The 121,896-nt window shown below is 38.1% G+C and overlaps 2 protein-coding genes across 11 annotated transcripts; both read left to right on the forward strand.

The window, feature by feature from the left end:
• Nucleotides 1–13,625: 13,625 nt before the first annotated feature.
• LOC131432918 (dehydrogenase/reductase SDR family protein 7-like) lies at nucleotides 13,626–15,308 on the forward strand. The gene is made up of 4 exons (XM_058599512.1): nucleotides 13,626–13,934; nucleotides 13,991–14,134; nucleotides 14,304–14,769; nucleotides 14,823–15,308. The coding sequence occupies exons 1-4, from the start codon at nucleotides 13,770–13,772 to the stop codon at nucleotides 15,041–15,043; spliced, it is 996 nt and encodes a 331-aa protein (XP_058455495.1). The 5' UTR covers nucleotides 13,626–13,769; the 3' UTR covers nucleotides 15,044–15,308.
• A 30,804-nt stretch (nucleotides 15,309–46,112) lies between these two features.
• On the forward strand, nucleotides 46,113–113,170 carry LOC131432914 (E3 ubiquitin-protein ligase TRIM37-like). 10 transcript variants are annotated; one of them, XR_009229992.1, is made up of 13 exons: nucleotides 46,114–46,442; nucleotides 46,493–46,714; nucleotides 46,769–46,934; nucleotides 47,001–47,304; nucleotides 47,361–47,468; nucleotides 47,526–47,735; nucleotides 68,842–69,640; nucleotides 69,719–70,121; nucleotides 70,187–70,312; nucleotides 84,111–84,172; nucleotides 84,304–85,011; nucleotides 112,462–112,690; nucleotides 112,942–113,170. XR_009229992.1 is itself a non-coding variant. In XM_058599498.1 (13 exons), exons 1-13 carry the CDS (start codon nucleotides 46,371–46,373, stop codon nucleotides 112,955–112,957), a joined length of 3,267 nt encoding a protein of 1,088 aa, XP_058455481.1. In that variant the 5' UTR covers nucleotides 46,114–46,370; the 3' UTR covers nucleotides 112,958–113,170. The 10 variants fall into 10 exon arrangements, 9 of the variants coding, with proteins under 9 accessions (XP_058455477.1, XP_058455481.1, XP_058455479.1 ...); XM_058599498.1 differs by lacking the exon at nucleotides 112,462–112,690 and adding an exon at nucleotides 98,521–98,591; XM_058599496.1 differs by lacking the exon at nucleotides 112,942–113,170 and adding an exon at nucleotides 98,521–98,591 and having other exon boundaries at nucleotides 112,462–112,638.
• Nucleotides 113,171–121,896: the final 8,726 nt, after the last annotated feature.

The following is a 121,896-nucleotide window of genomic DNA, read 5'->3' on the forward strand; positions in this document are numbered from 1 at the left end:
AATTCTAATTTTGGGATGTTAAAACCTTCAATTACTAATATATAATCGTCAAGTGATGTCAAGAAGTATTTATAATAATATTAATTTCACAAAGTTATTTTGCAAGCCTCTGCTTCAGTTCGTAAATAGAGATTTCTGTTCACGCAAGCGCCAATGCTGATGTTGACTGTTACGTTTATTACAAGCAATAAACCGAGCTGCTGCCGTAAACGACCAACAAAATCAGATCGTTGATAAAGGTATTGCTAATGACGTGAATTTTTAGACGCTAAATATTTTGACAGATCGCTCACTAATACTATTGCAAATTTTGACATCTTACGTCTGTAATGTCAACATCAAGACCGACTTATTTCTAATACTTGGATGTGTTGAATATTTATATTCGAATATTCATATATTCCAGATGGCGGATTTTCTTAAAGAAATATCTAAGCGACGCGCATCGGTAAACACTATTTATCATGTGTTATACGGTTATTATTTTTTGGATTAACAAAAGTTAAGTTGGCCGTCATATTCAGGAAGCACAAATCAGCAATTGCCAACTGGATTAATAATTTTCAACGGAATGGATCATTTTCAAGAAAAGATTATAATCATGATTTACAAAAGTTTGGATGTGATAAAAGAGAATGGTTGGTGAATTTATACCTTACTAATACGACGTTGTTTCTTGAAGAATCAAAACAGATATTCACTCGAAAGTTCAACATAGCAATTTCGACCTCTTCAATCTGTCGCATACTTCACCACGAAGGATTGACTTGGAAAACGCTACAGCATAGAGCCATACAAGTTCGAACAGAAGATATTGTTAGATTCCAGCATAAATGGGATTACCACAATTTGGTGTTCTTGGATGAGTTCAGCTTTGATTCAAAATCTATGTTACGAAAAAGGGGTTATGCAGTACAAGGGTAGAGGCTTATTTGTAGAGGTGAGTTTGTGGGACGCCCCAGAATTTCGTTGTTGTGCTTTATGAATCAGGAAGGCATTCGTGAAGTACCGAAGGCCCTTTTAACAGAGTAAAATTTTTTAATTATTGCAAAAAAATCGCTCTTGACTCTAGTGAAGTCCAGTGTTATCCAGAATATTGTTCCATATGAATTCTCGATGGAGCTCGTATTCATTGTGATTCGGCGATAATCTCATATTTGCGGTCTTTAGAAGCGTATGTTATTTTTCTTCCTGCATATTGCCCTTTCATCAATCCGATAGAGATAGTCTTTGAATTGGTCAACAATTTTATGAAGAAAAATTACCACGAAAACCATCAGAATGACAGATCATTAACAGTTGCTCAAGCGATGGTTAGATTTTCTAAGTATTCAATGATTAACCTTTTACGTAAATGTGGGTATATAAGAGGAGGAAGATTCGATCCAACAATTTCCCTTGAAGATAATTTAGTTACTTTGGGTTTTGAATACAACAAACAGAAGAGAAAGAAGTAATTGGAATTTGTCAAATTCAATAAAACTCCATATCAAAGCGCTCAATACATTTTGTTTTTTTCTGCAATAACATTCTACTTTAGTTATCAATATCATCCATGTCTCTCACACGACAGTTTCCCTTCTGGAGCAGACGGTGAGTTCTGCCAACTGGGAACTGAAGACCAGCACAGATCGAGCGGAACTTTGCCTTTCCCCTAACTTTTCCTCCTTTGCCCCGGCCAGACATTTTATTTTGTGTGTTTCTTCGTAAAAATTCCATGAAACGATGCTAACAGCTAGGATACTAACTCGGTAATAGTGGCTGCCGCCATTTTTTTACATTAAATATTTTATTTATTATCCATTTTTTGTCACACACTTAAAAGAATCCCTGTGATTTTACATCTTATTAGATTCACATAAATGGAGCGTCGCAGTTCACGCAAATTCACGTGGAAGAACATTTAATATTGTGTCTAAAACTCCATGACATGAAATTCGTCGAAATAAAAAAAGAATACTGATAGCAACCGGCGCGACTTGAACCGAGATTCATTGGATCGCATGTACGTCTGTCAATCGACTGAGCCACAGAAGCATACATCTGCTTGGTTGGTAAAAGGCGCATTTAAATTCATACAGTCGCACCTGCTAGCATAATGCAAGTTACAGTCGAAATCAGTAAAACTCAAGCTATTCTAACATTAAGTTAATACAAGTGAAATTTTCCGTCATTTGACGAATTAGGTCTATATGAATTACATCGTATGAGGAATTAAGTCAACTGTATTATTCAGATTTTTTTGGTGTGCAACATTTATAAACAGTGGCTACAATATTTTAGTGATACAGTTTATAACTTTACATGTATGCTATTATCTGCTTAGTCTATTATTATTTTATTTCTTAATACTTCAGTCCTACATTATTAATGACTTTTATTGCCTTTCTCATATAGAAAGGTTATGCAATCACTTGAAAAACCGACTAGTGAAGTGTCATATACCACTCGACTCAGTTCATCGAACTGAGCAATGTCTCTGTGAGTGTATGTGTCTAATAATCTAACTAGGTTTTCTCGGAGATGGCTGAACCGATTTTGACAAACTTAGATTCAAATGATTCGTGGTCCCATACGGAATTCCTCAATTTCATCCGGATCCGACTTCCGGTTCCGGAATTATAGGGTAAAGTGTGTTCAATATTGTACACCGTCACTTAAACAGGCGAAACAAAACACGTTAAAAAAAATTCTAAACTGGTCTCAAAACTACACAAATCGATAGTCATTATCAGTAGGCAACTAAACAAACCGATTTGGCTATCCTAGTTCCCGGTATCTGGTTCCGGAAGTACCGGAAATAGTGGTCATATATACCAAAATGGATCTCACTCACTTTTCGAGAAGAGTTTGTGTGTCATGTTAGTTTGTGGCCATACGAACCGACTTTGATTATACCGTTTACCAGTTTAGAATTTTTTTTACGTTTTGTGTTTCGCCGATTTAAGTGACGGTTTACAATATTAAACACACTTTACCCTATAATTCCGGAACCGGAAGTCGGATCCGGATGAAATTCAGGAATTCCGTATAGAACCGTGAGACCTTTAATTTGAATCTAAGTTTGTGGAAATCGGTCAAACCATCGCTGAGAAAAGTGAGTGAGATCTATTTTGGTATATATGACCACTGTTTCCGGTACTTCCGGAACCAGATACCGGGAACCAGGATAGCCGAAATCGGTTTGTTTAGTTGCCTACTGATAATGAATATCGATTTGTGTTGTTTTGAGACCAGTTTAGAATTTTTTTACGTTTTTGCCTTTCTCATATAGAAAGGTTATGCAATCACTTGAAAAACCGACTAGTAAAAATTGGCCCGGAAGGCCAAGTATCATCTATCATTAGACTCAGTTCATCGAGCTGAGCAATGTCTCTGTGTGTGTATGTATGTGTGTGTATGTGTCAAATAATCTCACTCACTTTTCTCAGCGATGGTTTGACCGATTTCCACAAACTTAGATTCAAATGAAAGGTCGTCCGGTCCCATACGGAATTCCTGAATTTCATCCGGATCCGACTTCCGGTTCCGAAATTATAGGGTAAAGTGTGTTCAATATCGTACACCGTCACTTAAACCGGCGAAACAAAAGACATAAAAAAAATTTAAACTGGTCTCAAAACTACACAAATCCATAGTCATAATCAGTAGGCAACTAAACAAACCAATTCCGGTTATCCTGGTTCCCGGTATCCGGTTCCGGAAGTACCGGAAATAGTGGTCATATATACCAAAATGGATCTCACTCACTTTTCTCAGCGATGGTTTAACCGATTTCCACAAACTTAGATTTAAATGAATGGTCTTCCGGTCCCATACGGAATTCCTGAATTTCACCCGGATCCGACTTCCGGTTCCGGAGTTATAAGGTAAAGTGTGTTCAATATTGTACTTTTAAGCGAACTTTTTTCACTTATCTGAAGATTTAGATACAATTTAGACATTTCTGATGGAAACGATTCCCATTGTGCCCTTCTTAATCGTTGCCTTGTTGCCTTTGCTGCAAGCAGGCATACATCTATGAAATCCTCACCCGTAGTTCTTAAATAAACCACAGATGCATATGCATCCTTGAATACATGTATCTCACGAGCCTTGACGTATTTTGCCTTGGAATAGCATCTAGGAAACTTAACATCCTTTAGTGCTTCTAGGCGTGCTTTCCAGTCAAGCCAGTTGTTACATAATTGTTCGGGAATTTTTTCATCCCAATCAATTTCTTGTTTCCATAATTCCTGCATCAATATTCTTCCTTCTATAGTAACATTTGATATCAGACTCAATGGATCGTACACGCTTCAACCATAGAAGAAAAACTGTCTAAGTAATCATCTACGTAATGATTTTCGATGATAGCCTTAACGGCAAATGGGTGCTGTTGCTCAAATTTTACAGCATTTTTATTTTTTACAAATTGAGCACATGCAGGAGAACATGTTGCCCCAAAAGTCATAACCTTCATTTCATATATATCAATATCCTGATTCTCGGATTCCCGGAAAACAAGTCTTTGTGACCTTTGGTCTTCTTTTCTTATTTTTACCTAGTGAAACATTTCTTGAATGTCACCCGATATCGCGAATTCGTTTTCTCTAAACCGAATCAAAACTCCGATTAGACTCGCATTCATGTCAGGACCTGAAAGGAGTTTTGAATTAAGAGAGATGCCATTTACCTGGGCCGCAGCATCAAACACCAACCTTAGTTTAGGAGGTTGTTTATTTGCATTTATTACAGAAAAGTGAGGTATGTAATTTATCCTCTTAGAATCATTTCTTATTTCTGCCGGAGTTAACTTTTGAATATAACCATTTGATTCATATTCCCTAAACTTGTTTGTGTACCAAACTCGCATTGAAGGATTATTTTTCATTTTTCTTTCTTGTATTTTTAGTCTGCTTACTGCAGCGTTATAATTTTCTGGAAATTCTACTTCATCTTCCTTCCATAAAAGCCCAATCTCATACTGGCCATTTTCATAACTTAAAGTATTTTCCATAATACTTAGTGCTCTTTCTTCATGTTTCGATACAAGCGGTTTATTTGTAAATTTGACCCCCATATCTTCAATAAAAAAAATAATTATGCATTATTTTTGCTATAGAGGTTTCCTCTTTATTCAATTCTTGATGCACGGCTACGGTATGGGTATTACTTGTCTTGTTTTATTGGCAATAGGTTCGTTGAATCTGCCAGATTTAGATTCAAAACTCTGAATCATGTAAGCATGAGGTGAACCAAGTAGTAATTTTGGTTTGCCATCTTTATATCCTTTCAACTCCAAGTCGGATAAATAAGGATACCGTTTCTTTAAGTCTGCAATATTAATCGATTGAGACGGTAAACACATCTTCTTTATTGTCCGTACATTTCTTAACATGTAGGATCGATTGCTAGATCCGGTTATACGCACCGAGACCTCTTCACTTTCTTCATCCTCTTGTATTTCACCATTTGTCCAAGTGAGGGACAATGGCCTTTTTTTACCCGCCAAATTAATATCGTTTTTGACTTCATTCAATAGTAAACTTATATATGATCCCAAATAAAAAATGCAAGAATTTTAGTTCTTGATTTTCCGTTACTTAACGTAACTGGAATTATTTGATAATGAACTCCATTATCAATTCTATTATGATTATTGATATTTGGAGCATTATTATCCTTGTTCGAAATTTGTTTAAAGTTTTCATGCAATGCGGGGTGATGATTCTGTTTACAATTTCCGATATTGCATTGCCGAGAAAATTTACAATCTTTCTTAAAGTGATTGGAAAAATTGTAGCAAACGAAACAAATTTTATTTTTTGATAAAATTTCCTTTCAATCTTTAACGCGCATCTTCTTAAAGACCGAACATTCCGTAGTTTTGTAATTTAGATCACAAGTAAAACATTTATATCTTTTTCGTTTGTTGTTAAATTTTCCATCTAATTGAGCGAATACACGTTCTTTAGTTTTGGGGTTTATTGTTTTTTTTCTTTTTGCCTTTCTCATATAGAAAGGTTATGCAATCACTGTGAAAACCAACTTTTGAACCGAGGCCCGGAGGGCCGAGTGTCATATACCATTCTACTCAGTTCGTCGAGTACGCAAAATGTATGTGTGTGTGTGTGTATGTGCGTATGTGTGTATGTATCGTTTTTTGCACTAACTTTTCTCGGAGATGGCTGAACCGATTTTCACAAACTTAGATTCAAATGAAAGGACTTGTGGTTCCATACAAATTTCCTGATTATTTTTTGGATCCGACTTCCGGTTCGGGTTATGGGGTAAAATGTGCAAAAAAAGAAAATATGTGTTCTAACATTTCTCATAGATGGCGCGACCGATTTTCACAAATGAAAAGTTCTGTGGTCCCATACGTAATTCCTGAATTTCATGCGGATCCGACATCCGGATCCGGAAATATAGGGTAAAGTGGGTTAAAAATTGTATACCATCACTGAAAATTGGGAAAAACCTTACAAAAATTTCTAAATCGACCTCAAATCTTTTTCAGTTGATAGTTTTTTTTAGTAGACGGTCAAACAAACCGATTTCGGTTATTCTTTCAAGAATCGTAGAGAATTTTTTTAAGAATACCACAGTATTATATATGATAGTATGATTGATATGAGAAAGGGATCATTACACCACTAGGTGGATTAAAACAGGTTTTTCAAATTTCAACATCGTCGCAAGCCTTTTATGTGGAATCAGTCAACTACAGAATATTTCTAAGGTGGGTGGAGTATAGACAGAATCATCTTCCTCCCTATCAATTTCATGCTTCAACCATTGTTGATGAAAATTGGTAGGAAGTTTGGCTGATAAATCTTTGATCAATCTTTGATCCTTAAGATAATCAATTTGATCTAAAGCTTTAATATTTATTACTAGGTTTTCGACTGCTGTAATAAAGTTGATCATTATTTTGGGGATGTCGAAAGTCGGACTTTTAATTGTAAGCAAAACCCTTCATAAATTTGGCGAACACAACCAAATTGTTGTTTTAAAACTTCCATTATTTTTGGAACGTTTCGTTAATCTAACAACAAAGGATCAACTAATTTTTGGGCATCCCCTCTTAAATATTTTTGGAGTCTAGAAAGATTTTCTACATCCGAAAACTCATCTTCCTTTGTTGTTTCTTCGAAGGTGGTTTTAAATTTAGGCCATACTTTATGTGGGGGCTACCACGTTTGGCATAAAGTCGTTTGGCATAATACCGTTTGGCATAACGCCGTTTGGCATAATGGTCATTTGGCATAATGGTCATTTGGCATAACAGTCATTTGGCATAACAGATGAACATGCTGCTTAATAGGAATTGTTCTAATTTAGTGCAATTTTGAAAGGTCTAATGCGGCTACGCCGCATCGTTTTTAATGACCTGGTGTCCGACCTCGCTGCCGCTCGTTCGGACTTAACTGAGGGATAGCTCCTAGCTTTGGGTAATCCGGGCAAACGCCCGCAACTAGACAGAGGTGATTTCTGCGGGAGCGCTGCCCCCCCGCAGTGGCCGGCGCTTCCGACGGCGTGTCGCCGGCGCACTCGCGGCCTTCGGCCGTCTCGACCTGAATCATCTATGACGAACAGATTATTGGCTGGCACTAAGTGAGTTGCTTATATAAAAAGGTTTCACATATTTCGTTCGAGTTTTCCTTGCAGAACATCAATCGATCGAAACACATACGAAAATTTTCATTAGATTAAAATATTGCAAATCCAATTATTATTGTGCCAAATGGCATTATGCCAAATGACCATTATGCCAAAAGACCATTATGACAAACAGCGTTATGCCAAACGGTATTATGCCAAATGACCTTATGCTAAACGGGCCGCCCCCCTTTATGTGACCCATCAAAGTATGGCAGTTCCATCATAGATTGTCTCGCTATGATTTTTATTAATTTTTCAGAAGAATCCACTCCTCTGTTTGAATCACTCACACCAGATGGTAAAATGAATTCATTTTTAAATGGACTGAGCATTTCAGAAATTGCATGTCGTTGTGCTTTAAACATTTCATTTGTTTAATGACCTCTTTCTGGGCCGTTATCATCTCATTGGTAGAAATGCAAATTGCTTCTCTTTGCGCTTCCACCATTCCCTTGGAGCCTCCCAACTCTAGAGCTTTCAATTTATTATGCAAATGAGAACATTTTGGACAACTCCAATAGTCTCGTTTTTTTGGTAAATTTTCGAGTTTTACGCATCGTTGGTGTAACCAACGATCGCACTCATCGCAACACACCATTGCATCTTCATTATCTGGTTTGTCGCAAAGTGGACAGTGACCATTTTCGTTTTTCTTAAATAAAAAAGTATCCCTTTACTTGCCTTATTGCCAGAGATGTGACTTTGATCCAACCGTCCGTCGAATAAAATTTCTGCTCCGCTGCCGGTTTGGTTTGCACCAGCCTTGTTGAGCCGGTAATTTTCCAACTGTCCGTTGGAGAGTTTAGGTTGCCGACAGTCCGTCGGATTCGATCACCAGCGTCTGCGCCGGTTGTTCACCAGCCTTGTTGAGCCGGTAATTTTCCAACTGTCCGTTGGAGAGTTTAGATTGCCGACCGTCCGTCGGTTTAAAAGTGCTGACAGTCCGTCGGTTCACCAGCTCCATTGCCGGTTTAGTTTGCACCAGCCTTGTTTAACCGGTAATTTTCCAACTATTCGTTGGGAACTTAGTTTGCCGACCGTCCGTCGGATTCTACTTGATAGCTTGGAAACAGCTATTCTGTTAAGATTCTCATCAATTTTGTGAGAATCTGTTACTGTTGAGTTGTTCCTCTCTGAAGGACACCATGAAAAACTTATTTCTTTCAAGAAATAAAACTGATGGACTAACCGTGCAATTTGGTGTTTAAAATACTACTGATTTATTTACAAATTTTTAAGGTTAGTTTACACTTTTCTTACATCTATGTTAGTTCCACTACATTTTATGTATACATTTTCCCCTTATTGGAGATCTTCAGATTGGAAAGAATATCAAGAATTTACCAAGGCGGATCAAGAGAGATGGAGATGAAGCGAGAGTAAAGAAGCAAGAAAACGAGGAGTGATGTGCAATTCTCTTCTCACCACTCGATTGAGAACCTAGGCTGGTTAATATAATTCGGCTTAGATCCTTTATTGCACCAAAGCGGACAGACATAAACAAGCCTGCGCGATAAAGAGGATAAATACTGAAACATATACATCCTACATGAAGACAAAGCTGGCCTTTTTTATGACTCCAATTTCGACATAAAGGCGATCTAGCTAACAGACATTATCTAGTTCTTGTAAACAAACTATCAAATTTAATCTCGTAATCTACAAACTCCTCATGTTAAAAATGGCTCAACAATGGACCTCTGTCTGCCGGGTTTGTTGAACGAAAAAAATGACATTCGGTTCAACGGTCTGTTTCAAAATCGGCAAACGAAGGTCCCGTGTTGGCCTCCCGTTGAACGATTGATTGGACTTTCATAGGACCAATGACCCAACGTATTGGACCAATGAAGGACCACCGTTGAACGTTTTTTTTTTTCTAAGTGGATCAATTCCAAATGATTTCCGAATCAACCAGTTGTAGGCGAAATTCATTCGGAATCGTTTGTTGCACTGGAGTTGGAATTGATTTGGAATTCCACATGGAATTCGAATGAAACTTTCTCGCCAATTCGGAATCCATTCGAATCTGATAATGTGGGTGTGTTAGTATAAAAGTTAGGTGACTTACGCCATTTTATTACACTCCAGCTAGAGAAATGGATGATGCTGACTAAGGTAGGACTTTTCCAGCGAATTTCAACAATTTATGCTGGAATTCTAAAAGAACTGATTGTATACTAGTTTTGTATATCCAAAACACTTGAAGATTGAAATATATCAGTTATAAAATTTTTTTTATTTAGAAATAAACTGAAAATCAGCGCGAAAAGAAAAAAAGGGAAAAGAATAAGAAGAAAACGAATTGACAATTCAGTCCGCATCTTCTCACGCTTCTCACTCAATACCGACAGGTTTCCGAATCAACCGGTTTTAGGCGAATTTCATTCGGAATCGGTTGTTGCACTGGAGGTGGAATTTTTTCGAAATTCCACATGATTTCCATATGGAATTCCGAATGAAAATTTTTCGTCGATTCGGAATTCATTCGGATCTGATAATGTGGTTTGGTTTATAAGGCTTAATCTTAAACGGCCCTTACACGAGAATTATAAATGTCGTTTTTAATTATTACTAACGTAATAACAATTCAATCTACAGCTAAAGGCATACGTGTGCGAGGATGATGATTGCAAGTTTATCTGTTATACGAGGGAAATCCAATTTCTACTTGTAAAATCATTTATAACTTATTTACATCGTCATTTGTTCAAGCGAAAGCGTTTTAGTGTGAGAAAAATCATTTTCCACCTCCGCTTTTTTTTTTTTTGCTGCACCCTAGTAGTATTTCTGCTAGTAGATTCTGCTTTAAACGATGAAAATTTTCAGCTTCAGATCATTTTCAAATGATTTTATTTGTCATACACCATGAAATGTTATCTGAATGAGCGTACAGATGCGCAAACCGTACAAAATTTGCGATATTCTGATGAGAAATAGTGTTTTACCGTCTTTTGATTTATTTCCCTAATGTTCAAAATAACCTCAACGGAACCGAAACATCAAATTTAATCTCGTAATCTACAAACTCCTCATGTTAAAAATGGCTCAACAATGGACCTCTGTCTGCCGGATTTGTTGAACGAAAAAAATGACATTCGGTTCAACGGTCTGTTTTAAAATCGGCAAACGAAGGTCCCGTGTTGGCCTCCCGTTGAACGATTGATTGGACTTTCATTGGACCAATGATCCAACGTATTGGACCAATGAAGGACTACCGTTGAACGTTTTTTTCTAAGTGGATCAATTCCAAATGATTTCCGAATCAACCGGTTGTAGGCGAAATTCATTCGGAATCGTTTGTTGCACTGGAGTTGGAATTGATTTGGAATTCCACATGGAATTCGAATGAAAATTTCTCGCCAATTCGGAATCCATTCGAATCTGATAATGTGGGTGTGTTAGTATAAAAGTTAGGTGACTTACGCCATTTCATTACACTCCAGCTAGAGAAATGGATGATGCTGACTAAGGTAGGACTTTTCCAGCGAATTTCAACAATTTATGCTGGAATTCTAGAAGAACTGGTTGTATACTAGTTCTGTATATCCAAAAAAACTTGAAGATTGAAATATATATGTTATATAATTTTTTTATTTAGAAATAAACTGAAAATCAGCGCGAAAAGAAAAAAAAGGGAAAAGAATAAGAAGAAAACGAATTGACAATTCAGTCCGCATCTTCTCACGCTTCTCACTCAATACCGACAGATTTCCAATCAACCGGTTTTAGGCGAAATTCATTCGGAATCGGTTGTTGCACTGGAGGTGGAATTTATTCGAAATTCCACATGATTTCCATATGGAATTCCGAATGAAAATTTTTCGTCGATTCGGAATTCATTCGGATCTGATAATGTGGTTTGGTTCATAAGGCTTAATCTTAAACGGTCCTTACACGAGAATTATAAATGTCGTTCTTAATTATTACTAACGTAATAACAATTCAATCCACAGCTAAAGGCATACGTGTGCGAGGATGATGATTGCAAGTTTATCTGTTATACGAGGGAAATCCCATTTCTACTTGTAAAATTATTTATAACTTATTTACTTCGTCATTTGTTCAAGCGAAAGCGTTTTAGTGTGAGAAAAATCATTTTCCACCTCCGCTTTTTTTTTTTTTTTGCTGCACCCTAGTAGTATTTCTGCTAGTAGATTCTGCTTTAAACGATGAAAATTTTCAGCTTCAGATCATTTTCAAATGATTTTATTTGTCATACACCATGAAATGTTATCTGAATGAGCGTACAGATGCGCAAACCGTACAAAATTTGCGATATTCTGATGAGAAATAGTGTTTTACCGTCTTTTGATTTATTTCCCTAATGTTCAAAATAACCTCAACGGAACCGAAACAAATTCCGGATCTCGATATTTGACTACATATCATCTTAAAAAATCAAAAAATATTACGCGAACTAAAAGAAAATTAATTTTTTAACATTTTCAAATAAACAGTTCTTGTAACAGATCCTAAAATTCTACCACAGACTAACAGACATGACAGTATGAGTAAATTCTAATAAAAATTATTTTTCGTGATACACTAGTTCCACCTATATTGTACTGCGCGAACTATTTACTATCTGTACACCCCTTGTGTTATGTAAAAGTTTTTTTACTAGTTGGTTTCCCCTCGTTTGTCAACACCGATCAGCTGCTTGCAGGGATGCCTGATTTCATCAATATATTTGAAAATGAATCGTCACAATGATTTATTGGATTACGTTGATAATATATTTAACTTTTTCTTGATGTTGGAGGGTAACCATTTATTCGACTCAAATTTGTTCATCTAGACTATTTTTTATTGTGTTGGTAGTTTTCACCCGAAATTAAGTGGCGGCAGACCAGAAGCAAGTAAATATTGTAACAAAACGGGTTCGATTTTTTATTGAGTTGGAGGATGAGAAGTAGGCGCAATTATGTATATAGTTTAGGCAATATCAAAGATAAACTCAAGATAGAGTAGTCTGCGATTTCTTAGGTATCATTTGAATAGGACCCCTCGATGAGCTCGGTTCACTGTCAATTTGAGTATTTTGAAGCAAAACAACAAGTGTCTGATCACTAGATGCGTCTTAAGTATGACAATGATTGTTTATGTTTGGAAAAATATCAAGTTACAGTATGAACGATATTGAGAAATTTCGCTTTATATCAGTGATTCTTAGAATAAGAAAGTGAAAACTACTTAGAACCATTGTCTAGAATTTATTTAGTTTGTTATAGCCTCATCCCATGAAGCATCAGTTGTGGCAAGAAATCATTATATGCTGAATGTAAACATATGTGTGCTTCCTTTCTAACTTGTATTGTTTCCATGGCATTTTGTCGGAACTAGTCGACGCTTGTTAACGGAGGGTCAATAAAATTATATTATTACTGAACCAACTGGTTCACGATTACTGACCCAACATTTTTCAATGAAACGTATGGAACATTGTAATCTTCAGTTTATCTTTGGCAATATGTATTAAATCTGTATCCTGCATGAAATTCGCATGGACGTATACAAATCAATACATTACAGGTAATTCTGTATGAATGGCAACTCTGTTGGTAAATGAAAAAAATAAAGACAGTCTAGATGACAGACATGATGTTTTTGATAGGGTAACGTGGCGCCATCATGACACATGTGAGTACTGTCCCAAATAATGGAATATTCGAAATGACCGTTAAAATGATTGAAGAATCAAATTTGAGTGTCCTGTCTGTTAGTCTGTGATTCTACAGCATAATTGAAATTATATGAGTTCCCCATAAGAGCTTGTGTAAAATTCATTCGTCATCCTAAGAAAGGTTCAAATAATGAAACTTAGATGGCGCGTCATGCGGTAGATTTCCAATTAAAAACGACATTACTTTTAGTAATGACACTTTTAATGGTCGTGTAAGGGCCGCTTTATGAAACTCTTACTTGCTTTTTCCTCAGTGTGTCCAATTAGAACAGAGAAGAAAAGAAAAAGGAATGGTGATTGATATACAAATATTGTGAAGTAGGTAGCGGTTTTGCGCATGAACGCATTTGTGCTAGTTTTCGAATTACTTGGCATCGATGGAGTTTAAACGATCTATGTATTGCATAAATGTGTTCAGAAGGCATACCAACTACTCGTAATGGACGCTAAAAAACAAATTGACTCGACTGGTTGTCGTGTGGATAGCAATATTATCTGGTGGATATGTTCGACCATTTGTTTGCCATTTACATTGCCTCATGTGATTTTAAAAATCATTGAGATTATCAAGGAATGGCGTTTTCGAGAATGTCTACCAGGAAAGGTTTGGAATTTGTCTTATTACAGGAAGTCTACGATTATGTTTTTATTTATTTATAGGTAGTTGTTATCACCGGTGCAAGCTCTGGTTTGGGAGAGGCCCTTGCTCATGTTTTTTTCTTAGCTGGGTGTAAAGTTGTATTATGTGCCAGACGTAAGGATGAATTAGATCGTGTGCGTAGGGATTTACTGGAACTTTACACGGTAAGTTTTGTTGTCTCATTCATTACAAGAGTCTTATTAATGACGTACGCAAACATATGTAAGACACATGATACCTCGAAATGTTTCGAAATTGTGTTGTACAGATTAACCAGTAAAGTTGTCAGGGTTAATGTTAACACGTTATAAGTATTTTGTTTCAATTTTGCAGACAGTTGTAACACATTCGCCAGTAGTCATTCCATTGGATCTCTCGGATATCCAATCTCTCCCGAGAAAGGTGAAAGAAATATTAGGAATCCACGGTCATATTGATATAATGATCAACAATGGTGGTATTAGCGTTCGGTCAGATTGTCTTACTACAGCTTTGGATGTTGACATCAAGGTGATGCTGGTCAACTATTTTGGCACGGTAGCATTAACAAAGGCCTGTCTACCTTCAATGATTCAGCGTAAAGAAGGAAGAATTGTGTGCATTTCTAGTGTTCAGGGAAAATTTAGCATCCCGCATAGGTCGGCGTATGGCGCTTCTAAGCACGCTTTGCAAGCATTTTGTGACAGTTTACGCGCTGAGATGACTGAGCACAACGTCAAAGTGACTTTGATTTCCCCTAGCTACATAAGAACTGATCTGTCTGTTAATGCTCTCACTGGCTCGGGAGATCAATATGGAAGTAAGTTTATGAAAAAATTATTAGAAACAAAGTTTAATTTGCACTACTTTTAGAAATGGACTTAACTACCGCTTCTGGTGCGGAACCTGAAAAAGTGGCTATGCGTATTCTGAAAGCGGTTATGCGCGATGAGAAAGATGTAACTATTTCTCAAATTGCACCAAAAATAGCTTATTGGATTCGTCATTTATGTCCAGCATTATATTTTTGGATAATGGCTAGACGCGCTAAAAAAATGAGTTCTTGTATCAATACTAAGGTGAATAAACCTTAAAAAATACTGTGCCAAAGATATTTTGTGATGAATAAATTAAACTAGAAAATTTATTTCGGCGAATAAATTATGTAGCAAAGAATAGTGATGTAATATTTATACATCGATTACACAATAATAGATTGTATGTTATTCATTTTTTGTATACATATTCATAAGCACATACATTTGGTATACATACACACATTTTTCTATTGATGATTACTCTATTGTATATCGTATCACATATTTCTAAATAAATAAATCATTCACTGTCCTGAAAGAGTATCATGTATCAAGTTATCATTCAATACGTAACATTACCGATGACGCAGTTTTAGCGCATTTCAAGCTACGATTAGAATAGCCAGTTTTTCTGCATAAACTTGTGCAGTATGACAGTAACAATAATGTAATTGGTTTGCAGTTGACTGCAAACAGTTAAAATATGCGTGACTGTCGGTCTGTGTACAAATTATTTGCGACAATGTATACACAGCGTGATCATAATCGACAAACATACAATCAACGAGTGCACCAAAATTGCCAATATTTTCAGACAGGATTGTAAGTCAGTAAATCTGAAAAAATGTCTGCAGGTTTCAATTTCTCTAAAAAGTATGATACGCTAAACTGACATGGCGAGCAAAAAAACGTCGCGGCAGTTTCAAAAGTCTGTAAATTTGGACGATAGTCCTCTGCAGAAATGGCATCTGTAATCATTTAATTACCAATGTAATATACCGAACTGAATCAACTCTGACTCAAAAATTTATCTGGATTTGTCTGGGTCTACTATCTACAAGTAATTTTTGACCGGACTTCATTTTCAGTGAGCAAAAAAAAGGGCTCACCACCAGAGATGCCAGATATTTTCAAAGAAAATCTTTATCTCATATTAAAAATCTGTTTTTTTTTTATTTATTTTTTTATTTTTTTTTTTAAATAACTATTTATTGGAATATGAGTTAAAATTAAATTATTAAGATTTAAATTGAGTGTTCAGCCACAAGTGGTGACTTTTCAGCCCTGTTATATATATATATATATATATATATATATATATATATATATATATATATATATATATATATATATATATATATATATATATATATATATATATATATATATATATATATATATATATATATGATTTGGTTATTACCATGAAGACATCATTTGCTTCCGCAATTCTGAGATTTTTGTGTAGGGAAAATTCTAAACCTACTTGTATTGTGTAATGGGGAAAAGGAACTTATATACTAACTTACTAACTAATACAGAGAGCGAATCGATTCAATTAAAGATTGCATCGATTTTTGTCGGAATTTGCTTACAATATTATGTGACATTACATCTAATGGTTCTATATTTGTGAGTCTGTGTAACTCATTTGTACTAAACGAGGGAGGACGCTTCAAAATCATTTTCAGAATTTTATTCTGAATCCTTTGAAGCGTTTTCTTACTGGTGGAACAACAGTTTGACCAAATTGGTACCGCATAAAGCATGGCTGGTCTGAAAATTTGTTTATAAATTAACAATTTGTTTTTTAGACAGAGCTTAGAATTTCTGTTTATAAGAGGATATAAACATTTAATATATTTATTACACTTTGCCTGGATTCCTTCAATGTGATCCTTGAAAGGGAGTTTTTTGTCATACGTTAAACCTAAGTATTTAGCTTGATCAGACCATGTTAATTCCAAGCCATTCAATTTGAGAATGTGATTATTGTTTGGTCTAAGAAAAGAAGCTCTTGGCTTGTGAGGAAAGATAATTGCGTTTTTGCTGCATTTGGTTTAATTTTCCATTTTGACAGATAATTACTGAAAATATTTAAACTTCTTTGTAGGCGACTGCAGATCACTCTTAGATTTCTACCTGTGGCTAACAGACTTGTGTCGTCACAGAATAGCGATTTCTGACAACCAACGGGTAGATTTGGAAGATCAGAAGTGAAAATATTATACAAGATTGGAGCTACACTCGAACCCTGCGGAACACCGGCTCGTACGGGTAGCAATTCAGGTTTACAATTCTGATAGCTAACCTGAAGAGTACGATCAGTTAAATAATTTTGAATCATTTTGATCAAATAAATAGGAAACTGGAAATCAGACATTTTTGCTATTAAATCTTTGTGCCAAACACTGTCGAATGCTTTTTCTATGTCTAGAAGAGCAACTCCAGTGGATAACCCAGAAGATTTATTTGATTTTATCATGTTCGTTACTCTGACAAGTTGATGAGTAGTTGAATGTTCATGACGAAATCCAAACTGCTCTGGTAAAAAAATTGAATTCTCATTTATATGAGTCATCATTCTCAACAAAATAATTTTTTCAAAAAGTTTACTGATAGAAGAAAGTAAGCTAATTGGGCGATAACTTGATGTTTCTGCTAGGTTTTTATCAGGTTTTAGGATAGGAATTACTTTAGCGTTTTTCCATCTTTTTGGGAAGTAAGCTAATGAAAAACACTTGTTATCAATTGCTGTGTCGATGTCCGCAGAATTTTCTAAAATAGTTTCATGATCCACATGATTTTCAATGTGAGATCTGTAATCCAACCAATTAGCTCTATGATAGTTGAAAATAGAACTAATTGGATTAATTATAGCTTCGTTGGAAAGTCTGAATGTTACAGGAAGATGATCTGAGTCATGATGATCTGAGTAATCGATTCACTACAAATGTGACTTTGATCTGTTAGAACCAGATCAATTGTAGACGGGTTTTTCACGGAAGAGAAACAAGTAGGATTACTGGGATGAAGAACTGTAAAGTAACCAGCTGAGAGTTGATTATGAAGTATTTTACCATTACTGTTATTTTGCCTACAATTCCACTGGACATGCTTAGCATTTAAGTCTCCTATTACGAAAAATTTCGGTCGATATCTTGTAAGTTTTTGCAAATCGCCTTTAAAGAAATTTAATTGTTCGCCGGTGCATTGGAATGGCAAATATGCTCCAGCGATGAAATAAATTCCATTAATGGTTTCAACTTCGATTCCCAAGCTTTCAATAACTTTAGTATTGAAAGAAGGTAAAATTCGATGTTTAATTTGCCGTTGGACAAAAATGGCAACTCCACCACCCATTCCAGTAAACCTGTCAAATCGATTAACCACATAGTGTGGATTACTTTTCAATTTTACATTTGGTTTAAGAAAAGTTTCTGTCACAATGGCAATATGAATTTTGTGAACTTTGAGAAAATTATAAAATTCATCTTCACTCGATTTCAAAGATCGAGCATTCCAATTTAAAATATTCAAATTTATTTATTTATTTATTTATTTTTATTGTTTGATTCCATCTGACTGAAGTCTACATGAAATATTACCTAATATTATATCGATGAACTATTTTTAATCCGAGTTATGAATCGGCAAGATGGTTCTCCGAATTCGAAAAACTCTTCGACAGATGTAAAAGTGCGGATCATTGATGTAAACGGTTCGTAAAGTCCAAAGCTAGTACGATGGAAGCGAGGTACAAGTAAGGATCCATGACGCAGAGATCTGGATGGCACTCGGATGCATAACGATGACAATAGATTAGGGCAGTCGACTTCTCCATTCAAAAGCTTTGCAACAAATCCAGCCTGTTGGATACAACGACGTCGTTGAAGAGTTTCCATATTTAGCAGCTTGCAGCGAGAATCATACGGTGGAAGATTTATCGGGTCACGCCAAGGAAGGTATCGCAATGCATATCTGATGAACTTTCGTTGCACGTTTTCGATCCTTAGGCTCCAGGTCAATTGATAAGGATGCCAAACAATTGAAGCATTCTCCAGTATTGGCCGAACGAGAGAGCAGTAGAGAGCTTTTAAACAGTACGGATCAGAAAAATGTTTTGATATCTTCGTGATAAACCCTAATTGTCGATTAGCTTTTGCAATTACTGCCGATCGATGCAAATTGAACGTAAGCTTTTGATCAAGTAGCACACCTAAATCGCTAAATTGGTGAGTTCTTTGCAGAATAACACTATCAATGACATAGTCGAATCTTATTGGCTGTTTGGAACGATGGTAGGACATAACCATACATTTTGAAATGCTCACGGTCAGCTTGTTTCGATGACACCAGTCGACGAATTGATCTAATATTGTTTGAAGGCAAACGCAGTCCTCAATAGATCGAACGATGAAATAAATCTTTAAATCATCGGCATACGCTAATTTACATCCAGGCCTCAAAATTCGTAATATGTCGTTGAAATACAGAATGAATAGCAACGGACCTAGGTTGCTTCCTTGGGGTACACCGGACGAGTTAGAGAAACTGGAGGATTTAGTTGAGCCAAGCTTAACACGTAGAGTTCTGCAAGTCAAGTATGATCTCAGCCAATTAGTTATACGCTCTGAAATCCCTAGTTTAGATAACTTTGCAAGCAGAATATCATGGTCAATTGTATCGAAAGCCGCTTTAAGATCCGTATAAATTACGTCCACTTGCGCTCCGTGTTCTAAGTGTTCTAAAAAAGTTGTTGTGAATTGGAGAAGATTTGTGGTAACTGATCGTCCGGGCATAAATCCATGTTGATCGTTCGAAATATAGCATTTAGCTTTAGCAAGGAGAGCATTGCTAACAATAATTTCAAAAATTTTGGATGCAGCTGAGAGACTTGTAATGCCACGATAATTTGCCACATTCCGTTTATCTCCTCTCTTGAAAACAGGAACTATAAACGATTGTTTCCAAATCGACGGGAATCGAGATTCAACAAGTGACTGGTTGTAAATTCTACACAATGGCTCGGCAAGAGCTTCGATATTACGGCGAAACACGACGGAAGGTATACCATCCGGACCGGGTGAGAACGTACTCCTAAGTTTCCGAGTAGCTTTCCTAACCATATCAAGTGTAACATAGGATACATCAAAATCAACCAGGTTATCAGGAACATCCAATACAGCCAAGTCAATTTCACGCTTGGTAACGTAATGCGCGGCGAATATTGATGAGAAATGATTGGCAAACAATTCGCATTTCTCCGTACTTTTTGATGATTCAGTATCGTGTAAAAATATACTTGTAGGGACCGAAGAGCACTTTCTCGTTGAATTAACGTAGCTCCAGAACTTTTTGGGGTGTCGTCTCAAATTAGTTTGCACACGTAAAACGTAGGATTTGTAGAGCGACGAATTCAAATTGCGATACTCATTGGATGATAAATGAAAGCTACGTTTATTCTCAGCAGAACGATGTCTACGTAACCGTCGCTGTGAGGCATTACGTTTTCGTTTCAATGATCGCAATAGTGATGTACTCCAAGCAGGAGAAATACATGGCCGGCGAATCGGTACATGATTGTTCATCCAGTTATTTAGCACAGCACAAAAAGTTTCAGCCATTTCGTCAGTGTTCTTCCCATTAAATAAATTCACCCAATCAATTGCGGTTAGTGCAGTAAAAAGCATATCAAAATCGATTTTATTGTAATCCAACGGCATCTCGTCATCAACAGTGTCGTAATTCAAAAGCACTTCAGAAGCTGCAAGCGGAGTGCTTATCACCAACGGCGGATGATGACGATCTATTGATAGGAGCGGAGAGACGGAACACGTAATATCAACTGTCATATCCAGGGAACAAAAGATCAGGTCGAGTGTGCGATCTAAATGGTTGCGAATAGGATTCATCTGTCGTAGATTGAAAAAATCCATACTATCAACTAGTAACGAGGAAGCTGTTGGCAAGGAGGTAGAACTATTAGGTCGAAGTCCTTCGTCATCCAACCCCCAAGATAATCTGGGCTGGTTATAGTCACCACATATCAGGACGTTCTCAGAACCAATTTTGATTAGCTCGTTGACTGAATGAATGTGTGCACTCATCACATTGACATCATTACTAATATCGGGGGGAATATAAATAGCACACAGCAGCAGTCGCTTACGTCCCATTGACATCGACACGCACACTTGCTCAATGGTTTCTCCCATAGTAACGTTGACAATTGAGCTGATAAAACGATTGTGTACAGCAATCAATACACCACCAAACCGTGTTTTTTTGCTGTTCCGATTGTTACGATCACAACGATGCACATTGTACGTCCCACCAAATAGTTGCGATGAGTTTATTGCTGCATCGAGGCCAGTCTCGATCAAAATAATCACATCGAAATTGCTTTCAAGTGCGTTGCAATAAAATTCGTCAATTTTACTCCGTAGTCCACGAACATTCTGGTAGTATATCCAAAGACGGCAATCATCACCAGCAGGAAACTGCGACGAAGAAGCATCAAATCCGGAAATATTAGGAATAGTATAATACTCGCCTTTGGTGGAAACCCTAGGGTTTCCACCGTCAACAGAAAGCCGCCGAGAATAGTTATCATGGTTGGAGCAAACCCTAGAGTCTCCACCGTTCACAGAAAGATGACCAATAGTGTTGTTAAATCGATTTAAATTAGTTACAGCTGATTTATATGGCTCGGTGTCCTTTGGTTTTTTGATAACTCGACAAATTCACGGAACAGTATTCCATCCGGCCAAACGGAAGCATCAAGAGCGAGTTCTCTCAACGATGGATCAAGTCCAACTTTGAACGATACAAACGTCAGATTGGTCACATCTATATCCTTCGGCACTAAACGAATGATGTCGACCGGCACCGTTATCTTCAAGCAGCGAGAAACTATTTTTTGCATATCCTCCGTAGTCACAAGAGGGTGAAAACCTGATAAATAGAGCCAAAATTTTGGTTGGCTTGTCATGGGTGTCAAGGATGGTGCGGATAAATCAGTTATATCAATGGTACTGGTGCCGCGATCAGATGGAACACCAATAGGTTGACCTTCATTACCACGGCGACGTTTAACACCAAGCCTCGGCCAGTCATTCTTGGTGCGAATCGAAGGTTTGTCCAAGAGAGAGTCAGATGATATGCAACGATCGACTTTGTCGTTCAGTTTTTCGACTAACTTGAACAATTGATGCACTTGTGCTGGTAAGCCATCTTCAGATAATTCAGCAACGGATGATGAGGTAGCTCCGGATGAAACCATGTCGCAGATATACTGTTTAATACTCTTGCCGTTTAGTTCTTTTCTACAGTTTAGACATACAAATAATGCCTTTCCTTGGGTAAAGAGTTCACGGTTGGCACGACTAAAACTAAATCCACAGCACTGCTGGCTGATATGAAAATAACATTCACAGAAACCACAGCACAACGGCTCAATTTCGTTTATTTCCAACTGACATTCACTGCATTGTTTTTTCATCTCCATGATAGAACAAAGGAAGGAATAGCACCAAACAGTAACTGAGGCAAATCAAGATCAATTTTGCACTAAAACCGAACAATTATAAAATGAATTCACAGATCAGCGACGACGGGTAATACGTAAACTACGGTAATGATAACAAGTGATAAAAAGCGATAAATATGTCAGAAATTAAAACGGTTTTTAGTAGGAACAAAATAAGCGTTGTCCATACACCTATACGATACGAATACGAATTATTTAACATCATTGTTAAATTTTAAATTCGTTATAATATTATTTGCAAATTTCCATCCGATTTGAAATGCTTCAAAAAGTGATGAAGTCGAATTCATTTGGATGATCATTTGAAAAAGTTGATCTTGTAGGTAGATCATTTTATTTTCAGTTATATCGCCTAAATCGACTTCATTTAAAGAAGCGAATGGCATTGAAGGAATATTTGTAGGTAGACTGCCATTAGAAGAAGATGATTTGGCCGGTCTACCTATTAATAAATTGTTTTCGTTAGAAGAAGAACTGCAAGGCGGTCCTGTGTTTTGATTATTTACATTAGAAGAAATAGGTGATAGATTTCTACCTAATATACCAGCATAACTGACATTAGAAGAAGATGATGACGAGGTCGATCTACCTGTCAATAAATTGTTTTCGTTAGAAGACGAATTGGCAGGCGTACCTGTTTTTTTTTTTCGAAGAAATCAGTGCCTTAGAAGAATTAGGCGTGGTATTTGTAACGGTTTTTTGATTTTCAGGTATGTTCTGTAAATTTAAGGTCGTTGATTTGACTTGTTGTCGAAGCGAACGAGCGTTTAAAATTTTTTTCCTGACAGGACATTTCAAATAATTGGATTTATGATTTCCATTGCAATTTGAACATGAAAATTTATCAGTGGTTTCATTCATTGGACAAACGTCTTTCGAATGCGATTTACCACAATTCAAACACCGTATATCCATATGACAATTTTTGGTTCCATGACCGAAGCCTTGGCAACGACGACATTGCGTTAAGTTTGCAATACGATTATGCCGTTTATAATGTTCCCAATGAATTTTAATGTGGGAAATGAAACGTACTTTTTCTAAAGTTTTCAAATTGTTTACATCACTTCGATTGAAGTGTATTAAGTAAAGTTCATGGGAAATTTCAGAGCGTGGTTTAGAAGTACCATTCGCTCTTTTTTTCATAAGTATTACTTGGGAAGGGGCAAAACCAAGCAATTCTTTTAGTTCATTTTTAATTTCATCAATACTTTGATCATTTGATAATCCTTTCAAGACAGCCTTGAAGGGTCTGTCTGATTTTATATCATATGAATAAAATTTATGAAGTTTCTCGGACAAATATCGAATAAGACGTTCGTAATCTTCCAATTCATCCACCAAGACTCGACATTCTCCTCTTCGTCCGATTTGAAATGAGACTTTTACTTCCGGGAGAAAAGTAGAAAGCTCAGTACGGAATGCTTTGAAGTCGGAAATCATCACCGTCACTGGTGGCATAGATTGATGTTTCTTCCCAGAACGACAAGCGTCCATTTTGGGAATTTTTGAAGAATTTTCTTCTATGTCGCTACAATCGGATTCAGGAAGAATCTCGTAAATATTGTTAGACGGCATAGGATCAACGGAAGGGAAATCCGTCCGTTGTCTTTTATTTTTACATTCAGATTCTATAAGATCGTGAATGTTATTAGAAAAATGTTGAATAACGGATTGTGATTTATTCCGTATTGAATTATTTTTAGCCTTAGGCTTGTTGCCTTTCCGGTTGGACGCAGGTATTTTTGAAATTAATGAAATTTTAAATTAAATTAACTAGGCTAAATTAGTCTTCGATTAGACTCCTAGCTAGCCTTTAAAAAGGCTGATTAATTTCTTAGTCACTCTAATATCACTTAGTCACTCTAATATCACTCTTTGTATCACTTAGTTAGTGATTCAGCCTTGAAAAAGACTGATGCCTTGAATCAATGAAACTCTAGGTAGCCAGAAAAAAATTCCAGAAGCCAAGAGCTATACGCGTGCGGTGCGAACGACTGTTCAACACCGACTGATGATATTAAAAATCTGTATTTATCTGTATTCACAACTAAAACGAAATTTTCGCAATAATAACACCATTTCACGATTGAAGATGAATATTAGTAGATATCTGCAATCTTTTTGAATATTTTCTCCTTCAATTCTTACTATCAGAAATCCCTCCCTCCAAGTCTTTGAACAGTAATAAGCTTTGCTAAACTTTTTGAATATGCGCAAAGCTCTTTGAGTTATTGAGTCGACATGGCATTTTAGTGCCTAATCTGCAAAATCAAGTCAGATAATAGTTTCTCAGTTTGATAATTACATCGATTTGGAGTTCAAATCAAAGTTCCATATTTCCATATACCAGATGTGTAAGAGTCGTTTTGTTGTCAACATATAGTTATAAAATCTATTCGTTTTGTTTGGAGCCCACTCTTCAATGCGGATATTTTTGTTTATGTGGTTTCGAGAAAAAACTTGCTATTATTTTGTATTAACCATTGCGAATTGCGAGCCAAATAAAAGCATTTGTGTGGCAAGATATGATTTTGTTGTTCAAGTGAAAAGTGAAAAAGGTACCGAGTTCTTGTTGAGACTTCTGGGGATCTTGTTGTAACTGTCAAAGCTTGTGAGCTTTAGTTTCAACGTCTCAAAACAGGTTATTTTTATGTTATTGACCAAGAACTTTAAAATCGACCACAAATGTATGTAGATGACGAACTACAATTATCATTGGACTAAAATGATACAAAAATAAAATAAATTATGGCCTAGCATTTCAATTTCATCCTCTAGCTATTTCTGATAGTCTGAGAGCCTAGGAAAAAATTTAAAATGATTTGTAAATGGGTTCCACACAAACAGAATGAACATGCAAAAACCCAGTGCAAAATGCTCCTTTCACGCTTCTAAAGAAAACTGCCTTGGATTGTAACTGTTCGGAAATGAACCAATTTTTTGTAGCAACCGATTAGTTTTACGGTAACGCTCAAAACTGTGAAATATATTTTGAACTCAGTAAACATTTCATCTTACGGACTAATTAAACTTACAAGAAGTGGTTTCTCCCTCTATCTTTCCTGCACTTCCGATTTTTAGTATTTGTCGCTATAACTAGTGATTAACAAATCCTTATATATTTTAAACAATTTGTGGTAATCAAATTAAACAATACTCGCGTGGTTCTTAGTTCAGGGAAATCTATATTTCTATATGCGTTCATGGTACATTGTACATTGTCAGTTGTCCTGCATCGGATGGCACAGATAATAGAATCAGATACATCTCCACATCTCCCTTTCCATATAAAATCAAAACTTTCAATGATCAAGAATAAAATCAGCGAATCGGTTCGGGGTTTTGGCTTTACGAGGTACCCTGCGTTGTTCCAAAGGAGATTCAGTCTGTTCCATCGTCGGTTGACTGACCGGATCGTTTACATCTGAATGGCACTCTGGAGGCTTATCCGAGGAGTCTTCATTTTCCCCAGCTTCCTTATCTGTATCACCAAGATTGTTTTGGCTGTCGTTCTCGTTCCTTATCTTCTTCAGGTGACAAGAGTTTCTGTCATACACTTTACCAGTTCCTTCATTTTGCACCGTAATTCTTGAACCCCGCTTAGCTGTAACCGTTAATACATCACTGTTAAAGGTAGAGCTTAACTTGTTTCCCGGTACAGCTCGTTTCATATGTACTTTATCACCAATGTCCAGGTCCGAAGTCTTGGCACCACGTCGATAATCCTCCGCTATCTTCCCCTTTTCTTTAGCTTGGTGATCACGATCTCTGTAATCGGTATTTGGGACAGCTGTGCTCAGATCTGCTAAGGAAGGTAGTTTGGTTCGAACGTTTCTTCCGTACATCAACTCACTTGGTGTTTTACCAGTCGTACTATGCGGTGTCGAATAGTACATAGATAAATAGGTAAGTAAATCGCGTTTCCAGTCTTGTTTAAGAGCTTGACTGATTTTGAGCCGTTTGACTAGAGAACGATTTTGACGCTCTACTAAGCCATTCTCTTGTGGCCAGTAAGGAGTGGTTCTATTCAGTATTATGCCACGCCGCTTACAATAATGCTCAAATTCAGTGCTCACGAACTGTCGACCGTTATCGAGCGTGATTGTCCTTGGATAACCAAGACGGGTGAATATTTTTTCCAGTCGATCAATTGTTTCGGTCGCCGTTATTTTCCTCAAAATTTTCACCTCCTTGTATCGACTAAAGTAGTCAATCACAACTAAGAGATGATCTCCAGAAGGCAGAGGTCCGAGGAAATCCATTGCTAAATCGATCCACGGAGCTTCCGGTAACTTACGACGTTGCATTGGTACTGGTCGATCTGCTTGGCTCACAATTCGACAACCCGCACAGGCATCTACTGTTTTAGCTATGGATTCGTCCATACCCGGCCACCAACAAGTGCTCCTTAATCGCTGCTGCATTTTCGTCCGTCCAGGGTGTCCCTCATGTCCTAATTGCAACATCCTTTGGCGTAAAAGGGTTGGCACAATTAGTCTTGAGCCTCTGACAATGAGGTTGCCAACGGTACCCAATTCGTTCCGGAAAGCATGAAATGGCTTTATCAAATCGGACGTGTAATTCCAAATTCCGCCATTCAAACACCCTCGAAGTTCACACAATACCGGGTCTGTAGCTGAAAAATTTTCAAATTCATCGATATCGATAGCTGCAACCTCCATAACACTTCGAATATACATGTCTGAATCGGGGTCGAATTCAACACATTCGGATGTTTGCGATAGTCTTGACAATGGATCAGCGATGTTGGATTTACCGCTCCGGTAGATTACATCATAAGTAAAAGCTTGCATCCGTAAAACCCAACGCTCGATCCTAATGCATGGTGATGAATTCGGAGAGAAGATAGCTTCGAGGGGCTTATGATCTGTCTCTATTTCGAAACGGATCCCTAAAAGATAGATACGGAAACGTTCGACTGCCCAAACTAAGGCTAAAGCCTCTCTTTCTGTTTGCGCGTAGCGTCGTTCGGTTTCGGTCAAACTTTTGCTTGCGTACGCTACTACTTTTGGCAATCCTTCTTGATACTGCAAAAGTACGGCGCCCAATCCCACCGGCGAAGCATCTGCTACAAGCCGAGTTTTGAGTGTTGAGTCGAAATGAGATAATGTACTAACATTTCCAATTTGCTTAATAATTTGTTCAAATGCGTTTTGTTCGATCTCTTCCCATTTAAACTCTGACTTGTTTTTAGTAAGTTCTCTAAGGGGGAAGGAAATGGTTGCTAAATCAGGAATGAATGAACCTACATAGTTAACAAGTCCTAAAAAGCTGCGTACTTCTTCTTTTGTAATCGGCGGACGAAAGGTACGGATTGCTATGATTTTATCTCGAGCCGGGGACATGCCATTAGCATCGAAGTGATGACCAAGGAAGTCAATTTCTTTTAGTTTGAACACGCACTTTGCCTGATTCAGAAGGATATCATATTCATTGAGAATATGAAGAACACCTTTGAGGGCTTCATCGTGTTCCTGTTCTGTCTTTCCGAATATGATGATGTCATCAATGAAATTGATACAAAATCCGCATTTCGAAAGGATCTGTTCTAAAATTTTTTGGAAAATTTCTGGCGCACAAGAAATTCCAAAAACTAGGCGTTTATACCTAAACAAGCCTTTATGCGTAATGAATGTCGTTAGCGGTTTGCTCTCATCATCCAGCACTAGCTGATGAAAGGCGTCTTTGATATCTAGCCGTGAAAAATAAACAGCCCCATTTAACCTCCAACGGACATCTTCTATTGTGGGTAATGGATGGGTCTCGCGTATTACAGCCTTGTTCAGTTGTCGCAAATCCACACAGAGGCGGATATCACCACTGTCCTTCAGAACCACAACCAGAGGAGATACCCAATGACTTGGTTCTTCCACCCTTTCAATGATATCCTTGCTTAGCAGCTCGGCTAACTTATCTTCAACGCATGTTAGAGAGGAAAAAGGCAGGCGCCGCAAACGCTGAGCTACTGGTTGTATAGTCTTGTCTATCGGTATATGGATCGTTACACCACGAATACTTGGAAACCGTTGTACATTTGGATGTACCATACCAACTTGCCAGAGATCTTCGTGCCGACTTGGAAGACCAATTCTAAGAACTCCTAGTTGCCTCGCTGTAGTTTTTCCAAGTAGCGGTTGTCGGCCTCTCTTCACTACATAAAAACGAGCAATCGTTTTTAGTTGACGGTTTCTATCACTGATAATAATCTCTGCATCAAACATCAAATCCACTTCGAGACAATCTTGCTGAGCATATGCTTTGAACTTTTTATCCGTTTTTTTTCGGTGGCCAACAACTACTACTCCATTTTGTTTCATATAATGCCATGTTGCGTCGTCGATAATGTTTGACTGCACACCGGAGTCGATCTGCATTTCGATCATTACATTTCCAACCTTGGCCCAAATCAACTCCTCGGAGTCACTTGTCGACGATACCATTTCGACCAATTCAACCTCGTTCTCGAAATTTTCTGTCTCGCCTATTCCATGTAGTCGATGCGAAGGATGCACTGTATTACGTTGAACGTTTTTACGACCGGTAGATGATCCAGCAAAAGCTTGAGCATGTGTGCGCTTTTGAAAACGTTGGGCTCGTGGTACAAAGTTATAGTTCGAATTGGAACCACTCGGAACCGCTACACGAGTGAAACAGGCTCGTCGAAAATGCCCTTTTTTACCGCAGTTTGAGCATGTTCGGTTCCATGCTGGGCACTGTTGGTCTTGTTTATGAGGACCTCCGCAGTACTTGCAAATTGCAGTGACCTGCTGTAGGTTTTCCGAGGCACCCAAACCCGGTGATGTATTTTGACCGCTCATTTGTTGACTTGCTGATTTGGTCGTTTCGTATATATTAACTTGTCGAATTACTTCTTCAACGGTTAGATCCTTATCTTGAAGAAGTTTTTCTCTAAGATGCCCCGGTACAAATTGTAAAATTTTGTCGATGACGGCTATATCCGAACTTTGCGTTGCTGACTTGCCAAAATCACACTTTTTAGCATGCATTTGGGTTCTCATGAGGAACTTTCCCAAAGATTCATCTGGCTCCGGCTTCATTTTCCAAAATAAGAATCGCTCATGAGCTTCGTGTCGTTGAGGAGCAAAGAAATCATCTAGTTTTCCAATTGCGATGTCATATGGGTTGATTGTATCACTTTCCGCTACGTCAGCGTCTGGAATACCGAAAAATACCTCTTGTAACTCAAACCCTCCATACGCTAGCAATAAATCCTTCTTCTCAGATGTCTTGTTTATCTTTCCAGCTCTGAGGCAAATTTCGAAACCTCGTTTCCATGTTTGCCACTTGCTGCGCCGTTCTGACATAGGTACATCATTGCACACAAAAGGTGGCAATCCAGAAAATGCTTTGCTCGTATCCATTCCTTAAATTGTATTAATGAATATACCTTCGAAATCTCTTTTGTTTCTAATTTTACATACCAGAATTCTTTGTAAAATGTCCAGCTACATGTCGATCTCCGGCAACGAGGGCCAATCTCCGGCAACGAGGGCCAATCTCCGGCAACAAGGGCCAATCTCCGGCAACAAGGGCCAATCTCCGGCAACAAGGGCCAATCTCCGGCAACAAGGGCCAATCTCCGGCAACAAGGGCCAATCTGTGCAGTATCAGTCGCTTCTTATTAGTATTGGTGAAATGCTAACCTCACTTCACAATCGAGTAAATAGCCGCCACTATCGAACAGCTTATTACAGTTATTCAGTAGTTTCCTATTAGTTAATCCACTTACCTCAATCAAAATCTAAAAGAACAGCAATTTTGTAAGCCCTGGAATCAATTTCCGCCCAAAATAATCCCAGACTTGTCGCCAATTTGTGGTAATCAAATTAAACAATACTCGCGTGGTTCTTAGTTCAGGGAAATCTATATTTCTATATGCGTTCATGGTACATTGTACATTGTCAGTTGTCCTGCATCGGATGGCACAGATAATAGAATCAGATACATCTCCACACAATTCAATAATTTCAAAAACAAACTTACGATTTAGTTTATATTTGTTCACGCCAACAAAGGCAGAACTACCTTAGCTCTCACAACTGCGACTTCAGGCGCTATCAAACAAAGTTTCGCGATTAAAACATTAAATATCATTGCTCTTCTTATTTTCAGATACTTACGACAGAGTCACAGGCAGGTAAGTGTATCAGGTTAGTTTTCTAATCCAGGTGGAACCCTAATAACCGCTGTGCTGAAGGTAAGTAAGTGTAAACATTCGTTGTTATTTAAACCTACATTATTCTCGTTTGCTTGCTCTACTTACAATTTCCGATGCTCTTACTGAACTATTTCGTTCCTGGCACAATATCACACAGCGCAACTCAAAGATTCCGATAAACAAACTAAACTTTCCTGTCCTATGGCTAATCACGTCTTCCTTTACCTTTTTCTCTTCATACAATCTTATTCTGTACTTGCTCACCAACTGTCAAACATCGATACATTTATGCTAATTTAGGGCATGCCCAGCGGTGTCTCAACACCCCAGCCCGTAACATCAGGTACTTCCGGATTTACTAAATCTCCAGCACCGCCAGATTAACCACGCCACGCCTTTGAACGCTTCCATCCGCATTTCTCACGTCCACCTGTCGTACTCGTCCATCTACGCCTTGAATTACCGCCTCCACGATTCCCCGTTTCCATCCTTTCCGATTCTTACCATCGACTACAAACACCAGGTCGCCTATTTCCAGCGGTTTCTGCTCGTCGAACCATTTTGAACGTTGGTTTATTGTTGGCAGATATTCTTTGCGCCATCGCTCCCACATTCGTTCAGCGAGGAACTGTGAGCGTTTGTAGAGTTTTCGCAAAGCTTCTGCTAAATTTGACGGCACGTCTTCAAACTGCGTGCCCGCATCAGTCACCGTTCCTCGCAAGAAGTGGTTTGGAGTCAGTGCCTCGGTTTCATCCGAATCTTGCGGTAAGTAAGTTAACGGGCGCGTGTTAATCATGTCCGCTACTTTAGCTAATGTAGTGGTCAAGATTTCGTCTGTCAACTTATATCCATCGTCAAGTGTTCGCATCGCATCCTTTACTGATCGCACCATTCTCTCCCAGATTCCCCCCATGTGGGGTGTACCAGGTGGATTGAAGTGCCAGACTGTTGTAGGGCTGGCCAAACTTTCTGCGCACTCGCCGTTTATTTTTTGCATCTTCACGATCTCATTGTTCGCTCCTCTGAAGCAGGTAGCGTTATCCGAGAAGATTTGATCCGGCTTACCAAATCTGCTGCTGAAACGACTGATGGCCATTCGACAAGATTCGGTGGTTAGACTATGTACCACCTCCAGGTGCACCGCGCGTACTGCCATGCAAGTAAAGAGTGCCACCCAACGTTTTTCTTTCCGTCGACCAATCACCACTTCCAGCGGGCCTAGATAGTCGATTCCAACTGAACTAAATGGTCGCATAGATGAGGTTACTCTCTCTACTGGCAGCGGAGCCATCCTAGGAGATCGCGGACGACATTTGTTCACCCGGCACCAGATACATTTCTTCACCACGTTCTTAATCGTTGATCTTAGCTTTGGAATATGAAACCGCTGTCGCATTTCATTAAACACCGTCTCCGAGTTCGCGTGTCCGAATTCTTCATGATAGTACTGGATCAATTTCTGTGTGATTTGATGAAAACGCGATAGAATTATTGGGTGCTTCTTGTCAAAGGAACCTTCGTTCGCATTTACTGTTCTGCCGTCCATCCTCAGCACACCTTCTTCATCCAGAACCGGCGAGCTTTTGTAAATAGGGCTATCCTTTTTTATAACTGCTAACGGCTCTTCCGATTTCCGTTCCAAGTTTTTAGAGAGTGTACTCATTTCACAAGGAAAACTGTCCCATTGAACCTGTCGCCATAGAACGATTTCAGCTTGCCGTAGTTCTTCTCTGTTGAGTGGTTCTAAGACCGCTGCAGTCTTCGCACCGATCAGTTCCAAACGGGGAATTGACTGGCGTTTCAGTGGCGCTACCTTTGCCCGAGACATTATAAGGGTACACTGCACAACACCTCGTATAACAACGCGCAAATACGCCACACAGCCGTACGCAAGGTCGCTGGCGTCAGTGAATATGTGAACCTCCAAGGTTTCTATTTCATCGGATTTGGCTTCCCCGATATAGCACCGTGGAATCCGTATTGCTTCCACCTCGGGTAAAACACTGGTCCAGCGCTTCCATAGATTCCAGCAATTAGAATCGATCTCTTGATCCCAATCACATTTTGAACGCCACAGATACTGGATGATAATTTTGCCATGAATTGTGAATGGAGACAGTAGTCCGAGTGGGTCAAAAAATCCCATTACACAGCTTGCGACTAGCCGTTTTGTCGGTCGCTTATCTTCGTACAAATAACTCAACAATTCTACACGATGCCGCGTAGAGAAAGAAAACAGATCTGTTTCTGGATCCCATATAACTCCGAGAACCCGCTCCTTGAAGTTTTCTTTATCACGGTTGAAGTATACCGGCGCAACAGGCTTGGCTTCTCCCAAATGTCGAAGAACTTCCGGGGAGTTGGATATCCAGTTCCGGATCTCGAAACCGCCTTTCGAGTGTACTAAACGAACTTCCGCTGCCAACTTCACTGCTGCTTCGATCGTATCGACGCTATCGAAGTAGTCATCTACATAATGTCGATTTATGATGGCCGCAGCTGCTTCTGGATACTGACCAGCAAAATTCTCGGCGTTACGGTTTTTCACAAATTGAGCTGAACACGGAGAGCTAGTCGCACCAAACGTTGCTACGTCCATTACGTAGATGCTTGGAGGGTCTTCTGAAGACATTCTGTGGATGAAACGCTGTGCTTGCTTGTCTTCGGTACGAATTTTCAGCTGGTGGAACATCTCCTTCAAGTCACCACCGAAGGCTATTCGTCGTTCACGGAAACCTATAATAACCTTTACAAGAGGGACAAGCAAATCCGGCCCTTTGAGCAGTTTAGAATTTAGTGATACCCCTTGCACTGTTGCTGCAGCATCCCATACGAGTCGTACCTTATCCGGTTTTTTCGGATTTTGTACGACGTTAAGTGGAAGATACCAGATCTTCTCAGATGTGGTGTTAACCAATTCATCAAAGGAAGCTAAATGTGCGTAGCCTTTCAGTTGGTAGTCGTTGATCTGCATGTTGACGTTTTCGCGTAGCAATGGATTTTTGTCCAAGCGTTTCTCAAGTTGCCTCATTCGTCTCAACGCCATGGGATAACTGTCTGGGAACAAAGGATTATCGGTTTTCCACAGTAATCCGGTTTCGAAACGCTCACCGACTCGTTTTGTAGTTCGCTCGAGTATTTCTCGCGCTCGACGCTCTTCTTTCGTTTCCTGCGGCACAATTACTACTGATTCTTCGAGAGCGTAATGACTCCTAAGCAGTTCGTGTAGATCTTCGTTCGTAATCTCTTTGTGATAACCGAGGTAATTTTCAACTTGAGCTTGCATGGAATGCTTCGGCCCATAGACCGTCCATCCGAGGTTACATTTTACTGCAATCGGGTCTGCCGGAGTACCCATTTTTGCTTCCAATGGGGCAAACGAGTGGATGTTGTTCAATCCAATAAGCAACGCGGGCTGTCCATCATAAGAATCAATTGGCAATCCTTGCATGTATTTGAATTGAGTGATAAGCTTTTGAGAGTCCAATTTCTGATGCGGTAACGACAACTTATTCACCGTGCGGACATTGCGTAATAATAACTTATTACCTGCACTATCACTAACACCTGATGCCCATATATTCATTCGTCTAGACTCTTTCTCTTCTCGTACGACGTTGGCTGTCCATTTTATTGACAGCCGTTCTTTTACACCGACGACACCTAGTCGGTCAGCCAATTTTTTCTCCAGCAACGTAACGGAGGCTCCTTCGTCCAGGAATGCCAGTACCTTTATTGACTGACCACCCCATTGTAATTGAACTGGTACCATGCGAAACAGAATTGTCGAATTTGACTGGATATGCGCGCTCATACCAACAACAGTCCCTGCCGGATGCATCAGCGGATTGTGATGTTCTCTACATTCACCGACGTTACAGCGGATTTTAAATTTGCACTGACCTCCATGTTCGTTCAGACACACGATACAGAGTTTTTCCCTGGTCACTAGTTGTAGTCGATCGGCGTATTCGATGTTTCTGAAATCCTCGCAATATCTTAGACGATGATCCGTTCTTCCACACATTTTACACGGCTTCAGTTTGGCCTGGTTGAATGAGCCTGACACTGAACATCCTGCTTCACTATGGCTGAATAGAGCGCCCTTATCCTTTGACTTTCTATTTGCCGGTTGCACACTGCCTTTACGCTGGAATGCTCTCGGCTCTATGTCGACATCTACATCGCAGGCATCGTCGACGATTTCCATCAAGAAATCTGTTAGTGTTCGAAGGGTAGGCTCGCTTGCAGCATGGATGCGTTGGTAGTGAATCCAATCACGTTTTTCTCGGTCCGGTATCTTTGCAACCAGTGATTTAATCAATAATGGGTTGACGAGGTGCTGACGTAGTCCGGCGGCCTCCAGATGTTCGCAGAGCTGTTCTACCGTGTTTCCAAATGGAATGAAGCTTCGCAGATTGTCTGGTTTTGGTGGTTCTAACTCGTCAACTTGATCCAAGAACTCCTGAAGTAGTTGTTCAGGACGACCATAGTGTCTCCGTAGCTTCTCTATAACTCTCGGGACCGTATCCGGAAGTAATAGCTGGCCAGAGACCAACTCCAAAGCCTTCCCTTCCAGACATTCCTGCAACCGAACCAAGTTTTCATGCTGCATATATCCACAGGCTTCATTAGATGCTTTATACGACGCATAGAACAACGGCCACTGTCTTGGCTTACCGGAGAACTTGGGAAGTTTGGATGTTAGTCCCTTTCTCGCGGCCATCTGGGCTTTCGTGGGCCCGGTTTGTGACGGCACCAGCCCACGTGGACTCGTATCTATGGTCATTCCTGACATCCGACTAGAGCATTGACTCTGATGATCCGAAGAAGCGTCCTCGTTTTTGGAACTTTTGTCGTCTTGAATAGAATCATTTTCTGGTGGAAGATTGCCGTTTCCCTTTGAATTACCTTTTGTGACTAACAAAGCTTTTAGCTGCTCGTCAAGCTCCGCCATCTGCGTTTCGAACGACTGGCGGTTTGTCCTCATTCGCTGAACCTGAGAAGTCTTCCGCTGCAACATCTCCTCCATTAATGCTCTTTCTTCTTCTTCTTCTTCTTCGCGCATTCTCATCTCCATCTCCATTTTTTTCCTTTTCAATGCGCGCTGCATTTTTCTTTCCTTTTGTTGCAGCCATATCTCCGCATCGAGCTCCTCAGTTTGTTGCTTTTGCTTTTCCTCCAGAGCTTTTATTCTGTTTTCCACGCTAGAAGAGCTTTTGATTGAGAAACCAACGGTTTCGTCCAGTTCGTCGACCTTCTGACCGCCAGCCTGCTCTTTGGGATCCTTAACCTTCTGTAGGTACTCCTGGGCCTGTTTCTGGCAGGCTTTACTTTGGCAGTACCATTTATCAGGAATCGAATCCACATTCACCCCTACGCAACGAGAATGGAACCATTTCGAACAGCCGTCACAACCGATCATTTGTTCGTCGCATGTCGACGGACCGCAGATTCCACATGGTGTTGTAGTTAGATCCAAACTTGGAGTGGATTCGGAATCGGAAGGGTTATCGCGAGGCGAGTCCGACATCTCTAGTGAACACTACTTACTCACTTCTTTTTTGAGAATGTTCGGAAATGAACCAATTTTTTGTAGCAACCGATTAGTTTTACGGTAACGCTCAAAACTGTGAAATATATTTTGAATTCAGTAAACATTTCATCTTACGGACTAATTAAACTTACAAGAAGTGGTTTCTCCCTCTATCTTTCCTGCACTTCCGATTTTTAGTATTTGTCGCTATAACTAGTGATTAACAAATCCTTATATATTTTAAACAATTCAATAATTTCAAAAACAAACTTACGATTTAGTTTATATTTGTTCACGCCAACAAAGGCAGAACTACCTTAGCTCTCACAACTGCGACTTCAGGCGCTATCAAACAAAGTTTCGCGATTAAAACATTAAATATCATTGCTCTTCTTATTTTCAGATACTTACGACAGAGTCACAGGCAGGTAAGTGTATCAGGTTAGTTTTCTAATCCAGGTGGAACCCTAATAACCGCTGTGCTGAAGGTAAGTAAGTGTAAACATTCGTTGTTATTTAAACCTACATTATTCTCGTTTGCTTGCTCTACTTACAATTTCCGATGCTCTTACTGAACTATTTCGTTCCTGGCACAATATCACACAGCGCAACTCAAAGATTCCGATAAACAAACTAAACTTTCCTGTCCTATGGCTAATCACGTCTTCCTTTACCTTTTTCTCTTCATACAATCTTATTCTGTACTTGCTCACCAACTGTCAAACATCGATACATTTATGCTAATTTAGGGCATGCCCAGCGGTGTCTCAACAGTAACTGTCGGCGAAAGATAATTATATTTGGGAACCCGAAACGCAGAAATCATGGATAACGTCAGGACAATCATCAACATCGAGTTAAAGATCGTATAGTTTTGGGAAAAAGACAATGTTAAGTGTCTGATGGGTTTATGAATAGTGAATTACGAACTTTTTGAACCTAGAGAAACAATCAATACCGTCCGCTACAGGTAAAATGCTAATACTTCAAATAGAAAACAATTCGCCATCGTTTTTGAAAAACTTGATTTTTTTAATTGAAGAAAAAGACATTTTCAATTTTCGCAACATTGTAATTAAATTTTGTTCTTTGGTTACGAAACTTTTATCTCATCTCTAGTACTAAATCCTAAATTATGGCTTAGGCCAAATAAAGGAAAAAAATCGTAGTTTTTTATAAAATCTGTATGAATCTCTATTAAACATACGAAATCTGTAAAAAATCTGTATGAGCATGTAAAAATCTGTATAATACAGATAAATCTGTATAAATGGCATCTCTGCTCACCACCTATCGTATTAAAAATACATCACTATGGTACACTCAGAAAAATATTACAGTAACCGCAACCTGTTCCTCGTGGTCATTTCAACTATGCACTCAAATAATAGTAACGACCATGGTATCAACTCACCTGCTTTTTTTAGTGTCACATAAAGCTTCATTACAGCGGCAGATTTCATGTTCCAACGACGAAATCGCGATCTCTTATATTAGTGTTTAATTTTGTAATAAGACGCAGTTGTACTTCAGCATTGGTATTGCAGGTGCGTAAATTTCATAAGAAATAATTATAAAGGAAAAAATGTTATAAATTGTTTTAAAACATGGATTCGCTTGATTCAGAGCATCGTAGACACTCGGCACATGAATATCTCTAGCGTATATGGAAGATTTTTTGAAAATAATATCCGAAAAATTTGCTGAGTTTTCCGTTAAGCTTCTGTGTAAATACTTCTATGAGTAATTTTTATATAACGATTTTTCTACACCTTTATAAGAACAGTATTATTTCCCAAGGAATTCGCTGGTAAAAAACCCGAACGATTCCATAACAGAAACATTAAAATGTTAAAGAGAGCAACGAGTTGATGATTTTGAATGCTTACAAGCGTTAAGAAACAGTTCGCTTTCACATCTCATTCAAGTCAGTCGATAACACAAAACCGTCTACATTCGGGACGGAAGAAACCAAGTACAGTATTGTGCAGTGAACAATAGAAATATCTCGAAATGATTGAACCAAACGAACAAAAGCTACTGCCGGTACGAAACAATACAATTATTGTTGACTTTAGGCAGTGCAAAATTCTACCTTCGATTCGAGAACTTGAAGGTTTGCTAAGGAGCAAATGCATCTTGACATTAAACGTGTGAATTTACTTCAATGCAATAAGATCGATCCAATGCAATAATGTTGTTTACATCCAGTTTTATAAAAAGTTGGATGCATTTCAATTCGCAAAAGACAATAACAATGTGCACTATGTGGAACACGAAAACATTAACTACAACATTCCAGTTTATATGGAAGATAGTGCTATAGAAGTGCGTGTGCATGATCTTCCCTCAAGCGTCATCGATCCTTATATTCGCAAAACTATGTCCCAATACGGAGAGATTCTCTCTATCGAAAAAGAAAAGTGGAAAAACTTTTTCCCCGGTATTCTAAATATCGTACGTTTGTTACGCATGCGCTTGAAGTGACCTATACTTTCTTATGTGACTTTCGGTCAGGATACAAGAATCCCGTGCAAATTACTTGTTACCTATGACAATCAGATGGCCACATTTCAATATTGCCAAAAAGCTGTTCACTACGGCAAGCCATGTGATAAAATGGACAAGGAGACAACTACGAGAAAGGACAACGGTGCTTCCTTCACACCAACCCCAAGCAACCCCAGTACACCTGTGACAGCCACCAACAACAATAAAGCATCCCCTTCAACGAAACCATCAGTATCCCCTATAGAACAAAGTACACCAGCTGCAGTTACAACTTATCCTCCAACCAACCAGCAACTGCAACCAATGTACAACAAGGTGCATCTACTGCAACCGACGACACGACCAAGCACTCAGAAGAAAAATCAGCATTAAAACTGTTCGCTAACGATTCACCGCCAGTTACCACAAATCTAGCGACCCCTTGTAAATGAGAAAAATAATCTTCTCGAGCAACACTGTTTAAGTTGCTATGTACTGGTTACCAAGGAACCCCAAAACAAATAAACATGTTTTGAAAGCGGTGGAATATTAGTGTTAAACTTTGTCCAAATTTAGCAGAAATGCATTTTCGGAATTTAATCGAAACTATGGATAAAACCAACGAACGAGGACAATGATCTACTTCCAGCGATTCATCCGTACACTTCCACTGCTAGCTTTTCTGGGCAGTAGGATTCGGTGTAATATGCCGGTGTCAAAATTGTTTTGTGTCGGTTGATTGCGCAGCAATCCTCCTTGTTGGCCACTATTCGAGGATTACTAGTGGAATTCCACAAAGAAATCATTTTACCGTACGTTATGCAGGTACCGCAGAGCACAAGCCTCGCTCAGCTCGTTGTCGGTCATTTCCATGTCTTCTTTCTCACACAACGGTTTCAAGTCAAGACCTGAATTTTGAACTTGGCTTTATAAAAGACATAACTCATACTCCTAAATTTTTACATTCCGCTCGAGTCAGGTAAATCCATTAAAATGTTCCGTAATATAATAACCGATCTGAAATTTGTTTTGTTTACATTCATCTTGCCTTCGATATGCAGTAACCAAGGTTATGGTGACTGTTATTCAAAATCAATAAATAAATCAACTTGTGCTGCCAGTTTGAAAAAATTCACTAACGTTTCCGATTTGACATTTCCAGTTACTGAGCGGTAGTTAAATTTACGATACAGTTTTGATAGACGAGTGGCAGGTCGTGTCGTCGCTGCAACTCTCAACGAGCCCAAGACTACGATCAACAAGGACAACGAAAAGAAAATGGAAATCACACACAACACCGACGATGAAGCAATGGAAGATGAGATAAGCCGCGGACGAAGTGACCCCCGATCCTCGTTGGATGGAAATGGAAACTCATCTCCCCCTAGAAAAAGGGTGACAACGAGATCCAATGGCAAAAAAAATTTTTTTAGTAACAAAAATGTAAGCCAATCGGCCACATAAAGCTTTTACGATAAAAGGGCAGAATAAAAATTTTATTACAAAAAAAAGCATTAAGAAACAACCCAAGTAGCAATCCGCAACTAGTTCTGATGCAACTAAGTCCAAGCCATGTTGACACAAGAGCACGAATATGTTTTTTATGTTATACTGATTGAAACAAGGTGACAGCAATGTTTCTTCATAACATAACTAACTACGAAATAGTTATTTAGGTTTCAAATCACCACATCTTTTTGTCATATTGAATTAATTATAAATTATAAGCTATCGTAACTTAATCCAAACATATCTTTAATAACAACTATGCTTCTTGCTACTAGTTGAAAATAAGTTTATTTGACTCCAATATTAGCAACCCGCAACTAGTCTGATACCACTTAGCCCAACTATGTTGCAACAAGAGCACGAACATGTATTTTATGTTATGCTGGTTAAAACAAGGTGACGACAGTGTTTCTTTATAACATAAACATTGAACTAGCTATCATTGGTAAGTTATCGTTACTTGATTCTAACATATCTTTAATCACAGTTTTGGTTTTAGCTACTAGTTGAAAAAAGGTTGCAAAATCTAAATACGTAAGCGTACATGTAAATCGTAACGGTGAATTGATGTAGCAATAACATTGATATTATAAGATTATAACATACAATTTCTGCATTCAGTCACGTAGCCAGAGGGGGGGAGGGGGCGGAGGGGCTGTGGCCCCTCCCGAAATCAAAAACATATAATTATTTGGGGAGCGGGTCATATCGCCGAAAGCCATTTCGCCGAAAGTCGTTCCGCCGAATGCCATTTCGCCGAAAGTCGTTTCGCCGAATAGGTCATTTCGCCGAAAGTCGTTTCGCCGAAAGTCGTTTCGCCGAATGAGTGATTTCACCGAAATGGTAATTTCGAATACATTACGCTGTGGCGCAGCCACATAACCGAAACCAAGATGGCTCGGCGGCATAAAGCCGCCGAGGCGACGCCGGGTAAGGTGGCCGCCGACCCGCCGTCGGAAGCGGCGGCCTCTTGCATACAAACCTGTAACCGCCTCGTTTGCCCGGTCTACTCAAAGCTAGGTTTCTTTGCTTTAGTTAGGTCCGAACGAGCGGTTGCGAGATCGGACAGCACACGACTCAAATCGATGTGGCGAAGCCGCATTAGATATTTTTTCACTTAGTAAACGGAAAAATACCACATTTGCTTGGTACACCTATGCAATTGCGTTGATGATTAGTGGCTAATAGTCAAAAAGTTTCCTTGGGAACTCTGTTTTTAGGTTCATGAATTAATCTTCTTTCAAGAGTACAAGAATCAATCTTTTTTCATGAAGTACAATTGTAGGTTAACAAAACGGGCGTTAATGTATTATCATTCATTTGTGCTTATTTTAAATCAATTCCAATTCTAATATCAAGTCAATTGCAGGAATCGGCGAAGTGACCCTTTCGGCGAAATGACATTCGGCGAAATGACCCTTTCGGCGAAATGACTTTCGGCGAAACGGCTTTCGGCGAAATGGCTTCCGGCGAAATGACCCTGATCCATTATTTGGAATGTCTCAGACATGTGTTACCGAAATAACAAGACAGTAAACGCAATGAAATGTAATACAATATTAGTTCCAGTTGAAAGGTTTAAAGTGTATGTTAAAAACAGCTGTAAAAGGCACACCGAAAATTAGGTACATAAGCAATCTTCAGTAACATTATTTTTTAATCTTTGGGCCCCTTCCGAAATGAAATTCTGGGTACGGGCCTGTCTGCATTGATTCAGATAGCTATCGGTAGGTTTTCCCAATGTAATGATAACGGAAATGCAACCTAAAAAACTTTTGTTGGCTTGAATATGGCGGTCACACTATGGAGTCGCAAGAAGTAGATTAAACATCGATTGTGATATTACAATTATCATGATGTATGAATTTAAAATAATGAAATATCACTCTACTTGGATTAGTTTTGAGCATTCTGAACATAAGGTTTTTTTTGTTGTTTATTGTTCATATCTTCATGAACAGATGTTGATTGAAGGCGCATGAAAAACAGTGATTTAAAATTTAATTCCGCTCGACAGTTTTAAAATCGTTGTGAAATTTGTACCTTGTATCGAATTTGTAATTTCAAATACTATACTGTCTTTTTATTGTTGATAGAAAAACATTATGGATTCATTCAATGTTTATAATGGCACCAAATTTAAACTAGTTTACTTGAAAATAAGTTATTTTCAAGGTATGAAAATAAGTTATTTCAGTATGGCATTACAACGTAACGACAACTTATTTTTAACCGACATAGAAACTAGTAGAAACTGCGCTTTTTGAGTCACTCAAGTGGTTAGATGTTAGTAACAAAAACTCAAATTTCTGGTCGCAAGCTAGTCACAAATAAGCTAGCATAACAAAATTTGTTACTTGGGGCTCTTGCTATACATTTTTTAATTTTTTTAGATAATGTAAAAACAATAAGTACAATGTAAAAATTAGATGCTTTCACGGTTATGCTAAACCTAAGACAAGACCTGACAACTGGCTTCTTATTCTTCCTTCCGAATCATCCTTCTCGTCATTTTCGCCCTGTGGAATAAATACCAACGTATCGGCCACAGTGTAGCCATATTTACAGATTTTTTTAATAACTATGCTAGGAAAAAAATATTACATTTAAATTTTTAGACTTTAGGTTTTTGATTTGAAATAAACATAAAACATATTTTGGTGAATGCATTTCTTTATTATATATTAATGCTTAAAAACAATTAATTGAGCTTTGATGACAGAGCACGAAACATCTCATGTTGAACGAAAAATCGAATCCATTGTTGACGTATAACCGGATTATTTGGAAAGCGGAAAAAGTCAGGTTTGGATAGAAATGCTTAATGCGACCACAGTGTGGAAAACAACAGTTCATTCTTCTCGTAAAACTAAACACACTTTCGAGTTTACACTAATTTAACAAATCTTTTTTGGTTCCACTTTAATTCACTAAAAAGAAAAACGGCTTGATGCCTATTTTAATTACACAGTCCTGCCACTATAAACATTTATTACCAATGAGATTGAAAAAAAAGTGAAACATTCTCCGAAAATTTTCATTTTCATTGGTGAGCTCAAATTATACATTTTAATAAATTTGTTTTCTGATTTTCTTTATACTTGGCATCATTGCTCGCGTACCCTGCAAAAGTTTTTTCTTTTCACAATGTGCAGGTGGCAACATTAAAATCAGCCAATCAGAAACTGGTCCATTTTGGAACAAAAGCAGCCCCCCCAGATGTCAGGTCTTGTCTTAGTGCTAAACATTCCAATTGTAGTAGTTATTCATGCCATATACAGAAAATTTCAGATATTTGCAGACAGGGTTACGAAAGTCTGTATATCTAAAAAAAATCTGCAGTATGGCAGCAATTACTGACTTGGCGAACAAAACAAAAAAAAGGCCGCGGCAATTTCAAAATGTGTAAATTTGGACGAAACTCTTCGAAAACCTCGATTTTCAAAAGGCTACAACAGTCTGGACAACAAAAAATGTCTGCAGCACTATACACGAAATCTGCAAATTTACAGACAAATCTGCAGATCTGGCATCTCTGGCTGTTACTATCTTATTTTTCTGCGTGTAATTTAATTACACAGTGCAGATGAGGTTGAACAAATGGTGAAACATTCTCTGCATATTTTCACTTTCAATGGTGAGCTAAAATTTTACATTTCATTAAAACTGTTTTTTTTTTATTTTCTCTATATTTGGCATCATTGCTCGAGTACCCTGCAAAAGTTTTTTCTTTTCACAATGTGCGGATAGCAACATCAAAATCACCCAATCAGAAGCCGGTCCATTCTGACCAACCCGTGGACAACTTGGCAGCTCCCATACATAGAGAATATAAGTAAAAGTTCTGGTTCTCTGGTTGCACAATGGCGTCGTAAGTGTAATACCATTTGGAAATAACGAATCTGTTTTCGACAATCTGCGGTTTAAATTTTTTTATTTAAATAAGTAAAATAAATTTTGCTAGTCTTTCTTGACATTTGTAAAATAATTATGATGATTAGTTACTATGGTTTAATATAAGTGTAATTTTTCTCTTTTCATCAATAGAAAATTTAAAGTGGCTCATCATATTTCAATGAACAATGAACGTAAAGTAAGGTATTCTACTGAATCTTGAAGAACAATACTACTAATTTGCAAATCAAGATTAAATCTATGGTTCTCTTATCTTCATCCGAGTCGTTAGAAGATCATCATATGATACCCAATACTCCTACAAATGCTACTAATTCCTTGCGTTTCCATTGATACGACTAAATACGTTAGGTACTCTTTAGTCACACACCACATTTCAAAAAACACTTAATTTCTAACTCTATCAATTACTATCAACAGTTATCTTTTTAGACCAAAGAGAAGACGTTGGGCAGAGTCAATTAAAAGATAGAAAGATTACAAAATACGCATGTTTGGATATTTATGACGTGTGTTATTGATAAGTTGGTTGCTACGCAGCGCTATTAGAAAAATTCGCAATATTTTGATTTCATTCAGGAGTTCTTACGTGAGTCACAATATGAAAATTACGCTCCTTTTAAATATATTGCTGGACGCATACAAAGTAACCGTAAATAACGTAATGAAGTACTGGTTTCTCTTGTAATCTTTTTATTTCGTGATTCATTGCACCCGTATTACTTAGGTACACTAGCGCCGTCCTGAATTCAGTGGAACACATATGAAACAGGCTCATTCCTGTCAGGTTGTGTATAGGTTGATTCGGGTGTACGTTATTTGGCCGAATTTTGCTTGGCATAACTTTGTTTGGCATAAATTTGTTTGGCATAACTTTTGTTTGGCATAAATCTATTTGGCATAATGTCGTTGGGCATAAAATAAAAAATATATTCTGTTTCATTTGGCATAATTGTTGTTTGGCATAATTTTCATTTGGCATGATTTCAATTGTGCATATTTTCTTTTGATTCGTTTTATTCTGGGAGTAATTAAAAAGGTTGTAATACATAACGGCCTGAAACACTTGGATTATAGGTCTTACGATTAGTGATTGGACGACTCGGACTGCGTTACCTCGGCGGCTTGGCGCCGCCGAGGTTGCCTTGTCCTCGTTGTGGTCTAAAACTAGAAAATAAATTCTAAAGGCGGCTTCGCCGCCTTGCGGTTTTTTTAATGCGAGGCCAAGGGATAGCTCCTAGCTTTGAATAGACCGGGCAAACGAGTGGATTACAGGTTTGTGTGCGGTGACCGCCGCTTCGACGGCGGCTCGGCGGCCGACTCAGCCGGCGTCGCCTCGGTGGCTGAGTGCCACCGAGCCTCCTTGGCTTCGTTTATGTGGCTGCGCCACATTGATAGACACATAACAAAGCCATTCACTGAAGAATCGAGCACTAATCGGAAATACTCCCAGAATAAATAGAATATCTAAAGAAAATATGCACAATTGAAATTATGCCAGATGAAAATTATGCCAAACAACAGTTATGCCAAATGAAACAGTATGTCTTTTTGTTTTATGTCAAAAGACATTACGCCAAACAAATTTATGCCAATCAAAAGTTATGCCAGTCAAATTTATGCCAAATAACGTACACCCGGTTGATTCTGACATAAAATTGGAACAAAAGCTGCCCCTTAGTTGTCAGGTCTTGTTTTAGATTGAAATTTATTTATTTATTTACAATCAACAGACACAATTTGGTCCTAATGATAAATCCTAATAATATTCAGAAAATTTGTACGTATTCTGCTTCGTGGCACATTAAAATCATACCCAGATGAAACACGGTTGAACGATCTCTGTAAACCAATAATAGAACCGTTTGCGCCATAGTTGGTACTTGATATAGGAAGTCGAAGAAAAGCACTGGCGGAGAGCTCTGGGTCGCACAATAATATTAATTTCGTTGAGCAAAACGGGACAGTCGATCCTATCTTTGAATATATCTGCTATTATCAAAGCACGTGATAATTCTCGTCGCACTTGTAATGTGTCGAGACCCAATGAAATGAAAAAGCATATTAAATTTATGTGTTATTTACATATGAATCGATCGTACAAATTTTTATCAGTGTAGCGAATAACTTTATAAAAGTTGTCCTCTGGCATCCCTGAAACGAAGTGGACAAAAATATGTCAGATAATTTTCCAAACAAATATTTGGGTTTCTTCAGAAAAAAAATTATCAATCAAGACTAATTCGCAAACTGCAAAAATTTATATTTTGAAATGTTTTTTAGAATAATGATCGTTGTTCTTTGAAGACATTCAAAATGACAGATTTGCAGCAATAGTGAAACGTCTTAGTAGTCGATACTGTGTAATTATACCGTTTTTTGCATCACCTGCAATTCCATGGCAAAGCGCTTTATTCCAGTTCCCGTGAATGTAGTGAATTCGTCAGGCAACAATGAGCAACTTCCAGAGGTAACTATTTTCTCTTAGTCAATACATTTTTATTTTAAAATAATTTTTAGACAATCAATGATGTATTTCGGTGCTTCATATGCATGGAGAAATTGCAAGATGCCCATCTGTGTCCCCATTGCTCTAAGCTTTGTTGCTATATGTGTATTTCTCGTTGGTTAACTGAGCAACGTCGCCAATGTCCCCATTGTCGTGCTACTTTGCATGTTTCAGAATTGGTTAATTGTCGTTGGTTTGAAGAAGTTGCAATTCATATAGAAAATCTGCAACAAGTAAGTAGTTGTTCAATAAGTGTACATTTCAGGAAATAATTTCGTTGCTTTCAGATATGTCAGAACATAAAATCCTCAAATATAAACCACCACGATCAAGATCAATGCCTAACTCACAAAGAAAAGCTAAGTGTGTTCTGTTGGACCTGCATGAAATGCATTTGTCATCAATGTGCACTTTGGGGAGGAACACATTCGGGACACACCTTCAAACAATTAGGTATAACGTGAACATTCAAATGACATTTGAATAGTGAACACATTTCTTTTGTTATCAATATTTTAGAGCTGGTATATGAAACTCATTTGGCTCAGGTAAAGGAGGAACAACAACAGCTGAAAAGCCGACTTCTGGAACTAATTAGTTTAGTGCAAGATGTTGAACAAAATGTGGAAACAGTTCGCAATGCTAAAGACGAACGAGTTAGCGAAATTAGAACCACCGTTAATCTAATGGTCGGAAGGTTGGACTCTCAACTGAAAGGAAAATTACTTACACTCATGCGACAAAAAAATTCTTTAACTCAAGAGACTGAACAGCTAGAACACCTATTACAGGAAATCGAACACCAATTGAATACGTGCTCAAAGTAAATCTTATCGTAACATACATAACAAGTTAATAATAATGTTGCATGCTATACAGATCACGTTTAATCATGAAATCTGCCGATTTACTCAAGATGATCAATCAAGTGCGAACGAAACCTATGGCTAGTTATATAACTGCACCTGTACCTGCCGATTTTTCGAGGTATTGCAGAAACTGTTAATTAATATAGCAATACTATAATAGTAAATGTATTTGTAGCGAAATTGTACCGATGTATGATACAGGGATTTTTGTTATGCAAAACTTCTCCAAACTACAAAAGAAAGCCGACCCAGTTTACTCTAGTCCGCTGTATGTAAATGGTCTGTGCTGGAGATTGAAGGTTTATCCAGGAGGAAACGGTGCCGTGCGCAAAGAATATCTCAGTGTATTTTTGGAACTTACCGTTGGTTATCCGGAAACTAGCAAGTAAGTTTTTCTTGAAACGTTATTATTTAAATTTCCTATTCAGGATAAATGCGTATTTCGTAAAATATTTGATGGCTTCTCCAGTTCTGATGTATTTACAAATATATAAGTGACAGACGATTAACATATGTCCAGAAAACGAACAAGCAAGTAATTGTCCATCAAGATTTTGAATAATTATTCCTGGTTACTACTACGTTACTGTTCGGGATCAGCTGAAATTGTACAAAAAATTTCACAGAAGCAGCTATATTGCTATCTAAATTGTATACAACATTTTTAATCCGGTAGAAGATGCTACAAGAAATCGTGTCTCTCAATCAGGCCTTATGCACGCGCGCTCTTTATTTTGCGCTGAGACAAATTTATTCTCATTCTCATAAGACAACCACGCGCATGCGACGTGCTTATGCCGCTCTCAAGAGAACTCTTTGGCACATTTACGTACCGCATCAGAAACTGATGCACGCTTCGTTGTAAAATCTCATCGCATTCTGCCAAGAACGAGACTCAAGCGCTCTTGTCGCATGAGATAGCGCGGCGCGCTCGTTTCATGCGATCTACGAGCGGTTTGTGCGTCATTTTCATCATGTTGCTTTCTTCCTTAGACTTAGTTGCAAATAAATAAATGCTAGCGAAGAAAGCCGTGCACATTTGGCGCAGTTCGTAGCGAGATATATATTCAAATCGAAGATAAAGTATTCGGTATTCATTAGTGTGATTCTGAAATGCTAAATAATGAATCAACCAATTTTCCAATGAGAAGAGCCACACGTCGTACTTTTTATGCGACTGTATAGTAAATTATGAACATTAGATGATTACAAATTTCAGTATATCTATGTATTCACTTAGTTTGAAAAACCCGATTAAGTATTCTTGAAACAAATAATCTTTCCATGTCAGGACTCAAACATATTATGCCTGCCTTGTTAGACCGGCGTCTTATACTCTAAACCGCAAATCGAATAAAAATATCTAGTGCAAAAGCCGGACACGAGTTTCGCAATGCAAAAAATGTTTTCTGCAAAAACCGAATGAAAACTCAGTCAGCCAAAATAAGTGATTTTATATTGTTCTTGTATTTATAGTTATTTTGTCGACATAATCTGAGCTGATAATCTGGGAATCATTTTCTTCCTGTTTTTGCAAAGAACTAGAAAGTTGTACTGTTATGGGAAAAATCCTTAACTTAATGTCGTCTACAATAAATATTTGGTTTCATCATTCAGTAATAGCCGTTCAACCGAGAAGGTTGTGTATAGAAGCGTACAGTTTAACAACGCTGGTTGGTTTACACGCGTTAAATACGACAACGGTTGAACTACAGGTAGAGACCTGTTGGCAGCAGCCGTTAAAACGTATAGTCGTGCTGCATAAGAGAGCCCTAGTGCTGAGCCAAGCTGGTGAAGGAGATAACAAAGGGCGTTTCCCAAGCTCTACCCAGGCCACAATATACAGCCACAAGTGCTGAGCAGGAGAGTGCAAAGGCACATCGAAGAAGGAGAGTGCAAAGGCACATAGAAGCAGGAGAGTGCAAAGGAACTTCGGTGCAGAAGCATATCGGTGCGGAGCACAAGGAAGAAGGAGACAAGACAACTCGATCTTTTCACTGCCATACAACACGCAGGTATACACCGGTGACCTGCGCTGGTTACAGCATCACATCGTATTCTATCACTACAGTGAGCTTCAGCGTTGTATCAACGTCCAGATAATCCAACTAGAACATCTAGAGCAACGAGGATCAACACGGCAGTGCAACAGAAATAGACAACAATTTCAAGGTAGAAGTTTTTTATTTCTTTTTGATTGAGTACTGTGTAGTGTTGGTTTCATTTTTTATTTTAAAGTTTGATTAAAAATTTTAATGTGATGGATGAATCCATGGACGTAAATCCTAGCATGAATCCTATACCCCCACGAACGAAAAAATATCAGGAGAGCTCTTCTGGGCCTTGGATAGTCTTTTTTAGACGTGAATCAAAGCCTTTAAACATTTTACAAATTTCTATAGGTTTGACATCACGATTCTCCTCAATCAAAGAGATCATAAAAGTAAATAATGATAAAATTCGTGTTGTAGTAAATAATTTGAAACAAGCGAATGATATTGTCTCTTCGGAACATTTCACTAGAGAGTATAAAGTTTACATACCCCCCAAAGATGTCGAAATTGACGGTGTTGTTACCGAAGCGAGTCTTTCGGTAGATGATTTACTCAAGCATGGTGTTGGTCGTTTTAAGAACTCTATGCTTGAGGGTGTGAAAATACTGGAGTGCAAACAACTGTACTCAGTAGTTCATGAAAAGGGAAAAAAAGTTTATCGCCCATCAGACTCGTTTCGAGTGACATTTGCCGGGTCTGTGTTGCCGTCCCATGTCTATGTCGATAAAATTCGCCTCCCTGTTCGGCTTTTTGTTCCAAATGTAATGAATTGTACGAACTGCAAAAAATTCGGCTACCCAACTACTTACTGTAGTAATAAACCAAAATGTATTAAGTGTGAAGGGTCTAATAAACATAATGATTGCAACAAGGAAATTGAAAATGACTGGCAGCTGTGACGTAATCGCTCTTGTCGGAAGCGAAACTAGCTTTGCGAACAGCACAAAATACATCTGCTCACATTGGCGATAGAATCCAAACTGATCCAATTTTTGTCAGGAGCTGTAGCTTTTTCACTAATGGGCGGTCCTAACGGCTATAAAAATAGCCGCATACAGAATTTTAATGTCGATTATTTCATTTCGGATTTGCATTTCATTGAAAGAAACTATCAGGATACTGTACAGGACATTCCTGCCTTTCAGAAGGACCAAATTGTGTAACTCACTACGATATTCAACACATTTCGGAACATTTCTCTCGAACGATTTGTTGTACAGCAGCAGATATTTTGTTCTCTTCCTCAGAACGCGTTCTGATTGGCTGGTGTTGACATGGGTCAATTCAGACAGGTTTTTCAAAAGTGTACTATTGAAATACTTCAATGCTTTTGCTATACACGTTTAAGTTGAGAAATTTCGATTCTATTGGTAGTTAGATTATATAAATCCTTTCACAGATCACTGAGCTATGAGCTTTAAAAATACGAGAAAGGCAAACGCGCCTTATGGATTATCCCCTTTGATACTCGTTTATACAAAACATTTCAGAAAAGTTTAATTTTGAATTATTTGAGATTATGTCACACAACTGATAATTTTATCATAAAATTGTGATCATATTTCCGATGGCGTGTAGCAAAAATTATGTTGATTCGTTAGATACAACAAGAGATATTGACGATCAAAAACTTATCACTCTCTCAGAGGGTAAATTTTGAAAAGGCACCCCACAGTAAAGTAAGTCGTATTCACGACAAAAATGTAGCTATTGGAGACATTTCGTCGAAGGTTTGTCAAGAGAAACCTCAATGAGCACTCTTTGGAACACGGCCAGACGAATGAGGAATCGTAACGTGGGCAATGAGAGTGATGAATACTCGAACCGATGGATATTTGACTTTGCTAGGAAAGGTTGCCCAGATTCTGTTCCTACGCAGAGCATTATACGGGAATCTCCTCCAAATAATGGTTTTATTAATAACCCATTTTCAATGATGGAATTTTCTATAGCACTCTTGTCTTGTAACAATAACGCTCCTGGGTTGGACAGAATTAAATTCAACTTGGTGAAGAATCTGCCCGACCTCGCAAAAAGACGTTTGTTGGAATTGTTCAACAAGTCTCTTGAGCAAAATATTGTTCCACCTGACTGGAGACAAGTGAAAGTTATCGCCATTCAAAAGCCGGGGAAACCAGCTTCCAATCACAACTCATATAGACCCATTGCGATGTTGTCCTGCATCAGAAAATTGTTCGAATAAATTATTCTACGACGTCTCGACACTTGGGTCGAGACGAACGGTTCGTTGTCAGATACTCAGTTTGGCTTCCGTAGAAATAAAGGGACGAATGATTGCCTTGCATTACTTTCGTCTGACATCCAAATTGCCTTCGCTCAAAAGCAACAAATGACTTCTGTATTTTTAGACATTAAAGGAGCATTTGATTCAGTTTCCATTGATGTTCTTTCAGACAAGCTCCACCAACATGGACTTCCAGCGGTTATAAATAATTATTTGCACAACCTTTTGTCAGAGAAACATTTTTCACATGGCGATATGGAAACATTCAGAATTAGTTACATGGGTCTCCCGCAATGCTCATGCCTCAGTCCGCTCCTCTAAAAATTTTACGTGAATGACATTGACAGCTGTCTTGTAACCCCATGTACACTAAGACAATTGGCATATGATGGCGTGGTTTCAGTTACTGGACCCAAAGCTATTGATCTGCATAAACCATTGCAAGATACCTTAGATAACTTGTCCGTTTGGGCTGTTCATCTTGGTATCGAATTCTCTGCGAAGAAAACAGAGTTAGTCGTCTTTTCAAGAAAGCATGATCCCGCGCAGCTTCAGCTCCATATGATGGGAAGAATGATCCAACAGGTTTTAACTTTTAAATACCTCGGGGTGTGGTTCGATTCCAAATGCACGAGGGGAGGACACATTAGGTATATGATAACGAAATGCCAACAAAGAGTAAATTTTCTCCGAACAATAATAGGATCTTGGTGGGATGCTCATCCGCAAGATCTAATAAAATTGTATCAGACTACGATACTTTCAGTGATGGAATATGGATGCGTTTGTTTTCGTTCCGCTGCAAACTCTCATATTATTAAACTTGAGCGAATTCAGTACCGTTGTTTGCGAATTGCCTTAGGCTGCATGCATTCGACACATACAATGAGTCTTGAAGTTCTGGCGGGAGTTCTTCCATCAAAAGATCGATTTTGGGAGCTTTCATCACGCCTGCTAATAAGATGTGAGGTGCTGAATCCCATGGTAATTAATAATTTCGAACGACTAGTCGAGCTTCGATCTCAAACAAATTTCATGACAGTATATTTTAACCATATGTCACAGGAAATCAACCCATCAAGATATATTCCTATCCGTGTCAGTATCCTGAGTGCCCCTGACTCAACTTTATTTTCGATACATCCATGCAGCGCGAAGTGCGTGGAATCCCGGATCATCTACGCTCGACGGAAATCCCAAAAATATTTTCAAGTAAGTTCAGGCATATTGACTCTGAGAAAATGTTTTACACGGACGGATCCCGAATTGAAGAAGCGACAGGGTTTGGTATGTTCAACAATAATGTTTCGGCCTAATTTAGACTTCAAGAACCTGCATCTATTTTTATAGCAGAGCTAGCAGCAGTTCATTATAGTTTGAGTGTAATCGTCACATTATCTCCAAACCATTATTTCCTCTTCACAGATAGTCTGAGTGCAATTGAAGCCATTCGCTCAAACATGACTGGCAAGACTGAACCGTTTTTCCTGGGCAAAATAAAACAGTGTCTGAACGACATATTGAACAATAATTATCTAATCACTATTGTCTGGGTCCCGGCTCATTGCTCCATACCTGGCAATGAAAGAGCCGATATTTTAGCCGAACGTGGTGCTATTGAGGGTGAAATTTATGAGAGACCGATTGCTTTCAACGAATTCTATAGCTCGTCTCGCCAAAAAACACTTGCCAGCTGGAAAGCTTCTTGGGATACAGATGATCTGGGTCGGTGGATGCACTCAATTATTCCGAAAATATCGACAAAGGCATGGTTCAGGGGACTGGATGTGAGTAGGGATTTCATTCGTGTGATGTCCAGACTCATGTCCAATCACTACACGTTAGATGCACATCTCCTTCGAATTGGGCTCTCCGAGACTAATCATTGTGCTTGCGGAGAAGGTTATCGGGATATTGATCATGTCGTTTGGACATGCGTGGAGTATCGTGATGTCAGATCTCAACTAATAAATTCTTTGCGTACCCAAGGTAGACTATCCAATGTCCCAGTTCGAGACATTCTTGCTTGTCGTGACCTTTCATACATGAAACTTATTTATCATTTCATAAAGAAAATTGGAATTTCAATTTAATAAAGGCCCCTTTTAAGACTTAGTTCTGATTACAGCTGCGTCCATGAGTTCAACCAATAGCTAAATTAGAATAAAAATTATGTAATGATACAAACAAACTCGAAACAGTTTATGAAATTATCAACAAAATGTCTGAAAATAACAGCTTATTTTATAATTTATAGAAGTTAATCGTTTGGTTCAAATAATATTTCCGAGTAGATTTCATAATTAATGACGAGTTACCTAAGATAATATTTAAGTAATAAGAGGAATATGTTTTAATAAATTCAAATCGTTGTGACTATGTTAGAATTAAATTAGGATAAGAATTTTATGTAAAAGTGATGCTACGGCGAAGAAAAACTTATGTAAACTGCCTTAAGAAATAAACGTAGGGCAACGGCTCCCTATTTCATCTGAGCTCCTATTTCCATCTCATCCCTTCACCTCATAACTTTGAACATGAATAATATTTTACAACCTACCGGAAGCAAACTGTGAAATGTTTTAAAATGATTTGAAAAGCTATTGTCATACTTTCCTATTAAAAAAATGGTTTTAAATGCTTCGGTGATCGTTTTTTTCATATAAAATAAACTCAATTTTAAATTTAGGACACATTTTCGTCTCAAGATTTACAGTTCGTCATGTTTCTGAATATCTACTAATCGATTCGTCTCAAAACATGATCACTATTTCGCACAATCACACTACCATTGAATTCTGGATGACTTCATAATTAGTTATGTTCACTTGCCATTTGTTTAGTTAACGATTAAAAACTTCAAAAACTAACGCCAACATAACGCTGTGAAGTGTGTGTGTGTGTGTGTTTCATCGGCTGTGCACAGAGATGCCAGATATTTTCATAGAAAATATGTATTACTTTGCATAGAAAGTCTATATCTGTTCTATCTGTTTTCACTAATAAAATGATGTTAAAAGATAGTTCTTTAGATCTCCGTAATCCATTGCCCCATTAATTAGATAATTCAACGAGTAAATTTTTTACCAATAATAATAATGTGGAAAAATCCTGGTGGGTACGGTAGTATCGTTTGAGTTTTATATCTGGCAGCGGTGAGGCAGTCGGTCACCAGAATGTCTGCCCAGTCATATTTTTCCAGCGGTGCCGTAACCAGGATTTCGGAATCAGGAAAGTGCAAGATGAGGGATCGATGAACAATTGGCTTGCTGGTGCTTATGTTTATGCTTGGAGTTATATTTAAGGACTTGCAGAGCCTTGCGCGAAAGTTGAGGTTCGAAGGATTCATTCTTCAACTGGCGTGGGTACGCCATCGCATATTTGCTACTAGTTTCAAGGACTGTTCAAGCAGGAACTCGGGTGAGTACTTGTCCATTAAGCAATACAGCTGTAGTGAGGTGCTCCTGGGTCTTTTATCTCTCTAAGAATCTACTACAATATTTGGATTTCACTGGATTCTGTTAAAACTGCCTACTGGATGAAGCTAGACGACTACAGCCGCGGATATTCAGAGCGATTGTGGAGGTGCGAGAATTCATTCTTGTAATAAATTGCTACAAGGCCTGTCTGTGACAGGTACCAGGTGAGTACCTGTCCAGTAAAATTCAGTTGTCTCGTGGGTGCTTCGCTTGTATTTTAATTCCAGAATCCATTTTATTATCTGTGGAAATTTCTCATCAAAATGGCGGAGAAAAAATTGAAGGAAAAGTTGCGCAAACGAGATCAGTTGTTTGCATCCGTTACCCGTCACGCTAAGTATTTATCGGAGTACAAAGATGGTTCGTTAACTGAGGTCAAGCTTAGATTGAACAAGCTCAACAAAAAATGGGAGGAATATGAGGAGCTACAGGATACCATAGAGTCTCTGGATGAGACGTCTGAAAAGGAGGATGAAAATGACAGTGCTAGGATAGCGTTCGAAAAATTGTTCTTCGAAACAAGTGCTGGGCTACAAGGACTTTTAGAAGCGGCTTCCTCATCCACGAGTGAAACCGACACGTTGATAACGAAAGCAACGTTTGGGCTAAATGCTGGAATTAGACTTCCACAAATTGTTCTTCCGGAGTTCAGTGGCGATTATAATGATTGGTTAACATTTAGAGACACCTTCGTTGCACTGATTCACGAGGCGGAAGGATTGACTGCAATTCAAAAATTTCATTATTTGCGATCAGCTATTAAAGGAGAAGCACTTAAATTGATTGAGACTATAACGTTGACGGCGAACAGTTATGAAATTGCTTGGGAAACAGTGAGGAAACGCTACTCCAATGATTATTTATTAAAAAACAGGCATATGCAGGATCTGTTGGACTTTCCTAAAATAAAAAAAGATTCATCAACAGCCATCTTGAGTATTGTAGATGAATTTGAACAACGAACAAAAATTCTACAGCAATTGGGAGAGGAGACTGATCGTTGGGGAGCACTCCTAGTCCATGTGCTTTGCTCTAAACTTGATGATGCTTCGCTCAAGGCTTGGGAAGATTTCGCAGTTGAATTTCACAACCTCAGTTACGGTCAACTTATTGATTTCTTACAACGACGAGTTCGAGTGCTAGAAGCCATCCTAGTTGACATGAGGCAATCACCTGCTTCAGTCACAGCGGATAAAAGAGCAACAGCGCATAGAACTGCATCGCATTCCGCAACCGAACAGAGTGCAACAAAGTGCCACTGTTGTGGAGAAACACACTTATTGGTCCGCTGTCCGACCTTTCATCAAATGTCCGTTGAGGAGAGGTTGAAAATGGTCAACATAAAGCGCTTATGTAGCAATTGTTTCCGGTCGGATCATTGCACAGTGGTCCGGATCCACAATTTAGGGGGACAAAAACATTTGTGGCTTAGCCTTATACTTTAGAGCTATGATGTCTTCAGAACAAATGATCAGTGAAAGATAAGCCATAATTTGAAGCATATGGTATTAGGGTGGTTCTAATTATTAGGGTGATCCAAAAATTATTTTCCGTATGTGTTGTGATAGAGGACTGCATCCTTCGGCAAAATTGTAGGAAAACCTATATCAAGCAACTTTACCGAAAACACTATTGTAGTATCTCTAACGGTTTTAGTGTTACAGCTATTTTAATAGATCAACTTAGGGTGTTCCTAAAAAAAATCAGATTTTTTGCTCTAGCGTTCTTAATATTCACTTCTCGATTTTGGTGTCTTTGAATATCTTTTAGAGTTTGTTGAAACCAATTCTTTCATGACTAGCGCATTCAGGTAGCGTTTTCTGAACCGAAGTTATGAGCAAAACTAGTTCAAAAACAGATCATTTTTAAACTGCTATATCTAACATTGGAGCAAACGAAAAAAAAATCGGTTTGTTTCATTTGATAGAAAATACTTTCGAGCATGTTTATAGAAAAAATGGCGGAGGAGATATTTTTTTAAATTTTTTAAATTGTGTTCAAACATTGGGTTGTTTCATTGAAAAATGCTCTTTCATGTAAGACATTTATTAGCTATACATATTAAAATAAGGTATTGCTGTCTTCTAGCGTGTTAAAATTAAAAATATTAATTCAGCTGCATAATCGGGAAGATGGTGTACACTCACGTTGGTTGTTACTCTATTCGATAATGCTATTACAGGATCAGACGTTAAAAGAAATCGTTTGAATACATCCTCTAGATTCACTAAACGATTGAAGTACTGCGGATGGAACTGCCTATACTTGCGAATTGATTTATTTCGAGTCTCTTGCACTTCCTTACTGTACATACCAATAGGAAGCAAAGCATGTTTTATAATTGCAGTCCCATGCACCAGAAGTTTATGCACGGTTGGCGACAGAGCATACCATCCATACAGCTCCACAAAACGAATTCTCCTGGAAAGCAGGTACCGAAATCTTCACTTTGCTGTTTATCAACGTTAAGATTATAAGAAACCGTTCAAGTATATTTCCATTTAACTCGATGATTTGCGCTACTGTGTTATATTCTTTGGAAAATCTACGGGCCCAGATACCATCATTCGAGTTGCCGCCTCCAGGTAAAGGTTCGCCAATGCCAGACCCTGTCAGCTTGGAGCGAAATCAATCTTCAGTATAGGAACGCCATCACACGGCATCACATTCAACATATCATGTCAATTGTGTGGGTGCGCAGTGCTGCTATTTTGGCGCGCAAGATTTTGACGTTTATCTTCCCTACTTCAATGTACGAGATTCGATGCGGACTCACCTGAGGGCACCATGCTCGCAAAAAAGGATGTTTCCAATGATTTATTCTAGAAATGTGCGAGCTGGATATCTTGTTAATATGATGTCTTTGCTAATACGTAACCCTAGCCGCTCTTTTAATGCCGTTAGAATGTTTGTCTCTTGCTCCTTGACATGCTGATTTTGTCGGGACACGCGCCATGTCGGTTTCTCAATGTGCAAACAATAACTCACTTTTAGCCAAAGTTCCATAGATCGAATCATTGCGTGCAGAAGCGAAATTCTAAATTAATATTTGTTTGGATTATTCTCATTAGTTTCAGTTCTTCAAAAATTCAGAGCTTTTCCTGAGCGCTTGCATATGTACCAAGCTTGGGAGTGTATGCCTGTTATGTCGTTTAACACTTTCGTATCGTTCAGGCAGAACACTAGCTTCGTTGATACAAATACTTTCCCCAGTACTGTGGGAGAAAGCTCTGCAATTTCTGCATTTACTTTGTCCACTTCCTGTTAGTTCCGTGTTTTCCTTTTGAAAGATTATTATTCTGGGCAGCAAAGGGAAACAGATGAAGGATAATTGTTGTTCCAGATTATCCAGCCTTCTTGCTCAACAATCAATCGCAAGGGAACCAAACAGATAGCAAATATTGTACAGTAAGGAAGTGCAAGAGAGTCGAAATAAATCAATTCGCAAGTATAGGCAGTTCCATCCGCAGAACTTCAATCGTTTAGTGAATCTAGAGGATGTATTCAAACGATTTCTTTTAACGTCTGATCCTGTAATAGCATTATCGAATAGAGTAACAACCAACGTGAGTGTACACCATCTTCCCGATTATGCAGCTGAATTAATATTTTTAATTTTAACACGCCAGAAGACAGCAATACCTTATTTTAATATGTATAGCTAATAAATGTCTTACATGAAAGAGCATTTTTCAATGAAAAAACCCAATGTTTGAACACAATTTAAAAAATTTAAAAAAATATCTCCTCCGCCATTTTTTCTATAAACATGCTCGAAAGTATTTTCTATCAAATGAAACAAACCGATTTTTTTTTCGTTTGCTCCAATGTTAGATATAGCAGTTTAAAAATGATCTGTTTTTGAACTAGTTTTGCTCATAACTTCGGTTCAGAAAACGCTACCTGAATGCGCTAGTCATGAAAAAATTGGTTTCAACAAACTCTAAAAGATATTCAAAGACGCCAAAATCGAGAAGTGAATATTAAGAAAGCTAGAGCAAAAAATCTGATTTTTTTAGGAACACCCCAAGTTGATCTATTAAAATAGCTGTAACACTAAAACCGTTAGAGATACTACAATAGTGTTTTCGGCAAAGTTGCTTGATATAAGTTTTCCTACAATTTTGCCGAAGGATGCAGTCCTCTATCACAACACATACGGAAAATAATTTTTGGATCACCCTAATAATTAGAACCACCCTAATACCATATGCTTCAAAATATGGCTTATCTTTCACTGATCATTTGTTCTGAAGACATCATAGCTCTAAAGTATAAGGCTAAGCCACAAATGTTTTTGTCCCCCTAAATTGTGGATCCGGACCACTGTGCATTGGGTTCGAAATTGTTCCTCTACATATACCTGCAGGAATTGCGGAAAAAAGCATCACACTATGATCCATCCTGGTTTCACTGCAGCAGGGAATGTGGCCAATGCTGTCACTTTAGAACAAGCTCCATACGGTTCAGACGAAAGTTACAGATTATTTTCATCTAGCGAACATGATAATTCTGTAGTAGCAAATTCATCGAGTGTTGGTTCAACTTCGAGGCACACCCAGGTATTGTTATCAACCGTTATAGTGGCTATACCTTCTATGACTGGGAAAAAGGCACTCGTTAGGGCTCTTTTAGATAGTGGATCCCAAATCAACATCTGCAGCGAACGCTTGTGTCAGATTCTCCAAATGAAGCGTAAGCCCGTAAACATACCAATCTCAGGGGTAGGACAATCTGGTGCACGAGCCAAACATTCTGTGATGATAACCGTCGACTCCCGTGTTTCAACGTACTCGCGATGCATGAGTTTTCTAGTGCTTCCATCTGTAACAAGAAACTTGCCGGTAACAAATGTTGACACAAAGGGCTGGAATATTCCAACGACGGTGCAACTGGCGGATCCCACGTTCAACAAATCGGATAAAATCGATCTGCTTATTGGAGCTGAATGGTTTTATGAATTTTTAGTATCCGGTGCAACGACTAGAATGAGTCTTGGACCAAACTTACCGATGCTAGTCAACACGGTTTTCGGATGGATAGTTTCTGGCAGAACAACAACACGGGGAGATAAAGAAGTACTTTGTCATTCGGTTTCTGAAGATAGAACCATGGAAATGCTAGAGCAATTTTGGAAAGTTGAAGAGCTCTCTGATCAACCAGCATGGACAAAGGAAGAAGCTGATAGCGAGGAGCAGTTCATTAGAACTTACACTCGTTCGCGCGAAGGGCGCTATACAGTCAAATTACCAAAAAGGATAAATTTCAAATTCATGCTAGGCGATAGTGCAGAATCAGCTTTTCGTCGTTTTCAACACCTGGAAAGACGGTTGCATCGTGACCGTAAGTTGAACGAACAATACGTTAGCTTCATGGAGGAATATTTAGAATTGGGTCACATGAAAAATAAATGGAAATAAAATCGTTCACGGATATTAAGGAAGGACAACGGGAGGGATGCTTTTTACCGCATCATCCAGTTGTAAACGAATCCAGCACAACCACTAAAGTTCGGGTGGTTTTCGATGGATCTGCGAGAACGTCTTCCGGATACTCACTAAACGATGCATTAGCGAAGGGCCCAGTTATACAGGATGAACTTCTCATACTTCTTCTTCGTTTTCGAAAACATCGGGTTGGACTAGTGGCAGATGTCGAAAAAATGTATCGGCAGATTTTGGTACATCCGGATGATAGAAAATATCAAAAAATATTTTGGAGATCCGATCCAAATAGGCCGATCGGTATTTATGAGTTACAAACAGTAACATATGGGCTCACTCCTTCCTCTTTTCTCGCCACCCGTGCGTTACAACAGTTAGCAGAGGACGAAGAAAATTCCTTCCCATCAGCGGCAGGTGCAATCAAAAAAGATTTCTACGTCGATGATTTTATTAGCGGCGAATCTAGTGTAGAAAAGGCCATCACAATGAGAAGGGAAATGGAACAAGTTATGAAGAACGGAGGCTTTAAGCTTCGTAAATGGTGTTCTAATTTTTCTCAAGTACTAAGTCAAATACCTACCGAGGAGTTAGGAACTCGCCTCAGCGTTGATTTCAAGATTGAATCCGGAGAGCATGTCAAGACCCTAGGCATAACTTGGGAACCATCAACAGATAAATTCAAATTCAACTTTGTTTCGTCTAGTAACCATGCGCCTTGGACTAAACGCAAAATTCTCTCCGTCATTTCTCGTCTATTCGATCCTTTGGGAATGGCGGCTCCTGTCATCGTAAAAGCAAAAATATTCATGCAAGAGCTAGCATTGCTTCACATGAAATGGGATGACTCCCTTCCAATGCAATTCGAATTTCGCTGGAACGAATTTTATGATCAACTACATCTTTTGAATGAACTGCAAGTAGATCGTTATGCTTTCATTGAGAAAGCTATCGCGACCCAGGTTCACGTATTTTCAGATGCATCAGAGAAGGCGTATGGGGCGTGTTTATACATCCGTAGTGAAAATCAATCCAAACAGGTTAAAGTTAGACTAATTGCAGCAAAATCACGGGTTGCTCCCCTCAAACGATTAACATTACCAAGACTAGAATTGTGTGCTTCTCTGGAAGCAGCGAAATTATACGCCAAAGTTATCAAGGCAATGGGAATAATAGCATCCAAATCTTATTTTTGGTGCGACTCTACAATCGTGCTGCACTGGCTGCAATCTCCTCCTAATACTTGGAAAACCTTCGTAGGAAATCACGTATCAGAGATTCAAACCCTTACTTTTGGGAATAGGTGGAATCATGTTTCCGGAAAAGAGAATCCCGCAGATTTGGTATCTAGGAGCATGGCAACATTCCTACATCGCAAGAAGTCACTTTTTGGAGATATCAATAAGTTGGAACAACTGAAATGAGCATCCAAACATCCCACAACAATGGTTAAAATGGATACCACCATACCTCCGTATTGTTTCTTTGCTCCTGCTTGGAAAGTCTTGTTAGATTAGAAAAATTTATGATAGGATTAAGTTAAGCTAAGATTTTGATTTGTTATTGTTTTGAAATGTGATTTCAAGGGGGGCGGCTATGATGGAATCTACAAATTTTCTTCAACTTGCATGCAAGCTACACATCTCTGATTGCTATTAAGGGCTGTTTGGTTGATAAGGCGAGAGTAATCATCCCAACCGATTCAACTCCTCCATCTTACCCGATTCGATCTACGGTAGCTCGAAAGCGGGAGTGTAAGTTAGGTAACACTGATTGAGCGCGTTCCCCCTAGTTAGTATGCAAGTGGTTAGAGAAGGCGGCAGTGGTGATTAATAAAGGAAGCTATATGTCTCACGGAAATAGAACCATTATAAGTAGAATAAAGAAGAGAGTTAAATAAAATAATTAATTATAACATTTTCGGGTTGTGCTAAAACCAAAAATAAAGTTAGCATAAATTATTCTGCAAAAAAAAGGGAAAGAAATATTCAGTTCTTGCACAATCTCCCTCATAAAGATGGTGGGGAGTGAGAGTGTAATAGTGGAATATTTTGTTTTGATTGCTGTCGCCATTGCTAATTTATAGGATGAATAAAAGATCAACGATAGGATGGATAAAAATTCATTGAGATGAAATTAGGAGCAGAGTAGTGAAAACATCATTAGTGTTTTTAGCTGTTTTATAAATATTAGTTGAATTTTCAAGAAATGTGAGTCTATTCTCAACGTGGAGCAAGGCGAATGAAGCAGTAATATGAAATAGTTACAGTGATTTTAGTGGCTAAATCGGGGTTTGAAGGCGACGTCCTTACAAATGAGATGAAATAGGGAGCCCTTACCCCATTTATGAAAAAAAAAATTTGGTTTCCGTATAATAGACACTGTTGCTCAAATTTATTTAACAGCTGCCAAAACGATTAATTCAAACTTCGAAAAGTCTCTTGATCATGCCTTCTTTTTCCAGGCTCAATCCAATTTTGGAAATGTAGATGTTGCAATCACTGGGTTTTGTTCTGCTATATACTTTTAAAGCATATACACTGTTTGGTTAGAAAGCTGTTCAATTAAACTAAAGCTAAGTCTCGTAATGAACTTATGAATCAACTCTCCTTCGGTTAGGGCGAAGAACTGAAAGTTTCTTTCTAAATAATAAATGAGGATCTGCAAGATTAACAAATTAATATTCACATACTTCCAAAAAAGTATTCACATACTTCCTGAACTGAAACTTGAAGAGTATTCTTATTATCAATCGCTCGCTTTCAATCAGCAAACCGTATTTCCTACCGATTTTTCAATTTTGAGATTGATCATACATTTGCTGTTGCATATTTAGACTGATTATCACAATCGCTATAAGAGTTTTAATAAAGCCAATACTCTAAACAGTCGAACAAGAAAATGAATTGTAATTATGAATAGTTATACCTACAAATTGTAATAAATACTTCCAAAACTAAACTTTCGTAGCTATTCGGATTTGTTACCAACTTTGAAGGGGAGAGAAAATGAAAGATTTGGAAAAATGCTACGGTCTCAGTAACATTGTCATTTCTCATCAATATATTAAGTTTTCTTTGTGATTGTGACAAATATCGTGATCTTTTTCCATTTTTGATCATAATTACCGAATCATCAAAATGTTATTCAAAGTTTTTGAAATGTACATAATGTACTTCACTTTATTATGAAACACGTGCAAGGTTCTTCTAGTATCAGGATTCATAAAAATCTGTTTCGCTATTCCTGAGAAACGTTACCTTACCTTACCTAACAGCTATAGGCCTGGGGTGTCATTTGCTGTATCAAGCATACGTCTCCACATAACTCGGTCCATGGCTGCTCGTTGCCAGCCACTCAAGGCACGGATGCTTCTAAGATCACCCTCCACTTGATCGATCCACCTTGCTCGCTGCGCTCCTCTTCTTCTTGTACTAATCGGATTAGATTCAAGAACCATTTTCACTGGACTGTCGTCCGACATCCTTATGACACGCCCAGCCCATCGTAGACGTCCGATTTAAGCTGTCCGTACGATAGGTGGTTCTCCTAGCAGCTGTTGCAATTCGTGATTCATACGCCGTCTCCACGTTCCGTCTTCCATCTGCACTCCGCCTTAGATGGTCCTCAGTACCTTTCTTTCGAAAACACTGAGGGCGCGTTGGTCCTCTGCCAACATAGTCCAGGTCTCGTGGCCGTAGAGAACAACCGGTCTAATGAGCGTTTTGTAGATGGTCAATTTCGTGCGGTGGCGTACTTTTCTCGATCGGAGGGTTTTTCTGAGTCCAAAGTACGCACGATTCCCTGCCAAAATACGTCTATGAATTTCTCTGCTGATGTCTGAACTTCCGTGTGTCATTTGCGCGATACAGCTGTTCCATCGCTTCGCGATCTTGGTCTTCCTGGTGGCGCTTTTTCCTCCGGAAAACAGTGTTCTGTCTGTTCCGTGCCTGTATGTATCGTTCCTCGTTCGTCCTCGTGCGGTGTTGCAGCATCCTCGCCCTTGCTGCATTCTTCTCTTCGACCAACTGCTGACATTCGCCGTCAAACCAGTCATTTCCTCGATTCGATAACCTCGTACCTAAAACGGTTGTAGCAGTGCTACTCACGGCGGACCTTATGTTCCTCCAGCCGTCTTCAAGAGTCGCCGCGCCAAGCTGCTCTTCCGTTGGTAGCACTAACTCCAGTTGTTGCGCGTATTTCTCTGCAGTACGAATGCTACGTAGCTGCTTGAGATTGAGTCCCGGCGTTCCTGTGCGACGAGTATTGTGCACCGTCGATAGTTTTGAGCGCATACAAACCGCGACAAGGTAGTGGTCAGAATCAATGTTGGCACTGCGGTAAGTGCGGACATTTATAACGTCGGAGAAGAATCGCCCGTCGATGAGAACGTGGTCGATTTGATTTTCTGTATGTTGATCAGGTGATCTCCAGGTGGCTTTGTGGATATCTTTGCGGGGGAAGAAGGTGCTTCGAACTACCATTCCTCGGGAGGCTGCAAAGTTTACGCATCGTTGACCGTTGTCGTTTGTTACCGCGTGCAGGCTCTCCAGCCCGATCACGGGCCTGTACATTGCCTCCCGGCCTACCTGAGCATTCATGTCGCCGATGACGAGTTTTACATCACGCCGTGGACAGCTGTTGTAGGTTCGTTCCAGCTGCGCGTAGAATGCTTCCTTCTCGTCATCGGGTCTCGTCTCATGTGGGCAGTGCACGTTGATGATGCTGTAATTGAAGAAACGGCCCTTGATCTTCAATACGCACATTCTATCGCTGATTGGCTGCCACCCAATCACGCGCTGGCACATCTTGCCCAACACTACGAATCCCGTTCCTAGAACGTTGGTTGTGCCACAGCTCTGGAAGAAGGTAGCCGCTCGATGCCCAATTTTCCACACCTTCAATCCCGTCCAACAAAGTTCCTGCAGTGCTACGACATAAAAGCCGCGGATTTGAAGCTCATCATGCAGCATTCGGTCGTATCCTGGGAAGCCAAGCGATTTGCAGTTCCATGTGCCAAGCTTCCAATCGTAGTCCTTTGTTCGTTGCGTAGGTCTTTGCCGATTATTCCGAGCCGTATTTTCTTCTTGATCGTTCGTAACATATATTTTCCGGGCGGCTTGTTAGGCCTGCACCAACCTCCTGTCTCGTCGGAGGGCCATCGTGTCAGCACTGTTTAGAGTCCCACACTGACACAAGGACGGTAATCAGCCGCTCCTAACATGGAGAACAGACGCTGTTTCGAGTCGCCCCAACATGGGGAACAGACGCTCGGGTAGGCTCGCTCTCTGTAAAGAGAAGGCAAACCCCCCCTTCCCTGTCAGCGGGGTTGGTTACCCGATCTTTCCTATTGTTACTCGTACCCCAGCCGGCACCGCGGGGAGGTAGGGATAGGAGTTACTGGACAAGAGGCTAAGAACCACATTGGGGCCTGAATTGCGCATTGTCCAGTCGTTTACCAACCATCCTGAGAAACGTATAAAAGTTAAAATTGGAAGACATTAGATTTTATGGATTAGATTATAATATTTTACGTACTGACAAAGCTTTACTCTATGAGTTGCGTTAAATCAGTTTTCAACACCTCAAAGAAATTTAAAAACGTGCAATGCTTGCAGTAAACATAAATCCTTTTTTTTATTTTAATATGGAGGTTTTAACCTTAAGGTCATTCGCCCCTTTGGGCCAGAAAAAGATTCGGACCCTGGCTGCGTGAACATAATTCTATATATAATGTTATGTAATGACAAAGATAGTAATATAAGAAAGAAACTATGTAACTTTTGGGTGCATCGAAGTTTTTTCATATGAAAAAATTGGGTTTTGTTGACTTTGATATAAGAAGATATCGATGCACATGCCGTTCATGGTCATTTATTTGTAAATTCAAATCTGCTACTCTGATTCAATTGTATCAAAAATGCTCAAAAGTTTATACAGACTGCATCATAGCGTAATAATAAGACGTGCCATATCACGAGTCGCGCGCAGAAGAAAATGCGATGCTCTGAAATTTCAAGCAGCACATCCCGTTTCTATGTGCTTGCTACGCGTCTCGTACACGCTTTTGGTTTGCTCTTTCAGTCGGCGCTCACGCTCACAGGATATATATGCGACACACACATTTTCGGTGCGCTCTCGCTGTCGCATTTGTGCACGCATGAGCATTCGGAAGGCCTGCTCTCAATGCATGAACCGTGAGAGAATTTTTCTACATTTCTTCGCTCCAATTTATACTCTGAGTATTTCACAGCCCTTAAAAAATGTAATGTCGGATAATAATCGTTGCTATGTGGAATTTCCCAAAAGAGAATCGCATGTTGACAATTATCGCAGAAAATCGAATCGATGATTCAACTTGATGATTCTCATACTAGGTTGCAATATTTCAAAACCCTTGTGTGGAGCATTCACATACATTTTCATAGACACTACTTATATAAAGTAGAGCTAATCAAAGTCATTTTCATTGACTCAAAACAGATGAAAATGACAAGAAATTACTGTCACCCTCAGCTTCGCTTGCAATCTATGAGAACGAAATCCATGTCGAGTCAATGACATGGTCCCGCTCAAAATTGTGTTTTTTCTTTTATTTGCCCTTTCAGTCATTTGCAGTTTTCAGTGAAAATCCCATAGTATGCAGTGTCGATATTCAACCGAAGTTGTGAGAATTGAAAATGACAGAAAAAGGTTTCACAATAACTTTTACCTGTTTTGGTTTCCAAAGAAGTTCTGGGATGTAATTACTTCGATTTGCCATATTTTAGTCACTTTTTATAGCCAAGCGTCACAGATTTTCAATACGTCGATGAAAGAATGAGAATTGAAATTCTGCTGATGCTCCCTGAAGACGTTAGTTTGGTTTCGTCTTGTCATAGAGGAAAGAGTGACGTGGCAATTATACTCTCTCATTTTTTCGATGAGAAACGAAAATGCTTCGTCTCTCTTCGTTTGTTCTGGTGGCGGTCATTTACGAATGAGACAGTAAAACATTGAAAATGAAACTTTTGGAATGGTTTCTTTCATTGAGAATGCGTGACAATTTTAAGCTCTGATACAAAGGTTATATGCACATAGCAAGAATAAGCGGCAATAGTAAAATGATTCTATCGCAATTCTCGGTTAATTTTTCAAAAGGGCGTATACGCAAATGACAGTTTCTCTTTGTTTACTTTCTCTTCTATTAATTACCAAGCGGTTTCCACGTTTATCACTTAACTCTTTGCATGAAATGGTACCCGAAACTTTCGACTTTGAAACGAAATAGTGATATCAAAGAAAATCTTTTTAATCACATCACAATAATCGAAAGAGAGAGTGATTAAAGAGAAACTGTCACTTGCTTATACGTCCCTTTGAAAAATTAACCGAGAGTTATCAATTGCATGTATAGAATCGGATCGCGAAACGAGAATAAGCGATCGTTTGTTGCTTCAGAGAGGATCCCCACAGCAACGTGCTAACCTTTGATTCTCAGAAATGTCATCGAGAGAAAATCGCTCTCGCACTGGTGTCTATTCTATGTTAAATGAGCCATGCCGGGTTTGTGTTGTTGCGACGATATCCCTCTCTCTTTGATGGCACTGATTCAATCGTGTGAAGAGTTGCTAGTGAACGTAAGTAATTAAAAGAAGGTGGTTGCAGGTTTAAGTCCTATCTTGGAAGTAAACACATAGAAAAGTTATCAGGTTTTGAACACTGACAGCTCAGTAAATATCGTTTCAATTTGTAGTATTATTTCACCTATTGATTGAAAATATGTCTACGCACTATGATAGCTTCCTGATTTTTCGACATATCAGTTGAAATTTACTCTGATTGGTTAGAGCAGGGGTTCCCAAAGTGGTCGATATAGACCCCTTGGGGTCGATATAGACCCCTTGGGGTCGATATAGACCCCTTGGGGTCGATGTAGACCCCTTGGGGTATATGTATACCCCTTGGGGTCGATATCCTTTTTGCGGGGGTCGACGAGGTCTAGAAATCGACCCCCTTTTGTTTGATATAAGTTGTTATTTGAAATATTCATGCTAAAGAAGTTGTGTTTATTTGGCCATCCGCAGAAATTGGAAACTATTTTACATCAATATTAAAAAAAAAGCAAAATTGAATTTTTAAAGAAATTTGTTAATGGGGGTCTGAGGCCTAAGTTAATTCTAGTAAAGGAGTTCATGATCCAAAATAGTTTGGGAACCCCTGGGTTAGAACAAAAGATGAGAACATGAGAATCTACAAATTTCTGAACAAAAGATGTTTTTTTTCATTTCAGGTATGAATATAGAGTTCAAATGATTCATCAAAATTCATCTAAAATCATTCAACGAGAGTTCGTTTCGGATTTTGAAATTGGAGAATGTTGGGGATACAATCGTTTTTTTAGATTAGATCTGCTAGCAGATGAAGGTTACCTAAACATATTGAATGATACTCTAGAGCTACGGTACCAAGTGAGACCTTCAACTTTTCACCAAAAATGTCGTGATCAACAGTGGTATATAAATAATTTACTTCGAACTCAAGCACTTCATCTGACTGAAATCAAGGCTTTGAACGAACGCTTGGAATGTGCGGAACGTCTCTTTGAAAATAGTATCACAAGTTCATCATCGTCCGCTGGCGTAGAAATGGTTAGTCGTAAATCGCGCAGTTCATCGAACACTTCATTAGCTCTCAGCAATCGAAAAGTTGACACACCTCTAGTTAAAAGTAATTCAAATATGAAACAGTCAGTGAATAATGAATTTACCAAGAAACTGTCCAACACGGGAATATCGAATAATAATCAAAACTCTTCAGGTAGTATTGCCTATGAAAAATGTCAGAAAATTAGTTCTCTATTTTACTTTCTTCCAGATGGATTTAATAAACACTTATTCCCAATGAACACGAACTTATGTAGTAATAATAATGATATTCCACCAGTGTTATCTCGAAACAAAGAATCGATTTCAAAATCAACCAATATAACAAAGCCAAGTACCAGCTTTCCGGATTCTTCCAATTATCTTCCAATCTCCTATTCATCACCAAATCTTCAATCCAATAACAGTACATCTAGTCTGGAATCAGTAAGTATCATATGTATTACAAAACAAACCGTATGTGAAAAATTGCATAATATAACTGCTTCATATCTTTAACCGTAGGATGATGATTTTTCTTCAGAACACAATAAGCTCAAAGAAAATGAAATTATGAAGCTAACCTATCAGGTACCCTTCGAGGATAGTAGTTCAATCGAAGAAAACGATGTTGATACTGAGGAAATTTTATCCGGTGAAAACGACGTCGAATATGCTGAACTGTCAATGACACAGAGAATGCCATTAAAATCTACCACTGCCAAAAACACCAAAAACTGTTCCATAAATCATGATACGACTCTGGTTAACATGGATAGGGTACTACCGAGCGAAATAACACCTTCCAATGCTAATTCCTCTGAAGATCAAGCTGTATTAGATGAAGAATTAATGTTACTTACGTTATTTGATGACTCTACTGAGAATACTAATTTGTGCGACAGTGGGACGCTCAACAACCAAACATGTAAGCATGTCATATTTCTTTACGTACACTTTTATACGATACATTATAAAATACTTAATATTTAGGTAGGTATTCATTTCGTCATCCTGTTCTATCAGCCAGTGTATTTGAAAGTCTGCTGGAACCACCTAGTTTAAATGCAACTCCTTTAGCTGCAAACGACAATAACTCAACTGCATCTATGTCCAATTGTAAGTAAGGCTTTTCGGCACAGTTGGTGAAAGTAAGAGAATATAATTTGTTGATGGTCTCAAGATTATTCTGAACGTAATGATTTCAGCAAACAATTTTATCAATCACTAATTTGTTACTAATCACTTACAACTCTGACCACCTCCTATCGGGCAAATTGAAAAGAATATCGGTGGACTTCGATTTAAATATAGCACATCCACTTAAATCGAACCAAAAATCTTTTAGTTTAAATTGATTATTCAGCAATACGAATTACTAATTGAAAATTTTATTAGGTTCTACAAAAAATCCTAATTATAAATTTAAAAAGTGTGGTGTACAAAATATCGTGTTCTTATTGCGATAAATTATACATTGGATAAACAAAGAGAACACTAGATATTTGGTTCAAAGAGCACTTTGCAGAAATCGCGAAAAGAGATTACCGTATCATTTGAAGTCAAAAATAGAAGTCAAAAATAGAAGTACATGCCTTTTCCGTAAACTATGAATTAACTACCAATGACATAAGAACTTAAGACAAACCAAATTATAAAAATTAGATACAGCCGAAAATTTGGACATTTTCGACAAAAAAAATACACTTCTTTATTAAACAGAAACCAAAGAAATAGGTCTTCCTAACTTTTTATGTTACAACTTACACACAGAGTACAAACAAACACAGAAATTTTATCTCTTCCAGTTCCAGCTTACTATTCTCCATGGTTTCTACATGTTGCTAGGAATCGACCTACTTTCGTTTCATATAAAAGGAACAAAAGTAGAACCTTTTTCAAAAAACTTAAACCTTAAACTGGTGAAGGATGTAAAAAATATTCCGAAATACGTATTTGTATTGTGATGTTTATTATACATATTTAGTGTTTTGTTTTGTTCAACAATATATTTAATAAGGCACACTGCTTTAGTCCTAGGATGCCAAGGGCATTTCTTAAGAGTACATAAGACTAGGATAATTTCTTGAATTAAAACATCGTTGTTTTTGGTTCACATTGCTGATCATCGCAACTCTGGGGGATCCTGCCTCCAGTTGGTGATCGGCAGAGGTTGGATCTTACATGGGGATGGTCCAAATGACGTGGGTATTTCGGTGGTGACCGTATCGGTTTTGTTCCTGTGGGTCCGAGGGAAACACCTCCAGGCTATAAAGACCCGTGTTGGTCATTGACTGGAGCGGCCTTCCGTGAGCGATGATGATGTTACGGGAGAAAGCGAAAGAAACATAGAAAAGCAAATGTTGTGGAAAACAGCAAAAAAGAGAGGATGGGAACGAAATGGGGGGGATCGGGCGGATGTTAGTGTCGAACCTGTAGGTGAATAATAATCTTAGTTGAAACATAGTCGAGAAATAGTAGGAACTTTCTGAGCAAGATTTAACAGATTACACTTGTATGTTAATGTGTTCAAGGTACTGCACACTTAAAACCATTTCTTGAGCTCGGCATAATAAAATGCCGAAACTGATCATCAACACGTAAATTTGCTGATTGCTCAGTAATCAATACGCATGTTTCTGAGCTTCGTTAAATGCTTTCACTGATATTTCGGTAAAATGCTTCACTTTGCCGAAATTTGGCATAATTGTTTGCTGAATTTATCAGTAAACAACAGATATGCCGACATCAGCAGAGACGTTTGCCGAGATTTCGGAATATGCGCTAGCTGTTGCCGAGATTCAGCACGACAGCTGTCATTTATTGCCGCGTTACATTTTCGCTTCGCATTGTGCGATTATTTTCTAATGAAATTCTCGAGTGAAAAAATGGATAATCTTCGAAGAAGCGTGGAACCACTTGCAAGTAAAAATATTGAATAAATATAGTGACATGTTTCGCTTTATAAAAAGCGTCTTTATCAGAGCACTCGCGATTATAAGGGAAAAACACCCAACACGGGTCTCAAAGCGTCCTCGAGACAAAACTTTGGGGGATATGCGAAAAAATAACCCAATGCATGGAATAATTCAATAGATCAAGGTAAGTTTATTTGAACAATACCGTATATGCATCATTAAATATTGAACATTTTTGTAAGCCAAAAATCAATATATATTTTTATTTTCATATTTCCAGCTCGACTCAAGGTGGCCGCATTTGGAAACGCCGCTTTTTATTTATGCTACATGTTTTCAGGTAGGCTTTAAGCACTATTGGCAACAAATTTGTAAGCCTCCTTTAAGTGTTAATAAAATGAATTTTTTATCCTGAATGGCGTGTTTATAATGTTGAGAAAATACAAACAAAATTATTTGACTAGATTTTTAATTACTGATGATTCGGTAATTTATTTTTTCCATTTTTTCGTTTTATTGGATTGCCGAATATTCAGTGAACGTTTCACTGAGCAAACAGTAAATCTTATGCTGACGATTTCGGCAATATTTGACGTTTGTCAAATTTTAGGATACCGAGACGCTCAGTAATTTTATTTTTGCCGAGATGATTGCTGATTACTCGGCTGTGCGAATCTCGGCATTTTTTTGCCGAGACTCAGCTAAAAAATTTAAGTGTGTGGTATATGTGAATGTGTTCAAGGTACTGGTATATGTATAAGCATATAAGAACCATCCCGACTCGACAACACATCACGAACTGAAACCTCAGGTGGGCCTAAAGGTTTTCTTCAACTTGGTCATACCCTTTCCACGAACACACGACATGCTCGATGTCCTGAAAACCGTGGCCACAGGTGCAGATACCACTCTCCGCGAATCCAATATGCCCGAGATAAGCGTAAAAAGTGTAGTGGTTTGATATGAGTCGAGACATCCTGCCAATGAAATCGCGACTCACATCCATCCCCGTGAACAAAGGTTTCAACGATACTTCTGGGAAGATGGAGTGTAGCATTCGTCCCAGTTCATCATTACTCCATAAAGTTGTCCAATGTCAAAAGATCTGCAGGTGCCAGTTGCCCTTTTAATAACTTAATAAAAGCGCCACTATTCTGCATTCCCGAAAGAAGGTAGAACGATTCGCATTATGTATGAGCAACAGTAAATTCGGTACCCCATAAGGGATGCCAAACCAACTGCTAAAACCTTTCAAGGTGCTTCAAGAAGACTCTAATACCAGCACTCTGTACCATCTGTGCATATCGATGTCAACATTACATAAGGGCACATAAACCAATGAGAGTTTCTCTTTGTTTACTTTCTCTTTTGTGAATATCTCCTTAATTTTCACGTGTACCTACAAAGTATTCGTGTTGAATGAAAGATAATATTCCCATCTTTCCAACAGTACCAAATATGCAAAGAACGTTTGTATAATAACGCAGATATAGTCGAAAGAGAAAGTAAACAAAGAGAATCTGTCAATTGTTTTTAGGCTCTTTTGAAATGTTGACGTCGATATGTGGAATTTATTTTCTTCCACTAGCGTTTTTTTGTGTGGTTCTTTTTAGCTGGAAAGGTGTCCTCTTTGTGAGCAGTAGAATTGTTCGCTCACAATGCAATGGAAACTATAAATTCATTCACCGGTGAATGAATATTCCAAACCCTGATGGAGAACCAAAAACACGTATACGTAGTTGCGTCAATGCGGGACAATTAAAGACTGTCCCAGAAAGTATGGACGCAATCAAAAACCGCTGTCATTTCGCAATGTTTCAGAATCTGTCTATTTTTATGGCAGCGTCCTGTTTTTTACACTCTTCTCTAACCACTTGTACAGTTGTTTATTCGTTTTCATTAGTTTGTTTCGAAATGCGTGGACTTTCAGCAGAACAACGTCGAAAAATTGTGTACAAATGGTGCACAGAACGCGGACTGTCACTGAGAAAGATAGCAAAAATGGAAGGAGTAAGTGAAAATGCCGTGCGAAATGCAATCAGGAAGTTCGGTGAGGATAACCCTCAGTTGGATAAGGCGTTCGAGCAAAAGAAGGAGGTTTCAGTTCGGGATGTGACCAAAAAAGTGGGCACTTCGAAGTCAAATGTTCTTCGTGCTAAAGAACGTTTGAATCTTTGAACCTATAAGAAGCAGAAACAACCAAAACGTAGTCCGAAACAAGAAGCATCGATCAGGCCGAGGGTTCGAAAGCTATACAATACGATTCTTGTTGGAAATTTGAACTGCATAATCATGGACGACGAAACCTACGTGAAACTCGATTACAAATCCTTGCCGGGATCACAATATTATACGGTGCGAGAAGGGCAAGTGTTAAACCAGTCCAAGGCATCGATTGAAGTCGAAAATTTGGTAAGAAAGCTGTGGTCTGGGAAGCAATTTTTTAGTTGCGGTATGATTTCGAAACCCTTCATCACCACTGCTTTAATGAACAGTGAAATATACATCAAGGAATGTTTACAAAAACGACTTCTACCCATGATTAGAAGCCACAAGGATCCTGTTGTCTTCTGGCCAGATCTTGCTTCTTGCCACTACTCGAAATCAACGGTGGAATGGTATACTACCAAAAATGTCACTTTCGTCCCAAAAGACATGAATCAATCAAATTGCCCACAGCTTCGACCAACTGAGGAATTTTGGGCATTAACATTTATTTGTTAATTCCGCCACATTTCAATAGTTACAATGACTTAGCTATTCGGATACCCAATCCCTTATTCCTACTCTGGCATATTGCCTTTACTGTGAGAATGATACCCATCCACGTCCATTCGTATGGGTAAGACAGGTGGGTAAATCACAGTACGTTGCCATACTCGTCCAGTGTGTCACATTACTACGGTGTGGACATCGCGTTGTACGACATACACTGCAACCTTCCATTGTTGTTACTGCAAAGCTTGATCGACCCAAATAATGAACCGGTAAATGTCGTTTCGGAAGGTCAGAAGGAAATTGACGTTTTCATATCACTCGAGCCATGATTAACTAGAAGTACTCCGAGAACGTTCTTTCTGTTCATAACCATCGAAGAGGTAAGAAGTGCGCGCGGTTTTTTAATATAAATTAATAAATTTAATGTCTACTTATTACGTGATGTAAGGTTACTTCAATGCTCCACTTTTTACAGGGAAAACTTAAAGTTGTGTTAAAACAGTTAAAATTTGTCAAGTTTATAAAAATCAATCGATTAGTACGGTTAGTAGTGAGATTTTTAAATTAAGATAAAATATATCATGTGAATATTCTATACCTGTTACTAATAGTTATATTCAGTAAAAAACAGAAGAATAGAATTGTACATAAGTTGAGCACGACTAAGGTTATGAAAAGGTAAAATCAGCAATAAAACTGGGTCAAAAAGGGTGACCGACACGATCGACACGTGGCATATTTGATAATACTCGCTGGGCAGGTCCAAAGCGGACCTTTTCGTCGGACTTTGCAGAAAAAACATGGTTGCATATGGCATCAAGAACTAAAGACTCGTGATTTTTGGAACTTTCGCCAGATTAGTACGTCACCATCTTAGTGCGACGCCATATTAGTTCATTATCATCCTGATATGCAACCATCTTGGTCAGCTCAATACGCTATATGAACGTCTGGGCGAAGCTTCAACTCAAATCGTCGTGTTAAGCGAGATCACTCAGTATTTGTTAGCACCAGGTCCACCCGGTGTAAAAATTCTACTTCGGGTACCCAGTGATCATATTACGGCACGTGATCGGTTCGTCATGCGGAGGAATATCCAGGATCGGGCCATAACATTTCCCAGGAATAGCACGAGTGAAAGTATAGTGACGTCACTTAAAATTAAGGGTAGGTCTCAGAATAGGTTAGAAACAAAATGAATTTGTGTTATCAAATAAAATTTAGGACTTTGCATTGGGTTGCCGTTGACCGTTAGTTTACTTCCACATTTGATTCGTTCTGCGGTCTCGAAAGGAGTCATCAGCCCTTATCTTCGAGTAGTTTTGAGAAAAACGGGTCTAGGTCATGCATTATCTGCATACGGTATACGGTCACCTTTTGGTCGTTCTCCTTGGCCAACGGCGGCGGTGGAAGGTATTTTGCCCGGATTGACAGATAATCCAACCCGACAACACCATTGCTCAACAGATCGCAGGGCTTGCTGCATTGAATCAAAGAGAGTGTTGATGCTTATACCGCCCAAGTAGTACGTTCCTATATTTGTATACTGATTTTGCAACTTATCTAGTTAGTTTATATTCTGGTAACTGTTGTGTTATGGAAAAAGTTGCACTTTTTCTGTGTTGTGCAACATATCATTAAGTTCTTTAAGTTAAATAACAACCATGTAACGTATGTTCGACAATCAGTGATATTTGATGGAGAGAAATTGAATATGCAACTATATGAGTTACGTTTAACCATAAATAAAATAAACCTAGATTCCCCAGTGTAATAGTAATGTAGTTGAGCAACCCGTGACACTAAAAGCACCGTCTGGTGTAAAATTCCTACTCATTTAACACAACCACAGTAGCTAATGGAAAAAAGTACAACCGTTTCTCACTAGAAGCGCTGTTAGTTTCTCCGTACAATGGAAAATCTATGTTTATTTGGTTTATGGTTTAACTATATATATTTTTTTTATTTTACGAACGTTCATATGAAATTGAAATCTTACTTAAAGAACGAATCGCTTCGGTTAACAACGAGGTGCACAGTGTTAAGTGTGATAACATTGAATACAAAATCCCTGTGCACATGATGAACAATGCCATAGAAGTACGCGTGCATGACCTCCCCCCGCAGGTCACCGATCAGTACGTTCGGGAGAATATGTTGCGGTACGATCCGTGTAAAACGCTGATTACCTATGAAAATCAGCTGGTTACATGCCAGTTTTGTAAAAAAGCTGCACACTACGGCAAACCTTGCACCGAAACTGCGAAAAGGACATCTTCAACCAAAGACAAGGTCAACCGTTCAACAATGGAAACTAGTGAGCGCAGTCACCATCAAACCAACCAGCAACTGCAACCAATGTGCAACAAGGCGCACCTACAGCAACTAGCAACGAGCTCAAGACTGCGAACATCAAGGAAAACGAAAAGAAGACGGAAATCAACAACAAAACCACCGATGCGGCAACAGATGACGAGACGAGTCACGAACAAAGTGCCCCTCAACCCTCGCAAGAGGGAAATGGAAGCTCCTCTCCTCCTAGAAAAAGAGTGACAACGAGATCCACTTAAAAAAAAGCAGTCTTGGCATTACATTCCTTTGGTGGAATTTGGCCTTTCTGTTTCAACAGACTTCGCAGCCGATTCTTAGTGTACAGAATCATTGCACGGCTAGTACTATGGATCCTACTGACACTAAGAATCCTTCCAGGTCGGGGCTCGAACATAGGACAACTGGCTTGTAAGACCAGCATCCTATGCATTGAACCGCCAACCCGGGATCCACTTTTTTTATCCACTTCAAAAAACACATTATTTAAGAAATCGGCTAATTCGGCCACGTAAAGCTTGTACGCAAATAGGCATGAATAAAAATACCTTTTAAATTAAAAAAATAATTACCAAAAACAAATTTACATTAGATATATGTGGCCGTGTAAAGAATCGATTGTGAAACTTATTTAAACAAATTCTTTATTTAAAACACTTGTGCTACTGATACAAAAACTCATGCAATGCAAAATCGTGAAAATTACTACGTAACTACTACATACCAACCATAATTTCTAAAGAATAAGTTTCACATTTGATTCTCAATACAACTGCTTGTATTACTAACATGGAACATAGAATATGCTATATATTGTTCGTGTTTTTGTAAACATGAAATCGACAACTAACTGCATTTTTATGGTAAAACATGCCGGAAATTTTCAAGTGCCCTTGAATTAACAGGTTTTGATGATTGTAAACGAATTTCTGTGAAAAATTTGAAATTCGATACGTTTTGCAGTTTCGACATTACAGGATAATGAGTGATTAAAATCTCAATTTGCCGTCTAAAACGACGATAATTAAAAAATGTCATGAGAACTAAAACACCTAAGAATATCCATGCAAAAAACACATGCGAATTGATTAAAAAAGGTATCATCTCACTGCTAGGTGGATAAATCACGTTTTTTTCATCAATCTAGTTGAATTAAAAAACAAAAGAATAAAGTCATTCGTCTTAGCGGAACCGACTTTTGTGATACGCACTGTAGGTGGTCAGCCCATGTAGTGGAGCTGCCCAAAGAAGTTGCTCAATGGGTAATATATGCCTACGAAAGTAACTTTGATAAACTTAAGTTTCCGTTCAATATCTTTAAAACGTAATGTCATGTCTGCGCATTATTTCAGCAAAATGCAAACCACATACAAGTCTTCTGATTGAGTTTTGTATTCATAGCGTATGAAATGATGTAGTTTTACGCTGATTTCAAACAGATAAATCTTGCACAACTTTTTTTAAATTGCAAGTTTTGAATTTCAAATCTTTGCTTCTTGGGCGGTCATCAATATATGATAATCGTCAGCAAAACCGTAAGTCGGGAATCCAAGGTTATAAAGTTTCCTTAACAAACCATCAGCGACAAGGTACCATAAAAGTGGGAATAGTGCACTCAGTTTTCTAGTTTTCAATAGACACTCAGTTTTCTAATCTCTGCTTGCCAAAGCGATGAAGAAAGAAGTCAATTGCTAAGCATTACGTTTATTCAATTTGTGATACTTGAAGGTATGCCGCGACCACGGGCTGCTTCCAAAATTGAATTGATAGACACGTTATCAAAGGCACCTTCAATATCTAGGATATCTATCTCCCAAGCAAGATTGATTTTGTGAGAAAGCTTTTTCAATGTTGTACACAACATCATGTAACAGGGTTGTAGTGGACCTTTCACGCTGGAAAGCATGCTGCATTTCATGTAGCGGATGCACGCCCAAACTAACATTCCTGATGTAGTGATCAGCTATGCGTTCCACTGTTTTAAAAAGAAATGCGCTAAGACTGATAGGCCTGAAACTCTTCGCTTCCTCATAAGTGTTGCGGCCGCCTTTGATAATAAATTTGACAATTATTTCCTGCCAAACTCTTTAAATATATCCTGTCACAAGACTAAGAGTAAAAATTTCTGAAGTTTTTTAAATTGTAGTATTTCGATGAATTTTTGCTGTAATATATAATATATAGAAAATGAATAATATGAAAAAGGCATCATTTCACCACTAGGTAGATTAAAACAGGTTTTTCTATTAATTATGTACGTGTCTCAGTCTGAGAAAGTTTTATAACGTGATATCTGTTCAAATTTCACTAGGTTTCAAGTATTAATAATCCAGTGCTAATTCACAGAATTAATTTGTCATTTATTTATTTATTACGAGATTTTCATTTCGTATCTGCTACTATATCCATATAGTCAAAGTGACAAAGATTGAATTATTCTTTTCTGCTTTTTGTGGAATCTGCATAAATCTGTAATGCATTTTTTAAATCTGTATATAATTCGTATTCTGTATTGAATTTGTATGCACATGTAGAAATCTGTATAATACATATAAATCTACATAAAAAGCATTTCTGCATTCCAAACATAATCCTACATACGAGCTAACACATGAGCCAGCACACGAACCAGCACAGAAGCCAGAGCACAAACTGCAGTAGACCTAGGTTACTGATTATTGGAGAAAAATATCAAGAGCCAAGCTGTACACGTAGTATCATATCGCATAAATAAGACCTCAGCCATTTAACAAACAATCTTGATTCGCATAGTCGGAAAAAATTCGACTTATCTTCCATCCACGTAATACAGGTCGATGTAACATCCAATTGGCTTCGTTTAGCTATAAACTTTATAAACATTCACCCTTAAACATAATGGAACAGCATATGTTTTAGCATTAAAAATGTCTCACTCTTCACTATACAGGGCCGGATGTCAATTAAAAAATATAAACATTTTTCTGTCATAATTTTGAACGCTAAAAAATTGACTTGAATTGGCCGATGTTTTCACGAACCAATCACAGCATGCCGTAATAATATTATCTTCTTGATTTCTCTAACACGGTCGACGGTTTTGATCGTTACTTCACTAATTTCATTTCGTTCAGTAGCAGTTCTGCTTCGATCAGTATAGGAAGGTTTCGCATCATGCATGAAAAAATACCCCGTTGTTCTACACAGTATGAACTTTTAAACAAAACAGAGTCTATAAATATAGGATCTGTCACATTTATTTGCTCAGTCAACGCCTGCCTTCATGCAGAATAGATGAATGAAATACTCGTCATCCGCTCGATGAATATGAACTGATGAACTACTCGTTTGGCAGTGTTCAGTATCGAACCGACTTGAACTTACACTTGCTCTACTACACAATCTTGTAATTTTGTAGCCTTTTTGATGCGGTAACGATCATTTCCGGAGAAGTTGTAAATGTACTTAAATCCTCTAAACTACCAGGAACATCCATCGAAGCGATTTCAACCTATATGTCAGAGATGACGCTGTCAACGAAGACAAATCTCGGTTGATTTTTCAAATGGTCATATGAACAAATGACAGTTTCTCTTTGTTCACTTTCTGTTGGATTTTACAATTCTGTTTGAAAGTTAAACGTTTCGGGTATCATTTTATACAAAGAGTTGAGCGATAAACGTGAAAACCGCTTGGTAATTAATAGAAGAGAAAGTCAACAAATAGAAACTATCACTTGATCATATGACCTTTTGAAAAATTAACCGAAAATGCGAAGGATCTAGCAAATCAAGTACACGTTGGTTCTACTCCATTTAGATAAACGTGTGGGGAAATTGATAAACATTTTCGTTTCTAAGTGTTCAATCAGTATTTTGAAGAAATTCGATCTCAGCGCCAAAATTTATTTTTCTATAGTTCAACTCTCTATGTTCATTCAAAACAAAAATTCGAAAAAAATCTTTATCACGATCTATTGTGAATGAAATTGTTAAGGGCTGGCGATGAATGTCACTGAGTTGTAGTGGAGCGGAGTTATTTTTTACATTTTATTGTTTCTCGGAAGAGCTAAAAACTAAATCGAGAATAATTCATCTTGTTGAATATGTAATAGTATTTTTACATTTTTTGCTGTCATTCTTGTTTACGTATGCGATACGTTCGAAATTATGAAATATTCATATTACTGTTTACGTTCGAACCATTCACACTTTCAAACGTTGTACATACATAAGAACAAAAGTGTTTGATATGACACGGTCAGTGTGGGTTGGCTTTCTATATATTTCAAAAGTTAAAGATTTTGCCTTCCTGACAATGAGAATATCTAAGAAAGGTAAGCTGTTATCTTCCTCTTCCTCATGGGTGAATTTAATATTTTTATGTAAACTATAAATTATTACCAAGAAATTTGATAGATCATTTCGTTTGATGATGCAAAATATATCATCAACGTATCTCCACCAGCGATTAGGTAATAATCCCTATTTACTTCAAAGTTATTCAAGGTTTGCCATAAATAATTCGCATAAAAACGAGGAGAGCGGATTACCCATTGGGGCCCCTTGTAATTGTTTATAAAATTCACCTCTAAATGTGAAACAATTCACATCCATGTGAAGTCGAGTTAGGTTAAGATAATACCTTACTTTGCATTTCCATAAACTACTACTCTTTTGTTGAAGTAACCAATCTTCCAACAGATTGATTGAATCCTTCACCGGGACACTTGGAAATAAGGCGGTTATATCGAAAGATACCATTATTTCGTCATCTTCGATTTCACCTGATTTTAGAAGTTGAGTAGCGAACTCTTGTGTATTGGAGATAGACCTACTAAAAAACTTTTTCGGCATATTTTTGAATTCTTCCACTAGCCATTTGGAGATTTTTTGGGTAGGGACTCCTACTGAAGAAATAATTTCCCTTATTTCATACCCAGGTTTATGGACTTTAGGTAATCCTTTGATTTTTGGTAATGAAGGTTTAGGTACTTTGAGGCGGCTGAGGTTGATATCGAAGTATGGATTAGATTCAAGGAGTTTTATCTACTCTTTTAATAATTTCTGAAAGGGGGTCGGATCGCTGATTCCTATAAGGTCCGTCATTAATTTTTTGGGTTATTAGATTGTCATAATCATCTTTTTCTATAATAACGACTTTGTTTCCCTTGTCAGACTTTACATAAAAAACTGGAGGGGCTGGGGTCCACTAGGAGATTGATAGTACCTATTACCTCTCTCCGGACAGTACCAGCCTAGATGCCGTGTGGAATCCGGCGGAAAAAAATGAACCAAGAATTACTTACTTTATTTTACTAAATTATCTCTTCATTCAACCTATCAATTTCCGCTTCGGTTAAAAGTTTTATTTGGAATGTTTTCTTCTTCCATGTTATTGATTGTCTTTCAGGATTATAAATTGAATGATAAAAATCATCTATTGCGCAAATCCGTTGATATTACAAAGTTAATAACAGAGATAACATATATCGGTATATTGAATACATAGTAAAAAACACTTGATATTAATATTTCGAACAATAAATAAATTAATATATTGTTGAAACGTTCACTCGGGAAGTCAGTGAGTTTAGTAGTGCATCCGAGCATCTTGAAACCGGAACAACAAGTGTTGGACTAACATCCCTTCCCATTCCTTAGACGATCTACGTTCGGGCCTGCCCGGCGCCGGTACTGATCAATGAATTCTGGGATTACCAGAAGATGTACATTGAAGGATGATTCACCAGTCCCGGGTCGGATCATCTAGAAACTCCCTGTACAATTTCAGCTAATCCCGATCAGTAACGGAGTAGCAGCCAGGGGTGGTCGCTCAAGCTCAAGCTTGTCAGTCTTTACATGAAAAACTGGCTTTTCCCGCAATTGTTTAACTAGCTCTTTCATTTTTAGTTTGGTGTTATCTTAATGGAGTATTTTCAATGACTTCAGCTATAATAGTTCTGGCGACGACGTTCTGGCGTCATTTGTTTTTGAAAAAGATAGGGTACAGTTATTTAGTCCCAAATTGAGAAGATTTGTTTGTTCGTTTGTGAAATTTTGAGATGAACGATTGACTAGGAAGTTCTCTGAAAACTGTATCGAAAGTTTTGGGGGTTGGGCTCTACCGTTTTGGGTAAGCAAATTTTCGAATTTCTTATGAAGGAGAATTCGTTTTCGTTCAGATTCACAATACTCAGCGATTTTTACTTTGGTTAAAAAACTTTCAAAACTTTGGGGTATTGTTTTGCAAGTTTTAAGTGAAGGTTATAACATTCCAAGGTTTTTACGTTTTGGATGCTATGGATGCTCTGTATTTTACACATGATATTATTAGAAAAAGATTTCCTACCTCGTATTCTACAACATTTTGGAATAATTCCAAAGTTTTTGCAAAATTTGAAAAAATCCAACCGGTCAATGGCATCTACGGAAACTATGGTGCATTTTTCGCATAGTTAAAGTTTTGAGGAATCTAGTAACCACTGGAATGATAACATAACAGTTAGTATTATAAGAATTGCCTACTGTCGCTAGGATTTCTCAATAAGCGATTAAGTTTATCGCCACAGCAAATCTTTATGTTTTTGATTATGCAGTAGGACTGCTTACATCCTCGTGAAGCAACTAGGATTAGTAGTAGACAAATATAAGCCGAAGTAAATATAAACAGTCCTATTGAACCCATATCCCCCAACCCAAATCATCAATTTCAAAAAATTTAACTAACTAAAATAAACTATTTTGTGTGATCAGAGTGTCCGACAGATCCAGCAGAATAGTTGAATAGTTATACCTTCAAGCACAATATCACACAACACCATTATAACTAGTTCAAACGTAAACTTCATATTTTATGAAATTTTGGCTAGGAAGAAAAAAAAGGAAGGGCATTTCAATCACATAATATAAGGCTTTGGAGAAATTTTGTGATATGCTCTTATTGTTAATATAATTAACTTTATTATTCTATAGTTACAGCTATCACTGCCGCGATGATGGAAGATGAAGAAAATGATACCTCATGTGACACTCAGGTAAAATATGTATTTCTGTTCATTGTATGCTCCATTCTCCATTTAAATTTTAAGTTGCCTTGTTTTAAATTTCTGTTTTTTTTTGTTTTTTTTTTATTTTTCGGTTTGGTTGTACCATTTGTCGAATATAGACTGCTCTTGATCGCTACGATCATATGTTCAACAATGCTCAAATCGTCGAAAATACACCACCAATTAATGGTATTTCAAAAGCGAATATAATTAATTGCCGTAACACAGAAGACAATCTTAAATATCAAGAAACTAGTTGGCCAATTACCGTTACCAGAATAGAGAACATAAGCGGAATGGAACGGCCTTCATCACAGAATCGTGGTTATGACTCCATTTTATTTCTGACTAAAAGTCGAAAACGAGATCGAGATTGGGACAAACGGCGTGGTAACCAACTTGAATACAACGACAATCAAAGCTCCTTGAACTGGAAAACCAATCCCTACGTATCCGCGAATTCGAATCTAGAAAACTCTAGTTCTAATTCGAACGATCGCAAAAGTTGGCTTGGTAATGTTAATTTGGATGTCAACAATTTACCTTCAACATCGAAAGAATTTCATAAGAGCATTGCGAGTGGTAACGACATTTGGACGAATGTATTTTTTCCATCAACTGCTGCTGACATACCTACTTTATCGTCAAGCCAACACCAATCATCAATGCCTGTAATACAAAGTGAATTATTTGAAACATCATCAACATCAGCATTTTCCAGTCCTACGAATTGCTTACAACTAGAAGGAAACCGCTCTACTGATAGTTATTTAAACAAATTGACAAAAACTAAAAGCAATATCAACAGAAGCAGAGACATTGATAACGTAAGTAAGCAGTCTAAATGACATGTTTCTGGAAATGAATGCCTAACAAAAGCGATACAATAAGTAAAATCCAGTTTTAATCCACCTAGAGGTGTAATGAAGCCTTTCTCATATCTCATTCTCTTAATAATAATTATCTTTGAATTTTGAAAAACAGGTTTGTGCATAAACTAGTATAACCTACAGTAACAGTATATGACCGGAAGTCGAATCCGGATGAAATTCGAGAGTTTTTTATGGGACCATGAGATCTTTCTTTGGAACCTCAACGACTCATAGACCTGGCTAGACCTGGAACGCTAGACAAAATGCACTCTATCGTTCGTTCAATGGTGTAATTGTATGGGTTTAATATAAATGCACACCAACCCGATGACATCGATCCCGGAACGGAATATATATATATATATATATATATATATATATATATATATATATATATATATATATATATATATATATATATATATATATATATATATATATATATATATATATATATATATATATATATATATATATATATATATATATATATATATATATATATATATATATATATGTATATATAATATTCTCTTCGCACGAATCGCTCTCACGTCTCTCGCCTAAATACACCCAAGTGATCACTGGCGCGCAGGGTTTGGAATATTCATTCAATGGTGAACGAATATATAGTTTTTGCAACGACTGAGCGAAAATATATATTGGAGAAGCCAAGTGAAAGAAAAACTAACAGAAAAGATGAATTTTTGGAAAAAGATACGCTCAGAGACAGGACTCGAACCTGCGTTCTAATGCATTCCGTGCATACGCGCTACCATTTCGCCATTTTTGAATATATAGTTTCCATTGCATTGTGAACGAACAATTCCACCGCTCACGAGGAGAACGCCTTTCCAGCCAAAAAGAACCACACAAACAAAACGCTAGTGGAAGCAAATATATTCCACATATTCACAGATGGTATAGTGTGCTGGTATTAGAGTCCTAATGAAGCACAGAAGCCGTGAATATAGTTTACTCTCTCATGGTCTTGAACGTCGTTCTTAACGGGGCTAGTAAGTGATGAAGATTGTATATTCAGTTTTCGCTAACAGACTGATGACTGGCTCTCCAAACAGGAACGACTATTAATGATGACTTTATGCCATGAAAACTGTTGCATATCACTTATTCAATTCGTGTCAAGTTAGTATAGGGTAATAATTCCTAATTATACTAGAGTATTATAAACAGAAGTAGCAGGAGCGAAGCAATTTGCAATGACGATCTGACCAAATACTGCAAACAAACAAACGCTTCGTTTGCTGGCTAACTCCTGCACTCTTGTTACTTGTGTAAATCAAATTCCTGCTCAATAGCGTAGAATTGGGTTTAATCGTAGTAGTGCATGATAGTTAATCAACCAGTAGGATAAAAAATAAGTCTTTTAATCAGTATTCCGCATTAAACATTTTTTCATTGAATTTTCATTGGGTAGAGCTGTGAGAAATACATGTCTCCATTACAGTAAAACCTTTATTCTAATAAACGCTCTAGCGGTGGCAGTGCACACAAATTGAATTCTGTATAAACAAATGTGAATCGCGTTCGGACCTCGAAGAAACATGCGACAGTTAAGAGCCAGTCATCAGTCTGTTAGCGAAAACTGAATATTTAATCTTCATCACTATCTTGCACCGTGAAGCTAAATTACTTTGCTGTGAATTTTGGAGCTAGAGCTTCTTTCTTACCGAGAGAAGGAGAAACAGTAGTAGGGGTGAATATTGTTCGCTCTCTTCCATTCTCGTGCATGGACAGCCACTTCAATAAAGCAACAAGGCTCACGCTTCCTCAAAAGCGACATGATTCATAAAGCAGGTATATTCATGAATATCATACGCCGTGAAGCATGTATACTCATCTTCGCTGCTTCGTTAATCCAAACCCTGCTGGAGCGTGATGGTGAGCGAGCACTTCTGTGAACTTCAATTAATAGAGTAAAACTGGCCTTGTTATGAAAAATTTGCATTGAAAACCGAAAATTTAACGATAAACTGTTTTATTTTGCTCATTTTGCGTGCCTCACGCTTCTTCTACGCAAACCATACACCAGGGTGCTCACCAGCGTGTACACCTCTGTGAAAGTATCTGCATCCACCTCAGAGAATTTATTAGCTAATGCTCTAGCACTTTGGTGCGATTCAGTGGAGGAGGTAAAAGGAAATAAACAAACGCACTCACGATGCGTGCACACTTTGTACAACAGTGGTGTGTATATGTGAAAGAGAAGAGCTCTCGTTGAAGTTGTCAGTGCGAGGAGAGAAATTTTGCTTGCTCTTCGTCACACAGAGCAGATGGACATCTCTGCTGTTAGGTAAGGTAAGATAAGTTGTGATCGATTAACTGTAAAAATGAGTAATTTTTTATGCTCGAATATGTCGGTCTTGTAGACGTAAATTTACACGATTTTGTCTAGGTGTGTATATACACTGGACCGATGCAAAATTGTTTGCAGTTTTCAATTGAGCAGTAACTAAAACTAAATTCCAACATGGACATATTTTTTTTTCTTTTTTTATTGTTGAACTATAGGGGTTTGACTCAATCCTGGCAAAGGTTCAGAGTGGATAGATTATTATTTATAGCAGTAGTGAATTTTCCAACCACGACACGCACGCGCGGACCGTGCCGCAGCGCGACTCGCTCGCACTTGTGCAGTTTTCCATTCCTTAACATTCCGACTACCAATCCTCAAAAACAGTCGGTATTTTCAAATGGTTACATCTTCGTTGGTACTGAACCGATTTGACTAATTGTGATATCAATGAAGTTTTTGGACTGTTTAGATTAAAGTAGAGTAACACTGACTTGTATTTGAGCATGGATCAATTCTAAAAACTGAAAATGTTGGAGTAGGTACTATACCTATGCATCGCAATAATTGTTGAGAAACTTAACAATTAGATTATTTAAAAAAAACATACGTTTTTTAAAATAACTTTAATGACACTAGTGATAATTTATCAGCTTTTTATTCAAATTTTTAATTCGAAGGAATCAAATATTTTCACAAAATTACATGTAAATCAGTCAATTTCTGCGTTTTGTTATATAATTTGTTTTTTTTTTTAGCAATGACTCACTGCTACCACTTCCACCATTCCATTTCAATATTAAATAAAAAAAAATACGTATGGAATAATAAAATAGAATATAGAAAATAAAATTTGGTGGCTGATTTTATGTGGAATGCCCCATATATAAATGCTTCAATATCAATTATTAGTGAATTATTCGGTGGAAGCTTTTGAAAGCTAATATATTACCGACAATTCGATGGTATAGCGCAATTTCTCTCCCGTATTAGAACTTATGTTTTCCGAGCATTTTAAGTTTTGACAGTCGCGAAATTTTAGTTTTTAAATGGAGTAAAATTGCGTAAACAGTGCTTCTTATTATAACAAAAATCCAAAGGTGGGTTTTTCGATTCGTTATTGCTTTGACTATAAAATGTGGTTTTGTGTGTATGTAGCTTGCATCGCTATGAAAAAACATCATTTTTCGAAAATAGATGGGTTGTCCGAAACCGAACCTCAGAGAGTGGTTTCAATTGATATCCAAAAAAATCCATTTAACATCGGATACAGAGTTACAAAGAATCGCAGAAAAGGATAAAAATTCCCCCCATCTGCAGTTTGCATTTATATAGAGGCGTTCTTACCTTACCTAGTAGCTATAGTCATGGGATGTCCTTTGCTGTATCAAATGTACGTTTCCATAAAACTCGGTCCATGATTGCTCGTCGCCAGCCTCTCAAGGTGCGGACACTTTGTAGATCGCCCCCACTTGATCGATCTACCTTGCTCACTGCGTTTCCTATTTTCGTGTCTTAGTCGGATGCTTAGCTATTGGTGATAGACGACGGCAAAGAATTTGGGAGAGTACCTCTTGGGCGGCAATCAGCAATGCGATCGCGCGGTAGTTGCAACAGTCAAGCTTACAACCTTTTTGGTAGATGGAACATACTACTTCTTCCATCTATTTTTGCGGTAGAATCTGCACCTTTCAAATCTTAGAAATCATCCAGTGCAGCGCTCTAGCCACTGCCTCTCCTCTATGTTTGAGCAGATCGCCTGGCGATTGGTCATTGCCCACGGCTTTGTTGTTCCTCAGTTTACTGATCTCTTCCGATAAGTCAGTTACTGGGAATCTGTCTTTTGCTGAGCATGCACCCAAATTGATTCCTGTGTCGTTCTCTGTATTTTGCGTTTCGCCATCCAGATGCTTTCGTGAAAAGGTTACCACTGGTATATCTGCGCACTTCAGCCTGTTGTATGTGGCCTCTACGTGAGCGGTTAACTTTCTGATAGAACTTCCGTGTATTATTTGCGCGGTACAGCTGTTCCATCGCTTCGAAATCTTGGTCTTCATGGTAGTGTTTTTTTCTCCGGAAAACCGAGTTCTGTCTGTTCCACACCTGTCTGTGTCATTCCTCGCTCTCGTACGGTGTTGCAGTATCCTCGCTTTTGCCCTTCGACCCACTGCTGGCATTCGCTGTCAAACCAGTCATTTCCTCAATTCAATTTCCTATATCCTTCCAACCATCTTCAAGAGTCGTCGTGCCAAGTTGCTCTTCCGTTGGTAGCACTAACTCCAGCTGATGCGCGTATTCCTCGACAGTACGAACGCTACGTAGCTGCTCTAGATTAAGTCTCGGCGTTCGTGTGCGACGAATGTTGTGCACCGTCGATAGTTCTGAGTGCATACAAATCGTGACAAGATAGTGGTCAGAATATATGTTGGCACTGCGATACGTGTGGACATTGATGACGTCGGAGAAGAATCGCCGGTCGATGAGAACGTGTTCGATTTGGTTTTCTGTATGTTGATCAGGTGATCTCCAGGTGGCTTTGTGGATATCTTCGCGGAGGAAGAAGGTGCTTCGGACTACCATTCCTCGAGAGGCTGCAAAGTTCACGCATCGTTGGCCGTTGTCATTTGTTGCCGTGTGGAGGCTCTCCAGTCCAAACATAGGCCTATATATTGCCCCCCGGCCTACTTGAGTGTTCATGTCGCCGAATTCGTCAATGTGCATTGGAAAATACCATGAGTGTTGACAAATGCGCGCTTCGCAACAACCGGCGCGTATGAAAAACCATGCCGGGAGTCATAATTTTCGTCATATGTTTTGAATTAATTGCTGTCACACAAAATTTTCAGCAGATTCTACGATGTTTTGTATTATTCTATATGTTTCCCGATTTTTTAAAAGAACAGAATATTGAAAAAAAAATCAATTGTTATCAACAATTGTATAGAAAAATATAGAAAAAATTTTTTTTGTAATTTTTATACAATAAGCTTAAGTTTATTATACAATAAACGATCTGTGAAAATTTCATTCAAATATGTTATTTGTTAAAAATGGCATGCCTTTGTTCAAAATTTAACGAACAATTTCATTTTACTACAAGTTTTTTCTACGTTTCTTTCAGAAAGTTTTTTAATTACGAATTCTGACTCAATAGTGATGTTCCATAAACTCACACGGGGTAATGAAATGAAAATCATTCGAAATCATTCTCACGATTATCAGCAGTGCGGTAAAACTTCATTTCAATCGAATATTACTAGATGAAAATAAAATTTATGGCCGTTGACTGTCAGCATATCCCTTCTCATTCATTTTACTTTTGTTGCCGAAGCTCTCAGAATGAATCGTCAATTGAATAACCGTACCTTGTCACTTGAAGTTTTGCTTGCTCAGTCTGTAGTCTACCTGTTTCATTGTCTTCCTTGTCTTCACTGTGGATAGTGAGCAAGTGCGAATGACCATAATGATACCTAGAGTGTGGCGGCTCTCATGTAGGTTTTCAATTATCACCAGCAAGTTAAAATCGATAATTTCGACTGTTTGAAATGTATTGAGATGTGTTTCGAAGTATTAAAAATGAAAACTGAAAGAGGGAACAATTAATTCATGTTTATTTTGTAATTAATATTTTAGTTATCATGACTGGTTTACCTTTCATCCATTATCTTGAACCAATTCGAATGTTCACATGAACCTCACTTGAAGACCGCTCTATCATTGAATTGTAAAAGATATTTTGTTACTTCAAGAAATAAACTGACGGTGGTTAAACTGAGCTTCGGTAGAAATAGAAACGAATGAAGGACGGGATTATGCCCCTTCACTACGACAGCGAAGATAGTGTGTTAAAATGTAAAGTTTACTGTAGTAGAGTGATCGTCAGTGTGTGCACACATACGATTTCTATTGAATTGAATGAAGCTTTACAGCACTGATTATCAGTCCTGCAGCGATTTTCACTGAGAATGGTGATATTCAATATGGTTGCTAGTGTATTGATAATAAATTTCAAACTAATTCAAATCCATGCTAAATAGCGTTTAACTGATTTGAATCTAATTAGACCATAAGAGTAAATCAATTCATGAATTAAAACAAAATCGTTTGTCTCTTTAATCAATGCTCAGAATGTTTTGCCTTTCTCATGTATAAGGGCAACGCAATCACTGTGAAAATCTACTTTTGACCCGAGGCCCGGAGGACCGAGAGTCACATTCTACTCAGCTCGTCTGGTCTTGAATTTTTGGAAATGCTCACAAAAATATCCCATTCTGAATATTGATTATAGAAACAAAGATTTTGTTTTAATTCCAGTTGGTTGGCTTACCTCTCATTCTCTTCCGCTTATACAAATTAAACGAAATCAAACTTTTCAAACGTAATCCTGCGCTCCTGTTACTTTCGTATATGGAATTTAAGGTTAACAGGCTATTATTTTTTAGAGTACCGATTTTTGCCCACCTCTGATTTAATCTGCACTTGTCAATTTTCACTGGTTGACAAACCTGTGAACTTTAACAATTCATGTATAAAGTAGTAGTCGATCACTATAGACATTATTATTCATCGAATTTTCTGCTGAATTTTTGTGTTAAAAAGCAATGATACAGTAATTTTCGATCTCTATAGACTTTCTTTTTCATTGAAATAATATTCGTCATTTATTAATGAATTGTGAGCTTTCGGTAGTTGATAACCTTTTACATCTGAAATGCTTGAATCGTTTAATTTTCAGCAAATGGCTCTTTTATCAAAATAATATTTACATTTATTGCAAAATTTGTAAATTTACGGAGGTTAACAACCCTATATTTTACCCTATGAATTTGAAAAATCTAATATTTTTTTATCATTATAGAATGCTTTCTCATTCAAATAACTTATCGTCACTTTCAATGGGTTGTGAATCTTCGATGGTTATCAACCCTTACTCTTACTCTTTCAGTCGAAGATTACGCGGGTCTCTGCTGTTTACAGATTCAACTCGATTGATGGCTATTCGCCGTCAGCCTCGGTCCGCAAAAAAATCATGAACGATTACGGATTCCCGGACAAACTGATACGATTGGTCAAGGCTACGATGGATCGAGTTATGTGCGTGATGATGCGCTCCTGCATGGATTTAGTTCGTCGTATATTATCCTGTCGCAGCTTGCGGAACCTAGCGACTTGCAGTTCCACGATCCAAGTTTCCAGTCGCAGTCCTTATTTCGTCGCGTGGGTCTATGCCGATAGCTCCTTATGTATTAATAGCAATAAATATTTTACGGGTAGGTTATTAAGCCTACGCCAACTCTCTGTCTCGCCGGAGTTTCATCGTACTTGCTCTGTTTAACGTTACAACTAGCACTAGGACAATCCCGTTGGTGCGATTGCCACCTGGGATTTAGCTGCAAGGGATACAGCATTTCATACTCAGCCGCTGGATACCAGAACAGACACTGTTTGAAGCCGCTCCTAACATGGAGTACAGACGCTCCACCATCCTCCTAAGAGGGCCCCTTTCCCTGTCAGCATACGACCAAGTTACCACTAGGTTTAGTTACCCGATCTTCCCTATGGTTACTCGTAACCAACCCGCCAACACCGCGGGTAGGGATAGGAGTTACTGGGTAAGAGACTAAGAGCCACATTGGAGCCTAAATTACTCATTGTCCAGTCGTTTCCCAACCCTACACTTATTATTAACTTCGTAACGAAAGTTTTCATGAAAGTTTAATAGGCAGCCCATGACATTCATTCGTTCATTACATCCAGTGCCAATACGACTGTCACAAACTGCATTCCTTAAAATCTAGTGCAGTGCACTTTCATCTGTGTGCTATATGTGTGCTATTTGTACACGACTGCCCGTTTACCAAAGCAACGCGACCGTATTCATGCACACGGCATTCAAATAGAATACAGTCGCATCCAGCACTCGACTTTCAGCAATGTTGTATGCACAACACTCATACTTGGCTGCAAGTTTAACAAAACAACGCGAACGTATTCATGTATACGGCATTCAAGAAGGATGGTAGCAGTTTCCAGCACTGGTTCCCGCAGTGCTACGACATAGAAGCCGCGAATTTCAAGCTTCGATCGTATCCTGGGCAGCCAAGCGATTTGCAGTTCCATGTGCCAACATTCCGATCTTAGTCCGTTGTTCGTCGCCTAGATCTTTGCCGATTATTCCGAGTCGTATTTATATCTTGATTATACGTAACAGCCGGCTTGCTAGGCCTGAACCAACCTCCTGTCTCGCCGAAGGGCCATTGTTTCAGCCCTGTTTATAAACCCACATTGACACAAGATGATAATCAGCCGCCCCTAACACCGAAAACAGACGCTGTTTCAAGCCGCCCTGAACATTAAGAACAGACTTAGGCTCCGAAAAGAGGAAACAAGCCCCCCATTCCCTGTTGCCCCTGTATACGATCAAGGTCCCACCGGTGCTAGTTACCACATATTTCCTATGATTACTGGTATCCCATATATTAGCATACAGATTGTATGGTGGCAGAAAGGAGAAGTTGCGACAGTTCAGTCAAAGCTAAATCATCTCCAAAGTATGGTCCTAATGGCGATGACAGAAGCATTCACGGCAATTCCTACTGCTGCTTTAGAGGCGCTACTGTGCATTAATCCACTACATGTGTTCCTAAAACTATAAGCATTATCTTGTGCATACCGTCTTAAGGTTATAAGGCTTTGAAACAGTAACCCTATAGACTATGCTACTAGCCACACTCGCTTGTGGTCTCAAATGGTTACTTGGGATGAGTATTTACTCGCTCCTAGTGACCTAACTGTTACATGCGGTTTTCCTTTCAAAACATTCAATGTGAGCTATCCTCCTCGTGACGAATGGTTGACTGGTTATTTGGAACGACAACTTGATGAACACATAGTTTGTTATACGGACGGTTCTCTGTTGAATGGTCGTGCTGGTGCTAGTGTCTACTGTCGTGAAATAAGGCTAGAGTAGTCTCATTCACTTGGTAGATACTGTAATGTATTCCAAGCAGAAATCTACGCGATTCTGTGTGGAATACAATCAGCACTTCAGCAGCGAATCTGTGGTACACGAATTTATTTTTGTTCCGACAGTCAGGCAGCTTTAAAAGCACTCAGTTCGTATGATTCACGGTCGAATCTAGTGATCGCATGTCGAACTCAAATTGAAGACCTCAGCATTTCAAATGATGTTACTTCTTATGGGTACCCGGCCATTCTGGTATTACTGGAAATGAATGGGCTGATGAGTTTGCTAGAGCTAGTGCAACGAATGATTTCGTTGGTCCGAAACCAGCTTTATCACTTTCCACTAGTTGGATGAAGCACAAGATTCGTTCTTAGGCTGCATCCAAACATGCCAGCAACTGGCGCAGCTTGCAAACTTGCGCTTACACAAAAGCATTTTTACCAGCTTTGAATCTGAAAATGTCAAGGTGTCTACTGCATTTTTCCAAGCATCATTGCAGTATTCTGATCAGAGCTCTGACTGGACATTGCAAACTCAATGGCTGCAGAACGGCGTAGCTTTTGTAAAATCTCTAAATCCTCTCGGAGGTTGGAGGTTTCCTTAACTGTGCATTTTGGCACCTGCAGATGGTTCGACATCCTTTCGGGGATGCAGAACGATTTATTTTTTATGTTTTGTGCTGTTTTCCACCTCACTCACTTCACAATTCCCTTCCATGTTCCTTTTATCCTTCCCTTACCATCAGGAAATTGATGAGAAGCTACGACAAGGCTAGGGGAACGTGCCACTTGAACCAATTAGTTCTGATTCCTGATTCCTAATGGGTTGGATCCGAATGAGAATTGGGATATTCTTATCACATCTTAACACTTTTCAATTGAATCTAAAACGGTGAAAATAGGTTCAGCTATCTCCGAGAAAAGTGAGTGATATATATATATATATATATATATATATATATATATATATATATATATATATATATATATATATATATATATATATATATATATATATATATATATATATATATATATATATATATATATATATATATATATATATATATATATACAGGGTGATTTTTTAAGAGCTTGAGAACTTTTTTAAACAATAAAACGCATAAAATTTGCAAAATCTCATCGGTTCTTTATTTTGAACGTTAGATTGGTACATGACATTTACTTTTTGAAGATAATTTCATTTAAATGTTGACCGCGGCTGCGTCTTAGGTGGTCCATTCGAAAATTCCAATTTTGGGCAACTTTTTCGAGCATTTCGGCCGGAATAGCCCGAATTTCTTCGGAAATGTTGTCTTCCAAAGCTGGAATAGTTACTGGCTTATTTCTGTAGACTTTAGACTTGACGTAGCCCCACAAAAAATAGTCTAAAGGCGTCAAATCGCATGATCTTGGTGGCCAACTTACCGGTCCATTTCTTGAGATGAATTGTTCTCCGAAGTTTTCCCTCAAAATGGCCATAGAATCGCGAGCTGTGTGGCATGTAGCGCCATCTTGTTGAAACCACATGTCAACCAAGTTCAGTTCTTCCATTTTTGGCAACAAAAAGTTTGTTAGCATCGAACGATAGCGATCGCCATTCACTGTAACGTTGCGTCCAACAGCATCTTTGAAAAAATACGGTCCAATGATTCCACCAGCGTACAAACCACACCAAACAGTGCATTTTTCGGGATGCATGGGCAGTTCTTGAACGGCTTCTGGTTGCTCTTCACTCCAAATGCGGCAATTTTGCTTATTTACGTAGCCATTCAACCAGAAATGAGCCTCATCGCTGAACAAAATTTGTCGATAAAAAAGCGGACTTTCCGAATGGACCACCTAAGACGCAGCCGCGGTCAACATTTAAATGAAATTATCTTCAAAAAGTAAATGTCATGTACCAATCTAACGTTTAAAATAAAGAACCGATGAGATTTTGCAAATTTTTTGCGTTTTATTGTTTAAAAAAGTTCTCAAGCTCTTAAAAAATCACCCTGTATATATATATATATATATATATATATATATATATATATATATATATATATATATATATATATATATCCTATACGTCTGCATAATCTCACAGTTCTATTATTTCTTCCAGTAAAGTGTTGGGCGCACACCCTTCACCAAACTGCGACGCTTTTAATTAGCGTACCTGCATCCCTTCAATAGTCTCTCCCAATTCATTTATATCGCGCAAAATTTATATCATTATAAAAGAGTAGTATTTCAAATAAAGCACGGACAGTTCAAAATTAAACGTTAACGATTTACATCCGAAATCTATAAGGATTCTCCGATATCCTCCCACCAAGTAAAGTGAGTGACATTGAAGGCATAAATGTGTCCAATTGTAAGCGGTCGTTGACGATAGTCCATTGCGAGAGATCCTATGTCTCTAAGAATTTAATGAGTGGTATTTTTCGAAAACTACCTACACTTTAAGTCTTTTGTTACACATAGATGATTTACTAACATGTTATAATTTTCTCCTGATAAAAAACTACAAGGTTGTGTACGAGACACGACCAAAGTTTCTTCTTCTTCTTCTTCACTTGAGATGACGCCAATTGATGGCACAGCAACTTATGCTATATTGCCAGTTAATCTTTGTTTATAGTGCAATCACTAGACTACAAGCGAAAATCTCGTCGTGTGGCTTGAGATGAGCGTTTATTGCACGTCAAATATTAAAACCCACTGAGAAACGATTTGTGAGTCGTCTTTTTTTATTAATGACACTTTACCATCTTTGTGGCATTCGTGTCAGATATTTGTAAGTCGTGATTTGATGTGTTTGTACATCAACACATTACATCAGATTTTTATGACACTATCTCGCTTGTATTCTCATCCACCAGAGTTGCAACTGTGACAGTCTCCCGATTCCGGAAACAATTTTTTTTATTCAACGACATAATAAGGCACACTGCCTTAGCTCTAAGATGCCAATGGTAACAGTTATTGTCCAATATGAAACTTGCATCGCTTGCTTGCGAAATGTTAATGAGAAAGGCCATTACACCACTGTAAACCAAATGGATTAAAACAAGTTTTTTGATTGACATTCGGGCCAGTATAGTAAAGTATAAGGCATTTTTAATGCCAAAACTGAGCGAGAACAAAAAATCACGATGTCACTCGATTGGAAGACCGAAAATTTCTTTGATCTCATCGCCACAAAATTATGTCCCTAGTCCCCCTGATCCTAATCCTCTTGATTATTACATATGATGTGTAGTTAAGCGGTAGGCCAGTGAACATCCTCAAATCATTCGACGAAGACTACTATTCACAGCTACAATGACCAACGTTGCTCAAGAACACTTGATTCGATCATATTTCTGATCGAATTCTTCGATTCTGATCTCGATCTGAGACTGTTTTTGCTATTTTTTTTATTTTTTTACAGTCAATTCAAGTTATGTTTAAATATTTGAAATATTTATTTTTTAAGAAAGTTATGAACAATCACTTTTTGTCCCCCAATACCGTACCCACCCTGCATGACACTCGAGATAGAACTGGAAGCGCATACCTAAAATTGTTTCAAATATGATTTCGTTCGAATAAGCGATGTTCCGAAAATAATCGACATTGGCAGCGAGCAAGAAGTTACACTTTAAACATATAGTTAGTAAGTGCGAATATACAATTAAACCCTACTTACCGTCCATTTTCCTTGCCCAATTTTTCACTAAACAAAATCCGTCTAAGTATCGTTCATAAATCACTTAGACCAAAATTTGGCACTTTCAAACTATTTTCCAACTTTTCCTGTATTTCCTAAATTTATCTTCAAGGAATAACAAAATTTTCTTTCTGCTGTGGTGCTTTATCTTCTAATTAGTACAAACTTTACAGCCTTTTCTTAATTTACAGGGAAATTGCATGGTTAGTGCAACGATCCTACTAACACTAAGAATTCTTCCTGGAAGACTCGAACACATGAACATTTCATGCTCTGAACAACCGACCAACATTTGTACACCAGTAAAATAAAATCAAAAAGAGAGTTTTGTAGTAATTCAAACTTGTTTCGCAAAAAATTAAATACCTAATTGTTAATTCGACCTCAAACCGAAGAAATGCATCCCTTCTCCCAATGAGTCTACGTGGTTTATGAATGTTCCTCAACACATTCCTCATATTTAATTCAATGATTTTTTTTTCAGGCTTCTAGTAAAGAAATTTTTTTGTCATGTGGATCGAATGACGAAAAATGTAACATCAATAAAAACGACAGGTGAGTGAATTCCAATTAGCATATTATTTATAATAGAGATGGTCACGGTTCACATGATTATTTGGTATATTTCCTACTTAAGATGACACGCTCCTCCTTGCGGCACAGCTTCGAAAGAGGCGATAAGATTGAGAATTTTGGATGAACATTAGATAAGGTCACAAGTGCAAATGACAGTTCCTCTTGGTTTACCTTTCCATTATTACGACAAATTCCAGTAATTTCCAACAATTTCTATATTGCATACCGAAAGTTGATGGTTTTTGCTATTATTATGGGAAGTGTTAGATGAAAGGATTGCTGATTGGACCGTAATATTTGAAAGAGGAGGTAAACAAAAAGAAACTGTCATTTGCACTTGGGACCTTTTCTAATGTTCGTCTTCAAATATTATGTTTGTCTAAACCGTGAGCGCAAACATAATATGTAACCAAGTCACCTCACTTCATTTCAAATAACTAGGAGAATTAATTAGGTTTTTTTCGATCAAGTAGAGAAAATGTTTAAACTTCAACTTAACTTTTAAACTTAATCTTAAAGCTACGTACAATTGTGTCACGTTGGACACGCGATTTTTAGCTTATTTTGTGTGTATCCTCATTCCTTATCTCATGGCAAGAATTTCTCCACTCACAAATGGATTTCCTTATTCTTCTGTAGAAAGGATTAAAACACTACAAATGATTAGGAATCCTGCAACATAAGAAAGACTAGAAATCGTCTCCTACTCCCTAACCAACTTTTACTGAATTTTTAACTGTAGCCCAGTCTATTTCTTTGTTTATCTTTTCCACCATCGCATAGAATTATTTCATTTGCCCCTAAATAACAATAATTGTTTCTACCAATATTCGAAAAAGAACAAAAGATCTTTGAATTTCAAAATAATTGGGCAAGCAGTTTAGGAATGATAATGAACACGGACTTTCAAAACCTGCTTTCGCGAAAAACTCGTTGAAAGTTTATTGTCTATAAAATCGAAGGAAACAATTTATTGTTATAGGGGGCCCGTAGGGTCTGACACTTTCAAAAATTCTCTTCTTTTGTATTTTGTTATAATAAAACATTTCAAGAATGTTTTTTCCAGTTTTTAAGTAAATCGAAGTAGAAATTTTGGGCCTGTGCGCCGAGCTCTTGCTTCTTCGCAGAATTAGATAAGCTTAAATTTAGGTTCAGAGTTTCGTTCCAATAGGCTTGAAAATTTCACAGAATATTCTTGAAATGTTTTATTATAGGAAAATGTAAACAAAACACAACAAGGATCAGTCCCATGGGGTTGTTCGAGCCATTGATGTGGAACAAGGCAACCAAAACTTCTAATGATCGACATTTTCAATTAATCGTCACACTTTTGAATCCGCACCCAAGTAACAATTCGAATGCCTTATGGTGTTGATTATAATTTATAGGAGTTTTGTAATTAGGTTTTTTACTGTCACTCCTAACCTCAATCGGATGAACACATTTTGACAGTTCAGTAGTACTATTTGTAAACAAAAATTTCTTTTGTTTGTTTATTGACAAATTGGATCAGACCATTTACGGTCCGTATCGCCTAAATAAAGTTTTAAAACACTTGTTCACGATTGAATACGGTTCGTTTTTGATATTTATTAAATAAAAGTGACTAGTTGCAAAGTGTAAAGATGATTGTTTTAGATGTGCTCTTCGATTTTTGTTTAAGCTTGTTTGTAAACAGTACCGCTGAACTGTCAAGGATGAATACTTGTTCATTTGTGTCGTCACGATAAAAAACCTAATTGATTTTTCAATCACTACCTGTTTTATGCCAACTATAATAAGTGTCTCTTTTAACCAGTAATATCATAGTTTTCAAAGCTTCTATAAAACCCTTTACCTACACTAAAAATAAAATAAAAATAAAACAATTTGCACTAGAATAAAACCGTACAAACACTCTTAATATTGCTTTCAAACATTTTCTTTAAAACATTATTGCCAGTTAAATTCATTCATAAATCTAGTTTTGTGTGTGTGCGTGTTCATTCTATGACAATTTCACTCAGAGTAAATTTGAGGGTTCTGAAGTACATTTATGACACATTAGTTGTAGGCTATTTGATTTATTGCTTCTCAGGTTAAGTGTAATTTGCATTAAAAGAAATTTCATGGCCGCCATTATGATGTTCTATACCGTAGCATTTGTTGACATCAAATAAACTTCGACATGCAAAAACGAGGAAATATGTTGGACTTTCATGATTCATTTTCAGATCGTAAGCACAAGTTTTATCGCCACAGAATAGTTTTATATAAAAATGACGATGAATCACAAAAAATAATTTTCATAAATCATGGAGACTTTCGCAAAAACCGCATTTATTTCAAGGCGATTAGTTATAATTCTGATTTTTATCCTTACATTCACGATAAAAATAAAAGCGCATAAAGTTTTTACGTTCGGAAAAGGTCTCAAACTCGTAATTAAAATATAATATATTCTTACTGATTGCATTCAAAGTAGACATGACACACATAGTCAAGAAAAATATCATCAAAACGACAGTTTATTCATAGCGGAATTCATTCCAGCCAAAGAAATTTAATGTTGATCGTAAAGCTGGTTTCAAATTTTTTTTGAATTTGGAGTTTTAAAGCAGGTTTATACTGATTCTTCATTTTGATTTATAAACCTTATGAAGAATGGTCCACTTTGCAGGAACATGCTCTTATAGAGGTTTTCAGTAGGCTTTCGTGGAGTTTAAAGTTTTATTGCAAGATTTATTATGTAGCATTGAAGACAGCTACAAGTATTTAATAATATTAAGGTAGCGCTTCGCCGTGGTCACGGGAGTTCGCTGCCTATCCCGGGGTTTCACGCACTTTACCCAAAATTGTGAGAAAACGGGAAAGAAAACGGAAATTCCAAGAACATACGATTCTAGATAATTAATTTTTCTATCGATTCGTATATAAATTGTGCCTGATAAACGTTTTTATCGAAAGATTTCGTGCGAGTTATAAAAATAAATGAGTTTTTCCTTATTCTTTCGCACGCACACAATGTCAACGCATGCATTGGGGTGTGCAAAATGCCACATGTGGTAGACGCTAACAACATTTCTTTTGTTTTCGTTTTCCGTTCTCTCTGCGTAAACGTTGAATATAGATGAGTAGAAAATGTAAGTGAGTGTTACTACTTTGTACAATAATTACTATTCATGTTTCAATAGAACGAGAAATCAGTAATGATTTTCATCGCTACTAGCTTCGACGCTTTGTTGAAAACGTAGCACATCCCTACATATGCGAGTTGTTTATAGCGAGAAAAGGAAAAAATAAAACAAAATGTTTAACAAAACTCGCACGAAATCTCGCGAAAGAAAAGCTTTCTAACTGATATTTTTCACCAAATGCATAGTAAAAGCATTTACCTACAATTGTATGTTTTTGATTTTTCGTGAATCGGGTTAGTATTGGAGAAATTTGCAATTTAGGGTGAAATTTCGGCGACAAAGCAAGAGGAAGCAGTGAGTTGTCTCGCTTCGACCTGACCACGGCGAAGCGCTACCTTAAAAATGTTACTTGGGCAAAGGCACGAGAGTCTGCTTAGATTGATCTTTATTAGTAACCAACACCGAATTTGTCATGATTTGTATTTGTTTTGTTCCGACGAAATTACATCAATAGCCCAAATGTATACAATTATATGTTTGTACATGCTTGCGATACTGATATCGATATTTAAGCTTCTCTTGACCAAGCTTGTGTTCAAGTTTTGTATGCAAGCAGTTATTTTTATAGCGTTTCTCTACCATTATTACCATTCTGCGATTTCGGTTGAAGTGATAAACTTTTTCTCATTATCAATCGAGTTCATCTTATATAAATTAGAAACTAATATTATGCACTCAAAATTTATCTGGGGTAGTTGTCAATTTCTCAGGCGGAACGACATAACATGGAATTTCATGCATGACACAAGATCAAAGCATACCAATTAAAGCTTCAAATCGTTTTATGGCACTTTTTGTCTTGCTGTCTACCCTCTCAGCAGGCCGTTCAATTTTGTTGGTCTTTGAGCGCTTGTTGAACGACATATTGCACGAAATACTCATTCAATTTGCTGGAACGCACAGTGATGCCAAGGTGGCAGAAATCCAAAAAATAAATTTATTTTTTTCTTGCACTGCAATAATTTTTTTGAATTCTCAGATAAGTGAAGGATTACAGTTTAAAGTATAAAAATTTTTGAATAAGAAACAATCTCTCCATATCCTCTCAAAGATAGGGTATTGTAAACTTTGATTTCATCCTTCCATACAAAATATATGACGCAATGATGATGTTTTGCGATTAGAGTTCTATATAGGTAGGAAAGGGCTGCCACTGTTCAATAGCATTTGATTTTATAGCATTTTTTCTCTACTTTTCGAAAACCACTATGCGATCCTGCACATCTCTGCACCTTGAAGGTTACTTTCAATTGTTTGCGGGGTCGACAATAAAAATCACAAAAACAAGGGCTATACTTCTGTAAATGAAGTCGGTGCGAGTGAAATTTAAATACACTGAAGTCTTTTTTTATGCGAGTTTACGTACCGCATTAAAAAAACGCATATAAAAAACCGCATAACTCTGAAACTTTGCATTAAAAAAACCGCATAACTCTGAAACTTCGCATAAAAAATCGCAGAAGGGAAACCGCATAACTCTGAAAATTCGCATAAAAAAACCGCATAACTCTGAAACTTCGCATAAAAAACCGCATGAAAAAGACCGCTAAAAAAGACCCTAGTGTAAACGGCTATATTACAAATAAAATCAACATTTTTGTAACATACATAACATAAAACACCTATATAAAAGGTTTTATATAGATCTATATAGTTCTTTATATAGAATATATCAGGCGTTGGAATAAATTAGTAGCGTTCTTTCTGCTAAGTTTCATGATTTTCAGTGAGAGTGTCATTGCAGTACCGGTTTTCAAAATATAGTCCAACGTTATGTAATACTTACTGTCATCTTCCTGGTAATACTCGGATACCACATTTAAAAAAATTCCTTTTCCTCAGATTCGATGAATGAATCGATCCAATCTTTGGTGGTGTCGTAGTTCTTTAAACTGACCTGACAAGTTATGCGTCACATTTAAAATTTTCGAAACATGGAGTCTTGCATTGTCATGAATTAAAATTCTATTCCATGCAATGCTCTGTCCAAACGCAACAAGTGTAATACGTGATGGTGTCACCTAATTTGAGTAGCTTATAATAAATAGCACCTAGTCGATCCCACCACATGCAGTTTTTCTGTTGACCGGAACTTTCTTGTAGTCCATACAAAAAATTTCTCAATTTGAACCGTGAAAACCACTTTATACATGCTTGCTCAGCGTCATTTTTCATTTTACATTGATTGATAAGAAATTTTAACATAAAAAAATCCACTATTATTAGTAAACCGATAGTGTTCAACCAAATTCTGTTTTGTACTTCTTTTGTTGAAAAGTTTGTGTTCTTTCATAAAATCGAGTCGAAAAACTTAAAAAATGCAAAATGCAGAACATTTTCCAAAAATCAATATTTTAGTGAAAAACAAAATAAAACACTTTTTCGTTTGTTACTCTCCCATCTATACTCATAGTGCAATAAACGTCATCAGCTGTAAGTTACATCATATCAGAAAATAAAAATATAAAGATAAGCCCTTTTGGAGAAAATTGATGTTTTCAAGGTACAAGGAAAAAGTTTTTTTTTTCAGTGTATACATTTTCCACACAGGTTTAATCATTATCTGAAACATTAGTGAAAACTCCAAATTAATCACGAAATAAAAAAAAAACACCCAAGTTAATTTATTAAAAAAAGTCGTCATTTTCCGGTCCGTAGCGAATGCATCATATCACTTTTAGGTGGATCGAATATTTTTTCATAAATTATCAAGATGGAAATATATTCAGAGACCTCAAATTATTATTAAAAAATCATCCAGCTGACGTTTATCGACGAATTTATGGTTTTTGCCAACTTTTGTATGGAGAGGCATCACTGTGGAACGGTTTGTTGTTGTTTTTTTTCTTGCAAAAATAGTGTGAAAATTAAGTGTTAGCTTTACATAAAAAGAAAATTTGTTGTTGTTCTACGTGAAGTAGAAGTATTGTGCAGGTATGTATTGTTAGTTTAAACAAATAAGTGGAAAAAACTTCAGAAATTCTACAGTAAAACTAGTCCAACGGGTCTCCAACTCCTCATGTTAAAAATGGTTCAACAATGGACCTCTGTCAGCCGGGTTTGTTGAACGAAAAAAATGGCATTCGGTTCAACGGTCTGTTTCAAAATCGGCAAACGAAGTTCCCGTGTTGGCCTCCCGTTGAACGATTGATTGGACTTTCATTGGACCAATGATCCAACGTATTGGACCAATAAAGGACTACCGTTGAACGTTTTTTTAAGAGGGTAGCAACAACCTACCTCTAGCATGCTACGCGTAGGGCTGAACAGTTAGCTATAATTGTGCTTATATTCATAGCTTCGCGTGCTTCCAACAGTTTCGCTTTTGCATCGACTGACCAATCAGAGCGATGCTTTCCCTTTGATATATCGCTTATTTCTTCAAAACCGTCGACTATGGCAGGGAAATCCGGTATGCCGGAGATTTTTTGCAGACAAAATAGGACACTGCTAGCTGTTAATCAACATTTCAATGATATACAATTAAAAATACATGGCTATGAACATTCAAATCAATACGTAGAAATATTTCCAATCAAATGATGACATAATATTAATCATTGATACAAAATTGACTGAGCTGTAATTGTTCAAAACCTGACCACATTTCTACGTGTAATTTTCTTGAGTTTCTAATTTGCACCCCTATATAGGAAACAAAAATGTGTTCCACATTAAAAATTAAGGATCTTTCAAAAGTTTTAGACCCTTCCCACCCCTTAAAAATGTACTTTTACGGATGGTGATAAAAAAAGCTAAAACAGATAATTGCTTTTGATAAATTTCCCATGGAAGGTAATTATTTAAGCTTCCTTGTAAACAAATCTTCGCCCTTGTGAGCGGCCTTTCGACAGTTCATGTCTATTTACACCTTTCCGGTCCGACTCAGTGCCGGCACGAAACGGTCCCAAACAAGTGTGAACACATGCACTGAAACTTGTGGAAGAATATTAACGTCCGTGCACAGAACTGTGCCGGCATTGATCCAGAGCGGAAAGGTCTAAATAGACCTTTAACCGGAACATTGGTCTTTCTTCGTTTTATCTATCAATTCCTCCTCAGTTCTCACGACAAAATTGTTGGAGTAGATCTCACGCTTCAGGTTGACCCATAAATCCTTCATGGGATTCTGCTATTTTTACCAGCCCGGTGGCAAGGATAGGGCGCTCCAGCAAGTGCTAGCGTGGCCAACATCTGGGGCAGTTGGTGGGCAATCAGAGCGCTCAAAGTACGGTAAACAAACATTCGAGCATTTCAATTCGAGTAAAATCTTAATTTCCTTATCGTAGTGATGATATTCTGATCGATAATTTGCGGGGAAGTGCTTTAAAGGGTTCTGAATAAACAAGTAGTTTGTAATATCCAAATTTTTGTTAGCCATTCTTCTTCATTGTTTTGGTTTTTGCAGAATGATGCTGGCCACAGTTTCATGACGTCATAGCAGGGGGCTGATTTTTACCATCACGGTTAGCGTTCGATTGATAGAGCTGTCAAATTCTGTCTGCTGACTCATGTGTTACTACGATTGATGCTGCAGGGGTAGTTTCGTCAGTAGTGCGGGTGAAGGTAAACCCAAGCAAAATCGGCAATTTATTTAAATGCAAACGTTATAGCATAAATCAAATAAACATAGATTTCTCACTGTACGGTGACACTAACAGCACCTCTAGTGACAAACGGGTGTACTTTTTTCCATTAGCTACTGTGGTTGTGTTAAATGCGCAGGCAACTTTTTGCATGCATTTTAGGAGCATTTACGCACCCATTCTCCACCAGACAGCGGTTTTGGTGTCACGGGTTGCTCAACTACATTACTATTACACTGGGAAATCTATGTTTATTTGATTTATGGTTATAGTCTGATGAGTTGTCTATAATCGAAAGCAGTATTTATTTAACTATATTACTGTAGCTTTTATTTATTTAACTATATTACAAAAACTGGGTACGGAATATTACACACATAGCTGGAGGACGTGAATACAAAAACTATTTATTTCGTGTTATTTAATTGTTTGTTAGAATATGTTTGTTTTCAATTAGTCGTACTGTAGTGTAGATGAACCGCTACAAGTGTAATAAAAGTTTCAAAATTCTCACAACCTAACGAACGATTATTTACCTTCTGAGAGAGTGATAAGTTTTTGATCGTGGATATCTCTTGTTGTATCCAACGTATCAACATAATTTTTGCTATGTTTTAATGAGCAGTCTAAAAAAAGATCGAAATGTATAAGGCCAACGATGTTCTTATCTACCACATAAAGCCGAAGCATAACAGGCCGAAATATATATGATGGCGAGTGAGTGAGTTACAAGATATTATTCATTTTTTCAGGAAAAAAAGTTTCAGCGGTAATCGTCTTGTTGTCTATAATTAAACTACATATTAGCTATACAAAATTGATTTCTTTTACTTGAGCAGAAAAGATATTTATTTAAATCTGGCATCCCTGCAGTGAAGTTTGTTATTGCTTATGTGATGAGAGACCACACGAATAGTTGGACTCCGGTGTTTAAAACGTCTTTTTGCCTTTCTCATATAGAAAGGTTATGCAATCACGATGAAAACCGACTTTCGAACCGAGTTCCGGAGGGCCGAGTGTCATATACTATTCGACTCAGTTCGTCGAGTACGCAAAATGTCTGTGTGTGTATGTGTATATGTAACGTTTTTTTGCACTAACTTTTCTCGGAGATTGCTGAACCGATTTTCACAAACTTAAATTTAAATGAAGGGTCTTGTGGTACCATACAAAATTCCTGAATATTATTTAAATTGTGAAAAAAAAGTGCACTAACTTTTCTCAGAGAAGGCTAGACCAATTTTCACAAACTTAAATTCAAATGAAAGGTCTTGTGGTCCCATAAAAATTCCTGAATTTTATTTAGATCCGACTTCTGGTTCCGGAGTTATGGGGTAAAATGTGCAAAAAAATGAAAATATGTGTTCTAACTTTTCTCAATTTTCACAAACTTAGGTTCAAATGAAAGGTCCTGTGGTCCCATGCGTAATTCCTGAATTTCATCCGGATCCGGAAATACAGGGTAAAGCGCTATTCACACTAGGCCGTGACGTATCCGGTACGGGACTGGACCGGATTCCGACCGGGTTACGCTTCAAAATTGTTTAATGCAGCTCCATGTAAACATTCTCACTAGACAGTGTCGAACCCGTGTCTGTATCGACACACGTCCGAAGCACGGTCAAAGCATGCGTTGACTCAAAGACACTATGGGCAGGTGCTTGAATTGTCACATGCTTTCCACCCAAGGCTCCAAGACACAGCGGGAAATTCCACAAAAATGGTTAACAATCTTCTTCCGCATATCTTCTGTTGGTTTCGGCCATTTTTTCGGTAATTGCACGACACTCGTGAACAATCTGGTAGACCGCCCCATGTCTGTAACTAAATGCTATGGTTTTTTGCGTGTCTCCTGTTGCTAAATATCTGAAATCATGAGACGAACACAAACTATAAGCCATCTCAATGATCGTTATACATTTTTTGGTTGGAGTTTTCTTGACATTTACAAAAAAATCTTGTGATTTGTTTACAAATATCTTAAACAAACTGCCAGCCTCTCGGGAGTCACTGCTAATCGGAATGTAGTGTCATGCTTTTTAAAACACTGATGAATTTTACTCAACAGCGAGTTGAAACAGGCTTCTGGCATTCGAAAATATTGCTTGATATCGTCATTCACAAGCTGCTTATATAAGGTGGTAAATTCACCCTCAACTGCTCTTTTTCGCCAAAGTTCGTGCATCCAAATCGTCTTTCTTTTTTTTTTTTTTGTTTTTAAACTGCTGATTATCTTCGTCATTCAGAGCAATTGCAATTCTGGCCAATTCTTCGTGGGAAAAATGTGCCATTTTCGTGAGGAACAGAAGCACATCAAATGCAACGATTGTGTATGTTACTAATAGCAACGGTAGCGACACGGAAGGTGCACGGTGTGATGAGAATATTTTACAAATAAATCCCGGCACGTTGCGGTCCCGTTCCGGATACGTCACGGCCTAGTGTGGATAGCGCTTAAAGTGTGTTAAAAATGTTATACCATCACTGAAAAGGGCGAAAAACCGTAAAAAAATTTCTAAATCGACCTCAAATCTTCTCCAATTGATAGTCAGCAGACGGTCTAACAAACCAATTTCGGTTATTCTTTTAAGAATCGAAAAAAATTATTTTGAAGAATACCACAGTATTTATATGATAGCATGATTGATATGAGAAAGGCATCATTACACCACTAGGTGGATTAAAACAGGTTTTTACTATTCTATGTGCTATGTGTTACTGGTGATGTTAAAAATTGAAAAATGTTAATGTAGCAAAACACCCACCGGTGGATTCCATCAGTCGCACTAGTAAACATAACTATTATATTACTTTTTGCAGAACCCTGGTCGAGAACATACTACCTGGATCAAAAAGTTCCCGGAATCACTACCGTATGGCGGTCTCAGTCACCCGATTATATTTTTTAGGTTGCCACATCTGTCATTGATATTCTATCAAATTTTCAGTCTGATACCTGGACATTTGTAAAAGTTACGCTGTATTGAGTACATCTGCGATTGTGCGTGTCCTCGATTTTGTACAATTTTCAAAATGAAAATGAATTTGCAAAAACGAGGTTGCCTTAAATTTTGCGTTAAAAATGGTTTCAGTGGTGCGACGACATTGCAAATGTTAGAAGAGTTTTTCGGCAACGATACTCTGAAGAAAGCAGTCGTTTATCACGAACGTTTCAGAAGTGACCGTGAGTCTGTGAATGATGATGAGAGAGTTTTCAGTCGAAAAAGAAGGTGGTGCTCACAGTTTTCATTGATTACAAGGGTGTTGTGTATCATGAATTTCTTCCATAGTACCTGACCCCAACAAGGAGTATTCACCCCGATTCTGCAATCCGACGGATTTGTGTTACGAACGAATCTACACTTTCATTCGAGTTCGAATTTTGCATTTTTTATTCCGTTCGATTTGTATGATTCGATCGTCTCTCGTTCGGGAACACTTGAAATTTCGAACACTAACCATCAAAGCTACTTACACGTTCTATATTGTTTATATTATTCATTTCTTAGTAAACGAAACCGTCACACTTGTATAAACAAATTAGAAAGATTCTAAACCGAACAGAAGTAATACGTACGCAAGTCGATCGAGTAATGCTCGAAAATTTAACAACTCGAACGAATGATATTCGAGTTCATACCAAACTCGAACGGAATGCAGAATGGAAATTGCACATTCGATCGGAATATTTCGAATCGATCGACGTACAGAACAGGGGTGATTATTAAGGCGTTATGAGACGTTTGCGTTTAGCAATTCGCCGAAAAAGACCAGGTTTGTGGGAGAACAACTCGTGGATCTTGCACCACTATAACGCACCGTCACACAATGCCATTGGTACTCGTGAACATTTGGCTAAAAACGAAACAAACACCATTCAGCAACAACCGAATTCTCCTGATTCGGCCCTCTGCGACTTTTTCATATTCAATCGATTTAAGAAACCGCTCCGTAGAACGCGTTTCAGCACCCTATATGAGATTACGGAAAAATCGCAGATGGCTCTGATGGCCATACCGAATATAAAACCTTTTTTAATCCACCTAGTGGTGTAATAATACCTTTCTCATGCCATATGAATCCTGCAGCCAGAGATGGCATTTCACTAGAGTGATACACCAGGGCGTTGGTTTCAATTAAACACTGCGGATACATTTGCTCCGCTCTACACAAAGAGGAAAGCGCACTTCTTCTCAGTGTCCAGACAGACAGACTTTGAGTGCGTGCTTGTGTTGAAAGAAGCTGGTGCGAGAGAATAACATTCTCTTCGCCCGAATCACTCTCACGTGCTCTCGCCTAAATACACCCAAGTGATCACTGGCGCGTGATGGTGAGCGAACACTTCTGTGAACTTTAATTAATAGAGAGCAGATCTGGTCTTGCTATGAAAAATTTGCAATGAAAACTGAAAATTTAACGATAAATTGTTTTATTTCGCTGATTTTGCTTGCCCCACACTTCTTCTACGCAAACCATACACCAGAGTGCTCACCGGCGTGTACACCTCTGTGAAAGTATCTGCATCCACCTCAGAGAATTTATTAGATAATGCTCTAGCACTTTGTTGCGAATCAGTGGTAGAGGTAAAAGGAAATAAACAAATGCACTCATGATGCGTGTACACTTTATACAACAATGGTGTATATATGTGAAAGAGAAGAGCTCTTGTTGAAGTTGTTGAGAAATTTTGCTTGCTCTTCGTCACACAGGGGAGATGGACATCTCTGCCTGCAGCTACTGAATTTGCTCTAAATATAGATTTAAATGTGGGAACCCTGCACGCTATACAAATACGACATCATATTAACAAGATATCCAGCTCTCACATTTCCCAAACAAATCATTGGCAACATACTTTTTTGCGAGCATGGCGCCCTCAGGCGTTTCCACATCGAATCTCGTGCAGAGAAGTATAGGAGAGAAATGTCAAATTCGTGCGCGCCAAAATAACAGCACTGCGCACCCATACAATTGACATGATATGTTGAATGTGATACCCTGCGATGGCGTTGCTGAACTGAAGATTGATTTCGCTCCAAACTGACAGGGTCTACAAAACAGAACAAACACTGAAAATCATTTCTACCTATTTTTTTAGGAGAAATCACTCATTGTCGAGCTCTTCTATAAGCTACCCAAAATTAGGTCGTTATTTACTCAAACTTTGAGTTGATCGGTAAAAATGGGTATCGTGCTTTGTTATGGCATAACACTTGTACTAAACTTACATGTACCTAAGTTTTGAGGTCTTCACCCGTTACCCAAAATTGGGGAGATGCACTTTAGTTGATTTTGGGGGTTGCTTTCCTTCCTCTTCTTCCATACCAGCACGTACTGATGCGCACCGATTTTGCATCATTTGGTATGACAGTTTGAAAGTTTTGATACTCATTGCCCTATAATTTCGGAACCGGAAGTCCGACCTAGATGAAATTGCACAGTGTTTTTAAAGACACTGAGAGCTTACCTACTATTACCGGTGCGTTCGGAAGTGGAAACCGGCACTGGTAGCCCCATGTAGATTTATATATCCACCAACAAACAGGATCTGCCATCTAGATGAATTTACCAGTAAATTTTATAAAAATGTGCACCATCGCTTGTGAAAAAATACTCACGAAATAGAGAATATCTGTGAGGAAATTTCCGAGAAAATTGAATGCGCATTTTGTCATAGATTTGCACATATTGCCTTGTAATTCCGGAACCGGAAGTAGAATCGAGATAAAATTCAATAGCGATCTATGGGACCGTAAGACATTTCATTTGAATCCGAGTTTGTGAAAATCGGTTTGGTAGTCTCTGTGAATATCGAGTGACATTATTTGTCACATACACACACATACATAAATACATACATACATACACACAGAGAGAGAGAGAGAGAGAGAGAGAGAGAGAGAGAGAGAGAGAGAGAGAGAGAGAGAGAGATCGAGGATTGGATCAAAAGTGTGTTGCAGTCGATGGGGAGTACTATTAAGCGGATAATTTTGATTTTGATGAATAATCTTGTATTTTGATTTTCTGAATGAATTCCGGGAACTTTTTATTCAAGGTAGTATACAGTTTTTTATTCTCCACGTCTAGAAATCAAATATCGATAACTGGATCAAGATAGAAGGAAGACTCATCACCTTTCACTACACCGTTGGCGCTCATAAAGACTTCAGAGATCCCTTCTTCTTTCAAAATCGCTAACTCTTCCTTGAACCAATTCCGAATATCGAACTCTGTAACATTGGTTTTGACAATCAGTCACCTTACATAATATCAAAAGTCTTATGGCGAAAACACAGTTTTTCTTAAAATATGGAAGGTATTTTGGACATGGCGTAATTGTTTATTAAACAAGATTGCTTTTATTTTCATAGTCCTTACTTCAAATAGCTCGTAAATATTGGCCTACTTCATTACACACACACACACACACACACACACACACACACACACACACACACACACACACGCACACACACAAAACACGTCGTTTTTGAGTTCGTGTTAATTTTTAATGCTTCCTTATACATTTGAGTTAGTCACTACTAATTGATTTTTTATTAATTCCAGCTTGTCCGACGAATAAAAATAAATTATAAATCATACTAGAACAAATTATATTTTGGAATTTTTAACACTATCAACGAAGGATTTAAATCACAAATACAAAAAAAGCATTACCGCGAGATGGACTGCTGATAATTGGAGATGCATTGATTGCTACATTGAAACGTTTACATTGATATTTTCATTGTAAAAATATTCTGAAAATCTTAAAAATTTGTTTTCAAATCAACAATTTAAGCCATATTTTAACTGATGACATGTCCTTTTTAATCTCGGAATTTGTACTTCACATTGAAACAGGATCAGCTGAATCAAATACATGCATATATACAAATACATATATATGTTTACACTCAGTCATTGCAAGAACTGAACTTAGTTGTGGCGAGTTTACGTCAAACCAACTAAAAACTTAAAAATCGTGTAACACCTTGTATTTTCGTAGTGCATATAAATATTTTGACGTGAGTACCTCATACAATCGGAAATATGTTCAGTAATTTATGACAATTTTTCAGTAGTATGCGATAACCACAAAAAAGTAGGTAGTTTTCTAAAATGTTTGGTATAAACGACCATTAAGATAAAATTCAGCGTCAAAATAAGTATTAGTATTTTTAATTGACTATTGACATTTGTGTATGTTGTTCAAGGCGGCCAATTTAGCCATTCAATTTATAACCAAAATGCTAATTGATTTTCTCGCCTATTACGACATTGTTCATTCTTTGTTACAGATCAAAATCCTTGGCATGATGACAACACTTCACTTAACTGATTCCAATTATGCATCATCTTCTAAACGAACTGAGTAATATTCAAACAAGATCTTTTCTATATGGAATCACAACTAGCTTGTAAGATGTTCACTAAAAATGAATGAATGTATGAAATATCATACTTATCAGTATGATAAGTACAGTCAGTCGCAAAATTGAGTGCACGCATATAGTTCCTTTAGTAATTTTCAGTTTTAAAGGGATTACAAGAAATAAAATGACATTGATTATAGTTTGACGAAAACTCTAGTTCTCTTTCATATGAATGGCGATCAAAATACAAATAATAATGATGGAATTTATTAGAAATTCGTTTATAAGAACGCAAAACCTTTGATGTTGATCTTCCAAAATTGAGTTCATAGTCAACTTATTGTTAATAAAACAACTTGTCTGAATATCTGAACTTATTTACTATTTAATGTGTCCTTCTTTGGCATGTAGCATGGCTTGTAAGCGAGGCGACATCGATTCCACCAGAACAACCGCCACAACCGTTGCCACAAATGCAAAGACCGCTATCCGCGAGCCCAACACGCCGGATATGTGCGTTGAAAGTGTACTGATTTGACATGAGCCGCGACATAAAACGAATGAAATCGCGACTCACGTTCATCCTCCTGAACCAAGGTTTCGTCGATACCCTAGGGATAATGGAATGTAACCAACTTTTCCAAAAATCGCCAACTTTCGAGAGTTTTCTGACGAGAGATACTGAAAAATTCATTGAAGCAGATTGGTATTTCATAAATATCACCTTCTTATGCGCCCACCTTAGCCAATGAGTCTGCCTTTTCATTTTCCGGAATGGAACAATGCGAAGGGACCCAGACTAACGATATTGAATAAGACCGTTCAGACAAAGTTCGCAAGTGTTCCCGCATTTTCCCCAGGAAATATGGGGGAAACTTTCCTGGTTTCATTGCCCGGAGAGCTTCTATTGAACTTAGACTGTCCGTGACAATGAAGTAATGGTCTTTGGGCAAAGTTTCAATGATCTCGAGGGTATACTGAATAGCAGCTAATTCTGCGACGTAAACTGAAGCCGGATCACTGAGTTTGTACGAAGTGGGGATGTTCTGATTGAAGATGCCGAAGCCTGTGGACGGTGGATCCGTCAGTGTAAAACACCTTTTCACAGTTGACTGTTCTGAATTTATTATGAAAGATATTAGAGGCCACTTGAAGGCGTATGTGATCCTGAATTCCACGAATCTCTTCTTTCATGGATGTGTCGAAAAACACACTAGAATCAGAAGTATCCAAGAAATGAACACGGTTGGAAACAAACGAAGAAGGATTGATATTCTGAGCCATGTAATCAAAATACAAGGACATAAAACGGGTCAGAGAATTGAGCTCGACAAGCCTTTCGATGTTTTCAATCACCATCGGATTAGCAATCGATATGAGAGATCCCAGAATCGATTTTTCAATGGTAAGACGCCCGCGAACACTTCAAGACTCATCGTATGAGTCGACTGCATGCAACCTAAGGCAATACGCAAACAACGAAACTGAATGCTTTCTAGTTTAATGAAATGGGTGTTCGCGGCGGATCGGAAGCAGAAGCATCCATATTCCATTACGGACAACATCGTTGTTTGGTCTCCTGGATGGGCACCCCACCAAGTTCCGGTTATTGTGCAAAGAAAATTGTTTTTCTGCTGGCATTTTTGTTTCAGATACCTAATGTGACATCCCCAGGTGCCCTTGGAGTCGAACCAGACCCCGAGATATTTAAATGTGAAGACTTGAACTATGGTTTCATCCCCTAGTTGAAGCTGTAATTGTGCTGGTTCTCGCTTCCTTGAAAATACAACCAGCTCCGTAGAGAATTCGATACCCAATTGAAGAGCCCATGTCGACAAGTATTCGAGGGTATCATGCAATGGTCCTTGGAGATCGGCAGCTTTGGGTTTTATAATAGACACAACGCTGTCGTCGTCAAGATGTCTTAGCGTGCAAGATGTGTTGATACATTCATCAATGTTGTTAACGTAAAAATTGTATAAAAGGGGGCTTAAGCATGAGCCCTGAGGAAGACCCATGTAACTGAATCGTATTGTTGACAAATACGAAATACATATATTTCTCGGACAATAGATTATACAAAAAGTTGTTCAAAATAGTTGATATACCATGCTGATGCAACTTCTCAGATAGAATGTTTATGGAAAATGAGTCAAAAACCCCTTAATGTCTTAGAAAACTGACGCCATTTGTTCTTTACAAGCAAATGCCATTTGAATTTCTGTTGAGAGCGACGAAAGACAATCGTTCGTTCCTTTGCCTCTGCGGAACCCGAATTGTGTATCTGAAAGTAAGACATTAGTCTCGACCCAATTGTCTAGACGAAACAGAATCATTTTTTCGAACAATTTTTGGATACAGGAAAGCATAGCAAACGGCCGATACCAATTGTGATCGGAGACTGGTTTCCCTGGTATTTGAATGGCTATAACTCTTACTTGTCTCCAATCATGTGGGACAATATTATCCTCAAGAAGCCTATTGAATAAATTCAATAAGCGCCTTTTGGCAGAGTCAGGCAAATTTTTCAACAAGTTGAATTTGATTTTGTCTAATTCCGAAGCTTTATTGTTACACGATAAAAGCGCAAGTGAGAACTCTACCATCGAAAAAGGTATTTTGTTTCCGTTTGATGAGGCGACGCGCATTATCGTCTGTTCCGGAACAGGGTCAGGACATACTTTTTAGCGAAATCGAATATCCAACGATTGGAATATTACTCGCTTTCGTTCGTGGTGTTTTTGTTGCGCATTCGTCGGGCTATGTGCTCATTGATGTTTCTCTCGATAATCCGTATACGAATCGGCGCCAATAACCGCTTTTCTTCGCTTTAATCAAGCTTTTTATTTTAGTGTCTAATGCCGCGTAGTTTCTAATATTATCAGGTGTTCCGTTTTTCCTAACTTCGATAAATGATGAAGCTCTATCCGCGTTTAATTCTGAGCACTCTTTGTCCTACCACGGGTTGAGAGGACGGTCTGAGCTTGAGTCGTGGTGTCGAGAATCAAGCCAGCCAAAAACATGTACTCTTCCTCCGGAGGAAGTTCTTGTGTTGTTTCTAGTTTCTCCGATATCGAATTTGTGTAGCATTTCCAATCAATATTTCGTGTTAGGTCATACGAAACATTGATTGTCTCCAATGGTCATTTCTCCCGTATTCAATATTGTCATATTGAAGTTGTCGCAAATATCATGGATCATAGTTGGTCTGTTATCGTCGTGAAGACAACCCCATCCCATACCGTGAGAGTTAAAGTCTCCTAAAACCAACGTCGGTGCGGGAAGGAGCTCAATGATATCATTGAGCCGCTGATGCCCAACCGAGGCTCTTGGGGGAATGTAGATGGAAGCAATGCAAAGGTCCTTTGATTGTAACATGGCATGCGACAACTTCAATATCTGGTATTGAGGGGAGGTTAATGCGATAGAAAGAATAGCACTTTTTGATCCCCAAAAATACTCCTCCATAGGGATCATCTCGATCCAGACGAATAATGTTAATAGTGGAAGGGGGAAGAAGGACTTTTCTGAAGTTAGCCAAGTTTTGCACAATACAAATGCGTCACATTTTAGATTATTTACTAGAAATTTGAAAGGTTATATTTTTGGGATGATACTTCTACAATTCCACTGTATAACAGTGATTGTATCCGTGACCTTGGTGGGTGACTTAGCCATCGAAGGATACGATCGCTGAAAGAAGGGGCCATTTTGCAGTCAACTGCTTCAAGAATGTTTTAACTGTAGGAATAAAAGCCATTATCAGGCTTTTAAGAGGTTCAAAAATATTGAAAGTAGACATGATCCAGTCCACGATATCAGAGAATTTAACAAACCAGTATCTGGTAAATTTTCTGACTGTTCTTTAGGGGCTTTCGGGGGTTATGAAGTCCCAGGAAGTGATGGAAATTCTTGCTCGGAATTTAATTTTCCAGGGCCTGGAGCTTTTTTCTCAGGTTTTTTTTGCCATCGCTTCCAGTTGTTTTAATTTTTTGAGACCCACCAGAAGATACCTGCAAACCGTTAGTAGGGAGCTAACTAGAAGATTTAATTCTTCTCTTTCTGCAGCCATGAGGGACCGCCGAAGATGTACCTTCAAGGGGATCATCAGCATCGTTCTCGTCAGCTGACAAACAAGCGAAAACATTCACTGTAGGCGTAGCACTCTTCAACATTTCAGCAAAGGAATGCTTTGAATGTTGCTTAAGTGAACGCCTCATCTTGTCTTTGCGCAGTTTCTACACGGGACATGCCGAGAGGTCATGTGGTCCCTCCTTACAGTAGAGATACTTTTCAATGTCTCCGCCGCAGTAACATAGTTATCCGCATAACTTCCTCCACACTTGATACAACGGGAATTATTGCAACAATGGGATGCTGTATGTCCCAATTGTTTGCAACTGATGTAGTGGATGACCCGCGGCACAAAAAGGTGAACAGGTAAACGAACTCAGTCCAGGAGAACGTAATTAGGCAAAGCCGAGCCAGCGAAAGTCACCCGATGCGAGTCTGATGGGATGTAGGACTTAGTCTTATCCTCAGCGGTCGATACTGAGTGCAATTGCTTGCAGTCCAGTATCTTAACATTCTTGAGTAGGGAGTTTTAAACCGCCTGCCACATGCTTAAGAACGTCCTTGCAAGTCAGACTCGGATCGGTGATCACGCCTTCTATCTCGACTTCGCGAGCTGGAATGTATACGCGATACTCCCGCGTGAAGAGCTCACATTGAACGATCTCATTAGCCTGTTTTGCACTGGATAACAAGACCCTAAGCTTATCTGTGCGTACTTTTTCAATCTTCTTTATTGTAGAATATTGCGAGATCAAGTCTTTAGATAATCTAAGGATGTTCAATTTTTTTCCGTTCAATTTGGTTCGGATGTAAGCCGGTAGTGCAAGCCCATCGGGAAAATTTTTAACACGAATTTTATTGTCATCAGATAATTCCATTTGGTCATCTGGAGGGAGGTCAGGCAATTTTGAACCTTTTGTCATGGCACGGAAAAAAGTCCGTGCGGGTAAATATTGGAGTGCAAGAAATCAAGTGGTATTGAACAACAGGAATATCCTCCTTGAGGAAAAAGCACTTTTTTGCAGTCTCTTGTTGCAGTGTACAATGAAACCTTACACGTTTTTTCACTATACACTGTCTAATGTCTAATACGGTACCACACACAGTGCTTCTTTACACAGCTCACAATCTACCTTTAGGATTAATTCGAATTATCACTTGACCGCACTGATGCAGACAATAGAATACAGAATGACCTTGAAAACGGAATAAAACAATTCACCACACTATTAAAGAAACACGAAATTACGTCCGATCGGCCCGATAGTTACAGTGGAACTGACAATTTGGATCTAAAATACGCAAAGAAGTAGTTGATACCAAACGGAGAATTTGTTCAGCCGTCTCACAATTATTCGATCCGCTCATCGTTATTCGTGGCAAAATGTTACTACAATAATTATGGTAATTGGATCTCAGCTTTTCTTGCACAGCTTTTGAGCTGAGTATGGCGGATTTTTGGTTCTGATCTATCTCTACGATAACATTGCAATAGCTTCAAGCACCTCCACACTCTCTTAGAAAACATCCATCGCCAACATAGTTTCTGAAGTACAGACTAAAGTGCGATTCAGACGGTCCGTCACCTTCCGTCACAGTCACCGTCAAAATTAATTACATGTAATCTGATCGAGACATTCACACATAACATCACCGTCAAGGAACTTTAAACTAACTTTGACGGAAGCTGACGTTCCGGTGACGGTGTCGGAGCGAGGCGGACCGTCTGAATCGTACATAACACCAATGGTGACACATATCCGATAAAACTAATCCAGCAGATTTGATTTCGCGTGGAATGGAAGTAGAGGGATTGTTGATAAACGACTTGTGGAAGTATAGTCCAGAATGGTTGCGACTTCCGAAAGATCAATGGTCGAAAATTAAGAATCTACCACTAGCAAAGCCTTGGTATTACATTCCTGTAGTGGAATCTGACCATCTTTTTCAACAAACTTCGCAGCCGATTCAGAATGTACAGAACCATTTCATGGCTGGTGCCACGATAATTGGCACGACGTCTACTGGCACTACGAATCCATCCAGGTCGGGGCTCAAACATATGACAATTAGTTTGTAAGACCAGTGTCCTATTCATTGAACCGCCAACCACTACTGTTGGAAAATATCGAACTTCGAAAGGAGCGAGCAACAATTTCTAGCCCTTTATTGTTGCATACATTACGGCGTTTTGTCATCGGGGGAATGGCATATGAATGGTTTGAACACTATTTATGTGGTAGATCTTAAAAACTATTTTTTTGCAATGTAGTATCCAGTTCCCTCGGTAATTCACTCAGGGAAGTGTGTTAGGTCCTATTCTATTTATTATGTATGTTAATGATATGAAGCGAGTCTTACGTTTTTGTGATATAAATTTTTTTGCTGACGATACTGTTCTGTTCATTACAGCTGAAGATTTCCTTGAAGCTGTTGCACATTTAAACGAGGATCTAAGTTCGCTGGTTAAAATTTAAGTAACTGAAACTAAAAGTCGCGAAAACTAAATATATGGTTATTTCTTCTGTTAGCACCTGGTCATGACGCCAGTGTGGAAATTGATGGAGAAACTATTGGTCGCGTTAGAGAAATGAAGTATCTTGGAGGCATAATTGATGAAAAGTTAAGATTCAAATCTCATATTAATAACGTCATCAAGAAGATTGCCAAAAAGTACGGATAATACACCGATCGTTTGAAAAATGACTTAACGAGCCATAGTAAGATTCTGTTGCATAAAACAGTTGTGACGGTGAAGCCCCTCGTAACAGCACCACCACTAACGCACAACAACTCGGGAAATCGAAATGACAGGTATCTACTGCACTGGCGGACTACTGTCAAGCGCGAAAATAGAAAAAGGTAGAGAATTGAGTAACGTGGATGTGATGTAAGATACAAAATTAATAATGCTCAAAGTTAGTTAAGTTCACAAATTTATTATTACCCTCGTTTTTTATATGAATTTAGATTCGCATTAAGAGTAGCTAAAACGGTTCGGAAAATTTGCTCGAGTCTTATTAGTTATTTGAGATGTAAGTACCTTTATCAAAAACTTAGTTGAGGTTAACCCACATGGTTCGCTCTTATAACCATACAGATTCGCGGACATTGAACGACGTGATAAATCCCTGCATTGTATTTGAGTGGGTGTGCTCACCAACAAATTGTAGGTTATCTACTGGTAATTGAATTCGATTTACTGAATAAATTTAACTGTTTTACAGTTGAAGCTTTCCATCAATAAACGTTTCGGATTGCTATCGGATTTGTGATATCACCTCCCCCACAACAGTCATTTCACCACACATTGACTTCTGCCCATCCATTCTGTTTCTTGCTAATAACACACAAATCTTGAGACTACGGCAACTGCAGATAAAATCATGCGAATAATTCTAAAATGTAGTAGATATACAGGGTCCGCCATGTAACTTTTTTTTAAACATGCAATAAAACACAAACGGTTCATCCGATTTCAAAACTTATTTTTTCATATTAAAGTACAATCCTTCCGGTTGATTGTGGAATATGATTTCATTCAAATGGCTGCCGCGGCTGGCCTTGCAGAACGCCATACGGTCGGTCCAGTTTTTTAGTACATTTTCGATTGTATGCAGCTTTATTTCAGCTATGGCTGCACGAATGTTGTCCTTCAATGCTTGAATTGTCTCTGGCTTGTCTACATAACACTTATCTTTGATAGGCCCCCAAAGATAATAGTCTAACGGCGGCAAATCACAGCGCCGAGGCGGCCAAACGACATCCGAATTATGACTGATAATTCAATCTTCGAAGACTGTGCGCAGAAGATCGATCGTAGCGTTGGCTGTGTGGCACGGAGCGCCGTCTTGTTGGAACCAAATGGTGTCCAAGTCTTCCTCTTCAAGTAACGGGAAGAACCAATCGCTAAACATGGCGCGGTAGCGCTCGCTTTTGACCGTGGCGGCGGCTCCTGCCTCATTTTCGAAGAAAAATGGCCCAATGATCCCGCCAGACCAAACCTCGGCCTCTCTGAGGATGCATCGGCTTCTCCATGATAACGTGCGGGTGTTCCGTCCCCCAGATGCGA

Source organism: Malaya genurostris, chromosome 2 (assembly GCF_030247185.1).
Source record: "Malaya genurostris strain Urasoe2022 chromosome 2, Malgen_1.1, whole genome shotgun sequence".
Classification (NCBI taxonomy): Eukaryota; Metazoa; Arthropoda; class Insecta; order Diptera; family Culicidae; genus Malaya; species Malaya genurostris.

Excerpts from the sequence above, each read along its gene's own strand:
- LOC131432914 (XM_058599494.1), top strand. The coding sequence starts at position 46,371 with ATGGCAAAGCGCTTTATTCCAGTTCCCGTGAATGTAGTGAATTCGTCA. Across the intron at positions 47,305-47,360 it reads CAATTGAATACGTGCTCAAA|ATCACGTTTAATCATGAAAT; the intron begins GTAAATCTTATC and ends CATGCTATACAG. Across the intron at positions 85,012-92,315 it reads GAAGCAGAGACATTGATAAC|TCGAAGATTACGCGGGTCTC; the intron begins GTAAGTAAGCAG and ends TTACTCTTTCAG.
- LOC131432918 (XM_058599512.1), top strand. The coding sequence starts at position 13,770 with ATGGACGCTAAAAAACAAATTGACTCGACTGGTTGTCGTGTGGATAGC. Across the intron at positions 13,935-13,990 it reads GAGAATGTCTACCAGGAAAG|GTAGTTGTTATCACCGGTGC; the intron begins GTTTGGAATTTG and ends ATTTATTTATAG. Across the intron at positions 14,135-14,303 it reads ATTTACTGGAACTTTACACG|ACAGTTGTAACACATTCGCC; the intron begins GTAAGTTTTGTT and ends TCAATTTTGCAG.